Here is a 144,179-nt window from a genome sequence, read left to right on the forward strand (position 1 = left end):
GCAATACTAATCTCTCAAAGTGAAGATGATTTACAACGTACGCTGCACCAATTCAACATAATCGCCAGAAAATTTAACATATTAATTTCCCCAAAAAAGACTAAATGCATGGTTATAACAGCAGATCTAATAAGGTGTAAATTAGAGCTGAAGGGTCAAATAATAGAACAAGTCTTGGAGTTTAAATATCTAGGCATCACACTATGCAGCTAGGGAAAGTTCGAAAAAGAAGTGGAAGATCAGGTAAATAAAGCAAACAGAGCCGCAGGTTGCCTGAATGAAACAATATGGAGAAATAAAAACATCGGAAAAGAAGTGAAAGGCAGAATCTACCAAACAGTCATCAGACCAATAATGACATACGCGGCAGAAACACGACCTGATACAGAAAGGACAAAAAGAATGCTAGAAACAGCAGAGATGAAAACATTACGAAAAATCGATGGTAAGACGCTGTGGGATAGAGCTAGAAGTGCAGATATACGAAGGAGATGCAAGGTGGACAACATTAATAACTGGGTGAAAAACAGAACAGTAGAATGGAATGGCCACATAAGCCGAATGACAACAAATGGAGTAGTAAGGACGGCGAGAGACGGTTCCCCAATAGGAAGACGATCAGTGGGAAGACCACGAAAAAGATGGAATGACAACTTACTGGAGGCATATTGAAAAACAGACAGAGTAATGTCTATATAAAAAGAAGAAGAAGAAGAAGAAGATTCTACAGGGTGATCAGTAACTACGTGGTATATCAAACATATAATTTTTTAAATGGGACACCCTATATATTTTTTCATATTGATATTCCTCTCATAATTCTTGTTTTTATAATATCTGGTTTCGTATTACTATACAGAGTATTTAAAAAGTTATGATTATTTTTATTTCGAAATCCCTATGAGACTAAATCCATGTAAATAAAGAAGTAATTCATAAACAATTATTTATTTTATACAAAAAGGTAAACAATATACTGTAGTTTTTAAATTAAGTTTAATTGATGACGTTAGATGATATGAAAAATAGAATAAAGAGCAGCTTTTAATAATATTGCTTGATTACAAAATGGCATAGATGTTGAAGGTACATTTTGAACATTTATTTTATAATTATTAGACTAATTTCCCTAATATCACCTTAATTGTTACAATTATTAAATATTGTTATGGTTTATATTTGTCTTAGTTATTTATTGAATAAAAATAATTTTGTTATATTATTATCACTCAATTCTACTTTCTATTAGAAAAATTGAATGTATTCCCGAAATTGAAGGAAACTAAAAATATCCCTGAATGTAATGAGATCAGGGATAGGGAATGCTATATAAAAATGAAAGAGTGTCATAAATACAATATTTCTAAAAAATAAAATATAGGGTGATTCATTTAAAAAAAATGAGAAAATCGTAATTGGGTATTGTAGTTCACCCTGTATAAAAATTATTGTAAATGATTTCAATTAAACTTCATTTAAAAACTACAGTATATTGTTTACCTTCTTCTATAAAATAAATAATTGTTTATGAATTACTTCTTTATATACATGGTGTTAATCTTATAGGGATTTCGAAATAAAAATTGTCATAACTTTTTATATACTTTGTATAGTGATACGAAACCTGATATTAAAAAAAAGGATTATGAGAGGAATATAAATATGAAAAAATATATAGGGTGTTTTATCGTTTTACCATTTAAAAAAATATATGTTTGATATACCACGCAGTTACTGATCACCCTGTAGAATGTACATTTTTTCCAAGTCTGGAGAATATCATTGTCTACATTTTTTCTAAATAACTTTTTTTGATATTTTATCTATACCATAATGAATTTATCGACCGATCCCGCACTAAAAACTCACCCTGTATGTGATAATATTTATAATAATTAAATACAAATATTTTCTATGATCTGTAGTTATTTACTTTTTTATTTATATTTTGTTCCGTTGCTAATATCCTTTTTTGGTAGATACGGATTTTTTTCTAATAAAAAAAAATAATAAATAAGTGCAATAAATTCAAGATGATGCTGACGTCAAGGACCAAGTTCGGCATCACGTAGCCGATGATACTAGATTATCTTAATGATATGCTATCGCAAAGCAATTAAGGGCACGGAGCAAAATGCAACATTTTGAAGCGTGTCAAAATTTTCAATGTGTTTTCAATGTATTCATTTTTTTCGAATCCTGAGGAAACCAGTAAGTATTTTTGAAAAATGTAAACGCATAATAAAAGACTACTTTATTACCGAGGGTCGAAACTTCCTTAGAGTAAATTAAAAGTTTATTTTGAATGTAATTATTGAAAATTAAAAATCACACTAAATTTTCTCTTTTATTTGCACCCCTGTAACTTAATAAAATAAACATTATAGAAGTTTTCAGGGACTTTTGTCCCTCGGTAATAATGTAGCCTTTCAATCTGCGTTTAAATTTTTTAAAAATATTTATTGAATCTGAAAACACATTGAAAATCTTGACATGCGTCAAAATTTTGCATTTTGCTCCGTTCCCCTTAAATAAGAACACTTTATTACTGTTATCTAATATTGTGTTATTTAAATTGTGTATTACGGACAAGAAAATTTTTTCATCTAATTAATAAGATACGAGTATTATTTGCGATAGAAAAATCAAAAGAAGTAGTGGTTATTAATATCTAATCCTCCTCTTCATTTCTTGAGTCCTTATCAACCAAGGTCTTTCACCCTGTGGTGGCATTCTAAATATTGCAACCATCTCCCTCTAGACCTTAATATGCAGCATCTTTCTCCAAATTCCGTAAACTGACAAAAACCTACCTACCTGAAATTATATATCTGTCTGAATACTAATGATCTTTATTACAAAATTTAATTAGCTTTACATTACAAAAACTGAGTCATTTGAGATACTGACTACATTATAATATTCGCTATAAGTTTCGAAGAATTACAGACCATGATGACAGGTAATGAAAGTCAACAACGAAAATCAAACTGCCGGAATTACCAGAAGAATAAGGTTAGCGTGGGCAGCAATTGGAAAACTAAGTTGAATTTTGAAAAACACTAAGATAGAGCAACATTTGAAAACCAGAGTTTACGATCAATGTATCCTCCCTATGCTTACGTATGATTCACAGACGTGGACACTTACCAAGGCCAATATGGATAATATAGTAAAGACACAAAGAGCGATGGAAAGATCAATTCCCGGGTGAGACTTATAGACAAAACAACAAACAAATAGAAGCAAAACCAAAGTAAAAGACGCAGGAGAACATGCGGCCTAATTAAAATGAAGCTTCTCAGGACACAATGCTCGACTGAAGGATAAAAGATGGAGCAACGAAATACAACAATGGAGACCATGGTTAGGAAGGAGAAGCAGAATAAGGCCACAATGAGATGGGCTGATGACATTAAGAGGATTGGAGGACACAACTGGAATCAAGACACACTAGAAGACACTGAATTGAATTGTGGGAGGCATATGTCCAAAGTTGGATTACTTGAGGCTGAAGAAGAAGATCTTCTAAAAAGATCCACATTTTGGCATTTTGGCATTTTGTAGATCGTTTATTGGCCCAATTAGTTGCTTATATCATATTGTACAATTATGTGTAAGACGTAGATTGTGATTATTACCATTATACAGTGCACTGGAATAAGTGTTACCCCCTTATTAACTTAGTTATTTTAGAACATAAGTAAAACGCTAGAAGAGGTCGATTTTTAAAATAATCAAAGTATATTATTGCATCAATTTTTCGAACTTTACGCAATCCCTCTTCAAGTGACAGGCCGAACTTTTTAAATAGGAAAGTACTGGTGATGTAACGAATATTCGTATTTGCATTCGCATTCGCGAATATTCGCATATTTTTGCATATTCGCATTCGCATTCGTATTCGCGAGATTTCTGCGAATGTTTTGCGAATATGAACATCAGAAAAAAAATAATTTGAGGATAATATTAGGTTAATATAATCAAAATCTATTCACATCTTATCTTTTTTTATTGAGAAAAGGTTATACCTAGTATAATCACATCAGCCTTCACGGTATTTTATTATTTGTTATTATGTAATCATCATCATTCTCTTTGCCTTATCCCTATGCGGGGTCGGCTTCCCTAATTGCATTTCTCCACACAATTCTATCTTGGGCCATATCAATGTTAATCCCCTTTACCAACATGTCCTGCCTTATCGTCACCCCCCAGCTCTTCTTTGGTCTTCCTCTCCTACTCCTTCCAGGAATCTGCACTTCAGCTATTCTTCGTATTGGGTGGTTAACGTCTCGACGTTGAACATGACCAAACCATCTTAACCTATGCTCTCTCATTTTGGCATCAATTGGTGCCACACCTAGACTTCCCCTAATATACTCATTTCTAATTTTATCCTTCTTTGTCACTCCACTAATCCATCTAAGCATTCTCATTTCCGCCACATGCATTCGCTGTTCCTCTTTCTTTTTCACTGCCCAACATTCAGTTCCGTACATCATAGCTGGTCTTATGGCTGTTTTATAGAATTTTCCCTTCAGCTTCATTGGAATTTTTCTGTCACACAACACACCACTCGCTTCTTTCCACTTCATCCATCCAGCCCTAATTCTACTGCATGCATCTCCATCTATTTCTCCATTACTCTGTAATACCGATCCTAGGTACTTAAAACTATTGCTTTTTACAATCATTTCACCATCCAAAGATACCATTTTATTTGTAGTAGCTCCATCTTTAAATGAACATTCCAAATACTCTGTTTTTGTCCTACTAAGTTTTAAACCTTTTTCCTCCAGAGCTTGTCTCCACTGTTCCAGTTTTTGTTCTAAGTCTCTTTCACTATTTCCTACTAACACGACATCATCAGCATACATTAAGCACCATGGAATGTTACCCTGTATTTTCGCTGTTATCTGGTCCAAAACTAATGAGAATAAATACGGACTAAGCACAGAACCTTGATGCAATCCTACTTTCACATGAAATTTATCAGTCTCTCCCACACCTGTCCTAACACTAGTCGTTACTCCCTCATACATATCCCTCACAATCTTTACATATTCACCAGGGACTCCTTTCTTATTGAGTGCCCACCACAGAATCTCTCGAGGAACTCTATCATATGCTTTCTCAAGATCAATGAATACCATATGAGCGTTTGTTTCTTTACTCCTGTATTTTTCCATCAACTGCCTTATAATGAAAATTGCATCTGTTGTTGATCTACCCTGCATAAAGCCAAATTGATTCTCGGATATTTCGGTTTCTTCACGTATCCGTCTATCAATTACTCTTTCCCATATTTTCATGGTGTGGCTAAGCAGTTTTATAGCCCTGTAGTTTGTACATTGTTGTATATCTCCCTTGTTTTTGTAAACAGGTACCAGTATACTGCTTCTCCATTCGTCTGGCATTTGTCCAACTTCCATAATTCTATTAAATAGACCTGCTAGCCACCTTGTTCCTGTCTCTCCCAATGCTCTCCATACTTCCCCAGGAATATCATCTGGTCCTACCGCTTTTCCTTTCTTTATTTTTTGAAGCGCTTGAGCCACTTCCTCGTTGGTTATTTTGGTGACCATTGCTGCTACTGTCTCCGTTGACTCTACAGGCTGTCTGTCAAATTCTTCATTTAATAAGCTGTCAAAGTACTTTCTCCATCTCTTTTTGACATCCCTTTCGTGAACTAGTATTTTATTATTTTCATCTCGGATACATCTAATCTGATTAAAATCTTTTGCTTTCTTTGCTCTCTGTTTGGCTATTTTATATATCTTCGTTTCGCCTTCCCTGGTATCAAGTTGATCGTATAGGTTTGAATACGCTTCTGCTTTAGCTTTTGCTACTGCTACTTTCGCTTTCTTTTTGGCGACCATATAGTTTTGAAGATCTATGTCCGATCTGGTTTCTTGCCACTTTTTATATAATTTTCTCTTCTCTTTTATGTTTCCTTGTACTTCATTTGACCACCACCAAGTCTCTTTATCTTCAAACTTCTTTCCTGACGTTTTCCCAAGTATTTCAATAGCCGTCTCTCTAATAATATTGGCCATTTTTCTCCAAATTGTGTTAGGGCTTCCTTTCATGTTCCAACATATTTTTTCTACTATTCTTTCCCTGAATAGACCTTCCTTCTCATCTTTTAGCATCCACCACTTGATTTTTTGTGGTCCTCTCCGATATTTTTGTTTAGTTTCGCTTTTTACTTCGATGTCCAGAACAAGCAGCTTATGTTGTTGGCTTACTGTCTCACTAACTATTACCTTGCAGTCCTTGCATTCACGTATGTCTTCTTTCCTTATCATGAAGTAGTCTATTTGGGATTGATGTTGTCCACTTTTGTAGGTAATAAGTTGAGTTTCTCTCTTTTTAAAGAATGTGTTAACAATCGCCATATCCAATGCTGTTGCTAATTCTAGCATGTCATCTCCAGCTTCATTTCTAGTTCCAAAGCCTAATCCCCCATGTTATTTTGTCCCCCCATTTGTTATTATGTAATAAGGCTTAAGATTCAGATTGATTTAAACTAAATATCAATTAACTTCTCATTAGAGCTTTAGAAAACTTTAAAAAGTACAAACAAAATTTAAAAAAACTGAATATTCGCATTCGCATCCGCATTCGCGAATGTCGGTAGCACATATTCGCATTCGCATTCGTATTCGCGAATGTTCAAAAAACGACATTCGTTACATCACTAAAGTATATCATGTGACACCTCATTTAAAAGCTTTTGAAATACTGATTACAAAAATGTATAATACTTTAATCCTTTTTGAGAGCGTAGGCGCAAAATTTCCGTCTAATTCTTTTTAAATATATTAATTTTTTTCGAATCCTGAAAAAATTAATCAGTATTTTTGAAAAATTTAAAAGCAGAATGAAATATTAGAGTATTCTCGAGGATCGAAAGTCCCTGATAACTTCAATAATGTTTATTTTAATAAGTCACGGGGGTGAAAAAATGAGAAAATGTAGTCTAATTTTTAATTTCAAATATATTTTCATATATAATTTCAAAAAAAAACTTTTCCCGAGAAACTTTTCACCTTTTTAAATTGCAAATATGTCATTCAAAAGAAACTTTTTGTTTATTCTAAAGGTCTTTTGATCCTCGGTGGTAATGTAACCTTTCATTCTGCGTTTAAATTTTTCAAATATTCTTAGTTTTCTCACGATTCGAAATAAAAACGAATGCGTTTAAAAAGAATTCGAACGTAATTTTGCGCTTACGGTCACAAAATGGATTAAAGTATTATGTGTTTTGTAATCAGTATTTTAAAAGCTTTTCAATGAGGTGTCACATGATGCACTTTCCCATTTAAAAAAATCAAAGGAATGCCTCCCACCTGAAGAGGGATCGCGTAAAGTTCGAAATATTAATGTTATAATATATACTTTGATTCTTTGATTCGATTCTATTCGATTCGATCCGGTTCAACTTATTTTGTTTAATTTGGTTTAACTTATTAAATGTTATTTATTGTTATTTAAAATTATTTAATTTTATTAATTTTAATTTAATTTTACTTAATTTGCGTTATTTAGTTGTCTCTAGTCGAGTTCAATCGGTTACAAACCGATTGTATTAAACAAAAAACTAAAGTTGCTTCTTCCGATTTTGTACGCATTAGGTAAATGAAAAAACGCTTTAATTTTCTTGTAAATAAATTGAAATGTTTATAACAAAACAAAAATTATCTAATCTTATTATTTTTTGTTATAGGTAAGTTTTCTGTAGAAAAAAAATTTATATTTCATAAAAAAATATACACTGGCGGGCAAAAAATTTAGGTCACTAGATGAATTATACACGAATGCCTCGAATTTTCTAAACCTGTTGTCCGATTTGAGTTATTTTTTAGTATGTTATACCTTTATTATCTAAGAATCTCAATGTGTTAATATTGTTACTAGACAGGTAAATGTCATTTTATATGGGGTGTAACAACCATACTGTGCTTTTTCCTTAAAGTTCGGAACACTCTGTGGAATATTATAGCACAGATAAAACATTGAAATTAAAACTCAATTGTAGCCTTAGACTTTCTTAACATTTTCTTTTTTTATTAGTGTATTGTTAAAGTTAGGTACTTTAACAACTAGCCATTTTCTTCATAAGTACAGTGTTTTTTTTAATAAGTGCGACAAACTTTATGAGGTAATTCTACATAAAAAAATAATGACTGTTTGCTTGATAAAGATATGTCCACAAATGCTTCGTTTCCGAGATACGGGATATTTAATTTTTTCTTACAAACTGACACTTTATTTGTTGCTCTAAATCCGGTTGAGATATGCAAATGAAATTTGGTAAGTTTTAAGAGGTAGTTATTGCGCATTTTTTACATACACTTAAGAATTTTATATTCACCATTGGCGTGAATACGGGTATAAATATTTTAGATACGTCCCGTATGCACACCAATGGTGAATATAAAATTCTTATTTGTATGTCAAAAAATGCTCAATAAGTACCTCTTAAAACCTACCAAATTTTAGTTGCATATCTCAACTGGTTTTAGAGCAACAAATAAACCGTCAGTTTGTAAGAAAGAATTCTACATCCCGTATTTCGGAAATGAAGCATTTGTGGACATATATGTTTATTAAGCAAACGGTCATTATTTTTTCATTCAGAATAACCCCTTGAAGTTTCTCGAACTTATTTAGAAACACCCTGTATTGATGAAGAACGAGGCTAGTTGTTAAAGTGCGTAATTTTTTTTATTATCCAACATAAGCAAATGAATCAAAAAGAAAATGTTAAGAAAGCCTCAGGCTACAATTGAGTTTTAATTTTAATATTTTATCTAAGCTATAATATTCCGCAGAGTGTTCCGAACTTTAAGGAAAAAACGCTCGACGGAAGGGTCGCCCGAGAACTTTATCGTACCGATCTATTATATTATCGTTATGGTACTAGATACTGGCATTCTACAAAAATAACAAAGTTATTCGTTTTTTTGATATTTTAGAAACACCTTCTGTACTCGAAAGTATTTTATGGTTCTACGCATCATTAATTCCTGCATTTGAGAAAATGTTCGATGCCATATTTCGGGGACACACTATAGTTGTATAGATTATTGCATAAATTAATAGAATATTATAGTCATACTTTCATTTCAAATTAGTTCATTTTTCTGAGAAATTAATAGTTTACAATATTTGCATTTCATTCTATTTCGATTACGCCAGTCAATGCGCGAGATTAAGAACAAGATATTATCTCCGAATTCTATTCTACTGCATGGATTTTAAAGAAATTTTGGGAGTAGCCTAATCTCATAATTCAAAGTCTATCCTATATACTACGGCGCTTTTATCATGGGGCGGTACCCACCACTTCTCAGGGGTGAAATATTTTTATTTTCGAATTACATGGAGAAAAAGGAAAAATTTTAAGAAAATTTAAAAATTCATTCTATAATTTGATCACATTTTTTACAAAAACCATTCATTTTAAACTCGTTCAACTTTTTGAAAGTAGTAATAACACTATATTAAAAGGTATTGCAAAAGAAAAACAGTGCATTTAAATTATGGTGGATGCAGAGTTAAATGTATATACTTTTCATTTTTCCTTAAAGTACATTAGTCATATATTGTTTTGCACCATATCTCGCTTAATTTGTATGTAACCGACATATTTAAAGGTGCTCGTTTTAAAGGCCTTTTCAAACACTACAAAAGGTGTTGGTAGTATTATACACCTAAAACCTACCGTTCCTCTGTTATTTCAAGTTGAATACACCAATTTGAGCATGCACCAAAAAACAAACTATTTTCACCTATTATCTCTTTTTGTATTATAAATAGAACATTTAGGAAGGAACGAATCTCTTTATTATTTATAATCTAAAAAATGTTTTATATAGTGTTTTTAGTTCGATGCATAGTTTTTAAGGTATTCACAAAAAATCCGTCCGAAAAGGTGTCATTTTTCAATGAAAATGGCCAATTTTCAACTACGCATAACTCAAAAAGTATTGAGTTCTCAAAAAAAGTATAAACCGGTTTTTGTTTAGAAATAGGTTCTTTAGCCACTTCCGTGCTTATTTTGACCAACAAATTTTCCACGCCCTTGAAGAAGTGGGAACCGCCCCAAGATAAAAGCGCCATAGTACATAGGGTAGATTTTGTTTCTTGAGCTATTCCCTACTTACTGTAAAAATATCAAGTCTATCAATGTAGTAGGATGGAATTCGGAGCCAAATATCCTCATTGACTGCCCTACAATAATGCTCTGCTATGATCGCGTGAGAGAGGACACACATAAGATTATAGCAAAATTTCTATTTACCGTAACTTTTCGAGTTTTTGAGCTACAGCAATGAATTTTATGTCATTGGAAAGATAATTTTGCATTCTTTTAAAATGTGTAAAAAATATAGGGCGTTTTTAAAAAAATTAAGATTTTTTATTCATTTTCGGTTCAGTTTTATTCCCCTCCTATGGGGAGTTAAAGAATCTGAGTAATGCCATTCAATTTACCGATAGGATATCAAAAATATATCAAAAAATAAAAAAATTCCTTGGAGCCATTTTTGAGAAAATCTAGTTAAAATTTATGTCAAATTTTGACCCCTTACATATAGGCAACCCGTAACTTTTTCTGAAAAACGATAACATCCTTCTTATAGCCCCATTTTTAGGCTATATAACGACTTTTTCAAATTAAACTTATCTTAAACACATTTTTAGATAGGTAGGGAAATGTGTCGGGTGGGCGGTCGGCCATGTTGGCCGCCATTTTGAATTTGAGTTATCGATGAGCTTACTTTGAGTTAAATTTCATTCATTTCGGTCAAAATTTGCAAAAATAGGCCCTAAATAACCCCCCTATTTCGGCCCCCCTTTGAGAGGTTTTTTTTAAAAGCTTAGTTTCTCGACAAAATTTTCTTAAACTTACTTATACCGAATTTCATCAAAATCGGTCCGGTAGATTTTGCTGGGCGGTGGCAACATACGTAAGTACATACGTACGTACATACGTACGTACGTACATACATACTTCCGATATGTTTTTTTTATTTGCTTTTTAGACTCAGGGGGACTCAAAACGTCGGAAAAAAGTGAAATCTAAAAAAATTTTTTTTGCACCATCCTATAACTTTATTATACTATACTACGTATATAGTACGATAAAGTAAAACACAGTATGATTGTTACACCCGGTATAAAATGATATTTACCTGTCTAGCAATAATATTAATACATTGAGATTCTTAAATAATAAAGCTATAACATACTAAAAAAATCACTCAAATCGGACAACAGGTTTAGGAAATTCGAGGCATCAAACGTGTATAATTCATCTAGTGAACTAAATTTTTTGCCCGCCAGTGTATAAACAGAGATGACATATTATTCTGGAGAGAAATTAGAGCCGCTGAAATCGTTCGCCGTCCGGTAAAAAGATTATTACCAAAAACTTGTTGTTTAACATTTACGTTACCGACAATTATTATATACGTCAATTACCTAAAAGAAGGTACGCCTGTACCTACAATAGCTTTAAATGGTTTATTATTTTATTATTATCCAAATGGCTTATGGCAAATATTATGGCTTTTTTTATTATTATCCAAAAGGAAGAATTTCCTGTAGCTGACTGTACACCATTAATTACAATAAATTTAATGAATTTTTTTTGTCTTGGTGAAAGGTATATTTATTTAAAAAGCCCATAAAAGAGCTACAAATATTAAACACAACGTTTTCGCTCTGTAACAAGAGCATCATCAGTGTTACAAGAATATGCTGAGCCACCCAAAAATATTAAGGTTAAAACCTTTTAAAAATAGACTAAATGTTATGAATAAGTGTATACATAATAAAATCCAAAGAATAGATATAATTCCTATGGATGTGGACTTAGGGCAACATTTGACTCCCGCACGTGGGTTGCTAGGTATTAATTAATTAGGTCATTACGTTGAAAGAGGTGAAAGGCAACTTGAGTTGTCATATTGTTGGTCTATTTATATGACATTTAGTCTATTTTTAACAGCTTTTATGAGCATTTTAAATAAATATACCTTTTACCTAGAAAATTTTTTCATTAAATTTACTGGTTTTATTATTACTTTAAAGACTATTTTTATAATGCACTGAATTGCACGCCGAACATCTGGCAATAGGCAAATAACCTTGACAAAAGTGAAACCCATTATATCTAAATTTAATTTTAATTTTTAAATTTTAAAACATCCACTAGAAACTGGTTGGGGTGTCTATACTTATGTACACCTGTACCTTTTCAGTAATTTACGTCCTTAAAAAATATCATGCAATGTAGTCTCAAACAGCACAAGTACATCCCTGGGACGTACCCGGGACGTACCACTAGGACATTCGTATGTCCTGAGGACGTACGTTTCAGGACATGGGACATCCTCGGGACGTACCAAGGACGTCCAATGTTACACAATCATCCGTACCCAGGACGTCCGACCAAAACCTCCTTGGGACGGCCGACCAAAATCTCCGAACAAACCTTTTTAAGACATTACGTAAAATATTTTTTGAGAAATTTTAAACAGGGCGTTTAATTACTTTTAAACAATGTTGAAAATTCTAAAATTATTTTATAAAAATTTACTCATAATTGTTAATGATGAAATCAGCATATAAAATGAAAAAACATTTATTATTATATCTCAAACTTCTATTGGAATTTAACAAATAAACATGTTAAGATGTCTTTTTATTTCCTTCTTTGCTTGTTCCTCCAAATTTGTACAATAGACACCAATTAAAAATGCATAATCTTAATTAAACAATCCAGGTCCAGAGTTCTGAATAAGTAATTAAGTACCTACCTTGTATAAAAACACTTACCGCATGGTTAAAATCGGGTTCTTCCTGAAGTATTGTATCTAGCTGTACAAATTCTTCCTCTGTTTGAAGTAGAAAGTTAATCTTGTGTTTTATAAAAATAATGATTAAATTCAGGATAAAATGCAATACTTTTCAAAGAAAACCAAATTAATATAAAAATAAAAGGCGTGTTGTGCATGTGCAATGAATATAACCTGGCATTTATCTAAGCCAGATCTATTAGCAAGGCTATGACACCGTTGCAATATCCTCAATTTTTTCACAGACATAATCACATTACATAAAATTACTTTTAAAAAATAGTTTTGAAGAACCAAAAAAAAGTAAATACTACAATATCAGTGTAAATATACTGGATAAAAAAAGCTGAAAAGAGGCATTTTAAAGCAAAGGTAATTAAAATTGTTACAAAAAAGATAAATGAAGACAAACTCTGTAAATGCTATTATTACTATTAGTACATTAATTAAAATTTAAATTGTTTAGTAGATTAAATTCAAAGTTAACTAAACTGTTATAAAAAGGAAGATCAACTGATAAATGAAGATAAACTGTATAAATTTTATTCAGACTATATAAGTCTATCTTTATATTTTAAACGTTTTTATACAATCTTGATTGATTAAAGTTATATAAGAAATAAACAAATAAAGTATGGCCACATTGCAGATGCCAAATAAATGAAGGTTATTAGATCCATTCTTGAATTCCTAGGGACGTCCGTAATCGTAATTCCTGGGGACGTCCGATTAAGGTCCCATTACATTCTGACTTAGTGGAACTTGAAACAGACGTCCTGGGTACGTCCGTAATCGTACTTCCTGGGGACGTCCGATTAAGGTCCCATTACATGCTGACTTAGTGGTACCTGAAACAGACGTCCTGGGGACGTCCGTAATCGTCCTTCCTAGAGACTTCTGGATTTATAATTCCTGGGTACGTGTGATTGAAGTCCCCGTACATTAGCAGATTATATTCAAAGTTAACTAAACTGTTATAAAAAGGAAGATCAACTGATAAATGAAGATAAACTGTTAAAATTTTATTCAAACTATATAAGTCTATCTCTATATTTTAAACGTTTTTATACAATCTTGATTGATTGAAATTATATAAGAAATAAACAAATAAAGTATGGCCACACTGCAGATGCCAAATAAATGAAGGGTCCATTCTTGAATTCCTAGGGACGTCTGTAATCGTACTTCCTGGGGACGTCCGATTAAGGTCCCATTACATTCTGACTTAGTGGAACCTGAAACAGACGTCCTGGGGATTTACGTATACGATTGTGAACTTTGAAATTATATTTTCTTCAACCTAGTTTTTTTTATCATTCTACCTACATCAATATGTAGGTAGACAGTGGCTTAAAGCCAAATGGAATAAATTCATTATTTCATGAATAAGCGATTTTGGAAATAAATCCCGAAACAGGTCGATTTTAATTTTCAAATTATGATTCTGTTTGGTGTAAGTATTATACTAGTTTCATCTGTCTGGGCGTGATGACGAAATCGATTATATTTTTTAATGAGAATAGGAGTCGTATGCTGGCTCATTTAAAAGTTAATTCAATTCTACACACACCGGCAAAACTAAAGGAACACTTTAAAAATGTAACATGTTTAAGGTCTCGAATCTCCAAAACCGGTTTCCGATTTGAGTGATTCTTTTAGTATTTTGTAGCATTATTATTTGAAAATATCGGTGTAATAATACTGTTGCTAGACAGGTAAATGTCATTTTGTACCGGGTGTAAGAATTATACTGTGTTTTTTCCTTAAAGTTCGGAACACCCTGTGGAATATTCCAGCTTATATAAAATATTGAAATTACACCTTAATTGTAGCCTTAGACTTTCTTAATATTTTCTTTTTGATTCATTTGCTTATGTTGGATAATAAAAAAGAATGTGTGTGTACTTTATATGCACGTAAGAAGTTATACTTCTATTATATAGTTTCAAAGAAATATACTTAACAGGTTATTTGTATTTGATTTAAATATTAAACTAACTTTCTTACCTACCACTTTTAAAAATGTTTTATTAAAACGATACCAAAAATTAAAAAAAAAAAGAATATGAATCGTTCGGGATTTGAACCCGGGATCTCTCGATCTCCGGTCACACGCTCTCCCACTGAGCTATATTCTCTTCGCTTTGACAGGTTACAAGATTTCTCATACATACTGACAAATTTAATAGACCAAGTGAAGTATACAAAAATACTTTAAATATACTTACTATTATTATAAAATATCTTATTCCCAAGGAAGACAAATCCAAAGACACAAAAATTATAATAAATAATACATTTAGTAAAAACACAATAATATATCCTTTTAATGACTTATTTGCGCTGACAACGCTGATATATACATATCTTGAAAGATTAGCAACGAACTACATACTGTCTGTGTGCGCATGCGCCCGGTATTATAAAATTTCACTCTCGATCGTAAAGAAGTATAACATTAAAAAGTTAGATACTTTAACAACTAGCCATGTTCTTCATCAATAAAGGGTGTTTCTAAATAAGTGCGACAAACTTTAAGGGGCAAATTCTGCATGAAACAATTATGGCAGTTTACTTTATAAACATATGTCCGCAAATGCTTCTTTTCCGAGATACGGGATGTTGATTTTTTTCTTGCAAACTGACGATTGATTTATTGCTCTAAAACTGGTTGAGATAAGCAAATGAACTTTGGTAGGTTTTAAGAAGTAGTTATCGCTCATTTTTTGACATACAGCTAAGAATTTTATATTCACCATTGGCGTGCATAATGGTATAAACATTTTAGATATATCCCGTATGTACGCCAATGGTGAATATAAAATTGTTAATTTTATGTCAAAAATGCGCAATAACTACCTCTTAAAATCTACCAAATTTCATTTGCATATCTGAACCGGTTTTATAGCAATAAATAAATCGCCAGTCTGCAAAAAAAAATTCAACATCCCGTAGCTATGAAACGAAGCATTTGCGGACATATGTTTATTAAGTAAACAGTAATTATTTTTTCATGCACAATTACTCCTTAAAGTTTGTCGCACTTATTTAGAAATACCCTCTATTGATGAAGAACATGGTTAGTTGTTAAAGTACCTAACTTTTTTATTATCTAACACAAACAAATATATCAAAAAAGAAAATGTTAAGAAAGCCTAGGGCTAAAATTGAGTTTTAATTTCAATATTTTATATAGGCTAGAATATTCCACAGGGTGTTCCGAACTTTAAGGAAAAAAACACAGTATGATTTTTACACCCGGAATAAAATGGCATTTACATGTCTAGCATCAATATTATTACACCGATATACTTAAATAACAAGACTACAACATATTAAAAAAATCACTCAGATCTTTCAACTAATTTAGAAGATTCGAGACATCAAACATGTCTCATTATTAAGGTTTTCCTTTAATTTTGCCGGTTTTTGTATATTCAGTAATATAAATATTAACATAACATAATTATTTATAAAGAGTGTCAAAAAAAGTTAATAATAATAATAATATCGTATGGCATTTTTGCCGGGGAGATCCTGAGACCTCTATACTCTGGGTATAGAGATTTTTGAAGAAAAGAATGACGAAATAGGGGGAAAAATAAACGAGAAGAGATTTAAGACAAAAATGACGAGTGGCTTAGCTCAGAAGTAAAAATCAAAAGGCCAGAGAGACACTAAATCTCAAGTAAGTATTCGGACTACCTTCAATACACCGAATATTGGCTTTAGAGATATAAAAGAAAAGATTTGATAATGAAATTATAGTAACTAGGAAGAAAATGAGACCTGTTAATACAAAAACTTAATACAACTAGGTAAGACCACTGGAGAGAGATCGAGATAAAAGGGACGATAAAGAGAGAAGAAAATGGGCGCCAACTCGGACAGCTTAACTTCTGGGACACAATATTTGAAAGCTCACTCTACTTAACTGTAGCGAAAAAGAAAAAAACTAAGTTTTAGGCCCAGAATTTAAACAGCTCGAGATTTTTGAAGTAACGAACAACAGGAACTAAATGACACTGGTTACGACCACCTGAAATACAAAATACTAAATACTAATCTTGTCTTGCATTGTTATATACTGGTAATACAGACTGAAATAAAACACCAACCTTAATACTTACAAATATATTAATAATAAATATGTTATATATATTACAAGTTACATATAACTCTCTAAACATAATAACAGTGGTACGGGGTGAAGTAAAGGTCAAACAGGACCAAAAAGCCGCTACCAAGCAGATATCCCCTATACACTGCGCTAAGCAAAGGTATTAATCACAAAATCAAAATCAAAAGTCCGTTAGAATAGCACAAATTCCTTACAACTAAAAGTTAGTAATATTTCCTAAATTGAACTAGCCTACAGTGAAATAAACACGACAAGAACGCTACGGTTACCAAATAATAATTATTTCACCTAGCAAAAATACTAATAATTATATAATGAGTTCTTTAAATGAGTTGGTCTCTTTATATCATATTTATACAAACTAACCTACCAGACATATTCCCTATTTAAAATCCGCGACAAAATTTTACCCCCGATCCCCTATCAAATTTTAAGCTACAATTATTTATAACTATTATTTAAAAAAAACCTGATTTTATTTATTTTACCAAACTACTTCAAATACGAAGAGGAGTAAGGCAGGGCTGCATTTTGTCCCCACTAATATTTAACATCTATTCTGAGTTTGTTTTCAATAAAGCAGTGGATAATGCTCAATGTGGTATCAAAATGAATGGCGTCAATATTAATAATTTGAGATATGCGGATGACACGGTGTTAATTGCGAGCAATTATGAAGAACTTCAACATCTGATTAATAGGATTACCACAACGTGTGATGAATATGGACTCAAGCTAAACACCGCAAAGACCAAGGTGATGGTTGTCAGTAAGACGCCAATACAACCGGAAGTAGTAACAGCTTATGGTGAACAATTAGAAAGAACTAACAGTATCACCTACCTTGGTTGTAATCTAAATGAGAACTGGGACATGAGCAAAGAAATTAGAATACGTATAGAGAAGGCCAGAGCTGCATTCTTTAAGATAAAGAAACTTTTATGTGGAAACAACATTACTTTGAATCTTAAAATTAGATTAGTGAGATGTTATGTGTTCTCTACTCTTTTGTACGGTGTCGAAGGTTGGACTTTAACAGATACTCTTCTCAAGAAATTGGAAGCCTTTGAAATTTGGGTATACCGAAGAATCCTACGAATAAGTTGGGTGGATAGAGTTCGTAACGAAGTTGTTTTGCACCGGATGGGAAAAGTCACAGAAGTCGTCAGAACAGTTAAAAATCGAAAACTTGAATATTTTGGCCATGTTATGCGACACCCAGAGAGATATAATATAATCCATTTAATAATACAAGGCAAGGTAGACGGAAGAAGAGGGCCAGGTCGAAGAAGAACGTCATGGCTTAAAAACCTGAGAGAATGGTATAACAGATCCTCTGCATCCCTTTTCCGAGCTGCCGTTAACAAAATTACTCTAGCCAATTTGATAGCCAACGTTCGATAATCGAGCACGGCACATGAAGAAGAAGAAGAAGAAGACCAAACTACTAATTATATTGAACCAAAAAAAACAACGACCTAAAACCCTATCTATCATGAAACAAATATGTACCTATTGTAGTTTACTTTCTCGTATGCACACGAAAAGTTTACACTGTAGCAAATATATTATATACTGACCAAAAGTATATAAAAGGTTAACAAACTTATCTTATCACAGCCCCTATTAAGAAGTTGAAGTCCAGATAGGAATGAATTTCCTCTTGGCACAATAAAGTTGGTGGGATGCTGTGGTGAATAAGTCCTACAGTAAGGTCCTGGGTGAAGTAAAAATCAGGTATGGTCTATGATCCAACAAAAAAACAGCCCACTCTAGGGGTAAACCATCACACAGTGGCAGAGCTGAAAGTATCTTTAGTAAAAAGATAAAAAAAGTATCTACGATACTAAAAGTATCTTAGATACTTTTATTTAAGATACTTTTTGGTTCATTTAAAAGTTACTTTTACTTTAGATACTTCTTAAAAGTATCTAGTATCTTTTACCTTTAAAAGTATCTTTAGATACTAAAAGTAGCTTAGATACAAAAAAGTATCTTAGATACAAAAAAGTATCTTAGATACTTACTCAGGACCTGAGAAATAGATACTTTTCATGATCCGACAAGCTTCGACCTGTCGCGCCGGCCGTAGCGGGAGAGACGATGTGTATTGTTCTTTGCATCCCGCCCGCCGGCCCGCAGCATTATCCGTTTATCCTTTACAGCGTTAAGTTAGTTTGCCTTTGCCGTTCGTACTCGCTAAAGGAAAAAATATTAGTGCACTAGAAAAGGTAAGTTCCTTTCTTTGCTTTTTATAACCTATTTTAAATTTAAATAAAATGTTTATTTGTTTAAATTTAAAAAATGAAGTGATTCAATAAATTATGATCCCTGATCCCTGCAATGTAGAGTAGAATACCTAAAATCCTATGGTCAAAGAAATCAAAATAAAATTATAAAATTAACATTACGGTTTTATCTACAGGGTGCAGGGCGCAAAAATATATATCCACTGATATATATCCTGATCTGATATATATCTTGATAATTATCTATAATAAATATCAAGATCAAGATATATATATATATCAATATTCTATTTCCTTTCCTACATTTCAGACTTATAAAGTTTGACGGGAATTAATGTTTTTAAGTTATTTTATAATATTATTGCTTTTCTGTTTTTATTTTGATTTATATTGAAGACTTAAGAGTGTATCAATTTATTAATTATTTAAGAAGGAATTTATGGTTTTGTTTCAAAGGCATCAAAGGTTATATTTTTGTTAATTTTGTTTCTTATTTTTATCTTTTATGTATCTATTAGCATTATTTGTTTTTTCGCTTTAGCGTAATATCATTTCACATTTTACTAGCATACTTAATTTTTTATTTAGTTTTACATGTTTTTTTTTTATATTTACTTTTGAATAAACTTATTATTTCTGCTTTTTTTCCATTTTGTAACTTTTTTCGAAAATATATAAATATCACATTTGGATATATATCCGATATATATCAAATATATCCGATATTTTGATATTTATATAAACTATCATGATATTTTTGCGCTCTGACAGGGTGTCCCAATTCCCAATGGTGCAGTAAAGTTCGATATATCTGATACTGTACAAAAAAAAACCTATTTATAAAAATTGTGGACAACTTTAAATTTCACGTTTTAAAATTATTTACTTTTATACAGGCAGGGTGTTTCATATTTCCAGGATTAACTAATTAATATTTTTTTAAATGGAACGCCCTGCCCCTGATGTATATTTTCATCTTTTTGGATTCTTTGCATTAAGCCGATTCAAACAATCTCTAATACTTGGGGTCTACAATTAGAAGTTTAAGAGATACAGGGTGTTAAAAATCTTATTTTTTGAAGTTTAAGTAGTTATTGCAGCGTGGTCCTTGTAAAATCATTCAAAAAATAATTATAGTAGTGCTAACAAAATTAGGGTCGGGGCCACATAAAACTTGACAATTTTGTTTCAGATGGATATATATGAGAATTGTCATGATAAAGAACTAAATGTCGATGTTGACATGACATTTACTGAACCTGAATCACCTGAACCTGACCCTTTTACACCAAGTGAAGATGAAAAAGACCCTACATATGTTCCTGAAAGTCCTGAAACAACAACAAAAAGAAGTTCAGAAAATTTTTTGGCGGTGCCTCCTCTTCAAAATCTTCGGATAAAACCTATGAAAATCAGGATTCAGTTTCAGACAACTCGGCTGCTACTAGTGCTACTGCTGCTAGTAGTTTTACTAGTTCTGTTTCTGTAACTAATAGTCAATCCTCACATCATAATGCAGCAACCTCAAATCTCTTTGATGGAAAATATTTTGAAATTACGCAACAAATGTTAGAAAAACTTGACGGGACAAGAGACATTATAGCTAAGTGTAGAATGTGTTTACCTAATAATAAATATTTAAAGGGAAATTCAGGTTCTACTAGTAACTTCTTAAAACATTTTAAAACGAAACATTTAACATTTTATAAGGATTATTTAAGTTGTAAACTTACGAAAAAACTGGAAATTAAAAATATCAATGATAGGCAAATGAACATTAGACAAATGATTACAAAGACCGAAAATGTTACACAGGATAAATTTAACAGAAGACTTCTTCAGTTTATTGTAGATACCATGTCACCTTTGTCATTGTTACAAAATCGTAGCTTTTTAAATTTATTTAAGGGAATTACTCCTTTAAAAATCATATCCAGGCCTACAGCTGTAAAAAAAATTTCCTCTATGGTGTCTGAGAACAAAGAAAACTTAAAATTAACATTACATGATATCCGTTACGTCTGCACGACGGCTGACATTTGGTCATGCAAAACCCGAAGTTTTCTTGGTGTTACATGTCATTGGATTGACGACAAACTTCTACGAAAGTCAGCACCGCTAGCATGTAGAAGATTTTCTGGAGCGCATACACACGACCGTATAGCTGAACTATTAGAAGACATACATACTGCTTATAATCTACATCCAAATAAAGTGTTAGCAACAATTACTGACAACGGCTCAAATTTTGTCAAAGCATTTGGTGTTTTTGGTATCAATAATGTTTTACACTACACCGGTGACGACGGTGAACATCAACAACAAGTGCCAAAAGATGATATCGACATCATTGAGGAAAATCAGGAAGATATTTTGGAGGATGAAGAGGATATTCCTGACATATTGGAAAACGAAAATTATCTCCTTCCAAATAATTTAAGTGACAATAATTTGATCATGATCATACCTACTTTATCTGAACACATACGTTGTGCAAGTCATACACTTGCCCTAATAACAACTACTGATATTATGAAAATAATTAATTCAACCAGTTCTCTTAGATCAAAACATGAACAAGCAATAGCTAGGTGTAATCATATATGGAAAAAAGCAGGTCGTCCTAAATCAGCTGAAGTGATAAAAACAGTATTAGGACATACTTTAAGTTACCCGGGTGTGACTCGTTGGAATTCCATGTTCGATGCTCTGAACCAGATTCTTAAGTCTAAGGAAAAACTGGAATCTCTATACGAAAAATTAAATTTTGCAAAACAAGATCGGCTCAGAGATACTGATCTAAATTATTTAGCAGAATTATGCCAAATACTAAAACCGTTTGCTTTGGCACTTGACATTCTTCAAGGCGAACAAAATATGTACTACGGTTTCCTTCTACCATCAATCGTAAGCTTGTTTGTTAAAATTGAAAAGCTTAAAACCAATAAGTTTAAATATGTGGAACCTATTTTGAACGCTCTGACAGTATCTTTAAACTCCAGATTTGAAAAACTTCTTAAGTTGACTAACCAATCTGCAATAATTGCTGCAGTTACTAATCCTTTATTTAAAACACGTTGGCTTACTGCATTTCGAGGAATCAGGAATATCGAAAATGACCTTAGTGAAATTAAGGATTTGGTAATTACAGAAGCTATAAAAATTATGAAGGAAAATGAGGAACAATTAAAACAATTTGATGTAAGTACAAATAAGATTACTACTGTAATGAAAAGTAACAAAATGCAAAACGACTTCTTTGAATTTGATATTAACTCCGATCTTCAAACGCAAAACGAAAACACTGGCTATACTGATTTAGATTATAAACGACAAGCTGAGCTGCAACTATTACAATATTTGGCCGATTCTGAAACCAACATACAAATGTTAAAAAAATATAATATTTTAGAACAATTATTTAGAAAGTTCAATACGCCATTACCTTCTTCTGCAGCTGTTGAAAGAATGTTTTCTTTTGCAACTTTTATTAATTCACCCCGACGTCATGCCTTGTCTGATCATACTTTTGAAAATTTAGTTTTACTAAAAGCTAGTGGTTATACTAACTAGTTATTAGCTACCAAAATGTTACTATTTTTTATATCCTATCCTATTGTGTTTAAAAAGTTAATTATGTTGAATGTTCTGTTTTTAATGCATAATGCACCTTATGCTGTTTTAACACACGAATTTATGTTAATTTTATATTGTTTTGAAAATTTAATGTTTGATTTTTGTTTTCAATACATAGTTATTAGTTTGTAATAACTTAACGTCTTTTATTTCTTATCTACCCCAAAGCCCAAAGTATACCATTTCAAAGTACCTGCTGGCTTAAACTAAAATTGTATGTTAATTTAAAGGGTTAAAATGATGTTTTTACAACAAAAGTATCGACAATCTACTGTAGAGTAGTAGAGTACCGAGTACCTTTATATTATACCCTAAAATTATCTTAGTTACTACAAAAGTATCTAAGTATCTTAGATACTAGAAAAGCATCTAAGTATCTTTGATACATAAAAGTATCTTACATACTTAAAAGTATCTTAGATACTTAAAAGTATCTTAGATACTCAAAAGTATCTTAGATACTTGAAAGTATCTAAGATATTTTTACTCTAAATACTTTTCCGGTATTTTGTATCTTTAGATACTTTCACAAAAAAGTATCTTAGATACTTAGTATCTTAAGATACTTTTTGCCTCAAGTATCTTAAAAGTATCTAGATACTTTTAAAAAGTATCTTTTACAGCTCTGCACAGTGGCCAGCAATCCAACTGGTACATATTTATGTAGATAGGTCCGTACGACGTAAAGTTACGTTACGTGACACAATAACTATGTGTCTAAATACGTGACGGAATCTAAAATAAAGTTTGTCAAATTTAGTTACTATGTATGTATTTCAATAACGGTAGCAGCACATATTGAACAGGCCCAAACAAAAACATTAAATACTAGGTTAGATATCTTGTCATGTCAAAATTTCTGAAGCAAATTTCAATGACATGAACTCGCACGTCGAATGAACATGCGCAGAAAACAGAAGGCTGGATGATATAGTCTAGTAAAATAAAATTACACTACATGTAAATCAAAATGTAAATTCGTACAGGTTGAAACAAATTTTATATCAAAGTTTAGGTGGGTACAAAAGATATTTTCAAAAAAGTATCCAAATCATACAAGGGGATCATTGTTAAAATAATTAAAAAGGGGTCATTTTTGCAAAAACATGACTTTTTTAACTGCTGAGTTCATCCAATTACTAACGAAGGTCTATAGGATTATTTTCTGCAAAGTTGAAGAGTAAATCTTTCACATAAGACTTACTAAATTAAATTTGACCCCCTATTTATTTAACTAATTGTATATAAAACTTTAAAAACAAATTTGCAAATAATTATTTTTAGCGTTTTATATAAGCACTATAAAATATCTGATTTTACAGACTAAGTTGCGCTATGTTACTAGTATTAAAAAAAATTGTCGAAAAATATTTAATATTTTTTGAGATATTTAATTTGTTTTTTAAATGTTACTCTATTTTCAATTGCAAAAACGCGGTTGTTGCCAAAGAAATATTCACCTGTATTAAATTACTTTTATTTTTATGTAAATTTTCGATAAATGTATTGATTAATTCAAATTTCAATTAAACTTCCCCCTAAAATGGCATTTGAAAATTATTCAAATTTATTTATAATTTGTTTTTTTAATAACGTCGCGGGGAATAAATATTTTGAAATGACGTTTCGATAATTGGGTTCCTGGGAATTTTTCACTAATTAACAAATTTTTTTGTCTTTTTTTCCTCTTCTTTTTTTTTCTTGGAGTTATATTACTACGGGCCCTTTTAGGGTTAAGTTTCATCAAGAATGTCGAATATCTAAGTTGTAGATGCTAGACCTAAAAATATTAAGATTGGCCCAAAATTGGTCTAAGATGGTCTAAAATACTTAAATAAAATGTGGCTACTTACTGAGTTGCAGGGTGTTTTATTTAAAAATTTAAAAATTATTTTTACCAAGTACTTTCAAACTATTTGACCTATCCTTATCATTTTTGGCAGAAAGTGTGGGTACTATACAGTCTACTAAACTGTGATAAATAAAAGTTTCTAGGTCCTGCCAGAGGCGTACGACAGGGGATAGTTAATAGTTGACCCTTCCCAAATTCTACGCCACTGAGGGAATTACTATTTTAGCGAAATTTTTCTATTCTCCAATACTATCTATGTAAATAATATACTCTTTACTGGTAACGATTGAGTCATTAGTTTTCGAGATATTGGACGTTAAATATGAAACGGCGCGGCGTAGTTATTTTGATTCATTCATTCATTCATTTTAGACTTCCAATATCTCTTAAACTGATGACTTTATCGATACCAGTAAAGAGTATATTATTTATATAGAAAGTACTGGAGAATCTAAAAATTTCGCTAAAATAGTATTTCACTCAGTGGCGTAGAATTTGGGAAGGGTCAATAATTCACTATCCCCTGTCGTACGCCTCTGGCACTAGCTACGAACGTTTATTAATCGCAATTTAGTAGGCTGTATACTAGCCACATTTTCTGCCAAGTATGATAAGGATACGTCAAATAGTTTTAAAGTACTTGGTAGCAATAATTTTTAAATTTTTGAATAAAACCCCCTGTAACTCAGTAAGTACCCACATTTTATTTAAGAGATTTTAGTTAAATCTCAATATTTTTAGGTCTAGAACCTACAACTCAGAGATTCGACATTTTTAATAAAATTTAACCCTAAAAGGGCCCGTAGTACCATAACTCCAAGAAAAAAATGAAGAAGAAAAAACGACAAAAAAATTTTGTTAATTAGTAAAAAATTCCCAAGAACCCAATTATCGAAACGGCATTTCAAAATACTTAATCCTCGCGACGTTATTAAAAAAACAAATTATAAACAAATTTGAATAATTTTTAAATGCCATTTTAGGGAGGAGTTCAATTGAAATTTGAATTTATCAATACATTTATCGAAAATATATATAAAAATAGAAATAATGAGATCTTAAGCGGGTGAATATTTCATTGGCAACAACCGCGTTTTTGCAATTGAAAATATAGTAACATTTAATAAACAAATTCAATATCTCAAAAAATATTAAATATTTTTCGACAAATTTTTTTTGATTAATACCATTAACATAACGCAACTTAGTCTGTAAAGCAAGATATTTTATAGTGCTTATTTAAAACGCTAAAAATAATTTTTTGCAAATTTGTTTTTAAAGTTTTATATATAATTAATATTTAAATAAATAGTGGGTCAAATTTAATTTAGTAAGTCTTATGTGAAAGATTTACCCTTTAACTTTGCAGAAAAAAATCCCATAGACCTTCATTGATCAGTGAATTACCTCAGCAGTTAAAAAAGTATTTTTTTTGCAAAAATGACCACTTTTTAATTATTTAAACAATGATCCCCTTATATGATTTGGATACTTTCTTGAAAATATCTTTTGTACCCACCTAAACTTTGATATAAAATTGGTTTTAACCTGTACGAATTTATATTTTGACTTTTTTTTATTTTATTAGGCTAATATTCGTTAAAACTTTTTATAAATATTACCTTATAAAAAAAATGAAAGAAAAAGCCTAATGGTAGCACATGAAATAAATTGGAATTTAAAGTTGACAATAAAAATTTGGCCTTGACTGACTGTTCCTTTGCAAATGAATTAAAGGCTAATATGAGCTATAATTTGGAATTTAAATTATTTCTTAATCAAAATTAATAACAACAGATAACGAACAGAATCTCTAGGATGGTGTATTGGATTTTATGACGACGAAATAATGAGAAATATATCAATATACTTACTTGAGCAAGCAACACATCGGCGGTATTATAATCTTTTTTCTTTCCTGTGAATAAGTCTCCAGATATATCTACTTTGATTTATTATTCTTAGCACAGGTTATTGGCTGATGTTCGATAGCCTTTTAGTTAGATTTTTTTCAATTTTGCTCAAACTCCGTCACCTAAATAATGGCGATGTGTTGCCTAATTGCGAGCTCGTGACCAACTAGTTCATTCTCATTGTCGCTTCGCCAGCGTTGGCTCTTGCCCCTCTTCGATGTTCGACCTGATGTCGTCCAACATTACATCAAGAGCATAAGCGTAGTTAAGGGAAATCTTAAAGGGGTATTATTAATCCAATTTTAATTAAATTAATTTAATTAGTAGCGTGATCGCTTCAATCCCTTCGGACTGTTCCGGCGCCATTTACATCTTTAACCCTGTTTCAAGTAACTAGTGCCGATGTACACTAGCCCAGGGGGACCGACGGCTTTATGTGCTCTCCGAGGCACGGTGAGACGGCTTGTCATTATTGGAAATGAAAATGGATTGTCTTTGGCAGGGCTCGAACCCACGTGCACTGGCGTATGAGGCCAGCGAATATGCCGTTACTCCACGGCCGCTCACCAAAAAAAGTTAATTAAATTAATTGACGCAAAAAGGAGAATATGAGTATATTATTTTATTCAAAATCTATTGTACTGCTGTCAGAAAATAGAAATAAAATGTTTATTTTTTAAGAAATTTTATTTCATTGCTTGTCGCTTAAATTAAAGTTCAAACTGCAAAGAGGCAGGTGGGTTGCAGCTTGAACATTGAATTGAAGTGAAAAGTAATGTTTATTTGTGAAATAAATAATTTATTTCTGTTTTTTTATAGAAGTAAAATGTATTTTGAATTAAATAAATTACGCACATTCTTCTTTTGGTGTCAATGAGTTTATACAGTGATGAGTGCGCTAGTAACCGACAAAATAACGTAAAAGACGGAAACTATATTAAGCTGTGAGATAAAAAGAGATGAAACTGGTAAAGGTGGGAAATCTAACAATAGAAACCTGTAAAATTACATTATATTAATTTTTTCCCACTTTTAGACGTATCGGACGAGTTTATGGCAGTTTTAGTTGACATACTCATCTGATACGTTTAGAGGTGGGAAACAATAAATATATAATGTTAATTTATACGTTTCTGTCGCTAAATTTCCAACATCTACCAGTTTCATTTTTGTTTATCTACAACTTAATAACATGTTTTCCAACTTTTGCGTTATTTTGCCTGTTATGAGAGCGCTGCTGATCACTGTATACTAATATAATTAAATTATCCTTCAAATGAGCTAGGACGCGACCCCTATTCTCATTTAAAAATCATTGATTACATCATCACGCCCAGATAGATGACGTCACGGTTTCCGGAAAGGGGAGTTATCGTGGGAGGGCTTGTCACTGGGAATTTTCCGGCGTCAACTTATTTCTTAATGATTCTTTAGTCAAAATTCCTGAGAGCGAAATCGCAGCACGTTTTTTTTTTTAATTAAGCGCGAAATGCATTTTTTCTGCACAAAGCCCTACTATTCCGTAAGTATTTTACATGGTTTGAAATTCATATTGTATTTCCAATTTTTTTTTTTTTTTTCAAAAACTATCAGAAGTAGTTTTGGGGACATTAATACATTAGCTTGAATTTTTTTCAGATTTTTCTGACTACTCTAAGGCTACTTTTTAGGCTTTGAAAATTATTTTTTCACTTTTTTGACACTTTTAAACGCTTTTGAGATAGTGCTCTTTTTCCGGGTGTGAGTATATAAATATACTTTATTCAATTTAATGATATTATTAGTATACAGATAGAGTCTGTAAAGTGGAATAAATTCAATATCTCAAATACTAATTGTTTTTTTGGAAAATGCTCAGACCCGTCGATTAGTATTTCAAATTGTCCTTTTTGACATTCAATAATAATGTATACAGGGTGTCCCAATTTAGAGATATGACGTCATCGTCGATTTTCTTAAATGGCAACACTGTCATTTTGATAGCTAATTTGATAGGGTTTGTAAAGTTATACATAACTGCAAAATATCAAATTTTTATTCTCTACCATTTACAAGATAATAGAAAATAACAAAGTTATACCTGTAATTTGGAATATATTCAATAATTAAAATACTAACTGTTTTTTTGAAAAATTCTCAGACCCGTCGATTAGTATATCAAATTGTCCTTTTTGACATATAATAATAATGTATACAGGGTGTCCCAATTTAGAGATATGACGTCATCGTTGATTTTCTTAAATGGCAACACTGTCATTTTGATAGCTATTTTGATAGGGTGTGTAAAGTTATACACAACTGCAAAATTTCAAATTTGTATTCTCTACCATTTAGATGAAAATAAAAAATAACAAAGTTATGAAAAAGAAGTAATCAACTAATACTTACTTACTTTCCGTGTCCGGAACACCAACAACTTTAAATTCTGTATTTCCAATGGTTGGCCACATAGATGGCCCTGTCATTTGCTATAATTAAGTCTTGTTCTGTGCAGGTCTCTCTCATCTCTGTGCATGATAGTAGATGCCGGCTGGTCTGAACCGCGCCACAGTCGCAGGTATCGTCCTCCTGGTATCCCCATTTTTTCAGGTTACTAGCACAACGTGAAACGCCGGTTCTTAGTCTGTTTAGCGCTTTCCAAGTCGGATACGGTAAATTGTGTCCAGCAGCCATTTCCTCCGAGGGAGGAAAATGTGTCGCAGTAGTTGACGCTTGCCATAGGTGTATTCAGCGCGTCTCTGGCGCTTCGGGGATGGATCTTGATGTTTTCAGGAAGCTTTTCCGAGATCTTAGTCTGCTTGGCTGAGTTTGGTGGTCATATAAGGGGTGTCTTCGGTCCGTCTCCTGCTTTTTCCGTTCTACCTCTGACGTGACCTTTCTCCTGATTGGTGGTGGAGCAATTCCAGCAATGGGGTATACCTCTTCGATAGGTGTCGGTTTCAGGCAACCCGATATTATACGGACCGTTTCATTTAGAGCCACGTCGACGTTCTTTGCGTGAGCAGAGTTTGCCCATACTGGTGCTCCAAACTCCGCGGCCGAAAAACATAATGCCAAGGCAGAAGTGCGGAGAGTGTGTGGTTGTGCTCCCCATTTTGTATTAGTTAGCTTGCGGATGATATTATTTCTGGCACTTACTTTCTTCTTAACATCTTGACAGTGGTATCGGTAAGACAGAGTTCTATCCAGACGGACGCCAAGGTATTTTGGCGTCTTGTTGTGTTCCAGCATCTGACCACGCCATTCCACCTCCAGCGACCTTCGGGCATGCTTGTTTCTCAGGTGGAAAGCACATACCTGGGTTTTTGTGGGATTGGGTTTCAGATGGTTTTTATCATAGTATAGAGCTAAGTCTCCCAGGGCATCTGTCAGCTTCACTTCGACTTCATTGAAGGTTCTTCCCTGAGCTGCCACCGCTGTATCATCAGCGTAAATAAATTGCCTTGTTTGTTGGTGTATGGGTTGGTCGTTGGTGTATATGTTGTATAGAAACGGCGCGAGGACACTTCCCTGTGGTAGCCCATTTTTTTGGTCCCTCCACCGACTGTTCTTGGACTGGAGCGTTACGTAGAAGCGTCTATTCTGGAGGAGACATTTCACTAACCTTGTTAGTCGGAAGTCCTTTGTAGTTTCGTAGAGTTTTGCGAGTAGCCGTTGATGGTTAACTGTATCATAGGCGGCAGTTAGGTCTATGAACGCTACTCCTGTTATTTCCTTCCGTTCAAAACCATCTTCAATATGTTGGGTGAGATTAAGAATTTGACTGCAGCAGCACTTTCCGGGTCTGAATCCTGCTTGTTCTGGAATAATTTTAGTCTCCACATATTCTGCGATCCGGTTCAGTATCATTCTTTCAAAGGCCTTGAAAAGGTGGCACAAGAGAGATACAGGTCTAAAACTCTTTGTATCCGCCGGATCCTTCCCTGGTTTTAAGAGGGCTACCACTCTAGCTTTTCTCCAGATTTTGGGGATTTGTAATGTACGGATGCAGCAATTCATCATTTTTACGAGCCACTCTACGGTTTTTAGTCCAAAGTTCTTTATTTGCTCTGTTCGTATGTCGTCCAGGCCAGCCGCTTTATTATCTTTCATTTGATGGATCGCGCCTCTCATCTCCTCTAGACAAAAAGAGGTACCTAGAACATCTCTTTCTTCGTCGATATTCCGTTGAGCTCTCACCTTGTTCTTTCTTGATGTCGTCTTACCGTTCATTAGAAGATGATGGGCTATCTGATCGGGTGTGACTTCTGTCATGTTGACTGCCGGAGCAGCGGGATCGTTGCCAAGATTCCGAATCAGCTTCCAGGCACGTCTGCTGTTTTGTTTCATGTCCAGACTCGTGACCAGCTTGCACCACCTTTCCGTTCTGTTGGCGGATATCGCATGTAACATTTCCTCCCCAGCCTGTATTGTCGCTTCCGAGAAAGGGTCTTCTTCATATAGCTGTTCGTATCTTTTAAGTAGGGGTTTAGATTCTTCATTGAGCCCCGCTATGTACTCAGTTCGACAACCTCTAGGGATAAATTTCCGTGATACTTGCTTTACGATTTCTACAAATTTATCGTATGAATCAGGGCAAGGTTCTAGCTGGGAAACTTCTTGATCCAATGTTTCAGAGAATTTTTCCCATTTTGCTTTAGTAAAGTTGAACCTTCTCTTGAAAGGAACAATTTCGTATCTGATTGCCGCGTTGGAAAGACAAATTATTGGTCTGTGCTGTGTCTTTGGGAGAGCGCTTCCAACGATTTTTGTCACCTGGTCTCCAATTCTGTCGCTGACAAATATATTGTCTGGGTTGTAACCTCTGCGCCATCTTCCGCTGTTGAACGACGCAGGCTGCTTTGGATCGTGAATAAGTTTTAGGTTCATGCTTTCAGCCCATTTTTCTAGTTCTTCGCCATTGGAATCTGTTTCGTTGTAACCCCACGCGACACTGTGACAGTTGAAGTCACCCAGTACGAATTTGATTTGCTGTGATTGAAAGTTATTCGGTTCCTCAAAAGCAAAGTCAGCGTTTGGTGGTTTGTACATTGACGTTACTGTACAGGAGTTTATCTCCACTGTGAGGATCTCGATGTCATTTTGATCTGTTAGAGATGTGGATGCTACGTCGATATCTGGTCTGACGAAGACTGCGCTACCATATTGGTCGTGTGGTCTCTCCAGTATGAGCTTCATACCCCGAATCCTTGGTCTGCGGCTTGCAGTACCTCTATGGGTTTCTTGAACCAGTAGAACATCGACACCATGTTCTCTGCACATATTAGACAATAGGTCTTCTTTATCTGCTGATAGTCCTTCAATATTAATTGAGGTCGTCATCAAAAATGGCCTTGATAAAGACCGTTTTGATTTTGATTGCATCTGTGTTGTTGGTGCACCGGTGTTGAAAGGATTAGCCGACATTACTCGTTTCCAGGGGACGCCCGATTGTATTCACAAGTGATCACAATCTACGTGGAGGCTCCTTTCATGTCCCCCAATCAACTAATAATTGAATTTAATTATTTCAATAAATTAAGCAAAAACTCATAATGTTGCCCTCAATTATTGTCAAATTGTCAATGGGCAACGTTATGAGCATTTTCTTAATTGAAATAAATAAATTCAATTATTATTTGATTACTTTTTGTTCTTCATAACTTTGTTATTTTTTATTATCTTGTAAATGGTAGGGAATAAAAATTTGAAATTTTTCAGATGTGTATAACTTTACACACGCTATCAAAATAGCTATCAAAATGATAGTGTTGCCATTTAAGAAAATCAACGATGACGTCATATCTCTAAATTGGGACACCCTGTATACATTATTATTATATGTCAAAAATGACAATTTGATATTCTAATCGACGGGTCTGAGCATTTTTCAAAAAAACAGTTAGTATTTTAATTATTGAATATATTCCAAATTACAGATATAACTTTGTTATTTTCTCTTATCTTGTAAATGGTAGAGAATAAAAATTTGATATTTTGCAGTTATGTATAACTTTACAAACCCTATCAAATTAGCTATCAAAATGACAGTGTTGCCATTTAAGAAAATCGACGACGACGTCATATCTCTAAATTGGGACACCCTGTATACATTTTTATTGAATGTCAAAAAGGACAATTTGAAATACTAATCGACGGGTCTGAGCATTTTCCAAAAAAACAATTAGTATTTGAGATATTGAATTTATTCCACTTTACAGACTCTCTCTGTATATTATATATAAACACAAAATACAAGCTTCAATTAGGCGCCAATTTGAAAAATAAACTAATATATGTATACTCACGGACAAAAATTTTGCATATTTTGAAATTAACGTGTGAAATAAAAAATTTGTGCTGCCACTAGTGTCATAGAAATAGGATTTCTTTTCAGAATCCGATGTTTTAATGTTTCATATAAATGGTATAATCGGATTTAAATTTAATGTGGGCTATATGGTGGCCAATATAATTTTTAAATTGAATCTCATCAACGTAAGTATTCACTATTCTACAGACATTAAGACCTGCGTCATGGTACACGAATGTTATCCAATATGGCTGGTAAATGGCAAAACATGATCTTCTAAAATGTTTTTAATGTACATATCAGCTGTCATTCACCCAGTCATCTCCACAAGTTGAGTATCTCCTTACCAAGCAATACCACTCCATAGCACTATGCCGCCACCACCAAAATTAACCCTCTGTACTCTGTACTGTATGAGGTTACACCTGGCATACCGTTCACCATATGGAAGCAAAATTTACAAGACTTCGTCTACAGAATAGTTGGCGAACAGTATGTCAGTTGTAACCTCATACAGAACGTTAGTTTTGGTGGTGGCGACATAGTGCTACGGAGCGGTATTGCTTTGAAAGGACATACCGAACACGTGAAGGTGATTAGGCGAATGCCAACTGATATGTACATTGAAAACCTTTTAGAAGATCATGTTTTGCCATTTGAAAAGCCATATTGGATATGACATATTGGTGCTAATGCACTTCTTCTTGTCGTTACCATAACGAATATTTATCTTGATGAGATTCAATTTAAAAATTATATTGGCCAGTATATAGCCCAGATCAGATTATAGTATTTATGTGATACTTTAAAAAATGGCATTCGGAAAAGAAATCCTACTCCTATGATACAAGGGAGCTAAGGATATCAGTACAAAAAATTTCATTCCACATGCATATGCAATATTTTTGTCCGAGAGTATATAAGTGAGATCCGTATTTTTGCACTATAGATCTGAACCGTAGAGGTAAAATGTAGTATATCCATCTAGTGAAGTTTTGAGATAATGGGGAAATAAGATGAATTCCAGAAAATTATTGCAATCATTCTTAATCTGAAGACATATGAAATTATGTATTTATACAGGGTGTCCCGAAAAGAATGGTCATAAATTATACCACACATTCTGGGGTCAAAAATAGTTCGATTGAACCTAACTTACCTTAGTACAAATGTGCTCACAAAAAAAGTTACAGCCCTTTGAAGTTACAAAATGAAAATCGATTTTTTTCAATATATCGAAAACTATTAGAGATTTTTTATTGAAAATGGACATGTATAATTCTTATGTCAGGAACATCTTAAAACAAAATTATAGTGAAATTTGTCCACCCCATAAAAAATTTATGGGGATTTTGTTCCCTTAAACCCCCCCAAACTTTTGTGTACATTCCAATTAATTCATTATTGTGGTACCATTAGTTAAACACAACGTTTTTAAAACTTTTTTGGCTCTTAGTATTTTTTCGAAAAGCCAGTTTTTATTGAGATGCGGCTTCTTTTTCAATATATTTACGTAAAAATTTTATGGGGGTTTTGTTCCTTTAAGCCCCCTAATGTTTGTGTACGTTCCAATTAAACTATTATTGTGGTACCATTAGTTAAACACAGTGTTTTTAAAACTTTTGTCTCTTAGTCTTTTGTTCATAAGTCACCTTTTATCGAGATGTAGCTTCTTTTTCAAAATATACCTAAAAATGTAAATTATAAATAAATTTTCAGATTATTAACAGGCCTCTATAACCGTACTTAACCATATACAAATATGTGGTGGATTCGACAAATATTCAAAATATCTCGATAAACACTGGCTTATCGAAAAAGTACTAAGAGGCAAAAAAGTTTTAAAAATAATGTGTTTAACTAATAGTGCCACAATAATAATTTAATTGGAACGTACACAAAAGTTTGGGGGGGTTTAAGGGAACAAAACCCCCATAAAATTTGTATGGGGTGCACAAATTTTACTTAATTTTTTTTTAAGATATTGCTGTCGTAAAAATGCCACATGTCAATTTTCAATAAAAAATCTCTGAGAGTTTTCGATATATGAAAAAAAATCGATTTTCATTTTGTAACTTCAAAGGGCTGTAACTTTTTTTGTGTGCACTATTGTATATAGGTAAGTGAGGTTCAATCAACCTATTTTTGACCCCAGAATCTGTGGTATAATTTATGACCAATCTTTTCGGGACACCCTGTATAATTGTAACGTTCTATATTATTTAAACAATATTGTCCTACTGTGATAAAAATTTTTTTTATATATTTGACAATATTGTGACTTAACGTCTTTTGCCTTAAGGCTATGGGTACATAATTCGCAAATATTTTACGTATATACCTACTTTTTCTGTCTTTACACGGAAAATTACGTATAGTAAAATTCACACTGGTATGGATATGTAAACATTACTAGAATGTCATTCTACTTGAAAATGTCATCATTAATTTAAAGAGATGGGTTTTGAATGTTCTTGGATAACTGTTATTTTTATAATTGGAAATTATTAATTCAGTTAATAAATGTGATAATTTTTTCACTAACTATATATTCAGTGATTGTAATAATGTATTTGTACAACAAAGACTAATACTCAATCGAGAAAAGAAGAAAAGTGTTAAAGTGATTTTTTTATTAATATATTGTTATGGAACGCTTACAATTTTGAACATCTTTAACAACAAAATACTTGGATCACAGAATATATTATCCTGATGTATTATCTGCTTGGATCTTCCACAAATAATACACAATAAATAACTTTTTATTAAGTTCACGTCTTAAATCAACTATTTATCAAATACACTATATTTCAATAATATTTACTCAATAACTCAACATTATCCCGATGCAATGTCAAATATTTAAAATTGTCACTGATTGTCAGTGTCTGACTGACAATATATGCTGACAATATTATCGGCTGAGTGCGTTGTAAGACAAAGATAGATTTGGAAAATATTACCACGGCATTGTGTTTATTTTTTTCGAATCCTGAAAAAACCAATAAATATTTTTGAAAAATTTAAACGCAGAATGAAAGACTAAATTATTACCGAGGGCCGAAAGTCCCTTAGAATAAATAAAAAGTTTATTTTGAATGATATATTTGAAATTAAAAATCACACTAAATTTTCTCTTAGTTTTTCACCCCTGTAACTTATTAAAATAAACATTATAGAAGTTCTCAGGGACTTTCCGCCCTCGCTAATAACGTGATCTTTCATTCTGCGTTTAAATTTTTCAAAAATACTTATTAGTTTTCTCAGGATTCGAAAAAAATGAATCCCCATTTGAATAACATTGCAGCCAAAAATACGTACCGATCCTCTTAAGTCTTAAGATATAAATCTTCATTCCACATGCATATGCAATATTTTTGTCCGAGAGTATATAAGTGAGATAGGTATTTTTGCACTATAGATTTGATGTTACAGGTAGAAATTCCATAACATACATAATTATAATATTGTATTATTTATTTATTATACAGGGTGTCCCAAAAGTAGTGGAACGGTCGAATATTTCGCGAACTAAACATCCGATCGAAAAACTGAAAAATACGTGTTCAATCATTTTCAAAAATCTATCCAATGACACCAAACACCAACCCCCACTAAACCCCCTGGAGGTGGGGTGGAGGGTAACTTTAAAATCTCAAATAGAAACGCCTAGTTTTTCTTGCAGATTTGGATTCGTTACGTAAAAGTAAGCAACTTTTATTCAAGACATTTTTTCGAACTTTGGATAGATGGCGCTGTAATTGAGAAAACGGATTTATCCTGATACCATAGGTAAATTATAGAAACGGTCTGATATCTCGAGAAATACAGTTCCAAATGAGAAACCAAAAAAAAGGTTTTTAATACTTTTCGAAAACCTATCGAATAACACTAAACATTACCCTCCAACCCACCCCCTGGAGGTGGGTTGGGGGTAACTTTAAAATCTTAAATAGCAACCCCCACTTTTTATTACAGATTCGGATTTGTCATGAAAAATTAAGCAACATTTATTCGAAACATTTTTTAGAATTGTTGATAGATGGCGCTTTAATTGGAAAAATACGATTTATTAGCGCCATCTATCAACAATTCTAAAAAATGTTTCGAATAAATGTTGCTTAGTTTTTCATGACAAATCCGAATCTGCAATAAAAAGTGGGGGTTGCTATTTAAGATTTTAAATTTACCCCCACCCCGTCTCCAGGGGTTGGGTTGGAGGGTCATTTCTGGTGTTTATCGATAGGTTTTCGAAAAATATTAAAAACCTGTTTTTTGGTTTCTTATTTGGAAGTGTATTTCTCGAGATATTAGACCGTTTCTATAATTTACCTATGGTATCAGGATAAATCGTTTTTCCAAATTATAGCGCCATCTATCCACAGTTCGAAAAAATGTCTTGAATAAAAGTTGCTTACTTTTACGTAATGAATCCAAATCTGCAAGAAAAACTAGGGGTTTCTATTTGAGATTTTAAAGTTACCCCAACCCCACCTCCAGGGGGTGTAGTGGGGGTTGGTGTTTGGTGTCATTGGATAGATTTTTGAAAATGATTGAAAACGTATTTTTCAGTTTTTCGATCCGATGTTTAGTTCGCGAAATATTGACCGTTCCACTACTTTTGGGACACCCTATATAAACAAATAATCACAATATGTTGACCGCAAAATATTAACAATTATTATAGATATTAGATGTATAATAAATTGGCAAATTGTTACAACATTTTCTGTACTGAAAAAGAAAACGATTTTTTTAAATAATAATATTATGACATTATAATGCCATTTTAAATATGCGTTCCATTATACCTTTGTACGGCTCTAATTTTTTGTCGAATTCGGCATGGTTATTGAATTTCTACCTGTAACACCTGTAATGCAAAAATGCATACCTCTCTTATGGTTATTTTTTTAAATTGGCGCATAATTTAGGCTTGTATTTTGTCTTTATGTAATATATACTAATATCATTAAAATGAATAAAGTATATTTATATACTCACACTCGGAAAAAGAGCACTATCTCAAAAGCGTTTAAAACTGTTAAAAAAGTGAAAAAATCATTTTCAAAGCCTCAAAAAGTGGTCTTAGAGTAGTCAGAAAAATCTGAAAAAATTCAGGCTGATGTACTAATGTCACCAAAACTACTTCTGATAGTTTTTGAAAGAAAAAAAAGATTGGTAATACAATATGCATTTCAAACCATGTAAAATGCTAAATGAATAGTAGAGCTTTTTGCAGAAAAAATGCATTTCGCGCTTAGTTAAAAAAAGAACGTGCTGCGATTTCGCTCACAGTGAATTTTGACTAAAGAATCATTAAGAAATAAGTTGACGCTGGAAAATTCCCAGTGACAAGCCCTCCCACGATAACCCCCCTTCCTGGGAACCGTGTAATATGATATATGTATATGCCAAAAAATCCTAATTTAAAATAAAAATCTAGGAGTTCACATCGTAGTGAATAATATCTACTAACGTAATTTTCAAATCCCAAGTAAATTTTTGATATTTGTAACACCCGCGATTAACGCTCGTCGAATTTTATATTAGGTATGTATATTGTGAGAATGTTGAAGATATGAAAATTTGTATAGCAAAAGAAAACTGAAATAAAAAGTTGATGGTTCAAAGATTCATCCTATTGTTTATAACTTCGTCGCAAATGCCAGTCAACTCTGAACGGTTGTATCTCAGAAACCACTTTTCGTAATTCAACTTTTTTTCTTTTAATAGAAGCGTATTTTTGATTCTTTTCCAACACCGTGTTCTGAATTTAATTTTATCTAATATTTACCGATATATTCTATTTGATTATAAGCCAAAAAATTGTTTATAACTTTAAAAAACATTCATGAGGCAACTCAAATAGTCCGATTATAATTATGTAAATTACGTTAGATAGGTGGAGTGCTTTTTATACGTATGGTAAATTTCTACATGGTCTAGTTTTTGCGGTGTATGGTTTAAGAAAAATTTATTAAAAAAAATAGACGGCAAATTATTACGCAAAATCTATTGAATCGATTTTAACAAAACTTTGTTTTATTGGTCTAACCTGTATAATCAAAAATAATATTAAATTGTAAAAGTCATTTTCTGTACTCAATAGTTTCTTCTTCTCCAGAGGCAAGTCCACTAATGGATGTTAGCGATCACATTTTCCATTAACTCTCTGTTTCTTGCAATGTGTATCAGAGATTGTATGTCGTTAACCCTGTCCATTGCCTTATGTTTCGGAGCCAGGACATTTTCTTGCGTCCTATTCCTGTCTTGCCTTCAATTGTATCCTGGATTATAAGTTGAATTAACTGGTATTTTTCGTTTCCCATGATGTGACCCAAATATGCCGTTTTCCTTTTCTTGATATTTTCGAAAAGTTCGACATCTACATTTGTGACTTTCGCCGTCCATAGGACCCTTAGGATACGTCGATAGAACCACATTTCGAAGACTTCTAATCTGTTTATATCCCTCGTTTTGAGTGTCCAGCCGTCTATTCCATATAGCAGCGCCGACCACACGTAGCATTTAGTAAACCTTAATCTCAGTGTAAGATCGAACTCTGAACAGGTCAGTACCTTCCTGAATTTTATGAAAGCTTGTCAAGCTTGCTCAATGCGACATTTTACTTTCCTGTCCGATGCCCAGTCTTCAAAAAGCCACGTTTCCAGGTATTTAAATATTTAAATTTGCTCACTTTTTCAATTACTTAGTATTCAGTGTTATGGTGGAGTTTTTAAATGCATCCAAGTTTCTGGAGATGATCATGAATTTGGTCTTTTTGGTATGAATCTCTAATCCCATTTGCTTACTCTATTCTCCGATTATAGTGACAAGTTGTTGAAGATCTGCATTATGTCACAAATTAAGACAGCATCATCAGCATATCGTATGTTGTTGATCAATACCCCATTCACTTTGATTCTGATCTCTGCATCTTCCAAAGAATCTTGAAATATGGCTTCCGAATATATGTTAAATAAAAGAAGGGAAAGCACACATCCCTGCCGAACACCCCTTCTTATATGAATGGGTTTGGATATAAAATGGTCTATTTTTAATTGTGCTGTCTGATACCAGTACAAGTTTTCAATGTATCTTATATATTTTCTGTATATATCAAGCTTCTTGAGGATCTGCATTAACTTGTGATGTTGGACACGATCAAACGCTTTCTCGTAATCTAAAAAGCACAGGATCACGTCCTTCCACTGATCGTAACAATTTTGGACCAACACCTGTGTTGCTACTATTGCTTATCTTGTTCCTAAACCTGACCTAAATCCAAACTGAGAATCACTGATGCCCCATTCATATTTTTTGTATAATCTTTGATGTAGTATTTTTAAAAATATCTTTAAAGTGTAACTCATCAGGCGACTCATCAGGGTAATGAGTCTGTGATCCTCAATAGTTTAGCCGTAACAAAAGAAAACCAGAGATTTTTGACCTGTTTTGGGATTTGTCTCAATATCGCCCATTCTCGAAAAAATTATTTTATTCCGTAATGTCACACCCCACTGTATATAATACATAATATTAATTATCCAATTTTCACTAATATCCTTTGTCTGCTGAAGAGTCACAATATTTTCCATAATTTAGATTATCTATAGGTGATTGTTTTGTAATCTAAAAAATTATTTGTATATAGAGCACTTGAAAATTTATTTAATTAGTCGTGAAAAGAATTTTGTAAAATAGGAAGATGTTGCGTAAAATAAACTTTCCTGTAGAAATTCCCTTATTTTGTTGCATATATAGCCAGATTCTATTGGGTAAGTTACAGACGATAGCTGATCATACCAATAGTTCAATTATTATGATTATTATCCTTATGTGTATGTTCTGTTCTAAGGCAGGTATCATTTCAATCACCGTTGTATTTTGTAACTTAAAATCTGGACATGATATAAGAATATTCATTCCAATAGATATACTTTAATCATAAGCAGGAGATGTTTATCTAAGTGAAAAAAGACCATTATACCTAATGAAAGTGTTATCAAGTATTTAATCTCTGTGACTCATTTTTAGTGGTTCATTACTGTCGAACTGTTAAATATGTAGTTTTAATATTTGGTGCACAGTTTGACTCATCATTTTTCACAGCATGCTTATCTACACATTTCATCCATCTCTCTCTGAGTCTACTCTTCATATTGTCCCCTTGGGTTTCAGCAATAGATGTACAATAGAGTACAGGACATCTCCAGATATGTGTATGAATCTTATTTTTATCGCGTGACTTTCCTCCTGGATGTTTATTTCTTCATTTGTCGTAACTTCAGGTGTTGGTGGTTCATTATCGTCTCCTTTAGCAAGTGGAGATCGGAAATAGTCTGCCAATGTTCCCTTCTGGATATGTTTCATTTTTATTAATTCGTTCATTCCTTTTCTTTGCCTCTGACCAGTGTGCTTTTTTTGTGTTCCGTAGAAGTCGTGTTCATCTGTTTTGAATGATTCTGTTTCTGATTCTTTTGTAGTGGTTATATGCCTGTTGTGTTTGTTTTGTTCTGTATTGTAAAAAGGCTTTCTTTTTTTCTTCACATTTGATCATCACTTCCTCTCTAAACCATAGGGTTTTCTTTTTTGATATGATAGTATTCGTTACTTTCCTCTCTCCAAATGATTCTGTTGCAGAGTTGAATATGTTATCTTTGAGTTGTTGCCAGCTTTCCTTTTCCTGGATTTTATCGTTTTCTAATATTTCATTCAACTAATGGAAACTAGAAGAAAAATCAAAGGAAACGAAAGCATTGACGAAGAAGGACTGCGAAAAATAAACAAAGAAGTATCAAAAGCTATAAGGAAAGATTTAAGGAAACTTAAGAATGAAAATGTCCAGCGAACTATAGAAGAGAATAAACGTCTGATAGTCCTGAGGAGACGGCTAAACAATGGAAAATGCGAAATACATAACCTAAAGAACAAAGAAGGATTCCCCACATCAAATAGAAAAGAACTACTACACATAGTTGAAGACTTCTATCGAGAACTATACACAAGCCAAAGAGAAGACCAAAAGAATTTGGAAGCCGCTGCATCATGCAAAATTATTAACCAGGGTTCAGAGCTCATGCCAGAGATCACACTAAGCGAAATTCAGGACGCAATGAAAAAGATGAAAAACAACAAAGCGCCAGGAGAAGATGGAGTCGTAATAGAAGCTATAAAGATGGGTTGACGTGCCCTTCTCAACCAAATAAAAATTTTGTTTAACCTTTGTCTAACAGATTGTTGCATACCGGAACAATGCAGTAACAATTTTACAATTTTACATTTGCAGTAACAAGGAGACAAGGCGCACCTAGAAAACTATGGACCAATCAGCTTATTGAACCACATCTATAAAATGTTGACCAGAATAGTTACGATAAGACTAGAAAAAAAGTTAGGTTTCTACCAACCTCGAGAGCAAGCTGGATTCCGCTCAAAATTCGGAATAAACGATCACCTACAAACAGTAAAAACCTTAATAGAAAAGTCGATAGAATATAACAGACCGCTGGTACTTACCTTCGTAGACTTTCACAAAGCCTTCGACACTGTGGAATTAGACAGTATTATAACTGCTCTGAACAATAGTAGAATAGATTACCGGTTTACAAAGTTAGTGCAAACATTACACGAAAACGCCACAATGCATGTAAAACTACATGATACTACCAGAGAAATTCATATCAAGCGAGGTGTCAGACAGGGCGATACTCTCTCACCTAAATTATTTATAGCGGTCTTCGAATACGCATTTAAAATGCTAAAATGGGAAAATAGAGGAATAAAAATAGATGGAGAAATGCTCAATCATCTCGACGATCTGGGTGAAGCACAACAAATGCTACTAGAATTAGAAAACGTATCTTCAACGATAGATCTAAAAATGAACATCAGTAAGACCAAATTTATGACAAAGGGCCTAGCCGGGTAAGACGATGAAAAGTGCCCCCAACTCTATTCGAATTCCATATAGGTCGCCGTTTAGAATATATAGTGAAATTCACTTTCTGAAATTTTTAGCCCCCTAGGTGGTCATGTGACCCACCTAGAGCCTAATTAGAGTTTTTATGTTTTTATTTTTTATCTCAGCCGCACCGATAACTAGCGAAAAACTTTAAATAAAAAAATTTAAAGTTTTAAAAAGATCTCTCCGAAAATTTTTTTTTTATTTTTGGCGGGAAATTTAAATTTTAGAACGATTTTAAAATTTTAAATGAGTATAAAAAAATAACTAAGACATTCGTTTTTACGAAAAAAATATATAACGTGTATTTTTGCATATTGTTTCACCCTGAATTTTTTCAAATTTTTAAAATTGGTGAAACGCACCTTTAGAAATAAAAAACCTCATTTTTTCGGTTTTTTTTTTTTGGTTTTTTGATACAATTTTATACACCTTTTTCAAAAAAGGTAACACCGTCACTAGAATAGGTAAAACACTGAAAAATAATTGGGGTTTGCCTAATAAAAATTTTTGTCACGCCATCCATTTTCTAGATACAGGGCGTTGAAGAAAACCAAATTTTACACATTTTTTACAATTTTGCCGAAACTACTAGTAACATTGTAATAAAAACTAAAAGGGAAGTTCCCTAGGTTGGCTGTATACCATATAGTTAAAAAACTCTAACATGAAGTAAAAACCACTTCTATGTAATTGGTATATTTATTAAAATCTAAAAAATCCCAATGGATTGAATAAAATGTGTCCAATTCAGAACGTTTTCAGACCTATCGGTCCATCATCAGTGAATCTACAATAAAATAAGTAATCCCACTATTAAAATTGAAAGATGGTTGAAATTTTGAAAGTTACAAAAGTGTGGTTAAGATTACTTACTTGAATACTTGCTAAATAGCCCCAGAACCAAACAATGGTTTAATTTATAATTCGATTTACATTATTTAAAAGTAGTATTAAACAGGCTAAACGCCGATGTTACAAGATATAACCTCCGGGAACATGGTGAAACCCTACCAGGAAACTTAATCAACCATCTTAGGCCAACGCTGACTACCAAGTGTCAAAAGTGTGTAAGGAACTGTTTGGAGTGACATTGACAGTAGAGAAAAAGGTAGTCGATTTTCAATGGTTATAAGCAAAAGTCATGATCCAAAACAATGATAATATGATAATGATTTTAATATCTGAAAATGTCTAACATTTTAAATCTATTGTTTTTTGAAAAGAAAATTGTGATTTACAAAATTTATTTAAAATATAAGATTATTTTAAGTTGACTGTATACTATAACATTAAATTGATCAGATTGATAAAAAGGAAGTATGAGCTACTATTAATAATGATAAACAAAAGATAAACACAAATGATGGTGAGACAGAAAAAAAGACTAAATATTAGTTGGAATATTGTTGTACAAAAGAATTAATAGGTAGGCAAGTTATTTAAATCTAAATTGTATTGGTGGTTGTATATGTAAGAAAATTATTGTTATTTAAATGTAAATGGAAATTGTTAATAATGGATTTGAGTTAGTATTGGGACCGTGCAAGTTCGGCAAAGCGACCCCTATTTCTACGCTCTGTACTTTTATTCGCACTTTTAATTATATTGGCCAATTATGTTAGTCCTGGTTACTGGATAATTGTCAAGGCTATAGTCCAAAAAAATAATAAGAAGAAAAATAAGATTGTGGTTATGTTATGAAAACGTAAACAATTGTATGTAGTAAATAAAATTAATTATTAAAATGCAGTACTGCAAGCAAAATACAATTAATTAAATTTACCTTTATATAATAATTGCATATTATATCAATATTGTGGAGCAATGTACAATTTTTCTGCTTCAATGACAGACGGTGTCAATTTGACAATTTCAATTGACAATATGAATTATTTAAAATAGTTGCAATATTTCTCCGCGACTTGCGCACAGTCGTTTCTCGTTTCCCTTCCAAGTACTTGCGTATGCAATATGTAAATGAAGAGGATTGTAATTATTATGAGATGTTTTTTAAAAATATGAGAGAATTCTTGTGACAAAGTGAGGGTATGTGAAATGGAAGATAAAGAAATGTATGATTATAACTGGCTCCAGTTGATACAAGAATGAAATTAAAATGAAATGGATATTGAAAATGTACTGAATAAAATAATATTAGTAAAACAAAAGTAAGAAAAAGAATATTGATATAATTTAAATGTAATAATAATGGGTCTGAATGTGAGAACTGAAATTAAGTGATGAAATGTTAATTGGAGTAATAAAAAATAAAAAAAATAATTTTATTCAGTACATTTTCAATATTAATTTCATTTTAATTTCATTCTTGTATCAACTGGACTCAGCTATAATCATACATTTCTTTATCTTCCATTTCACATACCCTCACTTTGTCACAAGAATTCTCTCAAATTTTTAAAAAACATCTCATAATAATTACAATCCTTTTTATTTAAATATTGCATATTATTAAGTATATTGACTGTATACTAACTCAAATCCATTATTAACAATTTCCATTTACATTTAAATAACAATAATTTTCCTTTTACATATACAACCACCAATACAATTTACATTTAAATAACTTGCCTACCTATTAATTCTTTTGTACAACAATATTCCAACTAATATTTATTCTTTTTTTTTTTCTCCTTCACCATCATTTGTTTTTATCTTTTGTTTATCATTATTAATTGTAGCTCATACTTCCTTTTGATCAATTTGATGAATTTAATGTTATAGTATACAGTCAACTTAAAATAATCTTATATTCTAAATAAATTTTGTAAATCACAATTTTCTTTTCAAAAAACAATAGATTTAAAAGGTTAGACATTTTCAGATATTAAAATCATTATCATATTTCATTGTTTTGGATCATGACCTTTTGCTTATAACCATTGAAAATCGACTACCTTTTTCTCTAGTGTCAATGTCACTCCAAAGAGTTCCTTACACTCTTTTGACACTTGGTAGTCAGCGTTGGCCTAAGATGGTTGATTAAGTTTCCTGGTAGGGTTTCACCATGTTCCCGGAGGTTATATCTTGTAACATCGGCGTTTAGCCTGTTTAATACTACTTTTAAATCATGTAAATCGAATTATAAATTAAACCATTGTTTGGTTCTGGGGCTATTTAGCAAGTATTCAAGTAAGTAATCTTAAACACACGTTTGTAACTTTCAAAATTTCAACCATCTTTCAATTTTAATAGTGGGATTACTTATTTTATTGTAGATTCACTGATGATGTACCGATAGGTCTGAAAACGTTCTGAATTGGACACATTTTATTCAATCCATTGGGATTTTTTAGATTTTAATAAATATACCAATTACATAGAAGTGGTTTTTACTTCATGTTAGAGTTTTTTATTGTAATAAAACTTGGCGGGTTTTAAGAGGTAGTTATTGTGCATGTTTTGACATATGGTTAAGGATTTGATATTCATCATTGACGCGCATAGGGGTAATGGTCTGAATTTTTCAAAGAAAAAAAGATAGTACGCCACTGATACATAACAATCATTTTTTACTTCCCCGTTCAATTTGCGATGAAAAAACTATCTTCTCATTTTTTCATACGACGCGCCGTTTTGCTGCAAAAAATAAAATATCTTAACGCTTCCAAAGTATTCGAATTAGTTTTTATGTACGAGTTTATGTAGATGTAGAAACTACTAGTAGTCTGGGCTGATTATCGGAGAATAGGCCATTCTTGGGAAAAGTTATTTACCAGCAATTTTATTGCTGGAATCGAATTATAAGATCCTATATATTAATAATATAGGTATGCAAAGTCCTCAGATAGTGTGCTACTTTTTTTATAAACAAAATGGCGCCCGAAAATCGTGTTTTTTTCAATGATTGCTCTATAACTCCGAAGATTTTATTTTTACAACAAAAACACCCAAATAAAAATTCACCGTTATTAAATTCTGCATAGAGACGTGTTTTTCCCGATCTGCTCGGATGAAAATTTTCCTCGGAAAATGCGGGTTTTCCCAACAAAATCTTTAATTTTCAAATAAAGTTTTAGATAAGTAATTATCTACCAATAATTAAATAATTTGGTGACTTAAAAGCCTTCTTGGCTTAGATTATAGTTCCAGAAGCTGATGAAAATTAAACGAATATTTTAGCGACAATTCAATTGTTAATTAATAATTTACGGCCGCAATAATAACCAAAATAACTATGATACACTGATCAAACTTTGAAATCTTATAAAGATGAGATTCCTATTTAACATTTTGTTGACAAAATATAAATTTTTTATTTTTTTGCATTATCTTTAAATGTTTAAAAAAAATAGTTATAAACAAATTAACGTTTCTCAGGAAGTTTTTATTATATTGTAATTTTAAAAAATAGCTAAAATGCGCATTTCAAATATCTTGAAAATGAATGCTTTAATACTTTTTTGCAACTATTTGCAAAAAAGTTATGAAACAGCAAACTAAACATACGATTTCTACGGTGTTTATAATTTTTTTTAATTCTTTCAAAGCGTAGAAGTGAGTTTAAAGTACAAGCTAATTATTTACAAAAAAATATCGATTATCAATTTAATGCTTATATTTTAATTGAAGATTATAAATATATTTTTTTGTAATTTACACGCGTGAAAGTAGAATAATACAGCACTGTAACTAAAATTTTCACTCGGAGCGACGACGGGCCGCGCGAGACGTACACTTTTATAAATAATGCATGCTGCGTGTCAGTCGCTTCGAGTGAACATTTAAGCTCCGACTCTGTATCAGGCCTACTTTTGCACTAAAAATTACAAAAAAAAGTATTTTTAATCTTTGATTAAAATATAACCATTGCACTAATTTTTGATATTCTTTGTGAATAATTATATTATACCATAGACTCACTTTTAAGCTTTGAAACAATTAAAACAAATTATAAACAACGGAGAAAACGTATATTTACTTTGCTGTTTCATAACTTTTTTGCAAATGGTTGGAAATTTTTTTTAAAGCATTCATTTTCAAGACCTATGAAATACGCATTTTAAGTATTTTATAAAATTAGAATATAATAAACAATTTCTGAGAAATGTTCATTTTTTTATAACAATTTTTTTTAAACATTTAAAGATTATGCAAAAAAATGAAAAATTTATATTTTGTCGACAGAATATTAAATAGGCATCACATCTTTATAATCTTTCTAAGTTTAATCAATGTGTCATGATTATTTTGGTTGTTATTGCGACTGTAAATTGTTAATTAACAATTGAATTGCTGCTAAAATATTCGTTTCATTTTCACCGGATTCTGAATTTATAATCTATACCAAGAAACCTTTTATTTCACAAAGCTATATAATTATTGATAAATAATTACTGGTCCAAAAAATTTATTTAAAAATTCGAGATTTTGTTGGGAAAACCCACATTTTCCGAGGAAAATTTTCGTCGGAGCAAATCGGAAAAAACGTACTTCTATGTAGAATTAAATTGGGGTGAATTTTTATTTGAGTATTTTTGGTGTAAAGTTAAAATCTTCGGAGTTATAGAGCAATAATTGAAAAAAATAAGATTTGTCGGCGCCATTTTGTTTATAAAAAAAGTAGCACACTATCTGCGGACTTTCCATACCTATATTAATAATATATAGGATCTTATAATTCGATTCCAGCAATAAAATTGCTTGTAAATAACCTTTCTTTGTACTTTACTAAGAATAGCAGCGTATTATAACTATTTTTTTTTCAAAATTTAAAGATTATGCAAAAAAAAGAAAAATTTATATTTTGTCGATAAAATATTAAATAAGCATCTCATCTTTATAATCTTTATAAGTTTGATCATTGTATCTTGATTATTTTGGTTATTATTGCGATCGTAAATTGTTAATTAACAATTGAATTGTTGCTAAAATATTCGTTTAATTTTCACCGGCTTCTGGAATTACAATCTATACCAAGAAAGCTTTGACGTCACTAAGTTATTTAATTATTGATTAATAATTACTTACCTAAAACTTTATTTGAAAATTAAAGTTTTTGTTAGGAAAACCCGCATTTTCCGAGGAAAATTTTCGTCGGAGCAAATCGTGAAAAACATATCTCTATGCAGAATTTAATTGCGGTGAATTTTTATTTGGGTGTTTTTGTTGTAAAGTTAAAATCTTCGGAGTTATAGAGAAATAATTGAAAAAAATACGATTTGTCGGCGCCATTTTGTTTATAAAAAAAGTAGCACACTATCTGCGGACTTTGCATACCTATATTATTAATATATAGGATCTTATAATTCGATTTCAGCAATAAAATTGCTGGTAAATAACTTTTCCATGAATTTTGCTAATTAGCCCAGAGTATAGAAGTTCGAATACTTTTTAAGGGCAAGATATTTTATTTTTTGAATAAAAATGGCTCGTCGTATAAAAAAATAGGAAGATATATTTTTTGTCAAAAATTTAACGAGGAATTCAAAAATGATTGTTAATTTGAAATATGTCAGTGGCGTACCATCTTTTTTCTTTAAAAAGTTCAGACCATTACCCCTATGCGCCCCAATGATAAATATAAGATTTTTAATTGTATGTCAAAAAATGCACAACAACTACCTCTTAAAAATGTTGCCAGAAGTTTCGGCACAATCGTAAAAAATGTGTAAAATTTTGTTTTCTTTAACGCCCTGTATCTTGAAAATGGATGGCATTACAAAAAATTTTTATTAAGCAAACCCCAATTATTTTTCAGTTTTTTACCTACTCTAGTGACGGTGTTACCTTTTTTGAAAATTTTAAAGGTGCGTTTCACCAACTTTAAAAATTTTTAAAAATTCAGGGTGAAACATTATGCAAAAATACATGTTATATATTTTTTTTCGTGAAAACGAACGTCTTAGTTATTTTTTATACTCATTTAAAATTTTAAAATCGTTCTAAAATTTAAATTTCCTACCAGAAATTAAAAAAAAAATCGGACAGAACTTTTTAAAGCTTACAACTTTTTTATTTAAAGTTTTTCGTTAGTTCTCGATGCGGCTGAGATAAAAAATAAAAACATAAAAATCCTAATTAGGCTCTAGGTGGGTCACATGACCACTTAGGGGGCTAAAAATTTCAGAAACTGAGTTTACTATATATGCTAAACGGCGACCTATATGGAATTCGAATCGAGTTGGGGGCACTTTTCTTCATCTTAGCCGGCTAGGCCCTTTAGTTCCCAGCGAACATCTAACCATCCAAAATCAAGTGGTACAATTGACAGAAAAGTACATTATATCTCGGTCATGAAATCAGAATAGGCAAGGACAATCAGACTTCCGAATTTCAACGACGAATAACACTTGCTTGGGCGGCGTATAGTTCACTCAAGAAACCCATTATGAACGCCCGGCACGGCACAGCACGGTACGGCACAGCACAGGCCGGCACGTCCAAAAACCCATTTGTAACGGCCGGCACGGCACGGCACCGGAAAAATGATCATATATTTTAAAAACTATCGTAAAATAAAAGTTTTTAAAAGACATAAACTACACAATTTTAAAGAATATGCATCATGTTAAAAAAACGAATTCATGGTTAAAAGATAATGTACGTACCTGTCCATTGATCAAAATTTTCGGATATTTGTACCCATGTATTGTCCTTTTTCTTACTATCATGATAACTTGAGTCCGATGCATCATACAAAAATGGGTATTCTCTGACACTCTCAATGAAAAGTTCGTCCATATTATTTTATTTCAGAAGAAACAACGCGCTTCCAATTAAAAAATCAACAATATATCTGCTTATTACCAATTATGATGCACTGGCGCCGACTGGCCGTTCAGGCCGTTCGACTTCAACGGATTTTATTCTCCTCGGAGAATTTTGGCCGTTCCGTTTGCGTGCTGGCCTGTGCCGGGCCGAGCCGGCCGCTCATAATGGGTTACGTTGCATTTAAAACTATACAAATGAATTTGGACTGTCCTGTGCCGGGCCGGGCTTTGCCGTGCCGGCCGTTCATAATGGGTTTCTTGCTTTAAGAGACATCTTTAAGAGCAACATCCCGACAGCTATGAAACGGAAGACATTTGACCAATGCGTTCTTCCTATTATGACATACGGAGCAGAAACTCTCACGCTCACAAAAACAACAGCACTAAAATGCGAGTGGCAGAAAGGCGCATGGAAAGATCGATTCTCAGCGTGACAAAAAAAGACAAAATAAGGAACCAAGACTTAAGGAAAAGAACAGGTATCACTGATGTCGTTGAACTTATAGCCAAGCTGAAATGGAATTGGGCAGGTCACATAGCGCGACTCAAAAACTCAAGATGGACCAGAAAACTAATTGACTGGTGCCCAAGAGAGGACAAACGCAGCAGAGAACGACCACCAACACTCTGGATGGACGACACCGAATATCCAAGAAATGGCAACAAGAAGCACAGAACCGTGAAGAGTGGCGAAGAATGGGAGAGACCTATGTCCAGCAGTGGACAGAAGAGGTTGCATGATGATGATGATGATGAATATTTCATTTGCGCCAATCTTCTCTGATATTCTTTTGCTGTATACCTAAATATTCCGTGGATTCCGTATTTAGTCCTTCGACTCTGGTTTTTGGTTGTGTTAGTGCTCCTGTCTTCGGTGTGAAGTATTTCATAATGATTCCTACTTTACATAATACTAGGCTATGGTCGCCACTTACATTTGCTGAGGTGAATCATCTTACGTCGATTATTTTTGATGGATGTGTATCTCTGTTGGTTTTAACATAATATACATATATCATAGATCTTTGTCCACGGGTGATATTGAATGTATATTTGTGTTGGTCTTTGTGGTCAACTTGATCTACTGCTTGTTGCAATTCGTCATAAAAGATTTCGCTTGTTGTTTGAGGTTTGTTATTTTCTGGGCCGCATACGCCGATAATGTTCAGGTCTTCCTTTGTCATTTTAATTTGAGGCGCTCAGGGTAACAGTGGCCTAACCCCAAAACGGTTTTGAGATAAATGCAATATTTGCATTAGAATTTCCATTACGTTTGTGGGACGGCGCTACAAATTATGTAGCGCCATTTAGCCAAATACAGAAGTAGGTTGTGTAGACCTTTGTTAATTGAAAGATTTAACGTTGCTGCTGTTATTGATATAATAATCTAAAAATGCTCAATTTGTGGCTTAGGCCACTGTTGCTCTGAGCGCCTCATTTTTACTGTGACAATTATATCTGATACCTAGTGACACTCTTTTGTGTGATTTTGGTATTTTTGGTGTATTAGTAAGGCTACACCTTCAAATACACAAATAGATCATTGGTTGTAAATAAGAAGCTTGTGTAAATAAACTGTGATTTTAATTTTAACATTACATGATGCATTGAATTTCGTCATATATTAATGGCACTTGGATAAAATACATGATCTTAATATACAGTTAGGACGTGTAGGTTGGAATAAATTAATTTTCTCCCAAAGAGGCGATTTTGAAGAAAAATCCCGAACAGGTCGATTTTTATTTTTAAATTATGATTTTTTGGCATATATATCATACTAATGACGTCATCCATCTGAGCGTGATGACGTAATCGATGATTTTTTTAAATAAGAGTAGGGGGTCGTGTGATAGCTAATTTGAAAGGATATTTAATGCTCTATTCAGTAAAATAAACATTAACATGGTGCCCAAAAAATGTTTTTTAAATAAATTATTTAAGACAAAAAGAAGAATGTATGTAATTAGTAATTCATTTAATTCAAAATATATTTTAGTGTTATCAGGAAGAAATGTTTATTTGACAAATAATTATTGTTTCTCGCTTAAATTCAATGTTAAAGGTTACCATACACTTGTCTCTTAGCAGTTTGAACATTGAATTTAAGCGAAAAGCAATGTTTATTTTTGTGAAACAGACATTTTTATCTGTTTTCTGACAACAGTGAAATGTATTTTAAATTAAATAAATTGCTTGCATTGTTCTTTTTGTGTCAATTAATTTAATTAAAAAGAATGTGTGTACAGTGGAGCATCGATAACTCGGATTAATCGGGACCGCGGCCGATCCGGTTTATCGAAAATCCGTGTTAGCCGGAGAATATGGTAAAAATTCATAAAATACGGTATACTTACAAATAAACTCCGTTATAATTGAAATAACATGAAATATATATGCACAGTACACACATCTAAATTACTAAAAACACGTAAACACAAACCTAATCAAACGGAAGCGAAAAATACAAGACTGTACTACACAATACAGTCACAATCGGAACGATGTTATGTTATTTTAGAACAGTGAAGACTAAGACCATTGTTTAAAAAAGATTTTTTTAAATAGTCTTTTAGCCTTTTTTAAACAATGCTAAGAGAGTTTGATTTAAATAAATAAAAGAATACTACTGCAGGTGCCTGTTGTTTCCGATATTCAAGATAATGAACGTCGCTCTGCCATGCCCCGTGTGCCATGATTCATTTTTATTATCGTATTATTCAAATTACACAAATAGATACACATTATCTCTCAAATATTATATTAAATACATTTTTATTTTGAATTGTTGAAATGTTTGTCTGATGAAAATCGGATAAGATTGGTAGAAATTTTGCTGGTAATCAAATTATGTAAATCAAAGCATTACCTACTAGCTAGGTACATTTTCCAAATAGGTATGTAATTTTTTATTATAATACTGAAACACTTTTAATATATATTTAATAAGGTAGGTACGTACCTGTTACTTTTAAAAACCATTCAAAAAGTCATTACAATAATTATAAATTTTCTTTTTTTCTCTGTCCTCACAACAATAAAAACTAATATACACACAATTTGTTTACCCATAACCATTAACATATTAATAAAATAAGCGACATATTGAACAATTGTTGACAGGTCATTGTAATTACCCAATCAGAGGACGTATAACGTTTAAGCTGGAAGTATAGCTAAAGAAGTATAACTTAAAAAAAAATTTTGGACATCCTGTATAAATAATTATGTCAATGCTTACATTACTGAATAGAGAATTAAATAACCTTTCAAATGAGCAATCACACGGCTCCTACTCTCCTTTAAAAAAATCAGCGATTACGTCATCACGCCCGTATGGATGACGTCACTAATATGATAGATATGCCAAAAAATCGTAATTTAAAAATTAAATTGGCTTGTTTCAGGAATTACCTCAAAAATCGCCCATTCTCAAGAAAATTAATTTATTCTCTAAAAATGTATACCATTTTTATTCAGTTGCAATGCGAAGGCAAAGCTGTCTTATTTTTCACTTAGTACAGAGAGCGCAAACCAACACTCTAAATCTACGATTTTTGACTCTAATTGGAGTCATCATCAGAGAGGCGTAGGTTTGCTGTTCTTTGTCCCAAGTGACGATATACCGAGAGTTTACCTTCGCACTGCAACTGACGTTATGGAGTAGGTGCCTAGCGACATCTGCTAAATGAAAGTCAAAGTTTTCAACCTAATAAAAATATTTAATAATATTTTTAAAATATATTTAATTGAAAACTTATTGGACCATTCAATTAAATATATTTTAAAAATATTATTAAATATTTTTATTAGGTTGAAAACTTTTACTTTTAATTTATTCTAACCTAAACGTCCTCACTGTATAAGTAATTTGTGGTAATACTTTTTATATTAACTATGATTTAAACAATATTTTAGGTACTATATCATCAAATCTTTACATATACAGAACGTGCTATGTTACACTTGGGTATGATAAATCCGATTGTGCTCAATTGGGAAGAGAAACAAACAACATGACCAAGAATTTAGAAACATTGGTTCAACCTACAGTAAATGAAATTGATATGGCATCAAATTTAAGTCAAACGTTTATTCCCTTGATAATGAATTTGTTTATCGGATCCTGGTCAGATAAATATGGGAGAAAACCGTTTTTGGTAATAAGTTTAATAGGTAAATTTACTTACTCCTTAGGTACTTTTACAGATGTATGCTTATGAGTAGATAGACAACGTATGTTCTGGCGCAACCCCTAAATCGCAACCCTTAAATATTAATAAATGCCAAACGCCTTAACGTAGGATGACGTGTGACGTATCGTTGGAAAGGGGATGAAAAATGGGGTTGAACGTAGCATGTGGCGTGCGCATCAGAGTATGCCAAAAGGGCATTACATCATATCTTCGTTTATATTGGTCCGATCGTGACGTAAGAGGGCTCGTTGGAACGGGGAGGGAATAATACGTTGAGACTAAAACAAAGATGGCGGCAGTGCTAAAACGGCATTACAGCATATCTTCGTTGCTATTGGCCCGATTTTGACGGCCCCGAAAAAGAAGAAGATTTGTCGGTGACAGACCGCAAAGAAGAAGAATTGACAGCATCATGACAAACTAAAAGAAGAGGAAGAATTGACCTCATACGTCACAATCGAACCGATAAAAGGTCACGTTTAATGTTTCACGTCAAATGTCACGTCCTTCGTCAACCGACACGTCCTGCGTCGAATGTCACGTTCTGCGACGAATTTCACGTCATTCACGTCACGTCATTCACGTTCTGCGTCGAATGTAACGTCATTCACGTCACGTCATTCACGTCCTACGTCAAATGTCACGTCCTGCGTCGAATGTAACGTCATTAACGTCACGTCATTCACGTCATATTTCACGCCAAATGTCACATATCTACGTCAAATGCCACTTTCTGTGTCGCATGTCACGTCCTACGTCCTACGTCAAATGTCACGTTCTGCGTCGAATGTAACGTCATTCACGTCACGTCATTCACGTCCTACGTCAAATGTCACCATACGGAAAAGAAGAAGAATTGACAGTTAATATTGAACGTTGACAGAAGAAGATTTGACAGTTGGCTTCTGTGTCGCCACCGCTTTCATTTGAACGTTGACAGAAGAAGATTTGACAGTTGGCTTCTGTGTCACCACCGCTTTCATTTGACACCCCATACGTCAAAATCGAACCAATGACAATGAAGATGTCGAATGTCACGTTCTAAATGTAATATTTAAGGGTTGCGATTTAGGGGTTGCGCCAGAACATACGTTGTCTATCTACTCTTATGTGACGATTTACTTAATAATATATTTTATGTTTTATCTCAATGCACCTCTTATTATGGATATTATTTGTTAATGTTTCATTTTAATTTTTTATTTTATTGGGGGGCATAATATTTCGTTTCCTTTATGAACTCACTCTGTGTTATTTACAATTTTTTGTGTGGGTCGTCATTCGAGCAGTCTTAAATTCATTTAAATCTTGTTTGTCGCATTGCTCCTAATGAGATGAACTTTATCAGAAAATTTTATTTAATAGTATATTATGCAATTAGCGTTTAATGATGGTCATTATGAAGCGAGTATGAGGGTTACGAAACGAGCCGCATGCGGCGAGTATAGAATACGAGCTTCATAATGATAATTAAATGCAAGTTGTATACACTATTTTTTCTATGATCATTCACAACAAAAGACAAATTTATTAATTGTGTAACACAAATTAATAAATTCAGTAGTTTGTCAGTTTGACGGCGTGTTTACATATTGAGAACTGTCAAATCGTATGTATTTGAGTCGTCATTGGTCACTGCGCGTGTACCACCTTTATCGCGAATGCCATATCGCGATTCTATTGGTTAATAATCTGTATCTTAATGAAAATCTGTATCATAATGAAGTTCATTATGATACAGGTAGTGACATCATAATTGATATATTATAGTATGAGAATAGAAAAAAAAATTAAATCTAAATTAGTATTTATTTAGAGTACTTAATTGTTATCACTTTTTAATAGTTGTAATTCACATAAGGTACTACTTATATACTAAAATTTTAGTACATTTAGCACAAAAAGCACCGAAATAAATCGAATTTTAAATACAGCACCTATTAGAAACTTACAATTGTTTGCATTATGTTCAGGATGATATCAGGAAAACAGTCTCCTATAGAAAAATGGGTGGAAATGCATAATTGCGTTTTAAAATGCATAAAATGCATCCAAGAGTGCATAAACGTGTAATGGAGAAATCTCACGACTAGGTCGAAGCTCGTGTTGATGCGAGCTTCAGGTATTTAAAAATTAGACGTCGCGTCGGCAAAGAGACATAATAATATATATAATAGTGAGAACGACAGAGAGCACAGTAAAACTCCATAGGACTGTAAAATTAGTAATATTTACTTTGTAATAAGATGGGTCAGACACATGGTTGGACATCCTATCTTCAAGAATATTTATTACACCACGCCAGTGGGGCCGTTAAAAATATTAGTAGTTGGTTAATTCACACAATGATAAAAATTAAAACCCAACGTAATTAGACCACAAAATTACGACGACACTGATGTATTCCCTCGTTTGCCCAGCTGAAAGGGTCTTTGAAATGTATACCTGTATCGCCATCCCATGTCACTCAACGCTCACCATAAATAACCATTTGTATTTGTTCAAGGATCGTAAATCACAAAATTTTGAGAGAAATTTCTCTATTCCATGTTGTTTTTAATGTATTTCACGTTGGGTTTAATCCCGTCTTCAGTTTTTATCTTTTTCTGTTACATTTTTCTATTTCACCCAGAATGTCGCTTCACGCGCTTGGACCTAGTCGTCAGATTTCTCCATTAGAATAAGCATATTAACGGACAAATTTTGATACTCGGGAGTTTTTGGGGTCGCTGAACAAGACCACGCTATCAGAACCGACCCGGCAGTGTCACTGCCAAGGCACGTCATCTTCTGGAGTTTTGAGGGTTTTCAGAATTAAATTGATGCAAATAGATTACTCGTGTGGTTTTTGGGATTGCTGAAAACGAATACGTTATCAGAACTGACCCCCGCTGCACCTGATTTCGACCGATTTAGGCACTAAATTGATGCAAACAGAATGAAATGTTCTGAGATTTTCGATCAACTTCTGGTGGTGACTGGAATCCAGCTGCAGATAATATGGTTTTAGAGAGCTTGCATTTGAGTGACCCGTTAATTTAATTAACACCTGGTGTTCAAAAATACCTTGCTTGAACAAGGCTGACACAGCTGAAGATCCATGAAAATGGTTTATTTTATGTTTTTTGTGTCTATTCCAATTTTTTCAGCTGACATTTTTGTCCACTTAGATACGATGTTGATTCCAAGTAGACAGTTTTTGAACCAAGACAAATCCTTCCAGTTGGAGTGAATGTTAAGAAAGAGTCTGTCTGATAAAACCTTTAGTCCCCTTTTTTCAATTAATTTCAAAAATAAACTAACTAATTATATATTTTCGTTTGATGAACTTCTTACCAGCCATTTGCTGCTTGCCAAACTTTTCGAATCGCCTTGATTTGTTTTGGAAAAAATGCTGTTGTATTTAATTCGGCCAATAAATTGTCCCATAACATCAAATTCCTTCTGGAAAAAGTGAATCTTGCCGTTTACGGTCTCATTTCCTCTCTAAGCAAGTTCAAATGAGCAAAGGTTAAAAAACTTTTTTTGTGCTCCGTCGGGGGTTTCCTTTGGGGGTCGTAGCTTTGGATGATTTTTATTAGTTCTTCGGTGGATAAGGCGTTTGGACTAAGTTTTCTTTTTTCTTGAACACTTTGAAGCTGCCTCCGCTGGGTATCTCGGGCCAGTCTTGTACATTTTAAAGATATATCTGTAAAAGGGTCTATTTTTATGCCGTACTCCGTAAAATATTTTTTTTGTACCATTTTTGCTGTAATATTCCACATTGACTTTATATTTTATTTATTTATAATCATATCCCTTCTATCATACAATGGTGTATGGTTACAACTTTAATCTACCAACTTAACATATCTAGATTAACTTTACATACGACTCTATATAGGGTGAGGCAGATAACTGGCCTATTAGAAATATCTCGAGAACTAAAGGCAACAGAATCATGAAAATTGGAATAAAGGGGTTTTGAGGAATGGTCTATTAAATGAAAATATTTTCATCTCTTTGCAACTTCCGGTTATACCGGAAGTTGCTTATAACTTGGTTTTTTTAAATGGGACACCCTGTATATTTTTACATTTTTGGATTCTTCTCAATATCTTCTTTCTTAAAATATGAGATTTTGTAATACTATACAGGGTATTTTAAAAGATATTTACGTTTATTTATTAATTTCGTAGCAATATTCACACCCTGTAGAATTGTAATACTTAGACATTAAAAACTCTGCTTACGTTCAAGTGATTTCTAATATAGTTTATTATTGTTAAGAATCATTAGTATAGCTTATTTTGAAATTTTAGTATACAGGGTTGGTCGAAACTCGGAATGAATATTTTCTGAGTTTTCTTAAATAGAACACCCTGTATTTTAGTATTGTAATGAGATGGTATTTCATAGTACTTTTTTATTTTATAAGTATTCCCTATACCTAACTGCTTTAATTTGTGAGTTATTGGTGATTAAATCTAAACATTAATTGAAACAAAAAATACGTAAAATTTTATTAGGTTGGCCGTGAAAATATTCAATTACAAATAATTTTTCAGAAATAAATACATATTAATCCAGACTGATCCTTATAATTACCAATAATGGATTAGCTATCAAAATACCTACGTAATTAAGATTGTTGGTGCGACTAACAATTAAGCACAAATTAAAGCAGTTAGGTATAGGGAATGTTTAAGAAATAAAAAAGTACCATAAAATATCATTTCATTACAATACTAAAATACAGGGTGTTCCATTTAAGAAAACTCAGAAAATACTCATTCCGAGTTTCGACCAACCCTGTATACTAAAATTAAAAATTTAGCTATACTAATGATTCTTAACAATAGTAGACTATATTAAAAATCATTTAAACGTAAGTAGAGTTTTGGTTGTCAAACTACTACAATTCTACAAGGTGTGGACTTTGCTACGAAATTAATAAAAAAACGTAATTATCTTTTAAAATACCCTGTATAACATTACAAATCCTCATATTTTAAGAAAGAAGACATGAAAGAGAATCCAAAAATGTAAAAATATACAGGGTGTCCCATTTAAAAAAACGAAGTTATAAGCAACTTCCGGTATAACCGGAAGTTGCAAAGATATGAAAATATTTTCATTTAATAGATCATCCTTCTAAACTCCTGTTTTCCAATTTTCATGATTCTGTTGCCTTTAGTTCTCGAGATATTTCTAATAGGACAGTTATCTGCCTCACCCTGTATAGTCTTCGCCATTGCCTTTTTTCATGTTAAAGGCATAATCCTCGAGAATTTTTGCTAGTTCTGTTATGGTAGTACATCTTTCAAGCGTAAAATTTCTCACCCGTAGAAACTCCGAAAACTGGGTCCAAATAGAGCTTCTGGACCTCTGCGTGTTCAATGGGACATTATCCGAAACCAATTTTTTGATTTCTTCACCTGACTGACATCCCAATATTGATTTTTGTCTGCATTCATTATATCGGCCCAAAATTGATTACGCCTTAATGACGTTTGTCAAAATGACAACAATAGAATTACCAGACACCTTCGTGATGAATCTGTCATAATTTTGTTGCTGAGAAATCACGGGCAGGAAGGAATTTTTGTCAGTAAGAAGCGTGGCGTTGCTATGACGTTTTATCAGTTAAAAGTAATCTAGGAAATAGTCAGTAATAAAAAATTTGTTAAAAACTAAATAGGATCAATAGTATTTTAAGCTTTCTTCTATTCTATTACATTATGTACACACACCCAAACTTATATGGAATCACCTGATATTTCTTATTATTTCGGGCGAAATAAAACAATAACGTTTTTAGCAAACAAATTGAAAGTAGTTGTTTTAAAGTCAATAGCATACAAAATTTCAATGTAAAACGAATAATGTTTAACTTGTTTTTATTTATTTTTTTTTTTATTTTGTGGTAGTCCGTGTTATCACCTCTAGTCCTTATGCAAGCTTCAGATTGCGTGGGCACGTTCCTAATCAAATTATCAACATTTTATTGTGGTAGGTTGCTCCATCCTTTAAAAGCAGCTTGTACTAGCCGTGCGGTGTTTTGTTGATTATCCCGGCGAGCTCTAATTTTTCTTTTAAGCATATTCCACAAATACTCTATAGGATTAAGCTCGGGGAAGCAAGCAGGCCACTCCAAACAAGGGATACCTTTTGCTTCAATGATGTCTCTAGTCACTCTAATGGTATGTAGAGGTCCATTATCATGAAATAAAATTAAATTTTCTCCTGTTGCACCTCTCCAGAGCCTGACTACAGGTTATCAACATACCTGTGAGCAGTTAAAGTTGATTGGATGAAAATTAAAGGAGTTTTTTTTACGGATTACAATTCATCTCCAGAACATTACACTTCCCCTTGTACATTTGTGAACAGATCTGACAGTTTTCGCTCTTGCTTGTCTTCCTCGACCTCTAAGTACACGATTTCGTGGGTCATCTGATTTTCCATCTGATTACATTTAGTCGAGGAAATGAAGCATTTTGGCTCGCAATTTTTTCGTCCAGCATGGATTTACTTGAAATTTTCACAGAAGGTAGGGAATAGTCCAAGGATCATTTTCTATATCATGCCGCTGTACGCTAAAGCCTTGGGGGTGGTTGCCACCCCATCTCGGGGGCGGAAATTTTTTATTACATTTTAACCATGTACATCGATGTAAAAAGTAATTCTAAGAAAACAATGTTTTTTATGTTTTCTTCGTAAAACTAATATTTTTCGGGTTATTCGCGCTTGAAGTGTAACAGTTTTTCGACGAAAAAATCGACTTTTTTGAGAGTTTTTTGAGAATACCTCGAAAAATATGCATTTAATCAAAAAAAACTGTAGATATCGAAATTGTATCTTTTAGTAACACAAACCAAATTGTTTTTCTGTAATATCTTTAAGACCAACACAAACCGAGATACGGCATGTTAAAAGTTAGCTTTTTTCGCCAAATGCATAATTTGAAATATTCAAAGTAAAATAACGGAAAAACTTTGCATTTTTCGAGGAAAACTTAAATAATAGTTTTTCAAGTATACAGTCAGGCCTTTCAAAAAAAATAATAAAAAGTTTCTAGCCTGAAAATTAAGCGACTCATGATCAAAAAAAGGTCGGTACCTGCTTTTCTCTATGAAAAAATCATAGAAAACAACCCCCTAACTACCCTCCTAATTAAAAATTGGTCTTTAGCTTTCTGTAATTCCTTTTATATTTGTATTATCAATACACCTAAGAAGTTTGAACTATTTAAAAGGCCTAATTTTAGAAAAATTGGAGTTTAAAAAAAAATTAATTTTTTTGGGATTTCCCATTTTTCACCTTTTACTTCAAAATATCTCCGAAAATACTGGAGAGCCGAAAAAAATGATAAATCACTAAATTGTAGCTTTTTTAATAACTAAAATTAACCTGTAAATAGATTTTTATTGTAGTGAACAGTTAGCGAGATATAGCTGTTTAAAACCTCTATTTACGAGCAAACACCTCCTTATTCGAGCCATTTAAACCCACCCTAATTAAAAACTAAGGGATCTTACGGAATTTAGTTTACAAAGTTTTATAACTCTTTAAAATTCCTGCAAAATTGTTTTTGAAAAAACTTTTTATCGCCAAAAATGAAGGAGCTATGCTTATAAAACAATTTTTTTTTCGAAAAATTCGGATAGTCCGTTTATGGATAATTTCCAATCTATGTATAATACCACAGAACCGGTTCGTATACTGGAAGATGACTAAAAAACTATGTGTATTTGTATTTGTACATATTTTGTAAATTCTACATTTCTTTAATTCTACTTTTTTTCTGTATAAATATATTAAAATATCTACTTATAAAAATTTTAATGTTATTAAGAGTGGTTTTTAAGGGTTGAAATATTATGATATTATATCCTAAAGTATAAAACAATCATTATTTAACCAATCAAAACCAAATTTTACCCATATTAAAGTTTACAATGTTTTTATATAATTTTTTAAAATAAGGGGTAGTTTACACCCCTAAAAATAATCAACGCCCTTAAGAATGATATAGAATATGAAGTAAAGGGTGAGATGATCCTAATCCCAAATTTTTATGTAAATCGATGAAAGCCGAAATTATTCTTTTAGGATAAGTAAATTTTTTATATATAGCTCCAACAAGGGTGGTTTTAGGGTTCAAATATTATGATAGTATATCTTAAAGCATAAAACAATCATTACACAGGCCTACAGTGTTTTTGGTGCCAAAGTGTTTAGAACTTATTTTAGGTATATTTGGAGTGCTGATTCCGAATATGGCTTTCTTTTTGCGCTATCAGCTCTAGTTTTCAAGATAACGTAGGTCATGCCAGCTTTTATGCATTAAAATACGAATATGCTGATATGGATATACTAAATTGAAATAAAAACCACACAATTAAAAAATACGTATATTATAAGCCATTTCATCGTCATCCTCCTCCTCCTCCAGATTTTTGCGTCCACTGCTGGACATAGGCCTCCCTCATTTTTGTCCATTGCGCTTCATTTTGAGCACTTGGCATCCAATTTCTTGACTTTTTCTTGAGATCGTCAGTCCAACGAGTAGGGGATCTTCCTCTACTACTTTTGTCTAATCTCGGCCTCCACTCAAGTAATCTCTTTGTCCACCTCCCATCACTGCTTCGGGCGACGTGCCCGGCCCAGTTCCATTTCAGGGTTGGGTTGTCACTTGTGATCTTTATTTCGTCTCCAAGGTATATGTATTTTTCCTCTAGCTCTACTTCGTTGTCTCCAATATTTATATTTCCGCTACGTAATAGGTTTGTCATGAATTTTGCTTTGGAGATGTTTATTTTAAGACCTACACTGGCACACAGTAACTGAAGTTCATGTAGCATTGCACATATCTCCTTGAGGTTGTCAGAGAACAAATCTATGTCGTCTGCGAATTAAGCCATTTAACTACAATAAAACCCTTTGTACAATGAAACAGATATACAATTAGTTTTGAGAAAAAAACTAACAAAATAGAAAAAAAACTTTACTTGACGTAACGAAAGCTTCGCTTGCGTGATTTCCTGGAATGAACTTTTAAACAGTCTCTCTTCAAATCCCAGCAAAAATCTGCCATCATATGGGTGTCCCATCTTCCTTGGTAGCGGTCCTCAATGGTTTTTATCTCTTCGTGAAGTCTCTCACCTTGCTCCTCACTTGTGTCACCTAAGTTTTCAGGGAAACGGTCCAACTGGCTGTGAAGATAGTTGCCTTTGATGCTCATATTCCATCCAAGTGATTGGAAGTTATTCAGTAAACGGTTTACCAGCTCAGCGTAGTTTTCACTTTTGCGATTTCCCAGAAAATTTTTCATATGTCCACAAATGAAAGCCGAGCTTTTTTCTCTACCTTATTCATTGACCCCACAAAAGCCGGATCCTTTGTAAGAAGTCTGATCTGTGGTCCATCAAAGATTCCAGCTTTAAGTTTTTCCATACTTATCAAGGCCAGCTTCCTTCGTATGTAGGCGAAGCATGGTCCATGGGCTATGATCCATTATTAGGTGGAGTTTGAATGGTTTACAAGTGGTAAATGTATAATTTTGAAAGTTTAAAAATACTCTCCAAGCTGTTTTATTTCCTTATAAAATAGTAATGTAACGCCATTAAAGTATTATTTCTTGCATAAATAAGGCATATTACAGTGAGAATAACAAATATATACTGAGGAATAAGTTTAATTAACAATGTATATTCCTTTGAATAGCATATTCTTCATTATCTCAAATATTAAACCTTGTAATTTCGGAATTTGCCATATCCATAAAACTAGAGCTGATACAAAAAAACGAAATCCATATTTCGATTTATCGCCCCTAATATAGTAAAAATCAGCTTAAAGATTCACGGCACCAAAACAATTTTTTTTTCTGTAGGCCTGTGTTATGTAACTAATACGAACAAAATGTGGACAATATTAAAGTTTAAAAGGTTATTTTATAATTTTTTACAAATAAGGGTAGTTTTCACCCTTAAAAAACCAAAAGCATACAACGGCTCAATATAGAAAATGAACTAGAGGGTGTAATGAGTCTAATCCAAAATTTTTGTACAAATCGATGCTGGACAAAAAAATTGCGAGGTTTTGCCGTTTTATCAGCTTCATTTCCTCGACTAATTAAATTCTGCCTTTTTTGGAAAATAGCACATTTTGTCAATTCCCAATGTTCCAGTTTTGGTGGTGAAGATACCAATTTTGGCGATCAATCTTGTGCTGCCTGGATAACTCGGGAACGCATAACTGTCACTTGCTGTATACTTTTTGATACGAACTCTTCTTCTTATCCTTTCAACTGAAAGAGTTACACATGTAGCTTCCAAAAGCTCCCTTTGGAGCTGCAGGTGAGAAATGGTTGGATGTCTTCCAGCTGATTGGACAATTAAACGATCGTGGAGAGCCGCTATTACTTTTGGCGACTTTCCCTTGCTTTATTTTTGAGCTTTCCTAGTTCCTGTTACCTAGCATATGTTTTGGACAGAACGCCCTGTATTACGCGTAGCTCTGCAGCTATGTCCATCTGAGAACATTACTTTCTCCACAAGACCAATAATCTTTCCTCGTTGTAAGTTCTATAACCCCACATAAGGCATATTTTCGTTTTTGGACGCAAAAGTTAGTTTATTAATTTTCGTTCAACTTGCAACTCAAGCAAATAATCTATACCGTACCGGGCTGTACTATCCGATTGTCTTGTATATTTGTTTATTTTCAATAAAAACCTTTAATCTTCGCAACAATAACAAGTTTTTTCAAAAGAAATAAATATTACTTTGAAATACGTGGTGATTCCATATAAGTTTAGGTGTGTGTATATCTGGCCATTGGCTAATGGCGAGTTTCACCAACAACTAATAAATCGTTGAATAGTTATTCGTCGAGTAAAAGTTATTCGTCGAATACAATTTGATTGTGTTACAATACAATTTTGATAATTTAAAGTTTAACTGAATTTTCTTTTGTTATAGAGCTTTAAAGCGACACTAACTTTTCAATTTATTCGAAGAGTAAAAATTTATTTAATAAATAAATAAAATTAGTTTTATTTGACGTTGGAGAAACGTAGATGTGTCAATTTTATTCATCGGTTAAACTACTATTCGTCGTTGGTAAAACCGGCCATTAGTATATTATTTCTTAACATTTTAGGTTTAGCTCTAACCTCTGTTCTTATGACAATATTCGCCTACTTCGAAAATTTATCGCCTTGGATATTTCTTATCTCGTCAATACCATCAATGTTTACTGGTGCATTTAGTGCTACGTTTATAACCATCAATTTGTATATAGCAGATATTACCACACCAGAAACCCGTGTTTTCAGGTAAGCCTTATTTTGTATCAATGGTTTGAAAACTCATAAGTTTACGAAATAATACATTAACATACATTCGTGGATATGCAATTTCAATCTCATATGTAAAGGCTTTGTATATCTATCTGGTAATGTGATACGTAACTGCCTAAGGAGCAGTCTCTCTAAGGCTCGATGCACAATAGCGTGTTTTCAAGTCGCGTGCACGCTGCTTGTTTTTAAGCCAAGTTTCCCGTCAATATACAATTGAGCGGTTTCTCTGCGTCAATACACGGCAGAAATAAAGAGCTCTGTATCTACGTTGAACTCCACTGATTTCCCAGCACAGACTGCCAAACCGCCTGACTTGTTTTTAAGCCGCGCGCACGTGGTAGCGTAGCAGAAACTGGTGTGCTCTCGGTCCACGCAGCTTGTAAGCCACTTGCAAGCCCTAATTTCAGTACCTAATTACAACTCATGTACTGCTGAATAGTCAGCAATCTTACGTAGCTTGCTTGCACTGTGCACGTGGCTTGAATAGACGCAAATGTGCATCAAGCCTTATGCGATTGTCGTATGCGTTCGACGCAAGCAGCAGTCGCAAGCGATGAGCTGGGCACTCTTTAAATGGTGACTTTATACAAGCAGTTGTTGTGCAAGCGGTTTGTAGGGCTAATTTCTGAGTGACCAGAGCTCTAGATTTCAGCACATAACGTGTTGAAAATAACAGTAGGCAGCTTTGAAGCTGTCATATGCAGGCGAAAGTCGCATAAAACAGGCTACACCTTAAACAGAGTTATCTTTTTTTCTACGACCGTTTAATAATATGCTCATTATTCGCTGTTTTTTGATAGATAATAATACCCATTATTTTACCCGTGAGTAAATTACTCACGGGCTGAAGTTACTTACGGGTCATTACTCACGGGTCATTACTCACAAGTTAGATTCAAGTGGTGCATAGTGCTTTTAATATACCTATTAGCAAAAAAAATTACTTAAACTTGTTTATTTAATGAAATAGTCATTGTAATTTATATCAACAATTAAATTCGAAAAATGTTTAACGACGTTCTACACCTTCGGCAAGGAATTAAGGATTTGCATGAAATTTTAGTAGGTTATAGTTTACTTCAAAAAACTAAGACTTGATTTTTTAAAAATTGTTTTACCGCACTGTTTAATTACTATTAAGGGTCAAAGTTAAGTTTTAACATGGGCTGTTATGGGAATTCTTGAAAAGTTAATAACTTTTGACCCAAATTTACGATTTTTAATTATTTGTGCTTACATTAAAGGTTTTTTTGTAAGGAATAACATACTAAAAAATGAGGATTGTTTACCGTACCATTTATTTTTAATTTATTTATTATAGTTAATTCCGTAATTTCCGTAATTTCTTATAATTTATTTTTATAAAGTATTCAATACTGAAACATATGATTTGAGTATTCTGCTATAGATGCATTGTTACCAACTTTCGCTTGCATATAAGTTTCCCCCCTTTCCTCTGAGAGGCATATCTCGCAACGATGGTGTAGAACGTCGTTAAAGGATTTTTAACTGTAACAATGGGTTAGTATATTTTTTATGTTTTAATTTCAACATTTGACATTTTAAGATTGACCTTATTCAAAAGTAAATATAAACAATCGCTATTAATTCCGTAAAAGGGCTTACGGATATGAAATTTATATCAATGAATTCTGTTTTATATACTGTTGATTGTACAATAAATTTTTATTTACGTTCCTTTTCGTGTAATTAACTTTTAAAACTTTTTTATTAATTACTAGGAAGACTATGCATTTGCAATTTATCTTAAATTTTGCAATTGATTATTTGTGTTCATTCACCTTCATTTGTAGTCAACTTCATTATTGTTATTATTATTTTAAATATTTGACGATCTATGTAATTTTAGTAAATTGGATTGTTATTGTTTTGTTTTCTTGACTTTTATAAGCTTTGTCGATAAAATTGTACAATTTTTCATGACAATAAAGCATATTTCTATTCTATTCTATTCTATTCTATAATTGCCTTAAAATATGTCTTATTTTTAAAAGCCACCTCCATTCCTTGACACTAATGTCAACTGTCTGTTTCATTGTTTCGTAAGCTCAAAAAGGGCAATTGTAACGGTGTTGGCATAGTTATATAAAATATGTTTTCTTATGAAAAATAAAATCTTTCGATTTTGAATAATGTAAGTAGTTGATAATTATATTTTCTACTAACCCAAATAAAAAAAGGTCGTAGAAATAGTATAGTATTCTACTTGCATGTAATGGCTATTACTCACTCTAATGAATTACGACACTCGCCTACAGCTCGTGTCGCAAACTTCATCATCGTGAGTAAGAGCCATCTTTACATGCTCGTTGAGTAATATACTATTAAGGCATATACGTCAAATTTCTGCAAGATGAGGCCGATGGGACCATTCATATATTTTTTACAGTAGCATAAAGACGTGTTTGTAGATTAGACGCATATAGAAAAAAGTGATTTTATTATTAAACATTATGATTTAAGAAGTAGAACAGCGAAGGAGACAAAGGAGAAGATGGATAAATATTATGAAATGAATGTTTATTCAAATTAGACTATCAAATTTTGGTTATGTGAGTTTTTTTTGGTCGTGTATCTACATTGGATGAATCACGTACTGGATGGTCCACCTATTCAGTTACACCGGAAAATGTAAAGAAAATCCACGAAATTGTTCTAGCTGATCGTAAAGTGAAGGTGCTTGAAATTGCAGAGGCCACAAAGTAAAGAGGTACAGTCATATTTTCAACGAAGTTTTGAATATAAAAAAAAATATTCTACCGATAGGTGCTGCGTTTGCTGACCGTTGACCAAAAATATAATCGTGTGAACACTTCTCAGCTGTATTTTGTTTCTTAGGCAGGCCGCACATCAAAGAAACATGAAACGTAAAACATGAAATATAAAACGTGAAACACGTTTCATGAAAATAAAACAATGCTAAACAAATAGAAGTCCGCATACCAATGAAACGAGTGTGATTCATGCGTGTGAAACATTTTTATCATCCGAAGGCGCACACCAAAGAAACATGAAACGTGAAACACGTTTCATGGAAATAAAACACTGCTAAACAAATAGACGTCCGCATATCTATGAAACGAGTGTGATTCATGCCCATGAAACATTTTTATCTTCTTGAAACGTGTTTCATGAAATACGACGTGTTCTCTTTTTCGATATCAGTTTCATTGTTTTAACTAATTAATTACATGCATCAAATGAATGCGACCAAGAATTTAATATTGTATTGGATTCTGTGGTGGAGCAGAATGAAGAGTTGTACAATAATTATAACGTGAAGTGGTACTCGAATAGGCAATAACAAGAAAATATCGTTTTTTTAAACCAGGACCCACAATAAAACAATGTAAATGTTTGAATACTCATTCTATAAAATGATTGAAATTTAGCAGGATGATTATTTAATTCGTTTGCAACCAAATATTAGGTATTATGGTTATGACTTTTGGACAGTAATAAAAGAGTTGCCACAACAGCAACGACCACGTCATCATCACTTTCCATTATTTACTATACAAATTTTATTTTTGTTTCTTTGATTAGTATATTAGTGTAGGAAACAGAGATTATACTTCGCAAACTCGACACAAGTCCGGTATTTTTTTTCTGGTATATCAAGGGGTGCTTATTATGAGACTAACTTTTTTTAAAGATTTGCCCCGGAACACATATTTTCATTCCTTTGAAGGGGGTAGGAAAAAATCCTACTCCATTAGTAGGGTTTTTATATAAATATATTTATATATACATTTATATATTATGGTTATTGCAAAATTCCTGCGGAAACTACCCCTATCCCTGAAAATAAGTTTGGAGAGCATGTTTTTACGATTTTCTCATTACCTATACATTTTTTTGAAACAACGCTTATACAGAATTAAAGACCACTATTTGCTCTACAAATAAGTTCCTATGCATTTTTTTCGTATAAGCAACAGTTACGGCACAGTGGCGCCGCAAACCTCAGAAATGCTTTGGCGGGCTCCAGTTTTTGTTTTTTTTTTCGTCACCTATTCATTTTATTAATAATATACTTATGACAAATAAAAGAACGCCTTGCGCCGTAAAGCCACGGTGGTGGCCCAGAGTCAATTTTTGCATATTTTCTTTATTCATTTTCCTTTTTTTTTGGGTGGTTTCGGGGAAACTATGGGGGTGAATTATACAAATTTGTAAATAATACTTGTACATGAGTAATCGCTGAAAGTTTTTTTACGCTGGCATAAGCGGTTCAGATGGTATATTATAAAAAGGGGCTTTTTAAAATTTAACACCCAGTAATTAAAAAATGGACAATTGCCCTTAAATAAAACCTATACCAAAAAATCAGACATTTATTTGTGATTAATTGCTGCTGGGTTGCTTCTTGATGTTGCAATAATCATATACATTTATGAAAAACCCTATTAATGGAGCATGTCCATATGGGTCAAAGAGCGAGAAAAATATATTTTTTTTTCAATCCCCCCTTTATTTATTTTTTTTTGCTACAAGGGTTGCATCAAGAAATCGCTTTTGGTGTCGATGCATGGGTAATAAGAACTTACACAAAATGATATATGAAGTATTTTAATAAAGGGCATGGTGTGTGAAGGATTCCAAGAAAATCACTTTCTTTATTAATTCTCCTTTTTGGGAGTGGTTCCGGAAAAAAATGGGGGTGCATTATAGAAATTTGTAAATAACACCAGTACCTGGACAATCGCTGAAAGTTTTTTTACTCTAGCATAGGCGGTTCAGATGGTATAAAAAGGGGTTTTTTAAAATGTAACACCCTGTAATTTAAAAATTTGCAATTGCCCTTAAATGAAACCTATACCAAAAAATCAGACATTTATTTGTGATTAATTGCCACTGGGTTGCGTCTTGATTCCCATTATGGTTAGGGAAAAATATATATTTTTTTAAAACATCTTTTTTAAAAACTTGCCAACTTTGGGGCGCCAACTCCGCTAAACGGTGTGTGACAGATATATGCTGTCGCGGAATAAATTGTAGGAAATATAGTCCTCTTCATATTTCTATTGAGGAATTTTTTGCAATGACGTACAGGAAGGGCTAGGTTTCGCAAAAACGACAAACTACTACATTTAAAGGGATGAAAATGGGTGTTCCGGGGCGAAATCTTTTAAGAAAAAGTTAGTTTCATTAAAAGCACCCCTTGATATACTGAAACAAAAAAATATAACCGCACTTATTTGCGAAGTTCAACCTTTATTTCCTACACTATATAACATGAAACGGTTTCGTTCTTCACAATTTATTTTTGTTTCATGTTTCACGTTTCTTTGATATTAAAAAGCAATTAAAGAGCGGCGCCGACAGCAACGACCACGTCACTATCCATTGCCGACCATACAAATTTTATTTTTGTTTTATCAATTAGCTTATCACATGAAACGGTTACTTTTTTTAAAATCTATTTGTTTCATGTTTCACGTTTAATGTTTCACGTTTCATGTTACTTTGATGTGCGGCCTTATGAAGCGCAATCCGTCGGACTTTTGGCATCGATTGGTAACCGTTGATGAAACCTAGCATAGGTCTACTACTACACATCAGGGAATAAAATGAATGCAAGTCAGTGGACTGAAGCCGGCAAAAGTGCTCCGAAGCAGCCAGGAATCGATAAATGTGTTGGAAAAGTCATTGATTCAATAAAATTGTGTTTTGACTAGGAAAGTTTTGAGGTAGTTATGATTTCTTTCATTATATATGGATTTTGGGCTGCTGAATCCGAATATGAGGTTTGCGGACAAAATTTCTTGCCGGAACATTGAAAAAGTCGCGAAAAAGCGAAAAATTTCAGCTTTTTTCCGCTTTTTTGCTCAAATCTCGAAAACTATTAACTTTTAGTAAATGGTCTGTTAACAGAAATTAAAATACTTAAAATTATATACAAATATCACTATTTACTTTTTTTTTTCAGACGAACCGTTCGGTCTAAAGTACAAGTTGAAAATTGCCAATTTTTAACCGTCTCGGCAAAACCCACTTTTTACATTCCAAAACTTTATTTTTTAGTAGAATGCTGTCATTTGATAAATTTCTCCTAGTTTGCTGTGCAAATAATAAATGTTAGTTATAGGTATGGTATGTCTCTTGTGAGAGCTTCCTTTAGTCCATTCCGTCCTAAGAGGCCGGGAATGTCTCTGCTTTTCCCTTAGAGCCGCGGAAGATCAGGCACAGATGGAGTCACAGTTTCAGTTGGTGTGAACATTTACTTCGGATCTGTTATCTTGATTTCTGATAATCCTTGAGGTTTTGTCCTTTTAAAATGAATTAGTTGAACGCTCCTTGACTTCCATAAACCTCAAGCGCGGGTTTCTTTTTTATCCGAGGAATGGATTGTTTAGGAGCTACTGCATATTTTGGTGCAATACAAGAAATGCCACATATGACGTGAAAAGTGTGGTATTCGTCTATTTTATGTACGTTAAAATCAGCGTTATCGTACACCTGCTTTTCAATTTTCTGCGGATCGCCTGCTAATGCTGACACTTCCAGGCGAACAGCTTCTGTATAGGATGAACAAAACTCCAAAGAGGAAACTACATCAACCTATTTTATTGAGCCGTACTTTTTGTAGAGAAAACGGCCAACCCTGCAAGGAATGGTGAGACGAATTATCTGGGCCTTACTGCCGCTACAAGACTTTGAGCAAGCGCGTTGCTTAACTGGAAGTGTCAGCAATCGCAGGCGATCCGCAGAAAATTGACCAGCCGTGCTTTACACAACAGGTGTACGAAAACGCTGATTTTAACCCTTTCTATACCAGGCCTTAATTTGCATGTTGTTCCATCAATCCCAAAGGTTTTCTCATGCTTAAAGTCCCATTTCCTTATACATATACGTCGCATATAAATAAACAAATAAATGACCAAATCATGTTTTTTAATGAGTTTTTTTTTAACCAACTTAAACCTTTTCTTTTCAAAAGTACTCATCAGGGAGCAAAACCAACTTGAAAAAATGTAACTAACTTAAAAAAACTTATGTAATGTAAATTAACATTAAAAGTTTTCTTTTGTGTGGTACTCCTCAAAACATGACCTCATCTTGCACACATGTATCTCGATTCGCTTCTTTTTTTTTCTGGTCTTTTCTGTGGCTACAAATGCTTCACCTTCTAGCAGTTACCTATAAGCGTTGCGACATGACTTGTCTTAGGTGCCAACATTTTGAGGCTTTGGGAAAAATAATCTACATTTTCGGACATATTTCTACGGCATTGGGACACCAATGAGTCTAAAATTTTATAAGCAACGCATATTTTCGACTTTGGTGGATTGAGACCATAACACCTTGAACGTATACATATATACGGCGGCTGCGAATACAGACCCACTTTTTCAAAAACATATATATTCAGCGTTGGGACAGAAAGGGTTAACGTACATACAATCGACGGATACCACACTTTTTACGTCATGGGTGGCATTTCTTGTATTGCACCAAAACATGCAATAGCTCCTAAGCAATCCATTCGTCGGCTAAAAACTAAACCCGCACCTGAGGTTTATGGAAGTCAGAGAGCCTCTTCAACTAATGCATTTTGAAAGGACAAAACCTCAAAATTTATCAGAAATCAAGATCCAAAGGGAATGTTCACACCAACTGAAACTGTGACTCTATCTGTGTCTGATCTTCTGTGGCTCTAAGGGAAAAGCAGAGACATTCTCGGTATTTTAGAATGGAATGGATTCATGGAAGCTGTGAGAAGAGACATACCATATTCATATTATGAACTAACATTTATTATTTGTACAGAAAACTAGGAGAAATTTATCAAATGACAGCATTCTAATAAAAACTAAAGTTTTGGAATATAAAAAGTGGGTTTTGCCGAGACCGTTAAAAATTGGCAATTTTCAACTTGCTCTTTAGACCAAACGGTTCGTCTGAAAAAAAAAGGTAAATACTGATATTTGTAGATAATTTTAAGTAGGTACTTTAATTTCTGTTAAAAGACCATTTACTAAAAGTTAATAGTTTTCGAGATTTGAGCAAAAAAGCGGAAAAAAGCTGAAATTTTTCGAATTTTCTCGCGATTTTTTCCATGTTCCGTCAAGAAATTTTGTCCGCAAATCTCATTTTAGGATTCAGCAGCCCAAAATCCATATATAATGAAAGAAATCAGAACTACCCCAAAACTTTTCCACTAGAAAGCTCGTAGAGTACAAATTGACTGAATCATCATGGCCATTTTATTTTAATGAAGCATAATTTTAACTGAATATCTTAAAAACGCTAAAACTATTACCATCTAATATTATTGTGCATCATTGGACAAACTGAAATAGAAACTCAGTGAGAAACGGCCACATATGCAGAAAAGTGTTTATCCAAGACAATGTACCGACTTACAAGAGCGTTCTGAGAATGGCAAAAGTTCATGAGTTAAGCTTCGAATTGCTTTCTCATCCAGCTTATTCTCCTGATTTGGCTTCTTCCGATTATTATGTGTTCTCAAATTTGAAGATTTTGCTCGTAACTAAAAAATTTAGCTCGAAGGAAGAGATCATTAACGAAACAAATACCTATTTTGCAGAGCTGACAGAATCAGAGCTAAAAAGTTGAAAAATCTCTGGAATCGTTATATTGAGATAGGAGTAGACTATATCGAATAAAATTAAAGAATTTTCTGGAAAAACATGTTTTTCATTTCAAATGAGGTTAATTATCAGAACATCTGCAATCCATATATAATCTTAATAATTACACTTTTATAAAAAAGAACTTTTTTATAATAAAACGTTTTTATGAATATAAAATAATTTGACGGTATAAAATGTTTAAAATTCCAAAAACTACACTATAATACATAAGTACTTTTTATAATATGTAACACGGTTTTGTTATATATAGGAAGCAACATGTTTAAAAAGAATAAAATATGAATTCTTAGTAGGTGTATTAACTGTTAAAATTACAATTTCAAAAATTATACTAGCATAAAAAAGTACTTTTTATAATACCACGGTTGCTTAAAATGGTATATATAATAATTAACTTATAAAATATGAATTTTAGTTATATCAACATATAACTGTTTATTAAAAAAATTAAAAAAAAGATACGCAACAGCGTGTTCGAACTAGGGAACTCTCGGTCTGAAGTCTAATGTCACTAACCCACCATCAATTTGTAGATATCGATTTATTAACGTACATTAAAATATCATTGCATTAGTCACATTTTTAAAATAGTTTGAAATAAAAAAAAAAATCGATTTATTCATACAGGGTGATTGATTAGTGGGGTAAGCTCCGTAGATCCGTTATAGTAATAGATAACAATAAAAGTTAATAACAAAAATTGTAGCCAACTTTGATTACAGATTGATAATTAGCATTCGTAAATTGTCAGTTTCGATTCGAGTGTTAAAAGTTGGTGTGAACACAAGTTGATTTGCTCTCTGGTGAAAAAAGTTGTTTTAGTAAGGAAGTAAACATTGGTTTTTGGTGAAATTTTTACAAAGTGTGTGGTGAATTCAACATTTCAACTGTAAGTCATCTTTTTGTTAATTTGATGCACGTAAGAGAGGAGATTTGCAATAATATTATACAGAACAATATTTTTTTAAGTTACAAATACAACAAACATTGAATATAACAAAAACGTGTATAATTAAACATTAATGAATATTTAATTACTGAAAGCCATAAATAAATTAGCAAACAGAAGTACGGCCAAATATTCTGCGACGTTGCCGGCGTGTGCAAAATATCTGAGACCTTACCAAAACGTAATTAAAAATAAGAAGATAATAATAATAATAATTACTATTAGACACAGGTTACTTTTTCCTATTTTTTGTGTATATTATAAGCTTTAAGTGAACTAAAAATATATTTTTCTCGCATTATATTGTTAAAGATTTTCAGTCTAGAAAACAAACAACAAGACAAATAGATGAACAACGAAGAAAATAAAACAGAAGGAAAAAGACACAAACCGGAGCACGACAGCTCGATTGAAGAAGACAAAGAAGAGCAACATAAAAGCAAAAAAGCTCCAGACACGCGCATAAAAAAAGTAAGTACAATATTAACGGACATGGAGGGAATTAAGATATTGCTGAGCCAGATGAGGCAAGAAATTAAAGAAGATATTCTGGAAAGCAAAACAGAGATTAAAGATGAAATCAAGGATATGAAAAACGAACTGGAAGATATTAAGCAGAAGCTTAAGCAAAACAAAGCAGAAACAGAAAATTTAAAAAGAGAAGTAGAAAAAAAGAACAAAAATGGGAGAAAGAAAACGAAGAACTCAAAAAAGCGTTAACACTCATGGAGAATAGATTAGAGAAGATCGATAAAGAAAAAATACGCAATAAATTAATCATAACAGGAATTCAGGTAGATCTGGAAGATGAAGTTAGACTAAGAGAAAACATACAAAAAATGATGGAAACAGAGCTGCAACTGAAAATAGAAGTTAAAAGTGCGTTTAAGATAGGATACAAGAAATGTATAATAGAAACGAAGAGCTGGGAAGACAAACAGAAAATACTGCAAGAAAAAGGTAAACTCAAATACACAAGAGACTGTAGAGAAATATACATAGATGCAGCGCTGACGTTCAAGGAAGCAAAGATACAAAAAGAAATCAGAGACATAGCAAAACAACAGAGAAGCAAAGGAACAAAAGTAAAAATCAGATACCAGAAATTAGAAATAAATGACAAAGTGCTAAAATGGAATGCAAGAGAAAATAAACTTATAGAAATTGAAAATGTCCCAAAAAACTAGACAAAAGAGAACGGATGGATGAAAAGGAAACAGACAATGCAAACGAAGAGGTAAATGAGTCACGGTATGTTCAAAATAATAAGAAAAATACAAAAAAAAAGGAAGAGAATTAAAAAAATGACAAAAAAAATTGGAACATGGAACGTCAGGACACTGCTAGAAGAAGGAAAAATGGAAGAGCTAGCGACACAGTTGAAACAATACAATATAGATATTGCAGGAATTCAAGAAACCAGGTGGGGGGGACATGGAAAAATCGAAAAAGAAAATTATACAGTATGGTATGCTGGAGAAGAAAAACAAGGATATGGAGGAACTGCTTTTATTGTGTTAGGGGAAATGAGGCATAAAGTTATGGAATTTAAACCCATAAGTCAAAGATTATCATACATAAGAGTAAACAGCAAACCGAACAAGTTGTCCATAATAAATGTCTATGCACCCACAGAAAACAGTGATGACTTAATAAAACAACAGTTCTATGAAACACTAGAAGAAAATGCCGAAAAAATCCCGGGAGAAGATATATTAATTATTATAGGCGATTTCAACGCACAAATAGGTAAAGAAAAATGCTTTAGGGAGGTTGCAGGGGAAAACTCATTACATAGCACAACAAACAATAATGGAGAAAGATTATGTAATTTAGCAGCGGCATTAAACATGGACATAAGTAGCACGAGATATAAACACAAAAACATACACAAGATAACATGGATGAGACCAGGCAGTCTGGAGGGGAATCAAATAGACCATGTATTTATTAAAAAGTCACACAAACAGTCGATAAATGACGTGAGATCTCATAGAGGGGCAAACATCGATTCGGACCATATGCTAGTGATTGCAAAATGTAAAATAAAAACAACAAAGAATGAAAGACGAAAAGCACAGGAAAGATGGGACGTAGATAAATTGAAAGATAAAGGAGTAAAAAGAAGATTTGTAAAAGAAGTAAATGTAGAGATGCAATTCAAGGAGGAACAAGAAATGGAGGAGCAGTGGAAAAAAATCAAACAAGGAATAAACACTGCAGCAGAGAAAGTAGTTGGAAAAATGCAAAAAGAAAGAAGAAACAATTGGTTTGACGAAGAGTGCAAACTAGCAGTGGACGAAAAGAATAAAACAAGATTGAAATGGCTAAGCACAGGTAAAGAAGAGGAACGAGAAAAATACCAAGATCAAAGGAAAAAGACAAAGAAATTGTTTAAATCAAAGAAAAATAAAAAAGTAGACGAAATTATGAACGAGATCGAAACAGAAAATAAGAGACACAATTCAAAACCACTGTACCAATACCTAAAGCTAGGTAGTAGAAAACGGACAGCTAATGTAGCCATAGAAGCAGAAACATGGCAGAAGTATTTCGAAGAAATGTATCAAGAAACGGATGTAGAAGAAGAAAGAGAAACAATAATGAACCCGGAACAAGGTGAAGCAGAAGAATTGACCTATACAGAAGTAAAAGATACAATATGCAAACTGAAAAACGGGAAAACAGCGGGAGACGACGGAATATGTGCAGAACTTATAAAATACGGGGGTGAAGCACTATACAGAAAGATTTATGAACTAATACAGAATATATGGAATAAGGAAACAATGCCCGAAGAATGGAAGAAAGGAATTATTGTGACAATCCCAAAACAAGGAGACCACAGGATATGTAAAAACTACCGAGCAATTAATTTACTGAATGTAACATATAAAGTACTGACTGGTATAATTAGAGACGGACTAACAATATACACAGAACAAAGCATAGGAGACTACCAGTACGGTTTCAGAAAAGGAAGATCCACGATAGATGCTATCCATACACTAAAACAAGCGATAGAGAAAACATACGAGTACGACGGAGAAGCACATATACTTTTTCTAGACTTTAAACAGGCTTTTGACAAACTAAGTAGAAGAAAAATGATCCAAGACTTACAAGAGAGCAAAATACCAAATAAAATTATAAGAATGATAGAAATGACAATGCGAGATTCCCAAGCAACAATAGACACCGGAAGAGAGAGAACAGAAATAATAAAAATTAAAAATGGAGTAAGACAATCAAAATAAGTAAGACAATGAAAAATGGAGTATACATCCATATGGCATGGATGTATATATACATCCATGCCATATTATATATGGCATGGATGTCCTAGCGACATCTGCTAGAAAAAAGTTTAAATTTTTGATCTAATAACACATAAAATGTTACTATTTTATAATAAAACGATATCATTTTATGTGCTATTAGATTAAAAACTTAAACTTTTTTTAACATATAATCTTCATTTTCTTCAAGTGCCGTCTCCGCGACGGAGGGCAGCAATCATCATAGCTATATCGGAATTTGGAGACGGCTGCTCTGAAAAGTTCATTTGATGTACATTTGTACCATTCTCTCAGGTTGCGCATCCACGATATTCTGCATCTTCCTATACTTATTTACATAATATATAGTATTTATAGCATAATAATAATACATACATACAACGGACCATCTCCCATATTATCAATACGTCCCTGAGAGTATGCTTGAGAATGACAACTATAAGCTATACTGGGACCTGGGACCGCACTGTACTCACAGATCAAACAGTGGCACATAATACAGATATCGTATTTAACAAGTCAAACAACACTTATTGATGTGGCGATAACTAACAACAATAATCTACGTACTAAAGGACATCGCACACATCTTATTCACTCAAATTCAATAAAATTTATACGAATAGATTCGTTTTAAATTAACGGTCAAATCTTATCATTGCGCAAACTCTTAATTATGATTAATTACGGCGCAAATTGCAATTAAAGTTTATCGAAATCACATTTTTGGAGTCAATAAAAGTGTCACTATTGCTCTGGGTGCTATTCAAAAGGAGCTTAAACCCCGCTGGGCCTAAGCGGATTAGTGAAACTAATCCGCTGATTTATGGAGTACCGACAATTTGGGTATTTTAAAATATTTTTTCTCTCTCTAACTTATGTACGTATCCATTTGATTTCAGATTTATTTATATCAATTTCTGCTCTTATTTTTGAAAATATAGAGTTGGCGCAATGATAAGATTTGACCGTTAATTTAAAACGTATCTATTCGTATAAATTTTATTGAATTTGAGTGACATTATATTTTCCATAAGATGTGTGCGATGTCCTTTACTGAAAATATGTATCACCAAATATACAGACATCTGGAAATTCAAATACGAAAACAATGGACCCAGACGATACCTATTATTATGTCTACTACTGGAGTCATTCCAAAAAACCTCCTCGAAAGCATAAAAAAGCTGGGTCTAAATGAACATCTTTACAAAACCATGCAGAAAGCTGTACTACTCGCAATGGCCAGATGTGTACGAAAATTTTTGTAAGATACACCTGCATACTGCATATCATGTCACCTAGGGTTCGATAACACGGAGAGAGTCCCGCCAGAGCTCAATTCTTTTGATGCCGTAGGTGTCTGGGATGTGTCAAGTTTCCTCTTAGAGGGAGTGTAAGCTATATTATGGCTAAATCTGATACATATAATAATTTTCTATAAATATTGAATGTTTTAACCAAAGCGCGTATGCCCAAAGCCCATATTCTGAGTCTTTAGCATAGTTCTTTTTATAATATTTATTTTATTTAAGATACATAGAAGGGAATGATTATTATAATTATTGTACCTCCGTCGTGTATTTGCATTCTATGCCATTTTTTTTTCTTTTTTATTTTTATTTTCAATTTGACCTCATTCTTTCCCACTACTGGTATTTTAAAATAAAGTTTGAATAATTGAAGTATTAATTTCAGGTATGGTATTTACCAAGCAGTAATGGCCTTGGCTTCTCTCATTGGAAACCTTAGTGGATCATATTTATTTTACGCTACCAGTTATGTAGCTGTATTCTCTGTAGCCACGGCCTTGTTAGCAATAAGTGTTTTTTATACGATATTTTTATTACCAGAATCTCTAGATGTGGAACGAAGAGTAAGTATTATCGCCAAATATACTTCATTGGTCTAACAATAAAACACTGAAAACGTTTGTTTTCTATAATTCCACAAAATTTATTATAACTATGCGACTACAGCTGTTTCGGCAGAGTGCCTTTCTCAAGTGATTTACATTACTATGTGTTTGCCTTTTTAAAGTTTTTAACTGAAGAAGTTGAGGAGTGGGGAGCAGTTTGTCTCGAGTTGGTCATTTAGAATAATATCTGTATTTTTTAATTTATTAATTTCCATAGATTCTAATAAAGATAGCTTAAGGCCTTTATTTTGAATAAATATGCAGAATTTGAAACTCTTCATTAAAAGAATGATTATGATCTACAAGGTGAAGTGCGTATATAGAAGTGTCTGTTTTTCTATCGTTGAAAGCCCTTTTGTGTTCTGCTATCCGTCAAAGGTTCTGCCAGTTTGACCGATGTAAGTTCTCGGAAAAAGGCAAACACTAAACTAAATCACTTGAGAAAGGCATTCTGCCGAAACTGCTGTAGTCGCATAGTTATAATAAATTTTGTGGAAGTATAGAAAACGAACGTTTTCAGTGTTTTATTGTTAGATAAAATAAACTTCCATCAAGTAACGATCGAATCAAACAATTATACTTCATTGGATATACAAGTAAAAGAATGAATATAACGAAATTTCCATACTCCTCATTTCTTACGCCCTAGTGAGAGCATGTTAATACTCTAGAAACAGCTTGCTGTCTCCATTGGTTGTGATCCTGCACTAAATGGACGACTTCATGTAGGGATTTTCCCATCAGAGTCTTCATTTGGTCTGCTCATCGTGTTGGAGATCTTCCTCTTTGTTTTTTGGCCTTCTACCTTTCCTTCGACTGCCAATAGGTCCATGGTCCCCATTCTTCTGGCTCTAAGCCCGAAGTAATATTGAGATCACAACGTGGAATGAAGTAAACACTTTTGTTGTATGTAGGCATATGAATTTATCAAAAAGTCCTTAAAATTTATTCACAAGGGAGTGGAAGTAAAAAACGTTTTCGGTCAAACTGACCTTCATCAGTGTAAACGTCTAGTATACAAGTAATTGAATCTAGCCACTTCAATAGGTATAAAAACCTCTAAATTACATCATTGCTACATTCTATATTAAAAAGTGGTCGACATGAAGTCGATGTCTTAAGATTTTACAGAGCACATGTTTTACATATGTAAAACATGTGCTAAGCGGAATTCCAACAAATATGAGTAGTAAGGACGGCGAGAGACGGTTCCCCAATAGGAAGAAGATCAGTGGGAAGACCACGAAAACGATGGAACGACCACTTACTAGAGGCACATTGAAGGAACAGACAGAGTCATGTCTATAAAAAAGAAGAAGAAAAAGAAGACCTCTTTTTTGGTGGCTTGTTATATAATTAATTCCTAAATACTCCGTTCCCTGCACTGGTGGAAATTTCAGCAACCAATTTGGAAAGGGTGGGCTTTTTCGAAATTACTGTAGTTTTCATTTTTTTTGTGTGGAAATTGTCCTTCACTCATTCTTATATTTTGTATGATATGTTATTAAAACTGTATTGAAATTTCGTAACTATTCACTGTATGTGTGACCTAATTTACATTTCACGCAACTATTACTTTTGTAGGTTCCAAAAATAAAGGATCTAATCAAAATGATGAACATTATGGATACTTTCTCTATTACCTTCAAAGAAAGAGAATCTAACAAAAGAAAATCTCTGATTATTATCCTCATACTTATTATAGGTTTTAATTTTATTTATTATGGAGACCTGGCTGTAAGAGTTTTATTTTTGCGAGAAAAAATTCAATGGACATTAACAGAAATAACATACGGAAATAGTTTTGCCAGCGTTGTCTACATTTTTTGTATGATATTTGGAACAACAATATTGTACAAAAAACTTAACGAAATGCATTTATGCATGTTGGCTATTTTTTCCATGGGACTCTCCAGCTTACTTAAGGGTTTGGCCCAAAACGGGATTTATATTTACGCAGGTAAATTTAAATGTATGCGAAAAATTTCAGGTCAATGCTTTTTAAATGCATTCATTTTTTCGAATTTTAACGAGATTTAACTCATTACTTAGACCTTCTAAAACTCCAAAATGAATCAATGAGATATTTATTTATAAATCAGTAAAGAACAAGCACAGGTTTAATTTCGCAACTAGAACACCTTATAGTAGGGGAGCAAAGTATGCTAAATGTGCAGTCACTCGAGCGTTATGGGGACCTATTGAGTTGTGAAGAGTAAGTCCTAAAACCAAAAAAAGTTAAGTAAAATTTTTTATTTAAGTGGGAACTTACCATTTTTTAATTTAATTTTCCATTTTCAAGAATCGTTTATTCCGATAATAGCACTATCTATCCATAATTAGAAAAATGTCTCTAATAAAAGTTACTTATTTTTACGTAAGGAATCCAAATCTGCAATAAAAATAGAGGCTAATTTAAGATTTTAAAGTAACCCCCCACCCCAACTCCCTGGGGGATCGTGTTTGGTGCCATTCGATAGATTTTTCAAAAATATTGAATAAGTGTATTTTACAGTTTTTCGATCTGTTTACGTTCATTTCGCGAAATATTCGCTTTTTTGTGAAACTTTTAGACACCTCATTTCCTTACGCCCCGCTCAAATCGTCAGATTTTTGAAATATACACTCTTTAGCATGTACTTAACTTACCTTATCTTAATCTGACAATTTCGAGTATTTGTAAGGATAGATTTTTTTCGGGCCCCCCTTAACGAAGTTCCCTGTGTTAAGAGCCAATATATGATAGAGGGACATCTGCAGGGTACCAGGTTTCTCCCCATATGATAATCTGACGTGCTCGAGTAACTGCAAAAATCCCCACTTGGGTCCCCTACCATTAGGTGAAGTAAATAACTCACGCATGCATTTCTGCAGTCCTCAGCAAGGTTGTTTATAATATAACCGTTGATTGATATATTATAGAGGGGAAGATACGAAACCCTGTGCATTATTTTGTTCCCTTTAAAATCTGCCTGTATAGTGGCGCGCCTAGCGTAAATTTGTTGAAGCTAGCCAAGAACAAGCACTTATTCTACGTGGTCCGTATTCAAAATTTTAACGCACAGTCGCTATCATATTAATCTGTATTAATACCTGTATTAATTTTTTTTCTGCAAAAACGTTGAAAATATAAATTGACTATAGAGTTTTTTTCACTAGTCTTGACCTCACAAGTAAACACTTTTCGAGTTATTTGCACGTGAATATATTCATGTTTCAAAAAAAGTATGTTTCATGAGGAAATGAGGAAGTATTTCTCCAAAAAAATATTCATAGCAAAAATACAGCTTATAAAAAAATGAAAAAAATGTTTTATATATGACATATGAAGTCGTAGACCCAGTAAGAGCAGAGTTGTAGCTAATAAAAAGTAGGTTCTTATTCGTCAAATTCCAAATTGAATATTTCTACGTGAAATAACCAAAAAATTAAGCACTTCTCGGGGAAAACTCATCATAACTTTTTTAAAGTGTTTAAAAACAGCTTAATTTTTTTAAGTTTCTAGTATCAGAAGTAAACAAGCTGCGCACAAAATAAAGTTGATCCGTTTTTTTGTAAAAAATAATCTTAAAAATCACCTCTTAATTAGCATCCCAGATGAAATTAATCAGTAGCGCTTCATAAGTTACTTTACGTATATGTATGCTTATAGAGTAAGTTTCATAGGTTCAAAGTGCTTATTTTTAAAAGGCTGTAGTTAAAAAGGCTTCAATGGGTCATTAGTCACGGGTATATGCAAATTTGGAACAGCCATATCTTAACCAATTTTTGTGTTACATAAAAACAAAATATTCAGAAAACAAAACCTTTACACTTTGGGATATTTCGTATCACTGATAATTATAAAGTTATTTTGAAAAAAGGCATTTTCTTTCAAAACAAAAAAAATTACTCTAAAACTAAATTTACGATAAAACTTACAGATCATGACAAGGAGAAAACGGCGGGTCCGTTGGGAAAAATATTCCCATGAGATTTTTTTCCATAATCACATTCGTGAGACATTCCAGAATAAGGTTCAAGAAGTCGCCCACGTGAAAAGTGGTTCAATTTTTTTAACAATTTTTTTAATCAAATTGCAAAAATCAATATTTTTTGCTCGGATATTTTTTTGTAGGTTTTTTGGACTATTCTGGATAAAAAAAGTCTCTTATTATCTTTCTCTAAAGTTGATCGTTTTCGAGTTATAAGCAATTTAAAACTGAAAAAAAAAACGAAAAATGGCCATTTTCAAGGCTTAATAATTCGGTTAAAAGTTATTATTATGAAAGTCAGAAAGTGACTAAATCAAAGTTTAATGCCCCCTACAAGATCCTGAAGAAATTTTTGTCATTATTTTATTACTAAGTTGTTATTTTAAGTAATAATAATGAGCGCCATACACGAGGTAGGCGGCCGTAAATGTGAGTGCAAGTAAGATGCATAATTGGACTGCGACTGCCGGAGTGGCATCTCTCTCGCACTCAGCATTTACGACCGGCAACCACGTGCATGGCGCTCAATATTATTACTTAAAAATAACAGCTTAATAATAAAATAATCACAAAAATTTCTTCAGGATCTTGTAGGGGGGCATTAAACTTTGATTTAGTCACTTTCTGACTTTCATAATAATAACTTTTAACCGAGTTATTAAGCCTTGAAAATCGCCATTTTTCGTTTTTTTCAATTTTAAATTGCTTATAACTCGAAAACGATCAACTTTAGAGAAAGACAATAAGAGACATTTTTTATCCAGAATGGTCCAAAAAACCTACAAAAAAATTGTCGGGGCCAAAAGTATAGATTTTTTGCAATTTGATTAAAAAAAAATTGTTAAACAAAATTTGGCCCACTTTTCACGTGGGCGACTTCTTGAACCTTATTCTGGGATGTCTCACGAATGTGAGCGGTAACGATAATTTGATTTTATTCGTCTTGAGGAGCCAAACGAAAAACACAAACGACTTTTTTCTTTGATATATTTTAAATTGTGTTTTGTTGTGATTTATAGCATCTCTTTATTTATAGCATCTCGAATTAAAAATTTTATGCAAGTTCCCTTTCAGAGGGTGATTTTCACGATTTTTTAAAACTAGGTTTTACAAAAAAATTACCAACTTTATTTTCAGCGTAACTTGCTTACTTTTAATGCTAGAAACTTTTTTAAAAACAAAAATAAAGCTTTTTTAAACACTTTAAAAAAGCTGCGATGAGTTTTCCCCGAAATGTGCTTTATTTTTTTTTGTTATTTCACGTTGAAACATTCGATTTGGAATTTGACGAATAAGAACTTACTTTTAATTTGCTACAACTCTGTTTATACTGAGTATAAAGATTTCATACAGACGCCATTTTTTTAAAGCGAAAAATCTCTATAGAACAAAACTTGCTTAGAATTAGTCAGTTTATCCACTTGATAGCTACTAGATAGTATAGACTTATTGCTAGCTACCTAGCCCTATACAAAGTTACTTTAGAAAGTCCACATCTTCATTAGAAAACCTAGTGGATATTGAGTCATTCATGGGTTATTTGGATGTGATCATGTATGTTTGGCTTATGGCTATCTTTTATTATATAACGCGTGCCATTTGGGGATTAGATAAAAAAGAATTGTTGATATTAAGTTGTTCAATTCAAGGAAATATAAAATTTATTAATAATTTTCTATATAGACGAAACTTATTCGAATAAATAACGTTATTTTAGACTCAAAAATCCAATTAAACGGCATTCCTCAATGGTCTACTTTTAGTGTTGCACTTTTCCTTATTGCAATCAATCACATCGCTAAATCACTTAATCCACTACTCATTTACAAATTAAAGAATTGTTCGAACACTACTGGCCTAGAATTTTCTACCACTAAAACGAAAACAGTAATCATCAGTGAAACTCCAAAGAAGCACTTTATACTACCGAAAATCTACCTAAAGAATTTGTTCTTTTTCTTTTTCTTTTATATAGGCAGTACTGCCTGTTTTTCTTCAACGGTGCCTTTCACTCTGTCCCTAAATTGTCATTCCATCTTTTCCTTGGGCGTCCTATACTTCTTCTGGCTATTCTTACTATCCTTGATTCAGACATCCTGCTTAAGCGTTGATTCCACTCTTCTTTTCTATTCTTTACCAAGGCATTTATATTGTCTACCCCACATATGCATTTGATTTCCTCACTTATTACCCTGTCCCGTAGTCATTTTCCAGCAATCCTTCTTAAGATCTTCATTTCGTTGGTCTCCAGATGTCTTTGTGTTTTGCTTGTATCTGGTCTTGTTTCGGCAGTGTAAGTCATAACTGGTCTAATAACTGACTTATATTATATTCTGGCCTTTGTTTCCACTCTTAGGTGTTTGTTTTTCCAAATTGTGTCGTTTAGGCATCCGGCCTTTCTACTGGCTTTAATTATTTGGTCTTTAACCTCTACTTCGATATTGTTGTCGGCTGATAGATTAATTTACTATTAATCCCAGGTATTTGAAAGTCATTACTTTTTGTATAATTTGATTGTCCAATTTGCATCTTATTGATTCTGTGGATATTACTAGTTATTATTAAGTTTTTTGTTTTTTTAGGCTGATATTTTCATATTCACTTCTTTTACGTTAATGTTGATTCTAGCAGTTTGCCATCCGTGTTCAGTATGGTGTGAAAAGTTGTTCGCTTGGTAGTTGATATAAAGTCTTTTACCTTTTTATGTAAATTAAGAGAATCGTGCCTTTGTTGCAGTTCTTCTATTTCGACGCATTTTGTTTCCAACCCCTTCTCTTTTGCTTCGGTTATTTTTTTTTTGTCGAATTATTATATTTAGTATTTTGTATTCTCCATCCTGTTGATCTTTTCCTTTAGATTCTCTTCCTTTATCTATTAATTGTACAATCTCATCTGTCATCCATTCGTGTTTGTTTTTTCTGGGTGATACATTTAGATGTTTCTCTATTGCATTGTTCATTTGTTCTTTAATAGTTTTCCAAAGAACGTTTATGTCATCGGACTCGATAATTCTGTGGTGGTCAATATTTCCTAAATTTTTATTTAATTCTTTATTTACTGTATGGTGTCGTTTTTTCAATAAACGGATGTCTAGTTTGTGTTGAGGTTTTTGTTTCTTTATTAGTTTCCATCTTGCGGGCACTTTTACTCTGTTTTTATATATATTGTCGTAATTAAAATAAAAAATTAATCTTTATTTTCACATGGTCAAACATTATAATATTTATAATTGCACAATACGTTACAACTTTTACATTTACATTGGAAAGCATTTTTTTATTGCAGTAGCATTAAATAAAGTCTTGTCACCCTTTAAATTTTTTTGCAGAGATTTCTCTTAAAGCTAGCCGAACGTCGGCGTCGCATCGGGCACATCTTCCTAATTAAGAGCAAACAGTAGCGATCAACAGGTAGCAACAAACGCGTTCCAAGATTGCGGCTCTAATTTTGAATATTTTGTCGAGATATTTGGCACACATATTCGTAACATAATAAAGAATGGCGGTACAAAGCCCAATTTCAGAAATATGTTAGTATGTGGCAATTACTCTATAACTAAATAAAATATTGAAAAAAGGAGCCTGTACCGCCATTAAGAAAGACAAAAAAATACACTTTCTTAAAATAAACTTTTTTAGCCCGTGCCTAGATTTTGTGTCACATCGGAACTACTAAAAATCAATTTTTTTATAACAAGAAATCGAACGTCTCTAACTTGGCAACATTTCGCGCATATTTGTATAAAAATTATTGTTTTTAATAGTATAAACCTCACTTTCAGTGTCGAATTACCGACGCACTGTTGCCTCACTTTTGAAAGTTCGCAGAACTTTCGCAATCTTGGACCGCGTTTGTTGCTACCTGTCGATCGCTACTGTGTGCTCTTAAGAAAATTCTTTTTGTATTCTTTTGTTTGATTTCTCAAAAAAAGTGTGTTTATTGTTCGGTGTTTCACACCTACTATATTGTTGTACCTACTCTGTATAAACAGTAAACTGTTTTATCCTGTATGGCACCCAAAATATTCTGAGCATCTCTTTTAGCTCTATCAAAGTTGGGAATAGGTATGGTTACTGTTTTTCCGATCTTTATTGGCCGAAAACGTTTGTTCAGTTAATTGTTTCATAATAGTACGGGATCCGAATCTACGTCGACCTTCACCCATAATATGCTTTCCGGATGGCATCTAAACATTCCGTATATGTATTTGGACCATAGGAGTTTTCTATTGGTTCGTTGCAGCACGCGGTAATATTTTAACCAATAGGCGGCGAGGTTCCAGATGCATATACGGAATGTTGGTCGGTCCCAAATTCATATACGGATTGTTACAATATCGTACACCGAAAAAGATAAGTTTTTTTAGAGTCTTTTAAAAGGAGATTGATTTTAAAATACTTGTTACTGTATTATTAAATAAAAATAAAACAATTATAGTATTTCGAATGTTATTTGGTGCGAAATTCATATGCGGAATGTTAATTATTCGTAGACCAAAATAAATACAGAGAGAGTCTGTAATTTGAAATAAATTCAATATCTCAAATACTAATTGTTTTTTTGAAAATTGCTCAGACCCGTGGATTAGTATTTCAAATTTTCCTTTTTTACATACAATAATAATGTATATAGGGTTGTTTTGGCTTTTAGGAAAACCAAATGGAAAATATTTAATAATAATAACTTACCGAGATTCTCTTAGATTTTCTTCGTGTTGTTAAATGTTGAAGCACTATTTTCGGTGGCATTAAGGAAAATGAAGGATGGGATAAAAGAAGGGAACTTACCGAAAATATGTTGTCTGGTATCGTCAATTTGTCTCACGGAAAACACACAAAATCAAATTAAAATTGTCAAGGTGTACTATACGTTCCGACCGTATGTATGTTAACGACTGACTGATTTAACATAAAGGACAGAAGATTATGCTTACTTAGAACTGTGTTGCCAAGACGTTCCCGAATTAAAATAAATGAAATATATATTCATATTGGCGCAAACATAGCCCCGAAATTGGTCAATTTCGAGCTTGGATATTCAGCGTAGGTTTACAGTTTGCTTTGCTTAGTTTTGTATTATTAAATAATAATAATCTTATTTAGAAACAAATTGTTCGGTAAAATTTAATGTCGGCACGTATCGGAAAAAAAAACTCTGTGATAACTTTTTGCTGATTTTTGTATTTGTATCGTTTTTGTTTCTCGGAACAACTTGGGCTTCGGGCGTGAAAGAAGTTAGGTTTTTAAATATTTGCGGTGTTGTCAAACGTGAATATTTTTCGACTCAATCGGTTACGGAAAAATTCGGATGTATGAATAAAAATTATTTTGTAAACAAATACTAAATTTGATTCACGGTTCTAAACAAAATAAAGAGTGCATAATAACTGCCCGGAAGGCTTGTTTTTTAACAAATCTCTATAATTAATTAATTTTATTCAAAATTTATACTCAGACCTGGTTTGTTATATGCTACAGTTTTCTTAAAGTAGACTTTGTTTTTTTTCTGATTTTGCGGATTGATTTCAGTAACAATGACTACTTACGAAAGGCAATTTAAAATATTAACGGCTAAAAAAGAAACGCTTTATACAATCATTCAGACTTTATATGACTTATCGAAAAACTTAACTACGGATAACACCATTAAAAAATTCACAAACTTGTATCAGTCGATGGATTCGACAAGGACAGAAATTCTCGAAATTTTGGATGAAATCAACGCAGTCGGGTTTGACGTTGATGAAAACTATAAACCAGATTTTCAGGTGATGTCTGTTATTAACGAAATGTGTTGTGAAGCAAGGGCGGCTTATACAAAATTAAAACCAAGCACCAATATTGTAAATCCAACTTTACAGCAAAGTACACAACAACAGTGTAATGTACACAGTCTTTTGCCAAAAATCACTATTCCAGATTTCCACGGGGAAACAAAGGAATGGGAAACTTTTTATTCGATTTACAAACCATTGGTACACGATAATTTCCAGCTGACGGATGCAGATAAGGCTCGGCTTTTGGTTTCACATTTAAAGGGATCGGCCCTTAGTATTTGTGCGGGAATAGCTACTTCTGGGGATAATTATGACACGTTATGGAAAGCACTTTTAGAAAAATATCATAATAAAAGGTTGTTAGCAAACACTTATTTACAACAAATTTTTAATTTTAAATCCTTGCAATCGGAATCTGAAAAAAATCTAAACAGTTTTTTAGAAATCTTTGACGCCTCGGTTAATGCCTTAAAAAAGTTGGATGTCCCGGATTTAACGGATTTTATTTTACTTTATCATGCACTCTCAAAACTGGACAGGGAAACGGTAAAATCTTTTGAAAATCACATGCGCGGAACGGTTATTCCTACTTACAGGGATTTAATTAAATTTGTTAAGGATCAAACAAAAATTTTGCATAATAGTGACTCACAAGAGGCTAGCTCCGGTGGCTATCATAAAAATAAAAATTCGAAATCATTTTTTGTAAGCCAGCATGAGAATAAAAACAATAACAGAATGCCTTTTTGTGTTTTATGTAAAAAATCGTCACATTTTTTGGGTAGGTGTGATAAATTTAAGGCTATGAATCCTACACAAAGGTACGATTTGGTAAAAAATAATAATTTATGCTTTCTGTGTTTTTCCCAGTCACATGGTGTAAGACAGTGCTTAAAAAGACCGTGTGCCCAGTGTGCCAAGAATCATCATTTTCTTTTATGCGCAGGAAAACCGGAAATAAGGGGCGCGAAAGAAAATAATCAAAATAATCAACCAAATTCTGGTGTCGGTATTCCAGAAACGGGTTCCAATAACCACAATTCGGGTTCAGTTAATTGTGCGTTTCAAAATTCTAGTTTTTTGAGTAGAAATCAGGAAAAAACGGTTCTATTAGCAACGGTAACGGTATGTGTGTTAAATAGTCCTTTACAAAATGCAACGGCGCGGTTTATTTTGGACAACGGTAGTCAGTGTAATCTTTTGACCACGGAATGTTGTAAAAAACTAGGTCTTAGATATACAAAAATTAATTCTTCGGTACAAGGTTTGGGACAAAACTCTCAGTCGGTAAGGGGAGTAACGGACATTATTATCACTTCGCGTTTTGATCAGACTAAAAAATACGATGTTCAAGCTTTAGTTATTGATCATATTACAGATAAATTGCCAAAAACGAAATTAAATTTGCAAACTTTATCGGAATTTAAAAATTTACAATTAGCGGACGATAAGTTTTTTGAACCTAAATCAATCGATGGCATAATCGGTGCGCAGTTTTTTCCTATTCTTTTCGGCGGTAATCGGATTTTGAGTTCTTCAGGTTTAGGGGCGGCTTTAGAAACAACGTTCGGGTATGTTATTATGGGTCAGGTGGATACGGAATATTCCACTCCCATAAATTTGCTCACTTTAAGGGAAGAAACATCGATTGAACAAATTTTGACAAAATTTTGGGAATTAGAGCAGGTTCCAAAACGGGAAATTCCGGATTTAGACGCTATAGAATGTGAAAATATTTATAAAACCACGGTTTCCAGGGATATATCGGGCCGGTTTACTGTTGCATTACCTTTTAAAAGTTCACCAAAAAATTTGGGAAATTCAAGGGTTTCGGCGGAAAATCGGTTAAAAACCTTGGAAAAACGGTTAACAAAATCGGACAGCTTGCGTGCGGATTACAATAAAATTATGCAGGATTTTTTGGATCAAGGATACTTAAATTTATTGGAAAAAGAAGATTGTGACTTATCCTATTATATTAGTCATCACCCTGTAATAAAATTAGAGAGTTTAAGTACACCTATACGTATCGTATTGGATGCATCTTGCCCTTCAGACAGTGATGTCTCTTTGAATGATTTATTGCATAGCGGGCCTAAACTGCAGGCGGACATATGCACTTTATTAATAAATTTTCGGCTTTTTCCAGTAGCATTGAGTTCGGATTTAAAAAAGATGTTTTTACAAATAAAATTAGTACAAGATCACTGGCGGTTTCAAAGAATATTATGGAGATTTGATCCAAACGAGGAAATAAAAACGTATGAATTTACGGTGGTTGCGTTCGGTTTAAGGTCGTCACCTTTTTTAGCGCTACGGACGGTTCAGCAATTGATAAATGAAGATGGCAAAGATTATCCTTTAGCTAAAAAATATATTTCTTCGGGGCTATATATGGATGATTTTTTAACGAGTGTTCCGGACGAAATTGAAGCTAAAGAATTATATAATCAATCGGTAAATCTCTTCAAAGGTGGTTGTTTTGACTTAGTTAAATGGTCGACTAATTTGGACAATTTGTTATCAGAAATTCCGCTGGAAAAACGTTTACAAAATTCGGTTACATTTAAATCGGAGACTAAAGTTTTAGGGATGCAATGGGATCCGCAGAGGGATGTTTTGAACTATAGGTTAACCACCCCCGATAAAAATTGTACAAAACGTAAGATTTTATCTCTTACTGCAAAATGTTATGATCCTATTGGTCTGATTGCTCCATTTATTTTGCATTTAAAGTTAATGATCAGGGAGTTATGGCAACTAAAATTGGGTTGGGATGACTCACCCCCGGATACGATTAAAAAATCATGGGAAAAGGTATGCAATGAATGGCAAGATTTTTCAAAATTTGAGGTCCCTAGACATGTAGGAGCCATGAGGGATGTTCCGATTATGATTTTGGGGTTTGCGGATGCAAGTCAAGACGGTTACGGTGGGGTAGTTTATTTAAGGGTTGTAAATTCTAGCGGTGAAGTGAGTGTGAGACTGGTTGCTGCAAAATCGAGATGTGCACCTTTAAAAAAGACCATGACCATTCCGAAGCTAGAATTATGCGCGGCTTTTTTGTTATCATCTTTGCTGAAATTAATATTTGAAAATTATAGCAAACTTACTCATATTTCACAACTAGTTGCGTATTCTGATTCGACCACGGTGGTGAGTTGGTTAACTTCGGCAAATACCAAAGATATTTTTGTAGCTAATCGAGTGCAGCAAATTAAAGAAAACCTTCCTAATATTTCATGGCAACATATTGAAGGTAAAAATAATCCCGCGGACTGCTTGTCAAGAGGGTTGACACCCTCACAATTAATAAATCATGAACTTTGGTTACAAGGTCCTAGTTGGATAAAATTACGGGAATCGGACTGGCCTTCTTCAATATTAGAATCGGATATTTCGGAGGTTAAGGTTTTGGTTATTGAGGAGGAGAAGCAGGGTGAAAAAATTCATCCCTTACTTGAATTGGTTGAACGTCATTCTAGCTGGCATAAAATTTTACGGATTACGGTTCGGGTTTTAATGTTGTTAAAATTAATTCCTGTGCAAAAATTAATTACGGCTACTGCGCTAAGAACAGCAGAATGTTATTTAATTCAGTTAATTCAGTTAAAACATTTTGAAACTGAAATAAAAATGATAAAAGAAAACAAACAATGTAAAACACAGCTTAAGAAATTACGGCCATTTTTACAAGACGGTTTACTTATGGTGGGGGGACGACTTAATAATTCATCCCTTAGTTTTTCGGGAAAACATCCACTAATTTTACCGGGAAAAGAAACGTTAGTTGAACGGATTGTTGATTTTTATCATATAATTTATATGCATACGGGGGCATATTTGCTTGAAGCTTTATTGCGTCAAAGGTATTGGATTCTTGGGGCAAGAAATCTTATAAGAAATCGGGTTTTTAAATGCAATCGTTGTTTTAGAAATAAACCGAAAATTTTGACACCGCTCATGGCAGATTTACCGGTATCGAGGGTTACTGCTACTAAACCCTTTTTACACGTAGGGGTTGACTATTTTGGGCCAATAAATATTACATTAGGTAAAAAACGTAATGCGGCGGTTCATAAATCGTATTGTTTATTAGCGGTTTGTTTAAGCACAAAAGCGGTTCATTTAGAATTGGTGAGTTCTTTAAGCACACCACATTTTATGCAAGCATTTAAAAGACTTTTAGCAAGAAGGGGCCCATGCAAGGTTTTGTATTCTGATCAGGGATCATCTTTTGTTTGTGCGAAAACGGTTTTAAGTGAAATTAATCGGTTTGCTAGTTCGGAAGAATATCAAAATGCACTGTTATGTGAATTAAATTTGAACGGTGTGGAATGGAAATTTATAAGTCCACAAAGTCCGAGTCACGGGGGTCTTTGGGAAAGTAATGTAAAGAGCGCTAAGTCGCATCTCTATAAGGTCATAGGGGATCAGTTGTTAACATATGAAGAGTTAAATACTCTATTAATTCAAATAGAGGCAATCTTAAATTCGAGACCTCTTTGTCGTCGACCAACTGATTCATCTCAAATATCGGTATTAACTCCATCACATTTTTTAAATTTAACACCGTTAGGAAGTTTGCCGGCCGACGATTTAACAGATTTAAATATAAACCGGTTAGATAGGTTCCAGTTAATCGATCGAATGGTGCAAGATTTCTGGAAAAGGTGGCGTTTGGAATATTTGACTACCTTACAAACTAGAGAAAAATGGAATATAGATTTGCCTAATGTTAAAATCGGAACGGTTGTTATTTTAAAGGTAGACAATGTACCTACACTTTGTTGGCCGTTGGCCATTGTTACTGAGGTTCATCCGGGTAAAGACGGAGTTGTTAGAAATGTTACTGTAAAAACTTCGAAAGGGACATTTACACGACCAGTTTTGAAGTTATGCCCTCTTCCGAATCAATAAATTTACAGTAATATCTTTTGTATATAGTTATAGGTATTTTTCATTAGAATTTATTTATTTTTTTTTCGATTATTTTTTTGAGTTACGGTAATTAACTCTGAAAATTTTGGTATATTAATTTATGCCTGGTCCTTTGAGTATTTATTTGGAACTAGTTTTTTTTATTGTGTTTTCGGCACAAATTGCATACAGATTTGGCTGAAAAATGGGTTTTTCAGGGCGGGGGCTATGTTTGCGCCAATATGAATATATATTTCTATTGGCGCAAACAAGGGTGTCCCAATTTAGAGATATGACGTCATCGTTGATTTTCTTAAATGGCAACACTGTCATTTTGATAGGGTGTGTAAAGTTATACATCACTGCAAAATATCAAATTTTTATGCTCTGCCATTTACAAGATAATAAAAAATAACCAAGTTATGTCTGTAATTTGGAATAAATTCAATAATTCAAATAATAATTGTTTTTTTGAAAAATGCTCAGACCCGTCGATTAGTATTTCAAATTGTCATTTTTGACATAAAATAATAATGTATACAAGGTGTCCCAATTTAGAGATAGACGGCATCGTTGATTTTTTTAAATGGCAACACTAGCATTTTGATAGCTATTTTGACAGGGTGTGTAAAGTTATACATAACTTCAAAATTTCAAAATTTTTATTCCCTACCATTTATAAGATAATAAAAATAACAATTATGAAAAACAAGTAATCAAATAATAATGAAGTTTAATTATTTCAATTAAGCAAATGCTCATAATATTGCCCACTGACCATTTGACAATAATTGAGGGCAACATTATGAGCATTTGCTTAATTGAAATAATTAAATTCAATTATTATTTGATTACTTATTTTTTATTACTTTGTTATTTTTTATTATCTTGTATATGGTAGGGAATAAAAATTTGAAATTTTGCAGTTATGTATAACTTTACACACCCTATCAAAATAGCTATCAAAATAACAGTGTTGCCATTTAAGAAAATCAACGATGACGTCAAATCTCTAAATTGGGACACCCTTTATACATTATTTTTTATGTCAAAAATGACAATTTGAAATACAAATCGACGGGTCTAAGCATTTTTCAAAAAAACAAATAGTATTTGAATTATTGAATTTATTCCAAATTACAGACATAACTTTGTTATTTTTTATTATCTTTTATATGGTAGGGAATAACAATTTGAAATTTTACATTTATGTATAACTTTATACACCCAATCAAAATGGCTATCAAAATGACAGTGTTGCCATTTAAGAAAATCAACGATGACGTCATATCTCTAAATTGGAACACCCTGTATACATTATTATTGTATGTCAAAAAGGACAATTTGAAATACTAATCGACTGGTCTGAGCAATTTTACTAATCGATTGGTCTGAGATATTGAAATTATTCCAAATTACAGACTCTCTCTGTATATAAACCAGAATATAATATTTAAAACACGACCGCAAACGTTATAACCAAGTTAACATTTATTTTCGTCTGATAGCACACAGCCCTAAACTTCAACAGAATTGAATTGAATAGATGAAACAGATCTAAACATACTTAACAACACGTGCAAGTCATTAAAAATTCTGAGAAATAGTCAAATAAAGAAATATGTATGTATCTCAAATCTACACCATCCCATTTATGAATTTTGCACCAAATAGGTACCTAATCATTGTTATATTTTGCTTTAATAATACATCAATAAGATAGGTATTCTAAAATCAGTCTCCTTTAACTGATTAATAAAAAGTCCCATTTTTGGTCTACGAATAATTAACATTCCGCATATGAATTTCGCACCAAATAACATTCGAAATACTATAATTGTTTTATTTTTATTTAATAAGACAGTAACAAGTATTTTAAAATCAATCTCCTTTTAAAAGACTTATCTTTTTCGGTGTACGATATTGTAACAATCCGTATATGAATTTGAGACCGACCAACATTCCGTATATGCATCTGGAACCTCGCCGCCTATTGGTTAAAATATTACCGCGTGCTGCAACGAACCAATAGAAAACCTTTATGTTCCAGATACATATACGGAATGTTTAGATGCTTCCGGATGAAACATTTTTTTTTATTAAATTTCATACATAGACAAATAATATTACTTGCATGAGTTGTCTATCAAAATCTTGTCATAGCTATCCTTAAGGAGGGACTTAGGGTTTGAAATCAACATTTCAAGCACATTTTTGTAATGTTTTTAAAGTGTGGTAGAATTATTTTATTTTTAAATTGAATAGGCATATTCAGTACAATTCATAGAATATTCAAAAAAAATAAAGGAAAATTATTAAAAAATAATTTAGTTTTAACAATTTTTGACTTTTTGTTATCACTCAGAAGTCAAAACAACAATTTTTTTCCAAAAAAAAATGGGTGATGTCAAACATATTTATTATTATTAAATAAAAAATAAGCATAAAACAAAAAATATCTCGAGAGCTTGCCTCACGAAATATCTAAAAAAGTGATTCAGTCAATTTGTACTATACGAGCTCCCTAGTGGGAAAGCTTTGGGGTAGTTCTGATTTCTTTCACTATATATGGATTTTGGGCTGCTGAATCCGAATATGAGGTTTGCGGACAAAATTTCTTGCCGGAACATTGAAAAAATCGCTAGAAAATCGAAAAATTTCAGCTTTTTTCCACATTTTTGCTCAAATCTCGAAAACTATTAACTTTTAGTAAGTGGTCTGTTAACAGAAATTAAAATATTTAAAATTATCTACAAATATCACTATTTACTTTTTTTTTCAGGCGAACGGTTCGGTCTAAAGTGCAAGTTAAAAATTGCAAATTTTTAACGGTCTCGGCAAAACCCACTTTTTACATTCCAAAACTTTAGTTTTTATTAGAACGCTGTCATTTTATAAATCTCTCCTAGTTTGCTGTACAAATAATAAATGTTAGTTCATAATATGAATATGGTATGTCTCTTTTCACAGCTTCCATGAATCCATTCCATCCTAAAATACCGAGAATGTCTCTGCGTTTCCCTTAGAGTCACAGAAAATCAGGCACAGATGGAGTCACAGTTTCAGTTGGTGTTAAGATTCCCTTCGGATCTTGATTTCTGATAAACCTTGAGGTTTTGTCTTTTCAAAATGTATTAGTTGAACAGCTCTCTGACTTCCATAAACCTCAGGTGCGGGTTTAGTTTTTAGCCGAGGAATGGATTGGTTAGGAGCTGTTGCATGTTTTGGTGCAATACAAAAAATGCCACCCATGACGTAAAAAGTGTGGTATCCGTCGATTGTATGTACGTTAACCCTTTCTGTCCCAACGCTGCATATATATTGTTGTGATCTTATTTTTGAAATCTGATGCTGTTCTCAGATGTAATTTATTTTAATTAATTAATTAATGATTATCTCATTAATCAAACAGATCAAATACCAATATAGCGTCAATCTCAGGGCTAAATTATAATATCAATTACTTACTTTCGTGGCTTCAAAATATTTCTCAGTGGATTCCTAATCGGGATAGATAAAAGAGAGTAAAATAATACACACATATGAATTTCAATTAGAAATTATAAAATCGTTTATTTTATCTAAATGGCATTCAATGCTTAATATTTCCTATATCTTATCTTTCTATCTTTATTTAATATAACATTTACATTCATGGGAATCTTACTTCTTTTTGTCTCCAAAGTTATTTTATTTAAAATGAACTATTATGATTTATCAGTGATAAATTGATATAGGTTTGATGAAAAATTTTTAATAATGATTGTGTGCCTCAATTTTCAATGTGGTATTTAATACATAAACCATACATTCATGTCATAACAAAATAGACTGACCTTTACTGATGATTTGACAATGTCTTCACACAAAACACGTTTCCTCCTATCTTGGGTTGCGATCAAACGACTCATACCAGCTTCCCAGTAAAGCCTCTGCTCCTTTCTGAAAACTACGCCTCGTACCGCCCTCGTTCCTGCCTTCTCCTGATGCTGTGTTCTACCTTTTTCAAACACTTCAACAAAAACCGGGATACTCTAGACTCAAGGAGTTATATCTTATCTCGACTCGGCCTAACACTCGTTCCACGATATCTTATTTTTTTAATTCCAACAACAAACTAACTACACCGGCGTTTCACTTTTTTGTACACTCTTCTCGAACACTGGACTTCGCCTTTCGATCGCTCAAAACATTCTGCCACATATCTCTCATCCATTCTCCTACCTCCAAATTACCCTTTCCAGCATTCAAAAATCAACCAATCCCAAGCAACTTTCAATTATCCGTATTTATCAACACAACTTTCCTTTTTCTAAATATCTTAATGGATTTCAAGAAAAAATAATATTCCCCATTTCAATTTTACTTTCTACATTAATACAACATTTACAAATTTAATGACCCATTATCTTATTCACTAGAGTATTAGTTAGCGGTGGTTAATGACAAATCCTTCCGCGAACACTTTCTTTGTACACATCACTCTAATTGTTTATTTGAGTCGTATTGTTCCGAGGTTCGTAAACACTTCTCCGAATCACTCTCTTAAACGCTACCTACACATAATTTGTTTTATACAGGGTGTTCCAAATTTACATGCCCGTGGTCGAGAAAAATGAAAACCTTTATTTTAATTTGACTTTAATTTATAATTATAAACTTTTATTTCTTATATCAATTAGGAATATAAGAATATGTTTTTGAAAAAGTGGGTATGTATTCCCAGCCGCCGTATATATACGTTCAAGGTGTTATGGTCTCAATTTACCAAAGCCAAAAATATGCGTTGCTTATCAAATTTTAGACTCATTGGTGTCCCAATGCCGTAAAAATATGTCCGAAAATGTTAGATTATTGTTCCCAAAGCCTCAAAATGTTGGCACCTAAGACAGGTCATGCGGACCCATTGCCGTATATATTTGTTCACATATAGGAAGCTGCTAGAAGGCGAAGCGTTTGTAGCCACAGAAAAGACCAGAAAAAAAGAAGCGAATCGAGATACATGTGTGCAAGATGCGGAGTTGGCCTTTGCGTAGTGTCATGTTTTGAGGAGCACCACACAAAAGAAAACTTTTAATGTCAATTTACATTACATTATTTTTTTAAGTTAGTTATATTTTTTCAAGTTGGTTTTGCTCTCTGATGAGTACCTTTGAGAAGAAAACGTTTAAGTTGGTTAAAAAAACTCATTAAAAAACATGTTTTGGTCATTTATTTGTTTATTTATATGCGACGTATACAGAGAGAGTCTGTAAAGTGGAATAAATTCAATATCTCAAATACTAATTGTTTTTTTGGAAAATGCTCAGACCCGTCGATTAGTATTTCAAATTGTCCTTTTTGACATTCAATAAAAATGTATACAGGGTGTCCCAATTTAGAGATATGACGTCATCGTCGATTTTCTTAAATGGCAACACTGTCATTTTGATAGCTAATTTGATAGGGTTTGTAAAGTTATACATAACTGCAAAATATCAAATTTTTATTCTCTACCATTTACAAGATAATAGAAAATAACAAAGTTATATCTGTAATTTGGAATATATTCAATAATTAAAATACTAACTGTTTTTTTGAAAAATGCTCAGACCCGTCGATTAGTATATCAAATTGTCATTTTTGACATATAATAATAATGTATACAGGGTGTCCCAATTTAGAGATATGACGTCATCGTTGATTTTCTTAAATGGCAACACTATCATTTTGATAGCTATTTTGATAGCGTGTGTAAAGTTATACACATCTGAAAAATTTCAAAATTTTATTCCCTACCATTTACAAGATAATAAAAAATAACAAAGTTATGAATAACAAGAAGTAATCAAATAATAATTGAATTTATTTATTTCAATTAAGCAAATGCTCATAACGTTGCCCATTGACAATTTGACAATAATTGAGGGCAACATTATGAGTTTTTGCTTAATTTATTGAAATAATTAAATTCAATTATTAGTTGATTACTTCTTTTTCATAACTTTGTTATTTTTTATTATCATCTAAATGGTAGAGGATACAAATTTGAACTTTTGCAGTTGTGTATAACTTTACACACCCTATCAAAATAGCTATCAAAATGACAGTGTTGCCATTTAAGAAAATCAACGATGACGTCATATCTCTAAATTAGGACACCCTGTATACATTATTATTATATGTCAGAAAGGACAATTTGATATACTAATCGACGGGTCTGAGCATTTTTCAAAAAAACAGTTAGTATTTTAATTATTGAATATATTCCAAATTACAGATATAACTTTGTTATTTTCTATTATCTTGTAAATGGTAGAGAATAAAAATTTGATATTTTGCAGTTATGTATAACTTTACAAACCCTATCAAATTAGCTATCAAAATGACAGTGTTGCCATTTAAGAAAATCGACGATGACGTCATATCTCTAAATTGGGACACCCTGTATACATTATTATTGAATGTCAAAAAGGACAATTTGAAATACTAATCGACGGGTCTGAGCATTTTCCAAAAAAACAATTAGTATTTGAGATATTGAATTTATTCCACTTTACAGACTCTCTCTGTATATAAGGCGATGGGACTCTAAGCATGAAAAAACCTTTGGGATTTAGGGACCAACATGCAAATTAAGGCCTGGCATAGAAAGGGTTAAAATCAGCGTTTTCGTACATCTGTTATGTAAAGCACGACTGGTCAATTTTCTGCGGATCGCCTGCGATTGCTGACACTTCCAGATAAGCAACGCGCTTGCTCAAAGTCTTGTAGCGGCAGTAAGGCCCAGATAGTTGCAGGGTTGGCCGTTTCCTCTACAAAAAGTATGGCTCAAGAAAATAGGTTGATGTAGTTTCCTCTTTGGGGTTTTGTTCATCCTATACAGAAGCTGTTCCCCTCAAAGTGTCAGCATTCGCAGGCGATCCGCAGAAAATTGACCTGCCGTGCTTTACACAGCAGGTGTACGATGACGCTAAATTTAACGTACATACAATCAACGAATACCACACTTTTCACGTCATATGTGGCATTTCTTGTATTGCACCAAAACATGCAGTAGCTCCTAAGAAATCCATTCCTCGGATAAAAAGGAAACCCGCGAATGAGGTTTATGGAAGTCAGGGAGCTGTTCAACTAATTCATTTTAAAAGGACAAAACCTCAAGGTTCCGAAGGAAAACAGATCCGAAGGAAATGTTCACACAAACTGAAACTGTGACTTCATCGGTGCCTGATCTTCTGTGGCTCTAAGGGAAAAGCAGAGACATTCCCGGCCTCTTAGGACGGAATGGACTCATGGAAGCTGTCACAAGAGACATACCATACCTATGAACTAACATTTATTATTGGTACAGAAAACTAGGAGAAATTTATCAAATGACAGCATTCTAATAAAAAATAACGTTTTGGAATGTAAAAAGTAGGTTTTGCCGAGACCGTTAAAAATTGGCAATTTTCAACTTGTACTTTAGACCGAACGGTTCATCTGAAAAAAAAAGTAAATCGTGATATTTTGTAGATAATTTTAAGTACTTTAGTTTCTGTTAACATACCATTTACTAAAAGTTAATAGTTTTCGAGATTTGAGCAATAAATCGGAAAAAAGCTGAAATTTTTCGCCTTTTTCGTGATTTTTTCAATGTTTCGGCAAGAAATTTTGTCCGCAAACCTCATATTCAGATTCAGCAGCCTAAAATACATATATAATGAAAAAAATCAGAACTACCCCAAAACTTTCCTAGTCAAAACACAATTTTATTGAATCAAAGATATATACAAAATTTCAGGTGGATCGATCAATTATGTAGTTTTTGAGTTACAATATCTGCCGCCTTGTAAAAAAGTAATTTTGAGAAAAACACATTGATTTAAAGTTTTGTCAACTTTTATTTTCAATTTATTTTTTGTCGTATTTTTAGGTTTCGCAGTAGAAGGATTTGTTGGTTTAGGTACTTCTATGTTACGAACTATATTAACATATATTTTACCCTCTAATGAATTGGGTAAAGTCTACATGACATCTAGCGCCTTAGATGGCATATTTTGTTTAGTGGCTTCTTCTGCCTTATATCCGGCTATTTATGGAGCTACTCTTACGACATATCCGGGAAGCTTTTTCTTTCTGGATGTAGCAATTAATTCTGCAATGGCAGTACTCTTATTGTAAGTATAGATGGAAGTAGTAAACATCACAGAATAAATATGTGTATATCACGTGTTATTTGAAGTTTGGCTATATTTTTACACTAATTTGGCTATATTTTTTCCTCAATCTTCTCTCCGATTGTTGAGAACACAAGCTCATACCGCTCGCCTCTTGTAATACAGCCTAGGCCAAATGAGTTTATCATATCGCGTTTAGGACAAAATACACTCTTGAGAGCAAAATAATCGACTTAGTCGATGAATTGTAGGTACACGTTAGATATCTTGAATTTCCTAAACCTATTGTCCCATTTAAATAATTATTTTAGTATATCATAGCCTTATTATTAAGAAAATCGAGTATGTTGCTAGACAGGTAAATGTCATTTTATACCGGGTACAACAATCATACTGTGTTTTTGTTTGGAACACCCTGTGGAATATTCTAGCATATATAAAATATTTAAATTAAAACTCCATTTTGTTTTTTGATGCATTCGCTTATGTTCGATAGTAAAAGAGATATTGTCCGTCCGCTCTAACTTTTCCCATGCGTCACGACTAATTTTCAAACAAATTAAGTCAAAACCTAAAGTGAAACGAACGTCGATGTGTGTATATACCCTATTCCACGAACATACGCCTGTTTTGGATCACTTCGACAACGAATATTTTACTATGCAAAATATGAAGAACGAAAGTAAATTGCAAATTACATTGTTGTTTATTGGAATAATTATTAACGCCATTTACTTTCGTACTTCTTATGTTGCACAGTAAAATATTCGTTGTCGAAGTAATCCAAAATAGGCGTATGTTCGTGGAATGGCCCATACATTTTGTATACTGTATACTATATACTACACACATCGACGTTCGTTTCACTTTAGGTTTTGACTTAATTTGTTTAAAAAGAAGTCGTGTTGTATGGGAAAAGTTAGAGCGGACGGAATATATACTTTTGTATTGTAAATGAGGTATGCTGTCTCGTATATTTGGCTATATTATGATCAATAATATTCCAAATTTCGAGAGCTACTGTTTCTACCTCTTGTAAGGTTCTAGGGTGAGACAAACGATGTCGTAGTTTTCTGCCAATTATGTCCCACAAATGTTCGATCCGGTTAAGATCTGGACTATGCGATGGCCGATTCAAAGTCCTACCTGTTGTAAATATTCAGTTACAGTTCGTGAACATGAGGTCTTGCATTATCGTGCATTAGCAAAAAACTGTTACAATTATAAGAAGCCGATAACATGGTAGCTAATTCTTCGCTATGTAAGATCACTGCTTGAACACACTCATCGCGGGTCAAATTGCTTGTAGCGCGTTCCATTTCCACCAAACAACAACAAAAAATACGGACTTAATTGAAACTTCAAATAATAAATCTACTAATTTTCACAACAAACCAGACACTTTTTGACTGTTAACAATTTGACATCCATTAAATTGTTAGTTTATCATGTCCTACTTTAGACTTGTTTATTAAGAGGCGAAGCAACGAAGCACTAAAAAGCCCAAAACCTAGGAGTTTTGTGCAGTAAGATGAATCATCACGCCACTTTTTGCATTCGATTCGAGAGATGGTCAGGCAATTTTGTGAAATAAATTGATCTCCGGCAAAAATTTTTGTGCATAAGAAAATGCAATTTCAAAGTGCATTTCGAAGAAATGGAAAATGAAAAATGTATAACTCAGTAAATATTGACGGAAATGAGTTCAGTTTTTATTCGTAGGGGTTTTGGAGGTCACTGAACACGAATTTTATAACGGCGATGGTTTCCGAGGTACCTGGTGCCCAGGGTGGAACTCGTCGCCTGGGACGATCTGAAATACTGAAAAATACGTGTTCAATACTTTTCAAAAATCTATCGAATGACACTAAACACGACCCCCTACTCCACCCCCTGGAGATGCGGAGTGGGAGGGATATAATTTTAAAATCTTAAATAGAAACCGCCATTTGTTATTGCAGTTTATCTTTGAAAATGTATTTCTGGAGATATTAGACCGTTTCAATTAGATATTTACCTATGGTATCGCGATAAATCGTTTTTTCCGATTATAGCTCCATCTATCCACAATTCGAAAATATGTCTCAAATAAAAGTTGCTTATTTTTATGTAAGGAATCTAAATCTGTAATAACAAATGGGGGTTTCCATTTAAGATTTTAATGTTACCCTCACCCCACCTCCAGGGGGTGGAGTAGGGGGTCATGTTTAGTGTCATTCGACAGGCTATTGAAAAATATTGAACACGTATTTTTCAGTTTTTCGATCCAATCTTCATTTCGCGAATTATTCAATCGTCCCAGGCGACGAGTTCCACTCTGGGTACCAGGTACCTCGGAGACCTTCGCCGTCATGAAATTCGTGTTCAGTGACCTCCAAAACCTACAAGTATAAAAATTGAACTCATTTCCGTCAATATTTCCTTAGTTCTAAATTTTTCATTTTCCATTTCTTCGAGATGCACTTCGAAAATGCATTTTCTCATGCACAAACATTTTTGTCGGAGGTCAATTTAGTTCACAAAATGGCCTAACACTCTCTCGAATCGAATGCAAAATGTTGCATGACGATTCGTCTTACTGCACAAAATTCCTAGGTTTAATGCTTTGTTGCCTCGTATATAAACTAAGCAGAAAATGAGGATTTATTGATGAAAAACATTGGTAGTTGTTAACGTACCTAACTTTTTTATTATTCAACATAAACAAATGAGTCAAAAAAAATGTTAACTAGTTTTGATGGAAAATAAGCTACAATTTTACTAAAAAATAATTTTATTAACGTTTCGACGCCCAAATCGGGTGACGTTGTCAAAATACAAAAAATATTAATGAATTAAACAAAAATGTTGTTGCTTAGTAAAAAAATTATTCTAATAATTTATTTAATCTGAATCATTTATATCGGTAATTCAGACAAATATTATACATTTTAAAGTAGAATTTTACGCTCACCATTGCATGTGGTTTACTTTTTAGACAGATCACAGGTTATGGTTTTTTTTTGTGACGGATATTCTTGAGTTGGGGTTGATTTCATCTAATTGAATGAACTATCTTTCAATAAAGTCGTACCAGGAACGCAGCTCATAAATATTGGCAATATTATTTTAAAGTCTTCTACTTTAAAATTTATGATGTTTGTCTGAACTGCCGATATAAATGAGTCAGATTAAATAAATTATTAGAAGAATTTTTTTACTCAGCAACAAGATATTTGTTTAATTCATTAATATTTTTTTTATTTTGACAACGACACCCGATTTGGGCGTCGAAACGTTAATAAAACCATTTTTTTAGTAAAATTGTGGCTTATTTCCCCTTAAAACTAGTTAATTGCAAAAATGCCACAAGAAAATTGCTTCAGAACAACATAAAAAAATGTTAATAAAGATTCATGCTACAATTGAGTTTTACTTTCAATATTTTATATATGTGTGCTAGAATATTCCACAGGGCGTTCCGAACTTAAAAAAAAACACAGTATGATTATTACACCTGGTATAAAATGACATTTACATTATAAAATCACTCAAATCGGACAACAGATTTATAAAATTCCAAACATCTAACGTGTACAATTCAGCGAGTGAGTCGATTATTTTGCACTCAAGTGTAGTTTGGCCCAGGCCAAACTGTTTTACACTGTTTTTACACTGACATTTACACTGTTTTTGTGAAAAATTTGTAAAAAATACAACAGATATTTAACTACAAATGCGTTGTGCTCATGATTTGCTGATTAGTATTAAACATATTTTTTCTACAAATGTGTAAAAAATGCAATTTTTAGCACTTCATATGAGCCTTAAAAATATCACTTTATATTACTGGATGCTTTAAAATTTTTAAGGCACTGCAGCAGCGCCGGTTTAACCAGGGGTCTTTTGGGTGCTGTAGCACCGGGCGGTTGAAGGTTCTAGGGCGGCACGCGCGAAGCGCGTGCTGTTCCGAAATTATATGATTATGGTAAAATAAAATTTGCATACAAATCCACATGATATAATAATAAAAAATTTTCTGGTTGATCATTAACTTGAAAACTTAACAATAATTTATAAATAAATTATTATTATTAACGTCGACGTACCTATATGGTTTATGCACTGTGTTCAGTTTATGTTATCTAAATGTCAGATAACGTACAAACATGCCGCGCGCCGTAAAATTATATCATTTTACAGCGTTTAAGAATATAATTAGACCAGTAAGAATCTGTTTTTAGGTGGATGTGAGAGGTGGCATTCAGATTTTTGCGGATAAAGTTAGGTGATAACTTCGTTAATAATAATTAATTTATGCTCCTTCTCAAGTATGCCCGGAACATTAATAAAAAAATAAAATATTTAAAAATTTCAAAACTTTTTCGTTTTTTTCTACTTTTTTTGCTTATAACTTAAAAACTATTCATTTTAGAACAAAGTCCTATAGGAATAAAACAAAGATAATTCAATTTTATATCAGATGCGATTTGTTAACAATGTCTTAATCTATCACCCTTGCTTCAAAATAGCAATAAATATAAAATAAGGGGGCAAAACAAACCTGTCCTTATTCAATTATTTTCCATCACTTAGGTTACACTTGGAACCTTCCTAATTCGCTTAGAAAATTTTTTTAATGTGCTAAGACCGTACACCAAATTTCATTAAAATTAACTTACTAGATTTTGCATAATAATTTTGAAATCTAAACTTTTTTAAAAAATTAAAATTTTAAAATATTGCACAACAAAAACTAGAACATACAAAGATTTGTCAATTTTTTTACATATAAAGAAGTACTCCACCTATCTAATGCACTTTACAGAATTGAAATCGGATTATTTAAACAGCCTCAGCAATGTTTTAAAGTTATAAACAATTTTTTGGCTTATAAACAAATAGCTTTGTTTAATAATAAAAAAATTAATTTTTAGCAATGCAAATAATTAAAACCGGTATAATTTGACAAAGGTTCCAGGATGTGGCCGACCAATTGGAAACACTATCCACTGAGGCCAATAAAATAGGTTTAAAAATCAATATTGGTAAAACCAAGTCGATGAGAATAAATGCAAGGAACAACACGCTATTTAATATCGACAACAAGCAGATTGAAAATGTGGAGAACTTCACGTACCTTGGAAGTGTCATAACAGAAAGTGGAGGTACAGAAGACGATATTCGTATGAGGATACGAAAAGCTCAACAAGCTTTCAGCATTCTTAACCCTGTTTGGAGGTCTGGAGAATATACTACAAGGACAAAGATCCGAATATTCCAGTCAAATGTTATGTCTGTTCTACTCTATGGATGTGAAACCTGGAAAGTGACAAAATACCTTACAGACAAATTGCAGGTCTTTGTTAACAAATGTCTACGAAGAATTGTTCGTATTTTCTGGCCAAACACCATCAGAAACGAAGATCTGCTACACCTGACCCAACAAAAGAGGGTAGAAAATGAAATCAAATACAGAAAGTGGGGGTGGATAGGTCACACACTCCGAAAAGATAGTTCCAGTATTGCAAAAAATGCCCTAGAGTGGAATCCCCAAGGAAAGAGAAAAAGAGGTCGCCCAGCACAAACTTGGAGAAGATCCATCATGGACGAGATAAGAAGTCAAGGAAAGTCTTGGAATGAGGTGAAGGCCCTAGCGCAAAATAGAACCCGATGGCGCGTTTTCACTGAAGCTCTATGCTCCACTTAGGAGTTCAAGAACATTATGTATGTAAACAAATTAGTGCTGTGTCCAGGAGGGGGTGCTACGGGCTCCTTTATTTATATCGACTTACCCAAGTTTTTTTTATGTATTTTGACCCGTAGAACACGAATTTTTTGGGTAACAGTTGATCCGGATGTCGATAAGATTGTTATAAACAAAGAACTTGAGGAATTACACAAAATCGATTTTTCGCAAAATAAAACATTTTTTTGTATTTCTTGGGTAATTCTAAGCAAAAAATGTTCTTACAAGTTTTTTCGTAGGATGCATAGTTTTCGAGATAAACGCGGTGGAACTTTCAAAAAATCGAGAAATTGCAATTTTTGAACGCGAATAACGTTTGATTAAAAAATAAAATAGCAATTCTGCTGACAGCAATTGAAAGTTTAAGTCAAATTATACCGGTTTTAATTATTAATTGAAATAAAGTTAAGAAATATTTTTGAGCCTGGGCGCGGCATCCATATCAGCACCGGGCGGCAGACTGTGTTAAACCGGCACTGCACTGCAGTTAAAAGTGAAAAATGTCAAATTTTGAAAGCAAACGTCAAAATTTTTATATTTTATTTATTAACATTAATATATACAGGGTGTAACAAAAATACAGGTCCTAAATTTACTGACAGATTCTAGGACCAAGAATAGTTCGATTGAACCTAACTTACCTTAGTACAAATGTGCACATAAAAAAAGTTACAGCCCTTTGAAGTTACAAAATGAAAATCGATTTTTTCCAATATATCGAAAACTATTAGAGATCCTTTATTGAAAATAGACATGTGGCATTCTTATGGTAGTAGTATCTTAAGCAAAAATTATAGTGAAATTTGGACATCCCATAAAAATTTTATGGGGGTTTTGTTCCTTTAAACCACCCCAAACTTTTGTGTACGTTCCAATTTAATTATTATTGTAGTACCATTAGTTAAACACACTACTTTAAAAACTTTTTTGCCTCTTAGTACTTTTTCGAAAAGTCAGTTTTTATCGAGATATTTTGAATATTTGTCAAATCCACCACATATTTGTATATGGCTAAATACGATTATGGAGACTTTGTAATAATATGAAAATTTATTTATGATTTACATTTTTAGGTATATTTTGACCCATATTAAAAAAGAAGTCACATCTCGATAAAAAGTGCTTTCTCGAAAAAATACAAAGAGGCAAAAAACTTTTAAAAACACTGTGTTTAACTAATGGTGCCGCAGTAAAAGTTTAATTGGAACATACACAAACATTTGGGGGGTTTAAAGGAACAAAACCCCCATAAAATTTTTATGTAAACATATTAAAAAGAAGCCGCAACTGGATAAAAACTGCCTTATCGAAAAATTACTAAGGGGCAAAAATGTTTTAGAGATATTGAATTTAACTAATGGTACCACAATAATAATTTAATTGGAACGTACACAAAAGTTTGGGGGGGTTTAAGGGAACAAAACCCCCATAAAATTTTTATGGGGTGCACAAATTTCACTATAATTTTTTTTTAAGATTTTCCTGCCATAAAAATGCCACATGTCCATTTTCAATAAAAAATCTCTAATAGTTTTCGATATATTCGAGAAAATCGATTTTCATTTTGTAACTTCAAAGGGCTGTAACTTTTTTTATGTGCATATTTGTACTAAGGTAAGTTAGGTTCATTCGGACTATTTTTGGTCTCAGAATATGTGACTTAATTTATGACCTGTATTTTCGTTACACCCTGTATTAATAGTACAATTTGCGCAATTTGAAAAATGAATTTCTTGCACTGCAATTTTACCATTTTCCATGGTTAACAGACGTCTGACAGATGCTTCAAAACCTCCGAAAACAATTAAGTCAACAATGGTTGCTAAAATCCGTAATATAAGATGAAATTTAAAACTGTCTCCTTTCAATGTATTAAAGGTTTTCTTAAATTTAATTTAAACTGTATTATTACATTTTTAACATGTTTGTAGAAAAAATATTGTATGATATACGTGTTAAAAGTACATTTTTAAGGAACATGTGAATTGCAGAATTCGCTTCGCTCATTCTGCAAACCTTCACATGCGTGCCTTAAAATTGTACGTTTAACACGTATATGGTTCTTTTCATAAGCATTTTTCAGTGCGTCACAAATGATAGAAAAAAAGGTTAGTCCGTGATAAATACACATTTATGACATTTATTCTAACATGACATTTTAGTTAAATCTGACAGTTGTCACATTTTATTTGCAATTTGGTATAAAAACAAATCAATTTTGTTTATTGCATTTATAAAATGGTATTTTCTTTGATTTGTATAGTCTTATAAATTGTACAGATTATTTTTTTTTTATATAGAATAATATAATAATATTTAATATTATATTATTAGCGCCATCTATTGACAACTAGATTAAATGTTATAAATGTCAGCGACGAAATGTAATCAGAAACGTGCGTTTTTTTCTGTTACATACAATTTAATGCGTTAGAGAGAAATCGAAAAACTGTGACGCACTGAAAAATGCTCATGAAAAGAACCATATTCATAAATTAATAACTATTATTCTACATACCTACATAATAGGTATTGTTTGTTTACTGCTCACATTCATAGTTTTATGCCAGTTTATAAAATTTAAATTATTATTTAATATTTTAGGTATCTTATGAGGCACCCTATACCCAGAAATAGTGAACCAGAAAAAGAAGATTTAGGAAAAGTCAATAAAATTGAGTCTGACATCATTTTTAACACCAAAGATATCGAAAAATTTTAGCGGAAAGGAATAGAAATCTCATTACTCAACGCACCATTAAGTAAAACATAAATTATTATGTTCCATGAACATGCCTGATTTGTTTAATTAATTTATAAGTCAATCAATGTATGTACACTGCAACATAAAAAACGCTGTACTACCATTATTTCTATAAACAATTTAAAGGTAAATTGAAATATATATATATATATATATATATATATATATATAGTGATTTTTTGAATAACGGCAATTCGGTCAGATGAAATAAAACTCTATTTGTTCTAGGTCTCAATATTTCGTCACTATTTGGTGACTTCTTCAGGAGAAAACTGTAAATTTATTAAGATTAGATATGGACAAAAGACAAAACATTTCATTACTTACAACTATAAGAGTGATAATTTAAATTCGTTTAACATATTATATTGAACATTGACTTGAGAAATGACTGATGTTATTTTGACATATATTTCGGAGTTATGGTAACTGCAATATATTTTATGTTAATAGAATATTGTCTAATATTGAAAAAAATTTTTAGTGAATACGTCAAAGTAAACAAGAAAAAGTATTTGCGAAATTTTAAGGTGGAAAGGTAATAGTAGATAAATGAAAAAGGACTTGAAGTATTTTAAATTGACTATAAAATGTAATCGATGGTACGTAATGAGTTAGTGTAAGACTGGTATTCAGAACTTGAATAATTGAGTAATTTGTTTGTATTTTTTAAATTTTGGGAAAGAATGTTATGAATTACTTAGAATATTACAGTAGATATTACTAAAATGGTTAGTGTCAGTCTTATAATTAATTGATTCTGGAGTTTTGTTAATATGTACCATCTCAAGGAAGAGTCGTTTTTTATAGTTGTCAACTTGTTCCAAAATTTTTACATTATTAAAATCAAATTTATGTCCTGTATTTAAGTGGTGATCTACTAAGGCACAACAGTTTTTTTTGATGTTGCAGTCACTTTTATGTTGAGTGACGCGTTGCTTAAGCCACTGTTTACTTTGACCAATATAACAACCTTGACATTCAATGCAATTTATTTTGTAAATTATGTTGTTCTTTAATGTATTTGGAGTATTAGCTTTAGTTTTTGAGAACAACATTGAATTTAGAAGTGGATTGTACTTAACTAATTTGATGTTGGGAAAAATTTTGAAAAGTGGGACAATCTGGTCTGTTAAATTTTGGACATAAGGTATTTTTTTGTAAATAACTGGCTGTGGATTATTAATCAAAGGTCTATTAGATGAGTTGGTGTTATAAATAAGTTTTTTTAAAATGTGTTTTGGGTAGCCATTGTTCAAAAACATTTCAAAAAGTTTATTAAGATTGATATCTAAGAAACTTCGATTACAAATTGTCGTTATCCGATTTTTCATGGATATGATTGTGTTAAATTTTTGATTTCTAGGATGATTCGAATAATAATTTATAAATCTGCCGGATGCAGTATCTTTTTGATACCAATCTAATATGATTTTGTTATCATTTGTTCTTATCACTTTGGTATCTAAAAAAGGTACACTATTTTGATTTTCATATTCGACAGTAAACTGAATATTTTGATGAAGTGAATTAAATATTGTTTTTACTGTCTCGACGTGGTTAAAGGGTACACTGCATATTATATCATAAAAAAAAATTTTTTTCAATATTAGACAATATTCTATTAACATAAAATATATTGCAGTTACCATAACTCCGAAATATATGTCAAAATAACATCAGTCATTTCTCAAGTCAATGTTCAATATAATATGTTAAACGAATTTAAATTATCACTCTTATAGTTGTAAGTAATGAAATGTTTTGTCTTTTGTCCATATCTAATCTTAATAAATTTACAGTTTTCTCCTGAAGAAGTCACCAAATAATGACGAAATATTGAGACCTAGAACAAATAGAGTTTTATTTCATCTGACCGAATTGCCGTTATTCAAAAAATCACTATTTAACACAGTACGGTCGAAAATATTTGTACAAATATATATATATATATATATATATATATATATATATATATATATATATATATATATATATATATATATATATATATAAAGATGTAAATCTTTGAAACACACTCAGTGATCAAAAGATCTAAGTTATTGGTTTACTGACCAATCGTAACTAAATCAAACAAATGAAATAGAGAATGTGGAAAAATCCCCTTACGAACAATTCACACATCCACCATTTGTGTGAATTGTTCGTAAGGGGATTTTTCCACATTCTCTATTTCATTTGTTTGATATATATATATATATATATATATATATATATATATATATATATATATATATATATATATGTTACAGTTCAAGTTTATTATCCAGTTGGAGTTGACTCCAACTAGTTGGAGTCGACTCTAACGGCTGGTTTCAGTAAAAGTTGATTATAAATATAAAATGAAGATTTATATTCAACATTTACTAGTAAAAGTAGACTCCAACTAGGAAAAGTATACTCTTCCCAATGCCATTTAGTAAAAGTTGATTCTGATTCACACAAACAGCCCATCCTAGAAATTAAATGTTACTGAATATGTTCAAATTAGTCTAGGCTGTATCGTCGTCCCCGTTAGGTAAATTATTCCAGTTCGATTTTTTTGCACAAACTTACTAAAAAAAGAGGTTCTCTTCGACCAAATAACGAATCGACAGGGTGTCAGATGGTACTGTGGTCGAAAAATTGTTTAAACAATTTTTTTAAACAAGCTCACAAAAAAAATTATTTAGGACAATTTTCTTTACATCATTTGGGTCATTCGGAGCAAAAGAGGTCTTTTGTGATTTCTCCGTAAAATTTTCTTGTTCTCGAGTTATACGCGATTTGAAATTTGCAAAATACGAAAATGGCCATTTTCAAGGCTTAATAACTCAGTTAAAAATTATTATTATGAAAGTCACCAAATAAAATTTTAACGACCCCCCTACAAGATACTGAAGAAGTTTTTGTTATTATTTTATTACTAAGCGGTTATTTTTAACTATTAACAATGAGCGCTAGGAGCGTATTGATGCAGCTATCAATGTGAGTGCGAGTGAGATGCACCATTGCACCATTTTGACATTTTAAAATTCAAACTTTTGTCAAACCACAAAACTGTCAAAACTTTTTTTGTAATTTATTGCTCACATGTCATCACCATGACAAGGCGAAAGTTCTTCTTCTTGTGGTGCTTTCTCCTTTAGTGGAGTTTAGCGATACACTGGCAAATCTGTATCTGTCCAATGCGGCTCTAAACAAAGATGTTGAATCAAGGCCGGTCCAGTCTCTTATCCTCTCCCGGGATGGTCAGTTGCGTGAGACGGTACTTTTCGTTTCTCATTATGTGTCCCAGGTAGCTAACTTTTTTGACTTTAATGATTTTTAGCAGTTCCCTATCTGTACCTATTCTCCTCAGAACATATTCGTTGGTGGTGTGGGTTGTCCAAGGTATTTTCAAGTCTCTTCTATAAAGCCAGAGTTCAAAGGCGTCCAACTTGTTCATCAGTGTTGTGTTGTGTCCAGGCCTCCGTTCCATACAAAAGTATTGACCACACATAGCAATGCAGAAAATGACATCTAAGGCTGATATTAATGCTACTGTTACAAAATAAGCTTTTCATTTTAATAAACCCCTGTCGGGCTACCTCTATTCTCGCTCTTGACTTCTTATTTTTAATCAAGTTGATTGTTGAACCAGCAACCAAGATATTTGTACTGGCTTACGTATTCAAGCTGTTGTTGTTTCACATTTGGAAGAGGTAAATTTTTGTTCCTTGATATTCTTATAACTTTGGTTTTCGCAGTATTGATCTTCATCCCCATTTTTTCACAACTCTCAATAACCCTATCCAACAGTATCTGCAGACTATGGTCCGAATCAGTCATTAATACTGTGTCATCTGCATAGAGGATGTTATTTACTCTCTAACCGTTTATCCTGATTCCTTCTGAAGGGTGCGATAAAGAGTTTGCAAATATTACCTCAGAGTAGACGTTAAAAGTATGGGTGATAGCACAGAACCCTGTCTAACACCTCTTTGTATTTCAATTGGCCTTGACGTATTACCATTGGTCTTTATGATTGCTGTCTGATTCCAATAAATAGCCTCTATAATTTTAGAATCTCTTTTGTCGACTCCGATGTCATTCAATCTTTCTATCAAGGTCTTGTGCTTCACCCTATCGAACGCTTTCTCAAAATCTATGAAACAGATAAAAAGGTCTGCTTGCTGATCTTTTTATCTTTGTGCCAGAGTTTGAAGACAGAATATTGCTTCTCGTGTCCCCATACCTTTCCTGAAGCCAAATTGTTCTTGACCGGTGACCTCATCACATTTTTTATAATATATTCTGTTCTGTATGATACGCAAGAAAAGCTTCAGAATGTTATTTAATAGACTTATAAGGCGGAAGTCCTGGCATAATTTGGCGTTCTTATTTTTAGGTAGTGGTATGAAGACTGATTCAAGCCATATTTTAGGAATAGTCCCTGTATTGTAAACATTAATAAATAGTCCAAGAAGATGGTCTAAGTTTTCCTCGTTGATTAACTTCAATAGCTCAGCTGGTATTTCATCTTTTCCTACAGATTTGTTGTTTTTTAGTTGACGTAGAGTATATTCCAGGTCGGAATTTAGTATTGGAAGACCTTCGTCGTTTTCGGTATTTAATGTAGGAGGTTCTCTGATGTCATAGAAGAGTTCCTTTATATAGTCTTCCCACATGTTTATTTGTTCTTCAGGGCTTGAAATCAGTTTGCCTTCTGCGTTGATTAGATTATTTGGTCCTTGTGAGTATATTGTGCCTGTGAATTCCTTGAGTTTCTTATACAGATGGAAGTCATCATGTTTTTTATATAAGTTTTCAATTTCTTCACATTGTTCTGTTAACCATTTTTCTTTTGCAATTTTTATTTTTTGTTTAATGGTTCTATTTAATGCTGTGTACATTGCTTTGTGCTGCACTTTCTTCTTTCATCCATTAAATCCAATATTTCCTCTGTCATCCATCTTTGGTTCCGTGGTCGCTGTTTTGTGAGCATTTCAGTTGCCGTTGTTAGGGCGTGTCTGATTTCCTCCCGAAGACGAAAGTTAAGGATGTTTAATTATATGAAAGTGCTAAAAAAACAGTGCGAAAAAGTAAAACCCATTTAAAATACATTGTTACTTCAGACACACTTTAAACTCTTCATGTACTGCTATCTATATTTACAATTTTCACACAATAAAACCTTTACATTTTTACATAATATGAGATAGAGTAGATAAAAATTATTTTTGTGAATTTGGTTAACAAAAATTGGTTAAACAATTTTTCGACCGCGGTACCGCGTGACACCCTGTGTATTTGTTATAAGGATTGTTATACGGATGTATTTCTCTGAGTAAGTTTGTGCAAAAAATCGAATCAGAATAATTTACCTAACGGGGGCGACGTTACATACTATACTAATAAGTAGTTGAAACGGTCAAAACAAAGAAACGCACACTCATCAAAAATGCACTTGAGATTCTCGTATAATCAACATTTACTGAATCGATCCAGGAAGAGTCAACTCCAACTAGTAAAAGTTGATTTATATTTTTAAAATCAACTTTTACTGCTCGTTTCAGTTGGAGTTGACTCCAACTAGTTGGAGTCAACTCTAACTGAGAATCAACTTGAACTGTAACATATATATTTTTTAAGACAGATCAGAAAATTTACCCTTTTTGGATAATTTTTGTCGAGAAAATACCGTTTTGCCGGTCAAGACCGGAAAATGATCGTTGGGGACGGAACTAGTTATTTACGTTACCAGGCTGGAAAGTGGTATTTTTCAGGTCGAGCCAAGCAGATTGGGGAGACCAATTTCCGGTATCGTGACGTACAATATTTTTTTAAGACCGACACTTTGATGTAAACTTAATTCTTTATTTTATTTTACTTTATAATATAATAAAATGATTAACAAGTACTAAAACTACATACTGAATATAACTGCATAAACTAAATAAATAGGTACATTACTTTTGAATCTTTATGTTAAATGTACAATTATTACTGATAAATATCTGAAGGGAAGATGTTTCTAAAATGCTGGGAATTGTTATATTTTTTGTAGTGGCATTAACAAAATTAGTTTCCTGTGTAATGTTTTTGGAATATTTTGCATTGATTTATTTTGAAATATTAATCTTTTTTCTTATTGAATCTTTAAGGCAGTCTTCTGCTATAGTTTCCATCCTCCATACCGTTTTAAGTTCGGACAATAATTCAAAATCTGAATCCATATTTTTAAATTGGCGAACTCACTAAACAAGTTTGACAACCGATAAATTAAAAATCAACTGGCACATGTCACAACCGGCAAATATCTTTTTTCGGTCCCTATATTTTATTTTCCACTGGCTATTTTATAATAAATCTCAACGTTGCTTGGTGCCATAGTAACGGAATCAAGGAAAAAAGCTTTTTTTAAGACCGACCAGAAAATGTACACTTTCTGGATAATTTGTTGTTCAGAAAATACCGTTTTGCCGGTCAAGCCTGGAAAGTGAACGTTAGGAACCAGCAAATATCTTTCTCTATGGATGCTATACAATGTACAACTTCTCTCACTACTTACATACATTCAAAACGAACAATTTCTCATGGAGTGAGAAAAGTCGGCCATTGCAGTGAGAAATATTTTTGTCACGGGTTCTCCTACGGTTTTCCATATATGATCACCGTTTCCGTGGTAACATGCACAATACAAACACAAATAATATTGTCAAATAAAATGTATTGAAGCAAAACTTACCAGGAATTACCTTTCAAAACTGTTCGAAAATAACTGTCAATTAGAATTTTAAATAAATAACGTAAGTACTTATATAAATTTTAAGAATATTAAATACCTATATGTATATTATGTATTTTATTTCAATTTATGCATATAATATAACTAAAAGAACCTAATTTATTTAATTTTGAACTTTGAACTCTTGACAAAACCGCATCCATAGAAAAAGTACAGTGTACAACACATGAGAAATTGACATAATTATCTCTCACTTGATTTGCGGAACTTGCCGTGCCAACAAACTTCTGCGCTCGTGAGAAATATGTCTTTCTTCTCACTTATTGTACAATACACTATTATTTTCCGGTCCCTATATTTTATTTTCCAATCGATATTTCATAACACAGACTGCCTTGATTCTATCAACATTTATCAACATTCTATCTGTTACTATGACAACAACTTTGCGATTTGTTATGAAGTGAGAAGTGCCAGTTGATTTTTAATTTCTTAGTTGTTAAACTTGTTTGGTGAGTTCGCAAATTTAAAAATATTAATCTTCCCTTCAGATATTTAACATTTACAATTGTACATTTAACATAAATACTCAAAGTAATGTACTTACTTATTTATTCAGTTTATGCAGTTATATTCAGTATTTAGTTTTAGTATTTGTTAATCATTGGTATATAAAGTAAAATAAAATAAAAATTAAAGTTACATCAAAGTGTCGGTCTTAAAAAACATGTACGTCACGCGACCGAAAATTAGTGTTTTTCAGGTCTCCCCAATATTGCAGGGCTGGTTGTGGAATCTGCTTGGCTCGAAAAGAAAAATACCATTTCCCGGTCTTGTAACGTAAATAACTATTACTTGGATAAAGTTAATAAATTAATAAGTCACAAAATTTAACAACTGTATCTTAGGTAACTGTAAGTTAAAAATACACAACTTTATAAAAACTAACAATACTGTTAATTTCACCATTGCACCATCAATATTTGTATCATTTTTAGATATTTTTTCAGGCCATAAGAATCCTTAAAACGATACTTCAAGATCCAAATTACATAAATATGTATGTTCAACAGCTTGAAACAAACTAATCAAAATATTTTCTCTCACAAAACAACCCACGGTATTATTTTCATGAGCAAGTATCTACAAAAATTAAAGAATATTTGAATGTTGGAGCTGAGTCCAATTGTAGTAATTTTATTTTGATGATATTTTGGCAATACCCACATAACAATGATGTTCGTATCATGTTCTAAGCATATACTACCAACATTCGTCGGAGTATATTCTTTTAAGTACAAGCATAGCTTGTACCTTAAAAACATTCTAAATTTCATGTTCTTTGCATAAACTTTAAAGTATATTCTCGTACCGAATATACTGAGTACATTTGGGTACGTAGTAACTCGGAATATTCGTAAAAGTTTATTCTTAGAATATACCTTTATCGAATATTCTTAGCACATACTTATAAGTACATTCTTAACACATACTTATAAGTAGATATCTTATAAATATCTTAAAAATAATATGTATGTATAGGAAGTATAATATTAGCCTTATAGATTATCAACTTCGTTATATTTTAGAATAATTAATAAAATTTATGTATGTAGGTAGTATTGGACGAATTTTATTTCAAAATTGTTGTATGGTAAAAAAGTTTAAACATTAATTGTATTAACGTTTATTATTAAAAATTCGTTTTCATAATTGAAATAATTTTACCATTTCGAGTTTATCGCGAGTATTTTTACATCATTGGAATTTGAATTTAGGTACATTCAATTCAATACGGGAGGCTCTGATACGGGCCATTCCAGAACCAATGCATGCCAAAACGTGCCAAAACCCACAACCAAAGGCTTTGGTGTTGCCAAGCATCGAGTAAGCTTTTTCCGTCAAACTTAAAAATTCCCACTTTTATAAAAAAATTCCCTCCTGTTTACAAAATCTGAAAAGATATGTTTAATAATTTTCAAATATTTTGATTTTTTTTGATATTTCATAATTTGGACTGGAACAAAAATTCCCTTTTGAGTTAACTTTTTACTTTATCACCTTTTATGTTAAAAATTCCCGCAAAAAGTGAAATTTCCCTCCGTTTGGCAACACTCACCGGTGCACCGATGTTGTTATTCCACTTCCACAATACATATCCCCCTAACCCCGTCTTGTCTTATTCTGACCATTTCTTAAATGAATGGATCAAGGTAGGAAACAACGGTCAAGTATGAAATCGAAAATATGTATCTATGGCGCAGTGTGGCAGTGTTAAGGATGAAGACGAATGATAATAAAGTACTAGTAATAATCTATTTTGGTAACTCAATATTATTTAGTAAATACATATAAGTAAGTACATATAAGTATAAGTATAAATTTTAGTTACTCATACATAGTTTAGTTTAGCTAAATATTATAATATAATAGTTTATATAGATAACTAAAATTTATAAATATGCACTTACTTTTTAAGTAATATTGCAGAATGTAGTACTAACTACATTCTCATTTGCCATTAAAATATGTAAATATAATAGATATTTGGTAGAACCAGTAGAAACTAAGATGAGATTAGGTGATGCTGAAAACATACTTCTGAGAAATATAGCACTTGATAGCACCTTCTTAGAATATCCTTAAAAATATATTCTTCTAATACAAAGATGTGCAGTAGTATGTTCTAATTATATAAATAGAAGGTTTATAGCACTCCCTTGGAATATTCTAAAAAATACGTTCTTAGTATAAACTAAAAAGATGTGCGGTAGTACGTTCTAAGTATATAAATAGAAGGTTTATAGCACGTCCTTGGAATGTTCTAAAAAGTATATTCTTAGTGTATACTGAAAAGAAGTGCGGTAGTACATTCTAAGTGTATACATAGAACGTTTAAGTACTGTAATGTAGTATATACTCAATATGTGCTCTGCACATTCGCAATGGTAATTACGCATATTCTTAGTATATACTTTTTCTGAAAAGTATGTTCTATGAATCTACTAAGAACATGAAATTGTTATGTGGGTATCCAGAATAATTATTACTCCTCGCATAATATGCAACTTACTGTTCCATTACTATTTAACTTATTCGCCTTGTGCAAGTACTACGAGAAACGATCATGCGCAAATAGCGAAGAAATCTTGCAACTTTCTTAAATAATTCATTGTCAATTGAAATTGTCAAATTGACGTATATTTCATATATCTACTGTCAATGAAGAAGAAAAATTATATGGTGCCCCACAATATTAATATGATATGCAATTATTATATAAAAGTAAATTTAATTAATTGTATTTTGCTTGTAGTAGTGCATTTTAATAATTAATTTTATTTACTACATACAATTGTTTACCTTTTAATAACATAGGTAACCTTAATATTACTTTTTCTTCTTTTAATTTTTTTGGGCTATGGCCTTAACAATTATCTAGTAACCAGGACCAATATGATTGGCCAAATAATTAAAAGTGCGAAAAATATTGCCGAACTATGAAACCAAGTGTCGCTTTTCCGAACTTTCACGGTCCCAATACTCGAAAATACATCTTAACATGACATGTGTCGAGACGAAAAAAATGCATATTTTATACAAAATAGTTTTGAGACTGATGGCCCTCTATCTATGCACGCAAAAAATGGGTGATATACTAAACAGAAGATGAAAAAATAAATGTATGGGAAAGAAAAATATTGAAAATAATTTTTGAAGGTGTTAAAGAGGGAGAGGTATAGAGAAGAAGAACAGTGTCGAGGTCAGGAGTCTTTTTAAAGAGCCTGCGATATTAGAAGTTGTACAATCATAAAGATTGAGATAATTGGGACATTTATAAAAAATTAAAAAGAAGAATACCAAAACTATTGGTGAATATAGAGCTGGGTAAAGATGGTAAACGGACAGTTTAATCATATAACAATGGATAATAAAATCATACTCGTCGCAGCAGCCTCTCTTCTTCTTCTTTTTCTTAACCTTCTGTAGTTCATTTTTTATATAGGCCTTTCCCAACTCCTACCTACTATCAGTCAATTTGTTCCGGCTATTAGGATAGGAAATATGCAAAGGATAAGAAATAAATATATCACAACAACATTTAAAATAACCAACAAGCTCGGATCCATCCTGTCCAAAACCAAACCCAACAACACACAAGAGATGTCAAAGTTGCCAATGTCCTTATCTATTTTAACTCGTATTATTTTTGGCGTTCCCTCCAAAGGTACATTGGAAAAAGGTTGGTGATGCCAAAACTGACTAGAATGATATACTACATTCGCTCTCGCGAGATTTTTTTTGACACATTCGGAATAGGAAACATACAACACAAAAATTCCTACCTCACACTATTAACTGCTAAAATCAACTCAAATCAACTTAATCTTTCATTAAAAAAAGAAGAATTATTAGAAATAGTGGGAGTGTCTACTAATCTCATAAAACTTCGTGAAGTTTATTTCTACAAAATATTTTTATTTTGTACAATAAATAATTTTCTCATTTGTTATCAATACATTATAATGGTGCAAATAAATAATTATTGATTGACGTAAGGTTTATGTTATTTTTATGTCTGTTTACTATTAATAATATTGGATATGAGCAGGTGCGTTGGTTTTGTAGTAATTTCCAGTCACTTCTGACAACTGAACTTTTTAAAAAAGAAATTACTAACGTCAGTGTCAAAGTGAATCTCGATAGAGCGAATTTAGTATATTATCTATAACTGTGTAATGTGTTTCTACTAGGTTTTGCAGGAAGTATTTTGAGTTTTTAATGTATGCTCTTGTTTTGTGTGCTAGTGACAATGACTATGACAATGACTATGTGACAATGAACACAGACAACAGTGAAGAAGCAGCCCTTATATTAGGTACTAAATGAAAAAAATGTGTAGCAAAACCAAAATGCAGCAGTCTTTGGTTGCCAAAGAACAAGAAGTGAACGACAAGAATATACCAACAATAGCGGATCAGAAAATATAACACACGGTTCTCAATCATAGCAATACTTATGCAACACAAAATACGTACATATACAATTTGAGAATTTACACACTAATAACTAACAATTTAAGAAAACTCGCAAACACAGAATCGCATTACACGTAAGACGTAAGTAGAAATAATGTATCAACACACAGAATAATCAGAATTGGATTTATCGTAGGGCATGAAACTTCCACTCTCATATCTTTTCAGTCGAAACATGGAAGTTGTCAGGGCCGTGCCGTGCTATGATGCGGCGAGGCAGTCGCATCAGGCGGCATCACAAGAGGGGCGGCATAATCAGTAAAATAAAAATAATGTCAGATTGTGTGAAAATGTTGTCAGAAACTATAGAAAAAGTGAAAACTTACAGACAATATGGCTGATGAAAATTTTGATGTAAGTTCCGAATTTCCGGCTGAAAATGAAATTCGAGCCAGAAGAAAAAAGCGTTTATTTGATTACGAAAAATCTTTGGACGAGCTCTTAACAGATGAAGCTAAATTTAAAATAAATTTGTTCATCTATATTTTAGATATTGCCGTTATAAAACACTAGAAAAATATTTCATTCAATACTTTCAATAGAAAAAGAAAAAAAAATCTGATGATATAATGATCTTCTAGAAGAATTGCGTGATATATTTCAAATTATACCATACTCCATGAAACCTTTAGAGGTTTTGAACTATTTGTGCCAAAATATAATAATTTCTTTATACCCAAACGTAGCTGTAAACTAAGAATTTTATAAATACTCCCTGTCTCGGTAGCTAGTGGGAAGAGGAGTTTTTCAAAATTAAAAACTATTATATTATATAAGACAAACAAAGCTAAAAAATTTAACACTTATTTCAATAGAGTTCTCACTAGCTGCTACACCTATCTATCCCCACTAGACTACACCAATCTGATTGACGAGTTTGCCAAAATTAAAGTCAGAAGTGTAAAATTATATTTTTTTAAATGTTACTTAAGAGCATAGGCGCAAAATTTGCTTGCAATGCTTTTTAAATGCATTCACTTTTTTCGAATCCTGAAAAAACTAATAAATATTTTTGAAAAATTTAAACACAGAGTGAAAGACGAAAATATTACCGAGGGCCGAAAGTCCCTTAGAATAAAGAAAAGGTTTATTTTGAATAATATATTTGAAATTAAAAATTACACTTAATTTTCTCTTTTTTTTTTCACTCTGTAACTTCAAATAAACATTATAGAAATTTTCAGGGACATTCTGCCCTCGGTAATAATGTAATATATTATTCTGCGTTTAAATTTTTCAAAAATACTAATTAGTTTTCTCAGGATTCGAAAAAAAATGAATGCATTTAAAAAGCATTACAAGCAAATTTTGCGCCTAGCCACTTAACGTAGTGTTAATACATATTTCATTTAATTTAAAGTATTTTTTGTTTTTAAAATAAAAGTTTTGGTTCATTTTGTGTAGTTTCATTTAATAAAAATAAAAGTTAAGTTTCAATAATATTTAAGGGGCGACATTTCGAAGACTTGCATCATATTTTGTGGAAAGCCACGGGATGACTACCACATTATATATCCCTAGTAAAACCATCATGACGAGTAGGAGATTTAAAGATGATATGCCATGCGACCCGATTAGCAACCGGCGTCGTCGAGTTTCCGGGCTGGACGATGTGAAATCAGAGACCGGCCACGCAACGGTGGGAACCAGGCCTTGGAACGTAAGAACTCTTTATCAGACTGGAAAACTAAACAACGCAATTAATGAAATGAAGAGGCTCAAAATTGATATTCTGGGGATGAGTGAAATAAGATGGCCAGGTAATGGTAAGTGCGAGAAGGAGGATGCAACAATATTTTTTTCAGGCAGCAGAGAAGAAGATGTCAACCATAGGCATGGAGTAGCGGTTCTAGTAAATAATAAAATCAGAAAACATATAAAAAATTTTATTCCATATTCAGAACGCTGCATGTTGATCCAGATAAGTGCGCACCCTCTAGACATAAATATAATTTAGGTTTATGCTCCCACATCTGAGAGTACTGATGAAGAAATTGAAGAGTTTTACGAACAATTAGACGAAATCATAAAAAACCTAAAGAAACAAGACATAACCATGGTAATGGGAGATTTTAACTCCAAAATAGGAAAAGGCGAAGTCAGTGATGTAGTTGGCAAGTATGGGTTGGGAACAAGAAATGAACGAGGTGATCGACTAATACAGTTTTGCCAGGAGAAAAACTTAATTATCACTAATACTTGGTTTAAGTTACCATTAAGAAGATTGCACACTTGGAGGTCACCACAGGACAAGTCTGGGTACATCGTTAGAAATCAGATAGACTTTATAACAATCAACAAACGATTCCGTAACGCAATAATATCAGCCAAAACATATCCTGGAGCTGATATAAACTCTGACCATAATCCTCTTGTAGCCCAATTACGAGTCAGACTAAAAACCTTAATCCAGAAACAGAATAACAAAAGATTAGATATGGATCAACTTAGAAATCCCGAGATAAAAGTCAAGCTTACAAATAGCATTAATAGTAATGTTGCTTTAACAACAAATACGGATGATATTGAAAGAGACTGGATCAACTTAAGGGACGCTATATGCAACGGTGCGAAAGAAGTAATTGGTGACTACGAGCGGAAGAAGAAGAACGAATGGATGACAGATGAAATATTACACCTCATGGACAGAAGGAGGGAAAATAAGAATAATCCCGAACAATATAAAGAACTGGATAGAACTGTCAGCAGAAAGATAAAAGAATCCAAAGAGAAATGGTTATAAGAAAAATGTCAAGAGATAGAAGAGCTAGAACGAAGACACGATAGTTTTAACATGCATAAAAAAATTAAGGAGTTTTCTTATACTTACAAGAAAAAACAGTTTGGTAAGTTAATAGACGAGAACAACAAACTTATTGTAGATAAAGAAGAACAGTTACAGACTTGGGCAATTTACATAAAAGATTTGTTTACGGATTATCGTCATATTTCTACGAACTCTCTTGATCTGAATGGACCAAAAATATTGAAAAGTGAGGTGATAAAAGCTATAGATCAAACGAAAGATGGGAAAGCAACAGGATGCGATGAAATACCAGTCGAATTTTTAAAAGTTTTTAACGAGAACAACATGAATGTAGTATTGAAACTGTTCAATAAGATATACGATACTGGTCAAATTCCATCGGACTGGCTGAAATCTACATTTGTGCCCCTTCCCAAGAAATCCAATTCTAAGACGTGTAGCGAATATCGCCTTATAAGTTTAATGAGTCATACCCTTAAAGTATTCTTGCGTATTATCCATTCCAGAATACGAGCAAAATTAGAACACAGCATAAGTAAAACACAGTTCGGTTTTAGATGCGGTTTTGGAACTCGAGAGCCCCTATTTGCAATACAAGTCTTGATTCAAAAATGCCTGGATCAACAGAAAGATGTTTACGCCTGTTTTATCGACTATGAGAAAGCATTTGATACTATCAAACATGACAAACTCATAGAACTATTACATCTTTCAGGACTTGACACTAAGGACATCCAGATTATAAAAAATCTATATTGGAATCAAACAGCCCACATAAAGAATGGACATATGGTGAGTGAAAACATAACCATTTCTAGAGGGGTTAGACAGGGCTGTATTCTTTCGCCACTGCTTTTCAACGTGTACACGGAACAAATATTTCTAGAGGCACTAGAAGAGTACAATGAGGGCATCAAGATTAATGGCGTACCAATAAGTAATTTTCGATATGCAGTTATACTAGCCGATAACATCGAAGATTTACAGATGATGCTAAATAGAGTAAATATAACTGGCAACCAATTTGGACTGAAGATCAATAGAAAGAAAACTAAATTTATGGTGATCAGTAAAAAGAACATTCAACATATCGACCTGAATATTGAAGCCGAACGTATTGAAAGAGTACACCGATTTAAATATCTGGGATATACAGTAAATGATAAGTGGGACCCAGACGTAGAGATTAGGATCCGAATTGAAATAGCAAGATCCAAATTCATAAAAATGAGAAAGCTCTTAAGCAACCGCAACCTAAGCGTTAACCTCCGATGGCGCGCCACAAAATGCTATGTACTCTCTACGCTACTTTACGGAGTAGAAGGGTGGACGTTAACAGCAGCAACTATAAAGAAGTTAGCGGCTCTAGAAATGTGGCTGTATCGACGCATACTGAGAATTCCTTGGACAGACAGAGTGACCAACACAGAGGTATTGAGACGAATGGGTAAAGAGTTGGAATTGTTAACAACTGTTAAAAGGAGGAAAGCGTCATACCTGGGCCATGTGTTCCGTAATGATAAGTACAGTCTGCTACAGCTTATCGTCGAAGGCAAGATTGAAGGTAGAAGAGGTTTGGGCAGGAAGAAGAAATCCTGGCTGAGAAACTTGAGAGAATGGTTTCAAATACCAGAAGCTGCGAACATAATACATGCGGCACAAAACAGAGGAACCTATCGTTTGATGGTCGCCAACCTTCGGTAGAAGACGGCACATAAAGAAGAAGGAGCATCATATTTAAAAGATGTACCGCACGGCTCTGGAAGTTGTCCAACACTATATGAAAATACATCAAACCTCAATTTTTAAACAAAGTAAGTTATCAATCGAAGTAGCACAGAAAACGACAATAAATATCGTTCCCATACCACCAGATTCACAACAGGTAGAATACTTTCGTTGGTTACAACCTCCCGAGATTTTCAAAAATTATAAATCATACAGGATGCCGAGGAAATTTAGATGAGAGAATTTTAAATAATTCACAACGCATCTGCTCAGCGTGGTAAAATTCCAACCAGAAAGATTCCTTGATACTCCTACAAAAGAGTAAATGAATTAAAAATGTATAAATATTTTCAATTTCTTTGGAACACGAAAATGCAGCAGCTGCATAATACTCTGATTAAATCGGAGAGTGCAGGACGAGTCTATACCGGTTTCGGAGGTCTTTTCCCCCTCATCAGTAGTCCCATATCCTCTTCTCTCCTATTTCTCCAGGTATCACACTTTGGGCCTTTCCGAATTGCAAAGAAAGAAATGTCACGGATGAACTAGAGCCATCTACCGAAAAACAAAGTAAATTATCATTCGAAGTAGCACAGAAAACGACAATAAATATCGTTCGCATACCACCAAATTGTCAACAGGTGGAATACTTTTTTTGGTTACACCTCCCGAGATTTTCAAAATTTATAAATCAAAAAGATGTCGAGGAAATTAAGATGAGAGAATTTTAAATAAGAGAATTTATTCTTTTGTAGAAGTATTAAGGAATCGTTCTTGTTGGAATTTTTACCACGCTGAGCAGATGAGTTTTGAATTATTTAAAATTCTCTCATCTTAATTTCCTCGGCATCCTGTTTGATTTATAAATTTTGAAAATCTAAGGAGGTGTAACCAAAGAAAGTATTCCAGCTGTTGTCAATCTGGTGGTATCGGAACGATATTTATTGTCGTTTTCTGTGCTACTTCGAATGATAACTTACTTTGTTTTTCGGTAGATGGCTCTAGTTCATCCGTGACATTTCTTTCTTTGCAATTCGGAAAGGCCCAAAGTGTGATACCTGGAGAAATCGGAGAGAAGAGGATATGGGACTACTGATGAGGGGCAAAAGACCTCTGAAACCGGTATATACTCTTCCTGCACTCTCCGATTTAACCAGAGTATTATGCAGCTGCTTCATTTTCGTGTTGCAAAGAAATTGAAAATGTTTATACATTTTTAATTCATTTACTCTTTTGTAGGAGTATTAAGGAATCCTTTTGTTGGAATTTTTACCACGCTGAGTGGTAAGTGAGTACGCAGATGAGTTGTGAATTATTTAAGATTCTCTCATCTTAATTTCCTCGGCATCCTGTTTGGTTTATAAATTTTGAAAATCTCAGGAGGTGTAATCAAAGAAATTATTCCACCTGTTGTCAATCTGGTGGTATGGGAACGATATTTATTGTCCTTTTCTGTGCTACTTCGATTGATAACTTACTTTGTTTTTCGATAGATGGCTTTAGTTCATCCGTGCCATTTCTTTCTTTGCAATTCGGAAAGGCCCAAAGTGTGATACCTGGAGAAATCGGAGAGAAGACGATATGGGACTACTGATGAGGGGGACAAGACCTCTGAAACCTGTATAGACACTTCCTGCACTCTCCGATTTAACCAGAGTATTATGCAGCTGCTGCATTTTCGTGTTGCAAATAAATTTAAAATGTTTATACATTTGTCAATTTTTAATTTTGTGAGAACACTTAACCTCAACAGCATCTTGGTGGTTATAATATATTGTTTTAACACATTTTTTTTTTCAAGTATGTGCTCTCTGAAGAGACTCTAACAAGAGTCGAAACTAGTTAAAGCACTTTTGGCACTCTCTACACTAACTAAAGTAAGACGGCTTCTGTTTCGATTCACAACGAAATGATTATTTATTTTTATTAGTTCTACTCCTATTCTAAGTCCCTATTGGTAACTAATTTTTGTTGGAATTTTACCGTGCTGGACAGGCGAGTTGTGAGATGCAACTTGATAGATCTCCCTCTGCCTTCTTTGCTCCAGCAATTCGTTGGCTTGCAAATTTTAGAAGCCACGAATAGTGTATCCAAAAGATTAGTTCTGATAAAGTTTTATTTTTAATGTTGTTAATATTAAAAGTAAAACATATCATCATAATCTTTCGTTTGTGGGTCGACGCTGACGGCCAAAATTTTAGTGGTTCAGAGAGAATCAAATATGTGCTCTCTGAAGAGACTCTAACAAGAGTCGAAACTAGTTAGAGCACTTTTGTCGCTCTCTGAATTAACTAAAGTAAGACGGCTTTTGTTTCGAATCACAACGAAATGATGGTTTATTACATTTTTCTTTCTTTATTAATCTTTTGAAGACGATTTCCGGAGTTGAAATCCAAACTTTTATAAATCTTTGTGGGTAAAATTTTAATTGTCATTACAATCCACTGGATAAATCTCACTTAAACGGAATATTTAACATTTCTTAAGTTTTGTGTTCATTACGCCCATATTCTTAAGGTACCACAATTTCCTGACAAAACAGAAAAATTTATGATCATTAACAGACACTACCAGTGACAACAATAAACAAGTAATTGGACTTCGTGACTCCTAGGTTGTCACTTAACGTGACCGAAAGTAGAACCGGAACCCAATATTTGAACTCTTTTGTAACTTTGAATCGATTGATATACGATTTCACTAATATTGAATCATTTTACCGTAACTAAGGATTCAAGCTCGACTTTTTAATACCCTTCGATTGATATATCACAATCTACTATTACTGCGACTATAATATGGTTCTTCTGGTTAGGATTCTTTAACCGGAAATTATATAAAAACATCTAATCTCACTAAGGGGCGCCGAATATATCGTACTTCTGGTTGAAACCATGGAATCGGAAGTACAAAGTCTCACCATTAATACCACATTTGGGTTATAAGCTCTCATTCGACACATCATTTGTCTTTCTATCTGTTTTAATAACGTAGTAATTATATTCATGGACAGACAAACGGACGGGCAGACAGGCAGAAAACCTGAAGTATATATACTTCGTCTAATTTACTAACCGTTGCACGTCATCCGCGGCATAACCTGTGACGTCGCATGATACCAACACGAAATATTTAGGCATTAGGTGTGTTCTTTTTTAGAATCACTTTGCCGAGTACACTGGAATTGCAGCCACTATACATATTTTATTATATACGTGTAGAAATAATATTTGAAGATTTCTATTAATGTTAACCTAAAGAAATACACAATAATATGTTTCATTTAATTTGTATAAATGGATTATAAAGCATTTTTATGATGCACATTTGTTCGGAACACACTGTAACTCTGCTGTGCTTAGCCAAAACGCCGTATCTACAGAGACATCTCATTCGAGTAAAATCGATTTTTGTTTAGGAGTTCGTATACATTTATACAGGATACTGCAGAAGATGCGGTGTGTTTAATGTGTTTTGGCTTAACTTACGTCATTTTTAGTAAGGAAATAAGATAGATATGAACATTTGGGTTAGAAAGAAGTAAGAGTTTAATTTTTTCAGATTTTTGCAGATACGGCGTTTTCGCTAAGCACGGGATTACTGTAATCGAACGAAGGTGACATTTTAGAATAAATTGGTAACATTTATTTGACAGTTGCGGTGGTGACACTTCATATTTGTTTATATTCTTTATTATAAGTATCTGTTGTATTATATTTACTGTTTGTATTATTTACTTTACTATAAAAAGATTATCTACTATAAAAATATAAATTTCACCTAATTTTATCACGACTTGGAATAATCGAGGAACTTATGTGACAACTTTTTTAGTTGTTATTTGTAAACATATACAAAGAAACCTACCGGCTTCATGCCAAGAGTTCGGAGCCGTTTTTTAAATATTAACAATGCAGTGCAAAAAAGCTTGCACTGCATATGTTAAAAATTATAACTTAATTCTTGTTCTCTATTTCTTAAGTTTTTACTTATTTACATTGAATATTAATTTGTTTTGTTGTATAGTCCATGTTTACAATAATTATGTGATCTATTTGATTTAAAATGGATTCAGGATTTTTTATACTTTGGCAACTATGTCAACTTAGATCTCTGGCGTAGATAATGACGTGCAACGGTAAGTAAATTAGACGGACTGTATTTGTTCTCGTCTTGTTCAGGCGCATCGAATAATATATCACTTGCACTATTTAGGCGCCTTTAAAGTAGTACTTCCGGTTGGGACTCTAAAACCAGAAGTCCGATATGACATTTCGTACCTTTAGTACCATGCTTGGGTTATAAGCTTTCATTCAACACCTCATTTGTCATTCTATCTGATTTAGTGACAGTGACGGAGGAGTTTTATATAGAATGTCCCTTGTGCAGACGGATGTTGATAATAATTCAACGTTTTCACATTTTTTCAAAATGAGTGAAAACAACAAATTGCGATATTTAGATAAAACCAAATCAGAACCAAAATCTATGCAGATAATGGTTTTTAAAATTCCTTTAAGGGGCCCTAAATTTATATCATCGATTATATCAATCAGCTACATATTAAAATTGTTGATTTATCATTTCCAATACGTTTAGTGTAGAATCTCGATACACTTACTTTTTTTAAGTGATTTTTAGAGATAAGCCATACACCAATAGTATTATGCCTTTAAATTTGTAGAAAACAGTAGAAAGTTCAAGGCACTTATTTATTTTTTACCTTGCACTACATACACAAGGTAAAAAAATATTACAAAATGAAAGACATTTGGATAAAGGAACAATCTATTTCTAGTAACTTCTTAAATTTTTAGTATTATAATATTTGCAAAAGAGTCACTTCACAGAACAGAGATCATAGGAGAATACCAGACCGTATTCGGACCAGAACGGTCTACTATTGACCAGCTATTTAACATCCCACATAACAATTTCATGTTCTTAGAAGATTCATAGAACATACTTTTCAGAAAAAGTATATGCTGAGAATATGCGTAATTACCATTACGAATGTGCAAAGCAGATGCTGAGTATATACTGCATTGCAGTACTTAAACTTTCTATGTATATACTTAGAATGTACTTCTTTTCAGTATAATACCAAGAATGTACTTTTTAGAAAATTCCAAGGAAGTACTATAAACCTTCCATTTATATACTTAGAACGTACTACCGCACATCTTTTTAGTTTATACCAGGAACGTACTTTTTATAATATTCCAAGGAAGTGCTATAAACCTTCTATTTAAATACTTACTTAGAATATACTACTGCACATCTTTTTAGTATGTGGGAAGAATATACTTTTAAGATTATTCCAAGCCAATGCTATATTGCTCAAAAGTATGTTTTCAGAATCACCTAATCTCATCCTTGGTTCTACCAACTATCATATTTACATATTCAAATTGCATACGAGAATGTAATAAGTACATTTTACAAATATTACTTAAAAAGTAAGTAGGTACATATAAATTTTAGTTACTTATATAAATATTATATAGGTAAGTATATAATATATACTTACTTAAATTATATTTATGTATTATGTGGTAATATCATTTTAGTCTGGGCTGATTATCGGAGAATAGGCCATTTTTGGGAAAAGTTATTTACCAGCAATTTTATTGCTGGAATCGAATCTTATGATTGTATATATTAATATTATAGATATGCAAAGTCCGCAGATAGTGTGCTACTTTTTTTATAAACAAAATGGCGCCCGAAAATCGTGTTTTTTTCAATTTTTGCTCTATAACTCCAAATATTTTAACTTTAAACCAAAAGCACCCAAATAAAAATTCACCGCAATTAAATTCTGCATAGAAACGTGTTTTTTCCGATATACTCCGACGAAAACTTTCCCCGGAAAAAGCGGGTTTTTACAACAAAATCTTTAATTTTCAACTAAACTTTTAGATAAGTAGTTGTTAATCAATAATTAAATAACTTGGTAACTTAAAAGCCCTTTCCGTATATATTATAATTTCAGAAGTTGATGGAAACTGAATGAACAGTTTAGCAACAATTGAAATGTTAATTAAAAATTTACGGTCGCTATAATAACAACAATAATTATGATGCATAAGAATAGCTATGATTTTTTCATAAAAAGACACTATACCTATTTAATGTACTTTACAGAATTGAAATTGGACTATTTAAGCGGCCTCAGGAATATTTTAAAATTATAAACAATTTTTTGGCCTAAAAACAAATAGAATATCTCGGGAAATATTAAACCAAATTAAATTGTAAAAACGGTATTCGAAATACAACGGCAGGACGCTTCTTTTAAAAGAAAAAACGTTTAATTATGACGAGTTGTTGTTGAGATATAACTGGTCAAAGTTGACCGAAATTTACGGCAAAGATATAAACAATAGGATCATAATTTTCAAACCATCACCTTTTTGTTTTTGTCCTCTTTCTCCACACCAATTTTCATATCTTTAAAATCCTCATAACATATATTATTATAATAAAAACTATCGATAATACGTGTGAAAATTGCCAAAAATAGCAAAATTCTAGTCAAAAATTAGGTTGGGGAAAATGTAACCCTCAAAGTTCAAAATCGGTATACGTTAAAAAAAAATGCATTTTCTCGGCTTCCCATGGAGCAATTTCCTTCATTCTTTTTTTGTTCCCAAGTAACTCGAGTAGAGCCATCGAACTAACGCATTATTTAATGTCAAACTTGCTTTTGTTTGGTTATAATAAATTTATTTATTTATTATAACACAATATTTTAATTTGTTTAAATAAAAATTGTTTAAATAATTATACAGCTTTCAAATGAGAATATTTATGTTTTTAACTTTAAAAGGTACACCTGTAGTAAGTTCATTTAAAAAAAAGCCTACAACTGGAAAAAATATGTAATTTTCTGTTCTTATAAATAAATTAATCTATTATAACAAAACAAAAGTAAGTTTGACATTTAATAATGCGTTCGTTCGATGGCTCTACTCGAGTTATTAGGGAACAAAAAAAGAATGAAGGAAATTGCTCCATGGGAAGCCGAGAAAATGCATTTTGTTAACGTATACCGATTTTAAACTTTGAGGGTTACATTTTCTCCAACCTAATTTTTGATTGGAATTTTGCTGTTTTTGGCAATTTTCACACGTATTATCGATAGTTTTTATTATAATAATATATGTTATAAGGAATTTAAAGATATGAAAATTGGTTTGGAGAAAGAGGACAAAAATAAAAATGGTTATGGTTTGAAAATTATGATCCTGTTGTTTATATCTTTGCCGTAAATTCCGGGCAAATTTGACCGATTGTATGTCAGGAACCACTCTTAATAATTAAACGTTTTTTCTTTTAAAAGAAGCTTCCTGCCGTTGTCTTTCGAATACCGTTGTCACAATTTTATTTAGTTGAATATTTCCCGAGATATTCTATTTGTTTATAAACCAAAAAATTGTTTATAATTTTAAAATATTCCTAAGGCCGCTTAAATAGTCCAATTTCAATTCCGTAAAGTACATTAGATAGGTATAGCATCTTTTTATGAAAAAATCATAAATATTCTTATGCATCATAATTATTGTCGTTATTATAGGGACCGTAAATTTTTAATTAACATTTTAATTGTTGCTAAACTGTTCATTCAATTTCCATAGACTTCTGGAGTTATAATATATACGGAAAGGGCTTTTACGTTACCAAGTTATTTAATTATTGATTAACAACTACTTATCTAAAAGTTTAGTTGAAAATTAAAGATTTTGTTGGAAAAACCCGCTTTTTCCGGGGAAAGTTTTCGTCGAAGTAAATCGAAAAACACGTCTATATGCAGAATTTAATTGCGGTGAATTTTTATTTGGGTGTTTTTGGTCTCAAGTTAAAATCTTCGGAGTTATAGAGCAAAAATTGAAAAAAACACGGTTTTCGGGCGCCATTTTGTTTATAAAAAAAGTAGCACACTATCTGCGGACTTTGCATATCTGTATTATTAATACATACAATAATAAGATTCGATTCCAGCAATAAAATTGCTGGTAAATAACTTTTCCTTGTATTTTGGTAATTAGTCCAGAGTATTTATCGTCGATCAGATTAGCCAAGCGGACTGAGGCGCACGATTGACAAATCTAGTGGATATGCGGTCGAGGCGATCGAGGTTCGAGCCTCAGCCCGGTGAATAGAAAAGTAAAAAGGCTGACGTCGTAGTCTAAAATTCTAAAAAGAATCTACGACTTGGTCTGGAATAAGCTGGTGTCTGATCGGCCTATGGAGGAGCGGTACGGCAAGGGATAAGGGCTTGCGGCTAGGTGACACTCCTCCATAGATCCCTACGGGAAGGGCGTTGACGCCTAAAAACGGTGTATGTATATATTTAATTTATAAATATAATACCTAAATATAAATATTATATAATATTTAGTGAAACTAAACTATAACTAAAATTTATGTATTTTGTACTTACCTACTATTTAAGTAATATTGAGTTACCAAAATAAATTTAATATTTTCAAGCACCACAAACAAAATAAAGATATTATGTGTGTTCCTAGTCCTAGTTCCTAATATACTTTGTCGTTCGTCTTCCTCCTAACAGCATCAAGCATAGATTGGATACAAATACAAATAATGCCTGTGCTCTGTGCCTGTTTAATGTTTGTGTTTTCATTTTCATAAAACCTTTGTTAATTCCTACGCAGGTAGAATGAGAAGGGTCATTTCCGTTTACATTATTTCGATCTTTTACGATCTGGTTATGGTGTATTCTTTCCAAACTTTAAATTCCAACGATGTAAAAATACTCATGGTAGAATCAAAATGAAAACGATTTTTTTTTCTTTAATACAAATTAATTTTTAAACTTTTTTACCATACCTACAATTAAACCAATTTTGAGAAATGATTTCGTCTGGGATACCTATGTACATACATAAATTTTATTAATTATTATAAAAATAATAAGTTGATATCTATAAGAGTAACATTTTTCTTCCTATACAAACATATTTTTTTAAGAAATTTTAAAAGTGCATACGTACAAGTATGTGTTAAGCACATACTTTTAAAGTATATTCGATGAAGGTATATTCCAAGAATGTGCTTTTACGAATATTCTGAAATACTCCGTAAACGAATGTGCTCAGTATATTCGGTACGAGAATATTCTTTAAAGTATATGTAAAGAACATGAAATTTAGAATGTTTTTATGGTACATGCTACGCTTGTACTATGCATGTACTAAAAAGAATATACTCTATCGAATGTTGCGAACATCATTGTTATGTGGGATAAAACAAATATTAGCTACAGACTGGGAGCATGACATAGATATCTACCAAATCTTTGTATATTTTCGACAAGCCTGTGATAACGTAAATAGAGATAAAATATACATAAGTATATTTAATAATGCAAAAATTTTGTATACAAAGGAAATTGGTAAAGTTAGTTTAAGCCACCATGACTTACACAGAAGCGCAAGTACGAGTTCAAAGTCAATTGACAGATACCTTCTAAATAACTAAAAGGCTAAAACAGAAATATAGGCTGGCACTGGCTCTATTTAATATACAGTGAGTACGTTTGAGTTGGAATAAATTCATTTTCTGATAAATTTCGATGTTTTTTTATTATAATTTTTTAGCATATATGTAGGTATATCATACTAGTGACGTCATCCACCTGGACGTGATGACGTAATCGATGATTTTTTTTAAATGAGAATAGGGGCCGTGTGATAGCTGTTTCGAAATGTAATTTAATTCTCTATTCACTAGTATAAACATTAAGATAATTATTTATACAGGGTGGCCAAAAAAAAATTTTTTAATTAAATTAATTGACATATTTCTCCCTCGCTTGATTTGCGAGAAATATATCTTTTTTTCACTTGTTGTACCTACAATATACTATTCCGGTACAGAAATGTCACTTTTCTACACACTAATGTCGTATATCATATACTGTGAGAAAATGTCAACTTTCTTAACATAAAACTGTGCAGAAAAGTGAATTTTGAATCGTGGTTGTAAAAAAACAATTAACATTTTTCCTGTTTTCGGACAACAGTAAAATATCTGTCAAATTAAATAGATTCTTCTTTTTGTGTCAATAAATTTAATTACAAAAATTTTTTTTGGGCACCCTATTTAAATTATTATGTTAATGTTAATTTTAATGAATAGAGCATTGGATAACCTTTCGAATGAGCTATTACACGACCCCTATTCTCATTTAAAAAATCATCGATTACGTCATCACGCTCTACGTCTCTACGTCACTAGTATGATATATACGACAAAAAATTATAATTCAAAAATAAAAATTGACTTGTTTCGTGATTTATCTCTAGAGTCGCCCATTCCTAAGAAAATGAATTTATTCCAACTCAAACGTCCTCACTGTATGTAGGTATGTAATATGTTATAAGAAAAATATCCGTAAACCCAAAAAAATTACTGTAATAAGTCTATGCAGATTGTCATGTACGCAGAAGATGTAAACTTGATGGGAAGAACCACAAGAGACATCACAGAACTTTATGTTGAGCTTGAAGAAAATGCGAAAGAAATAGAGCTAGCCGTTAACGTAGATAAAATTAAAGTCCTAATATAAGCAAGAAAACAACAAAACTTGCAGAATTTGACAATAGACGACGCTAACATTGAAGTAGTAAAACAGCTCACATATCTGGGTGTACAGATAACTGAGGACGGCAGCGAGGATGATGAACCTTTAGGTGTCAGGCTGGTGGAGTTGAGTTTGGCATTGTAGTCTCCATGCTTTCCGATCTTATTTTAGGTTTTTTGTAGTTTCCAATGTCAATCCCTTCTTCTCGACTTCTTTCCTGATTTCATCTACCCACGTAACTTTTGGTCTTCCTCTTTTGTTTTTTCCGTGCACTCTCGTTTCGAACACTCGTTTTGTTAGCCTCTCGTTCGACATTCTACACACGTGCCCGAACCATCTAAGTTGTCCTTCTACTATGTTTTCATTGATTGGTTCTAGTTTTAGGTTTTGTCTAATTGTTTCGTTTCGTATTTTGTCTGTCCTCCTTCTGTTTGCTATTTTCCTCAGGAACCTCATTTCCATAGCATTGACTCTGGATTTTTGTCTCCCCGTCAATGTCCATGTCTCGCTGCTATACATGATTGTTGGTCTGACTACTGATTTAACGACTGCCGTTTTTACTTTCTCCGGTATCTCTTTTTTCCCAAAAATGTTGTTTTCATAGTGTTGAATAAGCTTCCTGTTCGTCCCATTCTCTCATTTATTTCCATGTCTTGTTTACCATTTGATTCGGTATTTAAAATATTCCACTTGCTCTAGTTGTTTCCCGTCTAATTCTATTGCGTGTGTCTTCCTCGTATTTGGAATTATCATTTGTTATTATTTGTTTTTGTTTTCTCTGTATTAATTTTCATATTTATGTTTGACAGTTCTTCTTCTAAAATTTCAAGATTGTTCTGTAAGTCTTCTTTGTTTTCTGCTATCAATACCATGTCGTCTGCAAATAGTAGCTCCGATAGTTGAGTCCCTTTCATTTGCCAGTATCCTAATATTAGTTTTCTCATTCTTCTCTTGGCTTTTTTTATCGCTTCATCCAGTACCACTGAGAATAGCAATTAACTCAGCACGCATCCCTGTTTGACGCCTTGACTTGTACAAGACCAGTCAAGTCATAATGCTTGCCAACAACGCATTTATCTCTGTCGCAGGTGTTTGGATCTAAAAACATCGCTAACTAAGTTGACCAACTGTACCCATTTACTGTGTTTTGTACTCTTTTTTCGCAAACCGTACTCTTTTCAAATCCTGTACTCTGAAAGACCCGTGTTGAGCTGCCCCCCCCCCCCCACTTGCAAAAATCAAAAACCAAATAGCCCTGATTTATGAGCTATTTATGAGCTCTCATATTCCGCAAACTAAAAATTTTGAGCTCGTTCCACTGAGCAGGAATTTGATACTTTAGTGGGGAGGGCTGAGTCAGCCCCCCACTACTTAAAAATAGGAATATTGAAGCGGTTTTTGCGGCAGAATTACGAGCTATTTATGAGCTCTTGAAATTATATAGTTTCGATTTTTGAGCTCATCCCCTTCACCCCCAAACAACCCTTTAATTGAATTAACTTAAGAGAAAAATGCTGAGATAACTTAAAATATATCGTATTGCGGATATAATTCCTATAGCTTATATACTCTAAAAATAAACTATTAAATCACGTGCATTTCGATTATTGAGCTACAACCCCTTCGCAAGAAAACCACCCTATCTTCCCGGCTTAAGAGAAAGTTGTACTTAAAATGCATTAAACTAATTATTTGGCGACAACATATCATTGAATAATTTATAAGCTTCCAAATTACGCGCATTTAGATCAGTAAATTGCAATTTATTTTGTATAGTGCAGTCACTGAAAGTAAAAATCAACGATTACCTTCAATTTCGGTGAACCTTTATCGATTTTCACGAAAATTGGTCAGTGGTTAGAGGATACGTCAAGAAACAAAGGTGACATAATACTACCTTGCGCCTTTACCCTGAGGGTGCATACCGCCCCTTCTCGGGGGTGAAAATTATTTTATAAAAAATAACTCCACAAATCAATAAAAGAACAAATTAAAAGTAAAATTTATTATATACAGTTAATAAAATAAGTCAATACTTTTTAAGTTATTAAAGATTAAAGATTTTAATTATTCGTGAAAAAAATGCATGTTATGAAGCAATTTTGCGTAAATCACTGAAAAACTGTAAATTTTTACAATAAAGTTAATAGTAGTTTAATTCGTATAGCTTATATTCTAAGAATAAACTCTTATATCACGCGCCTTTCGATTATAGATCTACAACCCCTTCGCAAGAAAACCACCCCAATACATATCGTTTAATAATTTATGAGCTTGCAAAATATACGCATCTCAATTATTGAATTGCCATTTTCTTTCTATAGTGCAGTCACTGAAGGTAAAAATCAACTATGACCTTCGATTTCGGTAAATCTCCATTAATTTTCACGAATTAACAATAACAATTTGAGGTTTTAACCTGGGGTATATGTCACCCCTTCTCGGGGGTGAAAATTACTTTATTAAAAATAACCCCACAAATCGAGAGAGGGGCAAATTGTAAGCAAAATTTGTTATATAATGTGATTAAAATAAATCAATACTTTTTGAGTTATTAAAGATCAAATATTTTAATTTTTGTGAAAGAAAATGCATGCTTTAAAGCGATTTTTCATAAATAACTCAAAAACTGTAAGTTTTTACAAAAAAGTGTTTATCACTAACATTGAAGCTAATAAAAAATATAATAAATTGCTTACTTGAAAACCCTTTAATGTTAATTTAAAGTTAGTTATTGGCAATTAAATGTATATTTTTTTATGTGACTCTTCAAATCTAAGGATTCAAGCTTAACCCTACGTTAGGCGCGTCGTTATTGCTGACAAGCTTAGGCGCGTGGTCTACGATTGTAGACCAATAGTTTTTTGTCGTATAATACCGGATTTTGGCAAAATTAACAAATTAGTGGTTAATAACATGTTTATTTATGTTCGCACTTTGATATTAAATAAGTTTTGTTCCTTGGCTTTTCTCATTTTGACAGTGGTAAAATTAAAAACCAAGTCATGATTTTTTGGGTCTTTATTCGCAAGTAAATGAAAATGGTCCAAAAATAAGCTCAATTTAGTAAAAAACACAAAATATTTTTTATCTTTGAACTTATAGAATGACCAATAGGGATAAATAATAAAGAATAGAACTAAAAAGTAAAAAAAGAACAAAACTATTAAATGGTCAAAGTGGCACAATTTTAGTCCGTCAAACATTCAGTGCAAATATCCCCAAAATGATCCTTAAATGCAAATGTGTCACATATTTGGCATGCCCTTCTTGTTGACATATTGCAAATTCATGCACAAATACAACTTCGTCCCACGTAATTTGTTGGAATATTAGGGGAAGGGGGTACGACTGCTTGAACTCCGAGCAGTACGCGAGCTCGTCGTCTAAGTTCTCTTAGCAGGGAAGGCATAGTTGATCCATATTCAATTTGCTGTTTGATTAGTTCCCATGCTAAGTTTTCAATGAAGTCGCTTCTTGAAACATTTTCATTTATGTTATTAGCTTTATATACACAGCAGGCTACATATTAGCTTTATATATACAACTAAAAACTGGAACGCGCTTAGTCGCGTGGTCTACGGTTGTAGACCAGTGCTCTTTGAATAATGGTAAAAAAATAATGCAAACAGATCGGCGGCGTTTAGCAAACTGAAGAGTAAGTTGGAAGTATTAGTGACAGCTACTAAGCGGGATGGGGGCGTATGTGCAGTTTTATGCAATTGGCGACCACTTAAAGGAGAGTGGTCTACGATTGTAGACCACGCGCTTAACGGAGGGTTAAATAACGGGAAAGAGATGCATTTTATAACACTTAGGTACTAAATACTTGTCAAAGTACTTAGAAATACCTATCAAAAATGAGCTCTAGAAAAAGTTAATAGCATCAAAATCTTCTCACCAATTTTCGTGAAAATGAATGGAGATTTACAGAAAACGAAGGTCATATTTGATTTTTACCTTCAGTGACTGCACTATAGAAAGAAAATGGCAATTCAATAATTGAGATGCGTATATTTAGCGAGCTCATAAATTATTAAACGATATATAGTCGCCAAATAATTAATTTAAATTATTTTAAGTACAACTCTCTCTTAAGCCGGGAATAGGGGATGGTTTTTTTGCGAAGGGGTTGTAGCTCAATAATCGAAAGGCGCGTGATTTAAGAGTTTATTCTTAGAATATAAGCTATACGAATAAAACTACTATTAACTTTTTTGTAAAAACTTACAGTTTTTCAGTGATTTACGAAAAACCGCTTCAAACCATGCATTTTTTTCACGAATAATTAAACTTTTTGATCTTTAATAACTTAAAAAGTATTGACTTATTTTAATAACTTTATATAATAAATTTTGCTTATAATTTGTTCTTTTATAGATTTGTGCAGTTATTTTTTATACAATAATTTTCACCCCCGAGAAGGGGCGGTATCCACCCTCAGGGTAAAGGCGCAAGGTGGTACCATGTCCCCTTTGTTTCTTGAGGTATCCTCTAACCACTGACCAATTTTCGTAAAAATCGATGAAGGTTCACCGAAATTGAAGGTAATCGTTGGTTTTTACTTTCAGTGACTGCACTATACAAAATAAATTGCAATTTACTGACTTGAATGCGCATAATTTGGAACCTTATAAATTATTAAATGATATGTAGTCGCCAAATAATTAATTTAATGCATTTCAAGTACAACTTTCTCTTAAGCCGGGAAGATAGGGTGGTTTTCTTGCGAAGGGGTTGTAGCTCAATAATCGAAATACACGTGATTTAATAGTTTATTCTTAGAGTATATACGCTATAGGAATTATATCCGCAATACGATATATTTTAAGTTTTCTCAGCATTTTTCTCGTAAGTTAAATCAATTAAAGGGTTGTTTGGGGGTGAAGGGGATGAGCTCAAAAATCGAAACTAAATAATTTCAAGAGCTCATAAATAGCTCGTAATTCTGCCGCAAAAACCGATTCATTATTCCTATTTTTAAGTAG

The 144,179-nt window shown here is 32.6% G+C and overlaps 1 protein-coding gene across 1 annotated transcript; it reads left to right on the forward strand.

Annotated features, from left to right (window-relative positions):
• Positions 1 to 40,622: 40,622 nt before the first annotated feature.
• LOC114324744 (proton-coupled folate transporter) lies at positions 40,623 to 112,490 on the forward strand. The gene is made up of 7 exons (XM_028272575.2): positions 40,623 to 40,739; positions 54,580 to 54,837; positions 66,006 to 66,180; positions 80,793 to 80,970; positions 82,597 to 82,972; positions 103,580 to 103,823; positions 112,156 to 112,490. Exons 1-7 carry the CDS (start codon positions 40,670 to 40,672, stop codon positions 112,271 to 112,273), a joined length of 1,419 nt encoding a protein of 472 aa, XP_028128376.2. The 5' UTR covers positions 40,623 to 40,669; the 3' UTR covers positions 112,274 to 112,490.
• Positions 112,491 to 144,179: the final 31,689 nt, after the last annotated feature.

The sequence above is a fragment of the Diabrotica virgifera genome, chromosome 1 (assembly GCF_917563875.1).
Source record: "Diabrotica virgifera virgifera chromosome 1, PGI_DIABVI_V3a".
NCBI lineage: Eukaryota > Metazoa > Arthropoda > Insecta > Coleoptera > Chrysomelidae > Diabrotica > Diabrotica virgifera.

What these genes read in the sequence shown, in the direction of transcription:
- LOC114324744 (XM_028272575.2), top strand. Translation starts at nt 40,670, where the DNA reads ATGTTGCGTAAAATAAACTTTCCTGTAGAAATTCCCTTATTTTGTTGC. An exon ending in ATATAGCCAGATTCTATTGG is followed by an intron (nt 40,740 to 54,579) that starts GTAAGTTACAGA and finishes ACAATATTTTAG; the next exon opens with GTACTATATCATCAAATCTT. An exon ending in CCAGAAACCCGTGTTTTCAG is followed by an intron (nt 66,181 to 80,792) that starts GTAAGCCTTATT and finishes TATTAATTTCAG; the next exon opens with GTATGGTATTTACCAAGCAG.